At 47.0% G+C, this 125,575-nt stretch overlaps 3 protein-coding genes, 3 non-coding genes and 5 pseudogenes across 7 annotated transcripts in view; 6 read left to right on the top strand and 5 right to left on the bottom strand.

Moving 5' to 3' along the window:
* Nucleotides 1–8,056: 8,056 nt before the first annotated feature.
* LOC140197434 (heat shock 70 kDa protein 1B-like) lies at nucleotides 8,057–9,784 on the top strand (annotated as a pseudogene).
* Nucleotides 9,785–11,728: 1,944 nt separating this feature from the next.
* LOC140198533 (U1 spliceosomal RNA) lies at nucleotides 11,729–11,892 on the bottom strand. The gene has a single exon (XR_011886195.1). It is a non-coding gene; the product is annotated as a U1 spliceosomal RNA (small nuclear RNA).
* Nucleotides 11,893–24,407: 12,515 nt separating this feature from the next.
* On the top strand, nucleotides 24,408–26,138 carry LOC140197433 (heat shock 70 kDa protein 1B-like; annotated as a pseudogene).
* A 1,945-nt stretch (nucleotides 26,139–28,083) lies between these two features.
* LOC140198522 (U1 spliceosomal RNA) lies at nucleotides 28,084–28,247 on the bottom strand. Its single transcript, XR_011886187.1, has one exon. It is a non-coding gene; the product is annotated as a U1 spliceosomal RNA (small nuclear RNA).
* Nucleotides 28,248–36,705: 8,458 nt separating this feature from the next.
* Nucleotides 36,706–36,849, bottom strand: LOC140198524 (U1 spliceosomal RNA; annotated as a pseudogene).
* Nucleotides 36,850–37,645: 796 nt separating this feature from the next.
* Nucleotides 37,646–100,059, top strand: LOC140198459 (heat shock cognate 71 kDa protein-like). The gene is given in 2 exon segments (XM_072259544.1): nucleotides 37,646–38,116; nucleotides 98,590–100,059. Coding segments are annotated over 2 exon segments (1,878 nt in total). The 5' UTR covers nucleotides 37,646–37,708.
* LOC140198227 (heat shock 70 kDa protein 1-like) lies at nucleotides 38,247–39,222 on the top strand (annotated as a pseudogene).
* Nucleotides 41,211–41,374, bottom strand: LOC140198510 (U1 spliceosomal RNA). The gene has a single exon (XR_011886178.1). It is a non-coding gene; the product is annotated as a U1 spliceosomal RNA (small nuclear RNA).
* Nucleotides 64,662–66,572, bottom strand: LOC140198226 (heat shock 70 kDa protein 1-like). The gene has a single exon (XM_072259274.1). It carries the CDS (start codon nucleotides 66,570–66,572, stop codon nucleotides 64,662–64,664), a length of 1,911 nt encoding a protein of 636 aa, XP_072115375.1.
* Nucleotides 76,785–76,916, top strand: LOC140198539 (U2 spliceosomal RNA; annotated as a pseudogene).
* A 5,053-nt stretch (nucleotides 100,060–105,112) lies between the features above and the next one.
* smx5 overlaps nucleotides 105,113–125,575 on the top strand; it is a 22,141-nt gene continuing 1,678 nt past the window's right edge. For both annotated transcript variants that reach the window (XM_072257399.1, XM_072257398.1), the window contains exons 1-4: nucleotides 105,113–105,201; nucleotides 105,624–105,691; nucleotides 108,060–108,090; nucleotides 119,642–119,701. In XM_072257399.1, coding sequence (XP_072113500.1) covers nucleotides 105,199–105,201; nucleotides 105,624–105,691; nucleotides 108,060–108,090; nucleotides 119,642–119,701 — 162 coding nt within the window. In that variant the 5' untranslated portion in view covers nucleotides 105,113–105,198. The remainder of the gene's footprint in view (nucleotides 105,202–105,623; nucleotides 105,692–108,059; nucleotides 108,091–119,641; nucleotides 119,702–125,575) is intronic.

The raw sequence follows: 125,575 nt of genomic DNA, 5'->3' as shown, positions 1-125,575 counted from the left end.
ACAGGGTGAATGAACAGGCGGCCCCGTCCCCGGCCCCGCAGACCGGGATTGCGCTGGAAAGGGTGAAGGGGAGATTAGCCAGGATGTTGCTGGGGGGGGGGTCAGCTTTTCAGTTATGAAAGGAGACTGAACACAGGACAGCACAGGAGCTGATCTTTCGGCTCAAAATGCCTGTGCACAGACATCCCACCCTGCAAAAGCACCCCGCCCCCCGCAACCCCATATCCCCCCCCCCCCACCGCTCTCCGGTGACCTCCAAGGGTGTATGTAATACTTTGTTTAGTGATTTTGTCTAATCTGTTAAACAAGTTGGGTGTATGCAGAAATGTGACATTGATATATGTACTTATGTTATCATGTTTATTCTATTACAATTTTAAGTAAGTCTATAGGGAGCTTGGCCTCATCACGTAGGACATCAATAGAGTAGCTCCTTAGCAGCCAGCCAGTTAGTTTAAAGAATGTTAGCTATGCTAATGAACGAATGACACCTGTTAAACTCACCTGAACTTGTCTTTTACATTTTAACCCACCCTGGGCAATAGAAAAGTCACTGTTGCAAACAGTGCAGCGAGCAACACTGTCATTATTTTTGAGGTCGACTGTAAAGCCCACCCACAGAGAAAACTGATAGGTCTACTTAGCAGGGGTCCCCAACCTTTTTTGCACCGTGGACCAGTTTAATATTGACAATATTCTTGCGGACGGGGGTGCTGGGGAAGGTGTGTGTTAATCACGACCGGAATATAAGTGATAAGTCAACTATATGTCACCTATAAGTGGCTAATCCACTCTGAATTTTGTTTCTGAAAGGGCTTATCTAATGAATTTAATATTAAACACACAGCGCATATTTTTGTCGCATGAATATAGTGATAAGTCAATTATAAGTCAATAGCATCATAATATTTTAAGTAACGGTTGGATACTAAACACACAGCGCATATTTTCCTCGTATGAACATATAAAATCATTGCAACTTTTCAGCCCACCATCACTTGCAAGCTCGAGGAGTTGATCTTCTTCCCACGCTGACATGGATGACGCGTGGGTAATGACCTCGCATGCATTCAAGTTCAACAGTGGGCGTGACAGGGAATGAGGGAAGGTGCAGCTGACTCATATCGCCAAATCATATCGTTTCCTCGGTGGTTGGGGACCACTCTTAGCACGAGGAGACCAATCAGGATGCTCACTCTCCCTCTGCCTGTCATGGTCCCTTCTGGCAAACCCCTATCTTGCCATTTGCCTCAAGAATTGGGCCTCAATCACCTCATTTAGATTCCAATCATTCCCAGGTTCCACTAACTACACGCACCTGCTTCCCATCAGAAACGGCAAGATAAAAACCCTGTGACCACAGCAAGAAGCCACCAGTTCGTTAGTCAACCCTTGTGAGAGTAGACCTTGTTTCCTATTCCTGAGAACTGTTAGTTCTGAGCTTTGCATCGTCTCCCGGATATCGGCTCCCCATTCGCAGTGGTGCTATGCCTAACGACTCTGCCTCAGCATCTGTGTCCTGTACTTGCGTTCGCCCCCAGCCACGTCCTTGCAACACTCTCTCTCCCTCTCAAAAAAATCGATTTCCTGGATATTGTATATAATTTTGGGCGTCAGGGAGCCGCAATCAATATGCGGGAGACTCCCGGAACTTCCGGGAGAGGTGGGATGTCTGCGTACAAAACGTTATGCCAAATTAAATTAAATCCCTTCTCCTCCACACGATCCCTATCTCTTCATACCCGGTCATGTTCTTATTTAAAACGCTCTTAAACTGCACCGGATCTGCTTCCACCACCATGAGAAGCAGCTCGTTCCGGGGAAAACCACCAGCCTCTGTGTGAAAGAAAATCTCCTTTAAACTAACTCTCTCATCATAAAAATGCAAATATTTGATATTTCTGTTCGGAGGAAATCACTTAACGTCTTCTATAAGTGTTTCTCTTCAATTTTCAAGATGTTGGGTTTTGCCTCCATTTCCCGACAACTGAGAGAAATCCAGTGACGGGTCAGGTTAGATCTGTTTTCTTTGGGAGGGTAATGGTGATCATAAATGGGAGAGAGGGGCCCAGGTAGCGTGGACAAGGTCATTGTTTACCCAGTGGACAGTCGAGTTCAAACCAGAGTTTAGGAACGAGGGTTAGTGGGGCCTGAGAGTGAACTTCATCCCACAGGGGGTGGTTGGAATCTGGAAACTTGTTGTCTGAGAGGGTGGTGCATTTGAAAGTTCAAAGTAAGATTTATTATCAGAGTACATACAAGTCACCACATAGACCCCCCGAGATACTCAGCAAATCTATAAAATAGTAACTGTAAGCAGGATCAATGAACGATCAAGTGGAGCATACAAGACAGCAAACTGTGCAAATGCAAATCTATATATCTGTTTATCTTTTGCAATAAATAATGAGAGCATGAAATAACAAGATAAAGAGTCCTTAAAGTGAGATACCTTTGTATGATATTTTCAGGACTAGAAGTTTGAAGGGATTTGGTTTGTCACCTAAAACAGTCAAAAACTTCTATAGATGGACCGTGGACAGCATTCTGACAGGCTATATCACTGTCTGACATCAAGACATCTTCAAGGAGTGGTGCCTCAGAAAGGTAAAGTCCATTATTAACGACCCCCATCACCCAGGGCATACCCTCTTCTCATGGTTACTGTTGGGAAGGAGGTAGAGAGGCATAAAGATACACACTCAGCATTTCAGGAACAGCTTCTTCCCCACTACAATCTGAGTTCTGACTGGTCATTGAACCCATGAACACTACCTCATTCATATATATATATATATATATATATATATATATTTCTGTTTTGCAATGGTTTTAATCTATTAAGTGCACATATATAGACTTACTGTAATTGATCAACTTATGTATTTGTTTTCCATATTATGTATTGCATTGAACTGCTGCTGCTAAATTAACAAATTTCACAATACATACCTGTGATAATGAACCTGATTCTGATTTTCTGTTCAAAGGCATTGGTGTTCCCATATCAGGCGCTAATGTAGCCAGTCAATAAACTTTCCACTACACATCTATAGATGTTTGTAAAGGTTTCTGACGACATGCCAAATCTCTGCAGAATCCGAAGGAAGTAGAAGCTTCCTTTGCACTGAGAGTTTTACGAAAGGTCCAGGGCAGATCCTCTGACACCGTGGAGACAGGGACTGTCACAACATTTAACATTTGAATTGGGGGACCATTTCGTTCAGCACCTCAACTCAAAGTTCCCCCTAATTTGTAATGACCAGTGTGAGCAAAAAATTTGTACTGCACAACGACAACATGTGCACACTGAATTTTAAGGTGGAAGTTAAGCTGAAGTTATTCTAAGGATAATAAGTGTATGCAGTTTGTTGTTCATTGTTTAAAAGAAAAAAAATTAACATAAATGAGTCTTCATTCTCATGAACAATACGACTGCAAGCAACAGTATCAATCGTTCCACGTTATTAAAGTTGTCTAAAATGGTTGACAAAATATCCAGATTGGTGTTTTATTTGGAAATCATTGCATACAGCACTGAATTGGTAGCTTAATTACATAAGAGACATAATCGTGAACAAGATAATGAACGTATCAAAGTTGCTTCGTCAGTTTTCTCCCTGCTGTCTTTGGCATCTACCCAGTCTTTGACCAGACGAATAAATCCGCCTTCCAGCAGAGAATTCTCATTGGCATATCCAAATGACTCTCACTTAAACGGTTCCTCAGTTTGTTTTTGATCTGATTCGTGACGGTAAAACCTCTTTCACGAGCAGCGCTAGATGTAAGAAAGGTTCCGCCAATGTCCGTCAGCTTTGCAAGCTCACAAAACTCTTCATTTTGAGTTGCAAATGTCACCATTTCAGAAGAGCTGGTAATCGGTTTGGATTTAATTTTTTCTTGTACAGATAATACGAAGTCATTGTACTGCTTAACTGTGACAGCATTTTCAGCAAGGAAATCAGGATATTTTCCACACACGGCACTCACCTGGACTTTGCCAAAATGGAGGTCACATTCTGCACGCACAGAAAAATCAAAAGCCTCCCGTTCTTGTACCTCGCCCTCAGGAAACCTCTCTTCTAAATGAACACAGAGATAGTTTATCAAGGTCAACAGAGAATTTGTAGCTACTGTCACAACTGTAGCTCAGAAAAATTTAACTTCCTCACTCCAAGACTCTTTGTCTCCCAGATACTTCTTTCTTATCTTGTTAATTTTGCCTCGTGCAAAATGAAGTGCATCAATTGTCCTTAAGACACTCCTTTGCAGAGTCTTCAACAGTGCAGCCTCTTCTTCAAAGACATCATTTAACAGCTCTAAAGCTATTTTTATTCACTGCTTATCAACTTTTTGTGACAATATTTCTTCTGAAATATCGTCCTCAAAATATACAATCAATGCCTCATACATGTTTATGATTGCCTGCAGTGTAACGTGTCTAGACAGCATCTCACTTTATTCACTGGTCTGAAAGCAACAGCTTCATTTCCAGAAGTGTTTGCAATTCCTTTAAAAGTGCATCTTTTAGTTGAAGATTGAGAAAACACCCAGAAACCTCCCAGGCCATGCTCTTTTCTTGCTGCTGCCATCAGGTGGAGGTAAAAGTGCCTCAGGATTCACACCACCAGATTCATGAACAGTTACTACCCCCCAGCCATCAGGTTCTTCAACAGAAGGGGATATCTACACTCATTTAAGGACTCTGTTATATTTTCACAATGAGTGCAGTGGATAGAGGGGAACAGGTGAATGTCATATACTTGGATTTCCAGAGGGCGTTCGATAAGGTGCTGCAGAAGAGACTTATAAATAAGTCGGATGCATGGTGTCAGAGGAAGTGTATTGGCATGGATAGTGGATTGGTTAACCGATAGAAGGCAGAGAGTCGGCATAAATGGGTGCTTCCCCGGTTAGCAGCCTGTGGTGAGTGGGATGTCACAGGGCCCGCAACTGTTTACCATTTACATTGATAATTTGGAAGAGGGGACTGAGTGTAGTGTAGCAAAATATGCTGATGACACTAAACTGAGTGGAAAAGCAAATTGTACAGAGGATATGGAGAGTCTGCAGAGGGATATAGATAGGTTAAGTGAGTGGGCCAAGGTCTGGCAGATGGAATACAATGTTGGTAAATGCAAGGTCATCCACTTTGGAAGGAATAATAGAAGAGTAGATTATTATTTAAATGGTGAAAGATTGCAGCATGCTGTTGTGCAGAGGGACTTGGGAGTGCTTGTTCATGAATCGCAAAAAGTTGGCTTGCAAGTACGGTAGGTTAGTAAGAAGGCGAATGGAATATTGGCCTGCATTGCTAGAGGGATTGAATTCAAGAGCAGGGAAGTCATGCTGCAATTATACAGGGTACTGGTGAGGCCACACCTGCAGTACTGTGTGAAGTTCTGGTCTCTATACTTGAGGAAGGATATACTGGTTTGGTGGCAGTGCAGAAGAGAGTCACCAGGCTGATTCCAGGGATGAAGGGGTTAACCTGTGAGGACAGATTGAGTCACCTGGGACTATACTCTCTGGAGTTCAGAAGAATGAGAGGGGATCTTATAGAAACATACAAAAGTTTGAAAGGGATAGATAAGGTAGAAGTAGAAAACTTGTTTCCATCGGCAGGTGAGACTAGAACTGGGGGACATTGCCTCAAGATTCAGGGGAGAAGATTTAGGACGGAGATGAGGAAAAACTGTTTTTCCCAGAGAGTGGTAAATCTGTGGAATTCTCAGCCCAGGGAAGCAGTTGAGGCTTCTTCACTAAATATTTTTAGGAAACAGTTCGATAGGTTTTTGCATAGTAAGGGAATTAAGGGATATGGGGAAAGGCAAGCAGATGGAGCTGAGCTTACAGACAGATCAGCCATGATCTTATTGAATGGCGGGGAAGGCTCGATGGGCCGGATGGCCTTCTCCTGCTCCTATTTCTTATGTTATTTCATGCTCGTTACTTATTGCTATTTATTTATATTTGCACAGCTTGTTTACTGTTTACAGTTCTGGATGTTTACAGTTCACAGTTACTGTTCTATAGATTTGCTAAGTATGCCCACAGAATAAGAATCTCAGGGTTGTATGTGGTGACACGTATGTACTCTGAGAAGAAATCTTACTTTGAACTTTGATAACGTCAAGAAATGCAAACACGTAATTTTTGCTTCTCCAGCTGTCCGGGGTTTGGACACACTTTTCCATTTGTTCATCAGTGTGTTGAACTGAATGTATGCAGGGATTCATTTCAATAGCCAACAAAATGCTGTCAATAAGAACTTGCTCTCCTCTGGATTTGATCGTTTTCGCTCTCCTTCATCTGCCCCCTCACAAAACACAGGTAGGGCCTGTAGCGAGTAATGAAGGATTTTCTTACCGAAGCTTTTGTACACCATCCATATGTGATTTGCTTGCTAAATGACGTTTCAAAAAGACAAGTTTCCAAATATCACTCCACTTCTTTCCACTTGTAAATTCTCCAGCAACTCTTGCATCTGTGACAACCCACACAGGTAACACCATTTTCTGCATTCTACATAAATATTTCTCATAGCTGAACGTTCCAAACTCTCAGGCTTTCAGTGCAGCTTTTTCAATTGTTTCATTAAGCCATTCCACTTCAAATGAACCCGCTCTTCACACGGCCTTAGACCACCTGGACAGGATGCTGTTTGTTGTCACCATCAATATTTAACACCACCATTCCCACAGTCCTGATCAACAAGCTATGAACACTACCTCACTGCTTTTTTTAAAATTTGTGCTTTTATACTGTAGTACTTATCGTAATTTAACTGTTTAATATGCATATATATATGCTTACTGTAATAAAGTATTGTCTTAGAGTGCGTCTGTGCTCTAGCAGGTCCATTTGAATGTTCTCCATGCTGTTCATTCAGACGCTCTTCTGCACACCACTGTTGTACCACATGGTTACTTGAGTTACTGTCACCTTCCTGTCGTCCAGAACCAGTCTGACCGTTCTCCTCCGACCACTCTCAACAACGAGGCATTTTTGCTCACTGCATGGTTTTTGTTTTACACACCATTCTCTGTAAACCTTAGCGAATATTGTGAACGAACATCCCAGAGATCATTAGTTTCTGAGATACTCAAACCACCCTGTCTGGCACCAACAGGCATTCCACAGTAAAAATCACATTTCTTCCTCAATCCAATGTTTGGTCTGGACAACAACTTGACCATGTCTGCATGCAATTATGCACTGAGCTGCTGCCACATGATTGGCTGTTTAGTTGTTTGCATTAACCAGCAGACACACAGCTGTACCTAGTAAAGTGGTCACTGAGTGTCCGTCTGTGACAAACCCGATTCTGATCTGGAGCTGATCCTAGCACCTTACACCTCTGGCCCAAGGGAACCTCCAGCAGCGGGTCAACATATTAGGGCAATATCACTAATACAGACATCATCCACAACCTCCACAAGTCTTCTGTATCCTCCAGGACTACATCTCAGCATTGAGCCAAATTAAACAGTAAAGCTTTCCGACACCACAGCCATGAAATTGTTATAAAATAAAATTAATGCTCTGGCTGATTAATCTCAGCCGGCTTTTACACCATTTTTTAAATGTTCATGCTGGTTTTACCTTAATTAATTACTTTCCGCACTGTCGCCAAATATCTAAGATCGCCACTCAATCTTACAATATCATGCTGTATTCTGGCCAATCCACGGCTAAAGAAAGAGAAAGGCTCCCGGTCAGAGGTGAGGCGGAGTTCAGCGCTGTCAACCTCGATAGAAAGTCACTAAAAAGTCATCGGGTTAATTTCAATCCCATTAACAAATAAAATAAATGATTTCCATCGTAAATTGTCGTTACATAAATCTGAAAAACAATATTATCCCCACACCACATACACACTTGATGTTTGTTTCATAACCGACACTACACGGGGAGTATCGCTGAGAGCCCGCAAGCCGCTGGGACTTTGCGAAAATTCTGGAGGTGGCGAGGTAGATCTGGTGCAGAGTCTGGGAGAATCTGACAACACTAACATCGCTGCGTTACGGATAACCTTTTACCCAGAGGAAATCTCCTCCATGGTGCTGACCAAGATGAAGGAAATTGCTGAGGCTTACCTTGGCTGCAGAGTCACCAATGCTGTCATCACTGTTCCTGCTTACTTCAATGACTCCCAACGCCAGGCAACCAAAGATGCTGGTGTGATAGCTGGTCTCAATGTCCTGCGTGTCATCAATGAGCCAACAGCAGCTGCCATTGCCTATGGTCTGGACAAGAAAGGCAAAGGGGAGCGTAATGTTCTCATCTTTGACCTGGGTGGTGGCACCTTCGATGTGTCCATTCTCTCCATCGATGACGGTATCTTTGAAGTGAAATCAACAGCTGGTGATACCCACCTGGGAGGAGAAGACTTTGACAACCGCATGGTCAATCATTTCAGTGAGGAGTTCAAGCTGAAATACAAGAAAGACATCAGCCAGAACAAGAGAGCGGTGAGGAGGCTGCGGACAGCCTGTGACAGAGCAAAGAGAACGCTGTCTTCCAGCACCCAAGCCAGTATTGAGATTGACTCTCTGTTTGAGGGTGTTGATTTCTACACCTCTATCACAAGGGCTCGCTTTGAGGAGCTGAACTCTGACCTGTTCAGGGGCACTCTGGAGCCAGTGGAGAAAGCCCTGAGAGATGCCAAGCCGGACAAATCCCAGATCCATGAAATTGTCCTGGTCGGCGGCTCCACCCGAATCCCCAAGATCCAGAAGCTGCTGCAAGATTTCTTCAACGGTAGGGAGCTAAACAAGAGCATCAACCCCGATGAGGCCGTGGCCTATGGAGCAGCTGTCCAGGCGGCCATTCTGATGGGCGACAAGTCGGAGAATGTTCAGGATCTGCTACTCCTAGATGTTGCTGCTCTGTCATTGGGGCTGGAGACGGCAGGTGGAGTCATGACCACCCTTATCAAGCGTAACACCACCATCCTCACCAAGCAGACCCAGATCTTCAGCACCTACTCTGATAACCAGCCTGGTGTCCTTATTCAGGTGTTTGAAGGCGAGAGAGCCATGACCAAGGACAACAACCTTCTGGGCAAGTTTGAGTTGAGTGGCATCCCTCCCGCTCTTCGTGGCGTACCCCAGATTGAGGTGACCTTCGATATTGACGCCAATGGCATTCTCAGTGTCTCTGCTGTTGACAAGAGCACCGGGAAAACAAACAAGATCACCATCACCAACGACAAGGGCAGGCTGAGTAAGGTGGAAATTGACAGGATGGTGCAAGATGCAGAGAAGTACAAGAATGAGGATGAAATGCAGCGGCAGAAGATTGCAGCCAAGAACTTCCTGGCTTCAACATGAAGGGCTCTGTGGAGGATGAGAAGATGGCCGGAAAGATCAGTGCTGAGGACAAGAGAAAAGTCATTGTCCTGTGGAACCAGACAATATCCTGGCTGGAGAAGAATCAGATGGCAGAGAAGGAGGAGTTTGAGCACAAGCAGAAAGAGCTGGAAGAACTCAGCAATCCCATCATTGCTAAACTGTACCAAGGAGCAGCCACAGGGGAATCGTGCAGGGCACAGGCTGGGACTGCCAGTTCTGCCGGACCAGCTATTGAGGAGGTGGATTAAAGGACTGTAAATGTGACTGTCTGGGGCTTGCACGGTTTGAGCTCTCTCGACACTTCAGTGGGTCTGATGCTGATGTTGGCACTTGGGAATAGTCTTCACTGTAACACCACGGGGTCATGTCAATGTCCTGAATCTGGCTGTGATGTACTAATTGTAAACACTGGTAACTGGGTCTATTCAATTCCTTTGATCTGGTTTTCTGTATTGGGTTGCTTTATTTTTTTTTAATGTCATCTGTTTTGGAATGTAAACTTTGTACAGTTTTAGTTATCTTGTAACATGTTTTTAATAAATCTTTAAATTTTTTAAAAATTGGGTGTAATTATATTTCATCATCAGAGAAAGAAAACTTGCCATTTTGTTGTATCACTGTATCTCAATAAATGTTCCCTCCTCTTCCTCCCTTTCCCAGGGATATCTTCCTTCTAATTTCCAGCACACCTTCTTTCTGGATCTCTTTTGTCAACACTTCCACACTCTCACAGGTGCAGTTTGGCATTACTTTCCCAGAAGGCTTTTGGTTCTTCAAGAAGGTGACCAGTCCCCAAAGTTGACAGATCTAGTGATGTTGCCCTTCGCCAGTAGCTCCTGCAATGTCCCCAAAAACAGCTTAATTCGATGCCTTGGGAGAGAATCCCATATGCTGGGAATGACGATTGGTATTGGCAGCAGGCTGAGTTTTGAGGTGTGGGTTTGGACAGGTACATGGAGGGGAGGTGATTGACAGGTTGCGGGCAACTGGGACTAGCCGGGAGGATGCTGTGTGGGGCTTGGACAAGTTGGGTGGAAGGGCCATTTCCCAGCTGCATTCCACACAATTGTTGGCGTTTCTGTGCATCACCAACATCGTATCACGTCAGGATGTAAAGGAACTTTATCAGCCAAGGACAACCTGCAGCAGGTCTTCAAGGCACTGGAGTGATACCACCAACTCTAGATACACTTTATTTATACCACCGATATATGTTGTGAATTTTTTGTTTTGTGGCAGCAGAACATTGCAATACATTATAATTTTTAAAACTTTGTATAAAATACGATAAGAAATACATATAAAATAAATGAAATAATTATTGCAGAATGGCGGCAAAATATTGTGAGTTAGTAGGCTTGAGGTCAGAATTCTGATGGCAGGGATGAAGAAGTTGTTCCTGAAAAGTTGGGTGTGTGTCTTCTGGCTCCTGTACCTCCTCCTTGAAAGTCAGGCAGTATCTATGTTGGGAAATGAACAGTGGACCAACAGCAGACTGTAAGCAGAAACTCATCAAATCCACTGGCAACAAGTACCCTGCTCATGGACTTTATCTCTTGGCCCGAGGACCAAGTTAAACTATTTTACCACAGTGAGATATTCCTGCATTAACGCCGTGTTGATTGGCGCCTGTGGCATTTAAAACTATCTTCCTTAAATAGTGAACTTCCTCTGCCCTCTACAATCGAACATGGAGGATTGAATACGGGGTGGAAAAAATACTCCAAGGGACAAAAGATGCTATGATCGGCACCAACATACGTTAAGTGCCGGCTGAAGTCATCATCTGCAGAGGGAAACGGACAGTCGACGTTTCGGATTAGACAGACCCTTGATCTGGAGTTTTCAACTCTGTCCCGAAGGAGTTGTAATCTTGAGATTATGATTCCTGGATGTGGATATTAAGGGAGGAAATATCGCCTTGGGTCTGAAAGTTGGAAAAAATATCCGATGAATGTTTCTTTCGGGTTCTTCTCCGCTGCGAGTGGGAGTGGTTGGGTGGCGCGGAATATACCCCTCAACTACAGTTGTGTTATAGAAGATGAAGTAGCAGAGTGCCACGTGAGTGAGTAAAATTTGAAAACTGTACAGAATGAAATAGTCATGAATTCAGAGTTATTGAATGGTTTGTCGTAAATAATTTTCTCAAGTGTATTTTGTTTGGAGAAAACGGATGGGAGAAGGTAAGTCGCCGCCGAGACCCATCAGCAGGGCCCCCAGTATTTTTGTAACCTTACAAGGGAGTGGGTCTGGAAGCAGCGAGACGTACGAAGTGAACCATCGGTCGTCAATACACGCACTGAGTACTGGAAGACTGTACACAACTTGCAGAAAACTCTTAACAGGGGAATCTCTGTCTTTAGATTAGAAATCAGGGGAGAGCGCGAACGCAGTCCCCCACTACCACAAATTTTGCAGTCGAGTATCCCGCATTTGGGGACATCGCAGGCGTCAGCACACCCGAAGTGCAATGGGATAGCCTCGTCCTGGGAGAACCGCCTTAATGATCACGGTCTCTCCCCTGCCAGGTAAGTATGCTTTTTCTTCTCTGCCATCCACGTGCATGCTTAACCCACACCCCTCAATATTCAGGCAAACAAATGTTCTAAAGATCTATTTCCTACTATTCCACGTGCTCCTCCTAAAATACTGTTAGCATAAATGCCACAAATCTAGATTATTTGATTAACTGCTGTAGTTTACTGGTGACAAATCCCAGACCTTAATCTGCATGTTTTCTAAAAAAGGAAATGTGCGCCACGATTGGCTTTGCAGCGACTGGTCGTTGCCGAACCTGACCGCACGGTGTCAGTGTTTTCCTTGAGGAAATGCAGGGAGCTGCCTGAGGCCCACAGGGTGAATGAACAGACGACCCCGCAGACCGGGATTGCTCTAGAAAGGCTGCAGGGGAGATTAGCCAGGATGTCGCAGGGGGGTCAGCTTTTCACTTATGATGGGAGACTGAACACAGGACAGCACACGAACGGATCTTTCGGCTCAAAATGCCTGTGCACAGACATCCCACCCTGCAAAAAACGCTCACCCCCTCCGCCGCCCCACAGTGGCGGCGCCAGAGCTTTTTGCTTGCTGGTGCTACGGAGAGTCTGATTTATTCAGTGATGGTGCTGAGGGATGCACTGTATGGTAATATGTATTCGCAAGGCCAGACGCGTGGCGTTAAAAAGTCAGTTTCAAGCATTATGTGCCTACTATAAATGCCTCTGTATATTCACAAGCAACAGCAATTGATAGATCTAATATAGAAGTGAACTGTTACAGTGTCAACGGCATCGGAGACAACCTGGGCTACACGGAGCACAAACAAAAAAAACAAACAGAGCATCCGAGCAACAGCGGACAACGTGAATCACGCACCAATCCCGCAATCAGCGTCAAATGCGTGTTTTTCAACTGAAAAACACAAAATGAACCCACTGATATTCGCATTACATAGACAGCAATGCCAAAAGATACACTGTTATGAAAGTGAAAACAGGCAAACAACAGAAGCAAGGCTTTACCAGGAGTTGGACAAATCGTACTCTGACCATGCAATACCTCAACTAATTCGGCTATTGAATTTAAAACAAAAATCAACAGAATCACGCTTGGAAGCCTAAGGAAAACCAGTAGGCTTAATAGCAGTCAATGTAGTATTTTAGGATTTGCAGGAAACATAAGGACTATGGGGTAGAAAATAATAATAATAATCGGAATTAACCTTGGCCCAAATTTTTAAAAAATCAACTGCACTCACCATTAATGTTTTCAGAGAAGTACAATCTGTCTGTTGTTGTGATTGGTGGCGAAAGCATCAACGATTTTCTGGATGTCAAGTGCTTTGGTCCTCCGGCTGTTTATGGCCAATAGAGCCAAGTTGCTGTTCCCAGCATCAACGCTGCTATTCCTTAAGTAGTTTTTGACGCGTCTGAGGCAAGAGAAACTCCGTTCGCATGAGGCAGATGTAACAGGAAGAGTCAGTGATATGCAGGTCAGTTTGTATAAATCTATAAAAGCATCGCGGTAGGGTCTCATTAGAGCTAGAAATTCCACTGTGTCATTCACTGTCTGCCTTTGCTTTTGTTTTGTTTCCAGCAGACGCTGAACCTGATGTAGCTCTGCAGTCAGGTTCACTTCAGTCACTGCATAGTATTCGGCAATTGGCCAAAGACAATTCTTCACGAGGAAGAACTTGTGTTTGGGACTCAATGCTGAGACTCCAGTCAGAACACCACCAGTCACAATTAAGAACTGTCTTTGCATTTCAGTCAGAAGTCTGTCCATAACAGGATAGAAACAGTGCTCGCGAAGGTCATCAGAGGATGTGACAGGTGTGCGTTCGGTTTGGGCCTCAACAACAAAAATCATGTAGGCGGCGAGGTGGCTGGGCCTGTCTCCTTTCATGTGGTCTGCTCTGTATACCGGCCTTGACGCACAGGTCCCTAGCTCTTGCCTGAATTTCACTCCATGATTCCTCTCCCCATTTTGCTGAGAGTGCATCGATGATAGACTGAGCCAAGTCCACAGCGGATGAAAGCTCCAAACTGGGAGATCGTAGCTGGGCTGACATGAACTTGGTGACTCGGAATAAATCCTCAAATAGAGTGAGAAGTAAAGCAAACTGCTCGTCAATCAGTCCATTTACAGCTCTGACCTCCGTTTTCCTTCGTGAATTTGGTTGACCCGTAATATCCTGTAGTGTAGCTAGAATGGCAGGGAGTGATTTCCTTATAGCCCACAAAGCTGTATACTGCCATGCCCAGCGTTTGTCTGACAATTTCTTCAACTCCACGGGCTGTGCAGTTGATTCCAGTTCTCTCTGTCTCTTCATGAAAAGATCATGGGCAACAGAGTTGAAAATAAGTTGTAAAGCAGCTGCACAGTTTCAAAAAACTCACCCGCTTGTGGTACATTGCTCACAACATCCACTAAAACAAGGTTAAGTCTGTGAGCATGGCAGTGTATATATAATGCCTGCGGGACCTCTTTCCTGAACCTCTCTTGTACCCCGTTATTGCACCCGGACATCACTGTCATAGCACTGACCTATGTAGGTGTTCTTATCAATAACACACTGGGCGCGTGTCTGTTCAATGCTTTTAAGAAGCGACTCTGCACCCAACCTTTCTGCTGAGGTGAAGTGCAAGAATTCTTCACGCACTGTTTCGTTATTCAAATACCGCACCACCACTGATATTTGCTCCTTTTTGCTCAAGTCTTTACTTTCATCCACCATGATGGCAAAATATCCAGCCTCCTTGATTTCTGCACTTATTGACATCTGACCGTATCTGCCATAATACACATAATTTCATTTTGGATATCGTGATGGGTGGATTTTGCATTTCCAGGATTGTCCTCTATTTTTTTTAGCTACAGTCTTATCAAACTTCTCAATTACACTGAGAAACTCAACAAAGTTTCCCCTATTGCCAGATCCATCATTCTCCCGGTGTCCTCGCTGGGCAATGCCTTGGCACGCAGTATAGCGTAGAGACACAACCACTGCTCTCATATACTCACAATTTTCTTGGACAGTCTTTGCATGTCCTTTATCAAGCATATTTCCCAATCTTGAACCGTCTTGTTTCTCAATCTGAATTCAGCCCATGCCTCCATAGCAAACTTATGCGCTGCACTTACATGGTGGGTTTTGAAAGCTGTTGTAGCTTTCCGCCAGTTGCTGTAACCGGTGACAGTGAAGATAGACTCAGAATGGAACCCATGTCCTCCACACAGGAAATGCCTGCATGCGAAGCAGAATGTAGCATCTTTTGAGATTGAATATTCCAGCCAGGAGTACAGTCAAACCAGCCACAAAGAAAACTCCTCTGCTAATTGCCAAACTGTTGCATGCAGCGAAGGGTACTTTTTCAATGCTAGCCGACAGGGTCCTTCCTCAGGGTGTTGGCTAACATCGCTAACAGTATTCCCACTCGCACTAAGAGCAGCTACATCCACGTCCTCTTCCGAATCCCGCTCCATTTCTTCTTCCTCTACTTCGCCCTCACACTCCTTCAATGAACTGCTGTCGTCCTCATCCCCACTTACTTCTTTCTGCATGTCACTTTCAATTAAGACAGGCTCAGGCTGAGACACCACTGATTCCTCTGGATGAGGACGTTTTCTGACTAAAAATCGATCTGTTTTTCACGCCAGCCAAAATAATGCACGTGCCAGGCCCATGCTCGCTTGTAAAAGCACAATGCGTGTGTGGGGGGCATCCGTTAGTCTCGTGAGACCATAGATCTGCACCTGGATGTATACTATCAATCTCTCGCGTGAGTGAGAGCCACTGACGTCACCTTAAGTGATCTTAGATCAGCTTAACTGATCTGAGGACAGCAACGGCAAGACATTGACAACGAACGAATAAGCAGAAGTGTAGAGTGGATCTGACAGTTTATAACTTCATTGCTGTGTGGTTGCTATGGTAATTGGGGGCACTGTTTCACTAGATCAACTGGAGAAACAAGCTGTATTCAAAACTATACAGAGAAAGCAAAGCAGCTGCAGTTTTAATTTCTTGGTGGTGCTATTGCAATTTCTGCTGGGGCTATAGCCCCAGCTAGCATCACTTTAGCGCCGCCCCTGCGCCCCCCGCAACCCCATATCTCCCCCCCACGGTCGACCTCCAAGGGTGTATGTAATACTTTGTTTAGTGATTTTGTGTAATCTGTAAACCAAGTTGGGTATATGCAGAAATGTGACATTAATATATGTACTAATATTATGTTATCATGTTTATTCCATTACAACTTTAAGCAAGTCTACAGGGAGTTTTGCCTCATCACGTAGGACATCAATAAAATAGCTCCTTAGCAGATTATTTGATTAGCTGCTGTAGCTTATTGCTGGGAATTCCCAGACCTTAATCTGCATGTTTGCTAAAATAGGAAATGTGCGCCACGATTGGTTTTGCAGTGACTGGTCGTTGTCGAACCCGACCGCACGGTGTCAGTGTTTTCATTGAGGAAATGCAGGGAGCTGCCTGAGGCCCACAGGGTGAATGAACAGGCGGCCCCGTCCCCGGCCCCGCAGACCGGGATTGCGCTGGAAAGGGTGAAGGGGAGATTAGCCAGGATGTTGCTGGGGGGGGGGTCAGCTTTTCAGTTATGAAAGGAGACTGAACACAGGACAGCACAGGAGCTGATCTTTCGGCTCAAAATGCCTGTGCACAGACATCCCACCCTGCAAAAGCACCCCGCCCCCCGCAACCCCATATCCCCCCCCCCCACCGCTCTCCGGTGACCTCCAAGGGTGTATGTAATACTTTGTTTAGTGATTTTGTCTAATCTGTTAAACAAGTTGGGTGTATGCAGAAATGTGACATTGATATATGTACTTATGTTATCATGTTTATTCTATTACAATTTTAAGTAAGTCTATAGGGAGCTTGGCCTCATCACGTAGGACATCAATAGAGTAGCTCCTTAGCAGCCAGCCAGTTAGTTTAAAGAATGTTAGCTATGCTAATGAACGAATGACACCTGTTAAACTCACCTGAACTTGTCTTTTACATTTTAACCCACCCTGGGCAATAGAAAAGTCACTGTTGCAAACAGTGCAGCGAGCAACACTGTCATTATTTTTGAGGTCGACTGTAAAGCCCACCCACAGAGAAAACTGATAGGTCTACTTAGCAGGGGTCCCCAACCTTTTTTGCACCGTGGACCAGTTTAATATTGACAATATTCTTGCGGACGGGGGTGCTGGGGAAGGTGTGTGTTAATCACGACCGGAATATAAGTGATAAGTCAACTATATGTCACCTATAAGTGGCTAATCCACTCTGAATTTTGTTTCTGAAAGGGCTTATCTAATGAATTTAATATTAAACACACAGCGCATATTTTTGTCGCATGAATATAGTGATAAGTCAATTATAAGTCAATAGCATCATAATATTTTAAGTAACGGTTGGATACTAAACACACAGCGCATATTTTCCTCGTATGAACATATAAAATCATTGCAACTTTTCAGCCCACCATCATTTGCAAGCTCGAGGAGTTGATCTTCTTCCCACGCTGACATGGATGACGCGTGGGTAATGACCTCGCATGCATTCAAGTTCAACAGTGGGCGTGACAGGGAATGAGGGAAGGTGCAGCTGACTCATATCGCCAAATCATATCGTTTCCTCGGTGGTTGGGGACCACTCTTAGCACGAGGAGACCAATCAGGATGCTCACTCTCCCTCTGCCTGTCATGGTCCCTTCTGGCAAACCCCTATCTTGCCATTTGCCTCAAGAATTGGGCCTCAATCACCTCATTTAGATTCCAATCATTCCCAGGTTCCACTAACTACACGCACCTGCTTCCCATCAGAAACGGCAAGATAAAAACCCTGTGACCACAGCAAGAAGCCACCAGTTCGTTAGTCAACCCTTGTGAGAGTAGACCTTGTTTCCTATTCCTGAGAACTGTTAGTTCTGAGCTTTGCATCGTCTCCCGGATATCGGCTCCCCATTCGCAGTGGTGCTATGCCTAACGACTCTGCCTCAGCATCTGTGTCCTGTACTTGCGTTCGCCCCCAGCCACGTCCTTGCAACACTCTCTCTCCCTCTCAAAAAAATCGATTTCCTGGATATTGTATATAATTTTGGGCGTCAGGGAGCCGCAATCAATATGCGGGAGACTCCCGGAACTTCCGGGAGAGGTGGGATGTCTGCGTACAAAACGTTATGCCAAATTAAATTAAATCCCTTCTCCTCCACACGATCCCTATCTCTTCATACCCGGTCATGTTCTTATTTAAAACGCTCTTAAACTGCACCGGATCTGCTTCCACCACCATGAGAAGCAGCTCGTTCCGGGGAAAACCACCAGCCTCTGTGTGAAAGAAAATCTCCTTTAAACTAACTCTCTCATCATAAAAATGCAAATATTTGATATTTCTGTTCGGAGGAAATCACTTAACGTCTTCTATAAGTGTTTCTCTTCAATTTTCAAGATGTTGGGTTTTGCCTCCATTTCCCGACAACTGAGAGAAATCCAGTGACGGGTCAGGTTAGATCTGTTTTCTTTGGGAGGGTAATGGTGATCATAAATGGGAGAGAGGGGCCCAGGTAGCGTGGACAAGGTCATTGTTTACCCAGTGGACAGTCGAGTTCAAACCAGAGTTTAGGAACGAGGGTTAGTGGGGCCTGAGAGTGAACTTCATCCCACAGGGGGTGGTTGGAATCTGGAAACTTGTTGTCTGAGAGGGTGGTGCATTTGAAAGTTCAAAGTAAGATTTATTATCAGAGTACATACAAGTCACCACATAGACCCCCCGAGATACTCAGCAAATCTATAAAATAGTAACTGTAAGCAGGATCAATGAACGATCAAGTGGAGCATACAAGACAGCAAACTGTGCAAATGCAAATCTATATATCTGTTTATCTTTTGCAATAAATAATGAGAGCATGAAATAACAAGATAAAGAGTCCTTAAAGTGAGATACCTTTGTATGATATTTTCAGGACTAGAAGTTTGAAGGGATTTGGTTTGTCACCTAAAACAGTCAAAAACTTCTATAGATGGACCGTGGACAGCATTCTGACAGGCTATATCACTGTCTGACATCAAGACATCTTCAAGGAGTGGTGCCTCAGAAAGGTAAAGTCCATTATTAACGACCCCCATCACCCAGGGCATACCCTCTTCTCATGGTTACTGTTGGGAAGGAGGTAGAGAGGCATAAAGATACACACTCAGCATTTCAGGAACAGCTTCTTCCCCACTACAATCTGAGTTCTGACTGGTCATTGAACCCATGAACACTACCTCATTCATATATATATATATATATATATATATATATATTTCTGTTTTGCAATGGTTTTAATCTATTAAGTGCACATATATAGACTTACTGTAATTGATCAACTTATGTATTTGTTTTCCATATTATGTATTGCATTGAACTGCTGCTGCTAAATTAACAAATTTCACAATACATACCTGTGATAATGAACCTGATTCTGATTTTCTGTTCAAAGGCATTGGTGTTCCCATATCAGGCGCTAATGTAGCCAGTCAATAAACTTTCCACTACACATCTATAGATGTTTGTAAAGGTTTCTGACGACATGCCAAATCTCTGCAGAATCCGAAGGAAGTAGAAGCTTCCTTTGCACTGAGAGTTTTACGAAAGGTCCAGGGCAGATCCTCTGACACCGTGGAGACAGGGACTGTCACAACATTTAACATTTGAATTGGGGGACCATTTCGTTCAGCACCTCAACTCAAAGTTCCCCCTAATTTGTAATGACCAGTGTGAGCAAAAAATTTGTACTGCACAACGACAACATGTGCACACTGAATTTTAAGGTGGAAGTTAAGCTGAAGTTATTCTAAGGATAATAAGTGTATGCAGTTTGTTGTTCATTGTTTAAAAGAAAAAAAATTAACATAAATGAGTCTTCATTCTCATGAACAATACGACTGCAAGCAACAGTATCAATCGTTCCACGTTATTAAAGTTGTCTAAAATGGTTGACAAAATATCCAGATTGGTGTTTTATTTGGAAATCATTGCATACAGCACTGAATTGGTAGCTTAATTACATAAGAGACATAATCGTGAACAAGATAATGAACGTATCAAAGTTGCTTCGTCAGTTTTCTCCCTGCTGTCTTTGGCATCTACCCAGTCTTTGACCAGACGAATAAATCCGCCTTCCAGCAGAGAATTCTCATTGGCATATCCAAATGACTCTCACTTAAACGGTTCCTCAGTTTGTTTTTGATCTGATTCGTGACGGTAAAACCTCTTTCACGAGCAGCGCTAGATGTAAGAAAGGTTCCGCCAATGTCCGTCAGCTTTGCAAGCTCACAAAACTCTTCATTTTGAGTTGCAAATGTCACCATTTCAGAAGAGCTGGTAATCGGTTTGGATTTAATTTTTTCTTGTACAGATAATACGAAGTCATTGTACTGCTTAACTGTGACAGCATTTTCAGCAAGGAAATCAGGATATTTTCCACACACGGCACTCACCTGGACTTTGCCAAAATGGAGGTCACATTCTGCACGCACAGAAAAATCAAAAGCCTCCCGTTCTTGTACCTCGCCCTCAGGAAACCTCTCTTCTAAATGAACACAGAGATAGTTTATCAAGGTCAACAGAGAATTTGTAGCTACTGTCACAACTGTAGCTCAGAAAAATTTAACTTCCTCACTCCAAGACTCTTTGTCTCCCAGATACTTCTTTCTTATCTTGTTAATTTTGCCTCGTGCAAAATGAAGTGCATCAATTGTCCTTAAGACACTCCTTTGCAGAGTCTTCAACAGTGCAGCCTCTTCTTCAAAGACATCATTTAACAGCTCTAAAGCTATTTTTATTCACTGCTTATCAACTTTTTGTGACAATATTTCTTCTGAAATATCGTCCTCAAAATATACAATCAATGCCTCATACATGTTTATGATTGCCTGCAGTGTAACGTGTCTAGACAGCATCTCACTTTATTCACTGGTCTGAAAGCAACAGCTTCATTTCCAGAAGTGTTTGCAATTCCTTTAAAAGTGCATCTTTTAGTTGAAGATTGAGAAAACACCCAGAAACCTCCCAGGCCATGCTCTTTTCTTGCTGCTGCCATCAGGTGGAGGTAAAAGTGCCTCAGGATTCACACCACCAGATTCATGAACAGTTACTACCCCCCAGCCATCAGGTTCTTCAACAGAAGGGGATATCTACACTCATTTAAGGACTCTGTTATATTTTCACAATGAGTGCAGTGGATAGAGGGGAACAGGTGAATGTCATATACTTGGATTTCCAGAGGGCGTTCGATAAGGTGCTGCAGAAGAGACTTATAAATAAGTCGGATGCATGGTGTCAGAGGAAGTGTATTGGCATGGATAGTGGATTGGTTAACCGATAGAAGGCAGAGAATCGGCATAAATGGGTGCTTCCCCGGTTAGCAGCCTGTGGTGAGTGGGATGTCACAGGGCCCGCAACTGTTTACCATTTACATTGATAATTTGGAAGAGGGGACTGAGTGTAGTGTAGCAAAATATGCTGATGACACTAAACTGAGTGGAAAAGCAAATTGTACAGAGGATATGGAGAGTCTGCAGAGGGATATAGATAGGTTAAGTGAGTGGGCCAAGGTCTGGCAGATGGAATACAATGTTGGTAAATGCAAGGTCATCCACTTTGGAAGGAATAATAGAAGAGTAGATTATTATTTAAATGGTGAAAGATTGCAGCATGCTGTTGTGCAGAGGGACTTGGGAGTGCTTGTTCATGAATCGCAAAAAGTTGGCTTGCAAGTACGGTAGGTTAGTAAGAAGGCGAATGGAATATTGGCCTGCATTGCTAGAGGGATTGAATTCAAGAGCAGGGAAGTCATGCTGCAATTATACAGGGTACTGGTGAGGCCACACCTGCAGTACTGTGTGAAGTTCTGGTCTCTATACTTGAGGAAGGATATACTGGTTTGGTGGCAGTGCAGAAGAGAGTCACCAGGCTGATTCCAGGGATGAAGGGGTTAACCTGTGAGGACAGATTGAGTCACCTGGGACTATACTCTCTGGAGTTCAGAAGAATGAGAGGGGATCTTATAGAAACATACAAAAGTTTGAAAGGGATAGATAAGGTAGAAGTAGAAAACTTGTTTCCATCGGCAGGTGAGACTAGAACTGGGGGACATTGCCTCAAGATTCAGGGGAGAAGATTTAGGACGGAGATGAGGAAAAACTGTTTTTCCCAGAGAGTGGTAAATCTGTGGAATTCTCAGCCCAGGGAAGCAGTTGAGGCTTCTTCACTAAATATTTTTAGGAAACAGTTCGATAGGTTTTTGCATAGTAAGGGAATTAAGGGATATGGGGAAAGGCAAGCAGATGGAGCTGAGCTTACAGACAGATCAGCCATGATCTTATTGAATGGCGGGGAAGGCTCGATGGGCCGGATGGCCTTCTCCTGCTCCTATTTCTTATGTTATTTCATGCTCGTTACTTATTGCTATTTATTTATATTTGCACAGCTTGTTTACTGTTTACAGTTCTGGATGTTTACAGTTCACAGTTACTGTTCTATAGATTTGCTAAGTATGCCCACAGAATAAGAATCTCAGGGTTGTATGTGGTGACACGTATGTACTCTGAGAAGAAATCTTACTTTGAACTTTGATAACGTCAAGAAATGCAAACACGTAATTTTTGCTTCTCCAGCTGTCCGGGGTTTGGACACACTTTTCCATTTGTTCATCAGTGTGTTGAACTGAATGTATGCAGGGATTCATTTCAATAGCCAACAAAATGCTGTCAATAAGAACTTGCTCTCCTCTGGATTTGATCGTTTTCGCTCTCCTTCATCTGCCCCCTCACAAAACACAGGTAGGGCCTGTAGCGAGTAATGAAGGATTTTCTTACCGAAGCTTTTGTACACCATCCATATGTGATTTGCTTGCTAAATGACGTTTCAAAAAGACAAGTTTCCAAATATCACTCCACTTCTTTCCACTTGTAAATTCTCCAGCAACTCTTGCATCTGTGACAACCCACACAGGTAACACCATTTTCTGCATTCTACATAAATATTTCTCATAGCTGAACGTTCCAAACTCTCAGGCTTTCAGTGCAGCTTTTTCAATTGTTTCATTAAGCCATTCCACTTCAAATGAACCCGCTCTTCACACGGCCTTAGACCACCTGGACAGGATGCTGTTTGTTGTCACCATCAATATTTAACACCACCATTCCCACAGTCCTGATCAACAAGCTATGAACACTACCTCACTGCTTTTTTTAAAATTTGTGCTTTTATACTGTAGTACTTATCGTAATTTAACTGTTTAATATGCATATATATATGCTTACTGTAATAAAGTATTGTCTTAGAGTGCGTCTGTGCTCTAGCAGGTCCATTTGAATGTTCTCCATGCTGTTCATTCAGACGCTCTTCTGCACACCACTGTTGTACCACATGGTTACTTGAGTTACTGTCACCTTCCTGTCGTCCAGAACCAGTCTGACCGTTCTCCTCCGACCACTCTCAACAACGAGGCATTTTTGCTCACTGCATGGTTTTTGTTTTACACACCATTCTCTGTAAACCTTAGCGAATATTGTGAACGAACATCCCAGAGATCATTAGTTTCTGAGATACTCAAACCACCCTGTCTGGCACCAACAGGCATTCCACAGTAAAAATCACATTTCTTCCTCAATCCAATGTTTGGTCTGGACAACAACTTGACCATGTCTGCATGCAATTATGCACTGAGCTGCTGCCACATGATTGGCTGTTTAGTTGTTTGCATTAACCAGCAGACACACAGCTGTACCTAGTAAAGTGGTCACTGAGTGTCCGTCTGTGACAAACCCGATTCTGATCTGGAGCTGATCCTAGCACCTTACACCTCTGGCCCAAGGGAACCTCCAGCAGCGGGTCAACATATTAGGGCAATATCACTAATACAGACATCATCCACAACCTCCACAAGTCTTCTGTATCCTCCAGGACTACATCTCAGCATTGAGCCAAATTAAACAGTAAAGCTTTCCGACACCACAGCCATGAAATTGTTATAAAATAAAATTAATGCTCTGGCTGATTAATCTCAGCCGGCTTTTACACCATTTTTTAAATGTTCATGCTGGTTTTACCTTAATTAATTACTTTCCGCACTGTCGCCAAATATCTAAGATCGCCACTCAATCTTACAATATCATGCTGTATTCTGGCCAATCCACGGCTAAAGAAAGAGAAAGGCTCCCGGTCAGAGGTGAGGCGGAGTTCAGCGCTGTCAACCTCGATAGAAAGTCACTAAAAAGTCATCGGGTTAATTTCAATCCCATTAACAAATAAAATAAATGATTTCCATCGTAAATTGTCGTTACATAAATCTGAAAAACAATATTATCCCCACACCACATACACACTTGATGTTTGTTTCATAACCGACACTACACGGGGAGTATCGCTGAGAGCCCGCAAGCCGCTGGGACTTTGCGAAAATTCTGGAGGTGGCGAGGTAGATCTGGTGCAGAGTCTGGGAGAATCTGACAACACTAACATCGCTGCGTTACGGATAACCTTTTACCCAGAGGAAATCTCCTCCATGGTGCTGACCAAGATGAAGGAAATTGCTGAGGCTTACCTTGGCTGCAGAGTCACCAATGCTGTCATCACTGTTCCTGCTTACTTCAATGACTCCCAACGCCAGGCAACCAAAGATGCTGGTGTGATAGCTGGTCTCAATGTCCTGCGTGTCATCAATGAGCCAACAGCAGCTGCCATTGCCTATGGTCTGGACAAGAAAGGCAAAGGGGAGCGTAATGTTCTCATCTTTGACCTGGGTGGTGGCACCTTCGATGTGTCCATTCTCTCCATCGATGACGGTATCTTTGAAGTGAAATCAACAGCTGGTGATACCCACCTGGGAGGAGAAGACTTTGACAACCGCATGGTCAATCATTTCAGTGAGGAGTTCAAGCTGAAATACAAGAAAGACATCAGCCAGAACAAGAGAGCGGTGAGGAGGCTGCGGACAGCCTGTGACAGAGCAAAGAGAACGCTGTCTTCCAGCACCCAAGCCAGTATTGAGATTGACTCTCTGTTTGAGGGTGTTGATTTCTACACCTCTATCACAAGGGCTCGCTTTGAGGAGCTGAACTCTGACCTGTTCAGGGGCACTCTGGAGCCAGTGGAGAAAGCCCTGAGAGATGCCAAGCCGGACAAATCCCAGATCCATGAAATTGTCCTGGTCGGCGGCTCCACCCGAATCCCCAAGATCCAGAAGCTGCTGCAAGATTTCTTCAACGGTAGGGAGCTAAACAAGAGCATCAACCCCGATGAGGCCGTGGCCTATGGAGCAGCTGTCCAGGCGGCCATTCTGATGGGCGACAAGTCGGAGAATGTTCAGGATCTGCTACTCCTAGATGTTGCTGCTCTGTCATTGGGGCTGGAGACGGCAGGTGGAGTCATGACCACCCTTATCAAGCGTAACACCACCATCCTCACCAAGCAGACCCAGATCTTCAGCACCTACTCTGATAACCAGCCTGGTGTCCTTATTCAGGTGTTTGAAGGCGAGAGAGCCATGACCAAGGACAACAACCTTCTGGGCAAGTTTGAGTTGAGTGGCATCCCTCCCGCTCTTCGTGGCGTACCCCAGATTGAGGTGACCTTCGATATTGACGCCAATGGCATTCTCAGTGTCTCTGCTGTTGACAAGAGCACCGGGAAAACAAACAAGATCACCATCACCAACGACAAGGGCAGGCTGAGTAAGGTGGAAATTGACAGGATGGTGCAAGATGCAGAGAAGTACAAGAATGAGGATGAAATGCAGCGGCAGAAGATTGCAGCCAAGAACTTCCTGGCTTCAACATGAAGGGCTCTGTGGAGGATGAGAAGATGGCCGGAAAGATCAGTGCTGAGGACAAGAGAAAAGTCATTGTCCTGTGGAACCAGACAATATCCTGGCTGGAGAAGAATCAGATGGCAGAGAAGGAGGAGTTTGAGCACAAGCAGAAAGAGCTGGAAGAACTCAGCAATCCCATCATTGCTAAACTGTACCAAGGAGCAGCCACAGGGGAATCGTGCAGGGCACAGGCTGGGACTGCCAGTTCTGCCGGACCAGCTATTGAGGAGGTGGATTAAAGGACTGTAAATGTGACTGTCTGGGGCTTGCACGGTTTGAGCTCTCTCGACACTTCAGTGGGTCTGATGCTGATGTTGGCACTTGGGAATAGTCTTCACTGTAACACCACGGGGTCATGTCAATGTCCTGAATCTGGCTGTGATGTACTAATTGTAAACACTGGTAACTGGGTCTATTCAATTCCTTTGATCTGGTTTTCTGTATTGGGTTGCTTTATTTTTTTTTAATGTCATCTGTTTTGGAATGTAAACTTTGTACAGTTTTAGTTATCTTGTAACATGTTTTTAATAAATCTTTAAATTTTTTAAAAATTGGGTGTAATTATATTTCATCATCAGAGAAAGAAAACTTGCCATTTTGTTGTATCACTGTATCTCAATAAATGTTCCCTCCTCTTCCTCCCTTTCCCAGGGATATCTTCCTTCTAATTTCCAGCACACCTTCTTTCTGGATCTCTTTTGTCAACACTTCCACACTCTCACAGGTGCAGTTTGGCATTACTTTACCAGAAGGCTTTTGGTTCTTCAAGAAGGTGACCAGTCCCCAAAGTTGACAGATCTAGTGATGTTGCCCTTCGCCAGTAGCTCCTGCAATGTCCCCAAAAACAGCTTAATTCGCTGCCTTGGGAGAGAATCCCATATGCTGGGAACGACGATTGGTATTGGCAGCAGGCTGAGCTTTGAGGTGTGGGTTTGGACAGGTACATGGAGGGGAGGTGATTGACAGGTTGCGGGCAACTGGGACTAGCCGGGAGGATGCTGTGTGGGGCTTGGACAAGTTGGGTGGAAGGGCCATTTCCCAGCTGCATTCCACACAATTGTTGGCGTTTCTGTGCATCACCAACATCGTATCACGTCAGGATGTAAAGGAACTTTATCAGCCAAGGACAACCTGCAGCAGGTCTTCAAGGCACTGGAGTGATACCACCAACTCTAGATACACTTTATTTATACCACCGATATATGCTGTGAATTTTTTGTTTTGTGGCAGCAGAACATTGCAATACATTATAATTTTTAAAACTTTGTATAAAATACGATAAGAAATACATATAAAATAAATGAAATAATTATTGCAGAATGGCGGCAAAATATTGTGAGTTAGTAGGCTTGAGGTCAGAATTCTGATGGCAGGGATGAAGAAGTTGTTCCTGAAAAGTTGGGTGTGTGTCTTCTGGCTCCTGTACCTCCTCCTTGAAAGTCAGGCAGTATCTATGTTGGGAAATGAACAGTGGACCAACAGCAGACTGTAAGCAGAAACTCATCAAATCCACTGGCAACAAGTACCCTGCTCATGGACTTTATCTCTTGGCCCGAGGACCAAGTTAAACTATTTTACCACAGTGAGATATTCCTGCATTAACGCCGTGTTGATTGGCGCCTGTGGCATTTAAAACTATCTTCCTTAAATAGTGAACTTCCTCTGCCCTCTACAATCGAACATGGAGGATTGAATACGGGGTGGAAAAAATACTCCAAGGGACAAAAGATGCTATGATCGGCACCAACATACGTTAAGTGCCGGCTGAAGTCATCATCTGCAGAGGGAAACGGACAGTCGACGTTTCGGATTAGACAGACCCTTGACCTGGAGTTTTCAACTCTGTCCCGAAGGAGTTGTAATCTTGAGATTATGATTCCTGGATGTGGATATTAAGGGAGGAAATATCGCCTTGGGTCTGAAAGTTGGAAAAAATATCCGATGAATGTTTCTTTCGGGTTCTTCTCCGCTGCGAGTGGGAGTGGTTGGGTGGCGCGGAATATACCCCTCAACTACGGTTGTGTTATAGAAGATGAAGTAGCAGAGTGCCACGTGAGTGAGTAAAATTTGAAAACTGTACAGAATGAAATAGTCATGAATTCAGAGTTATTGAATGGTTTGTCGTAAATAATTTTCTCAAGTGTATTTTGTTTGGAGAAAACGGATGGGAGAAGGTAAGTCGCCGCCGAGACCCATCAGCAGGGCCCCCAGTATTTTTGTAACCTTACAAGGGAGTGGGTCTGGAAGCAGCGAGACGTACGAAGTGAACCATCGGTCGTCAATACACGCACTGAGTACTGGAAGACTGTACACAACTTGCAGAAAACTCTTAACAGGGGAATCTCTGTCTTTAGATTAGAAATCAGGGGAGAGCGCGAACGCAGTCCCCCACTACCACAAATTTTGCAGTCGAGTATCCCGCATTTGGGGACATCGCAGGCGTCAGCACACCCGAAGTGCAATGGGATAGCCTCGTCCTGGGAGAACCGCCTTAATGATCACGGTCTCTCCCCTGCCAGGTAAGTATGCTTTTTCTTCTCTGCCATCCACGTGCATGCTTAACCCACACCCCTCAATATTCAGGCAAACAAATGTTCTAAAGATCTATTTCCTACTATTCCACGTGCTCCTCCTAAAATACTGTTAGCATAAATGCCACAAATCTAGATTATTTGATTAACTGCTGTAGTTTACTGGTGACAAATCCCAGACCTTAATCTGCATGTTTTCTAAAAAAGGAAATGTGCGCCACGATTGGCTTTGCAGCGACTGGTCGTTGCCGAACCTGACCGCACGGTGTCAGTGTTTTCCTTGAGGAAATGCAGGGAGCTGCCTGAGGCCCACAGGGTGAATGAACAGACGACCCCGCAGACCGGGATTGCTCTAGAAAGGCTGCAGGGGAGATTAGCCAGGATGTCGCAGGGGGGTCAGCTTTTCACTTATGATGGGAGACTGAACACAGGACAGCACACGAACGGATCTTTCGGCTCAAAATGCCTGTGCACAGACATCCCACCCTGCAAAAAACGCTCACCCCCTCCGCCGCCCCACAGTGGCGGCGCCAGAGCTTTTTGCTTGCTGGTGCTACGGAGAGTCTGATTTATTCAGTGATGGTGCTGAGGGATGCACTGTATGGTAATATGTATTCGCAAGGCCAGACGCGTGGCGTTAAAAAGTCAGTTTCAAGCATTATGTGCCTACTATAAATGCCTCTGTATATTCACAAGCAACAGCAATTGATAGATCTAATATAGAAGTGAACTGTTACAGTGTCAACGGCATCGGAGACAACCTGGGCTACACGGAGCACAAACAGAGCATCCGAGCAACAGCGGACAACGTGAATCACGCACCAATCCCGCAATCAGCGTCAAATGCGTGTTTTTCAACTGAAAAACACAAAATGAACCCACTGATATTCGCATTACATAGACAGCAATGCCAAAAGATACACTGTTATGAAAGTGAAAACAGGCAAACAACAGAAGCAAGGCTTTACCAGGAGTTGGACAAATCGTACTCTGACCATGCAATACCTCAACTAATTCGGCTATTGAATTTAAAACAAAAATCAACAGAATCACGCTTGGAAGTCTAAGGAAAACCAGTAGGCTTAATAGCAGTCAATGTAGTATTTTAGGATTTGCAGGAAACATAAGGACTATGGGGTAGAAAATAATAATAATAATCGGAATTAACCTTGGCCCAAATTTTTAAAAAATCAACTGCACTCACCATTAATGTTTTCAGAGAAGTACAATCTGTCTGTTGTTGTGATTGGTGGCGAAAGCATCAACGATTTTCTGGATGTCAAGTGCTTTGGTCCTCCGGCTGTTTATGGCCAATAGAGCCAAGTTGCTGTTCCCAGCATCAACGCTGCTATTCCTTAAGTAGTTTTTGACGCGTCTGAGGCAAGAGAAACTCCGTTCGCATGAGGCAGATGTAACAGGAAGAGTCAGTGATATGCAGGTCAGTTTGTATAAATCTATAAAAGCATCGCGGTAGGGTCTCATTAGAGCTAGAAATTCCACTGTGTCATTCACTGTCTGCCTTTGCTTTTGTTTTGTTTCCAGCAGACGCTGAACCTGATGTAGCTCTGCAGTCAGGTTCACTTCAGTCACTGCATAGTATTCGGCAATTGGCCAAAGACAATTCTTCACGAGGAAGAACTTGTGTTTGGGACTCAATGCTGAGACTCCAGTCAGAACACCACCAGTCACAATTAAGAACTGTCTTTGCATTTCAGTCAGAAGTCTGTCCATAACAGGATAGAAACAGTGCTCGCGAAGGTCATCAGAGGATGTGACAGGTGTGCGTTCGGTTTGGGCCTCAACAACAAAAATCATGTAGGCGGCGAGGTGGCTGGGCCTGTCTCCTTTCATGTGGTCTGCTCTGTATACCGGCCTTGACGCACAGGTCCCTAGCTCTTGCCTGAATTTCACTCCATGATTCCTCTCCCCATTTTGCTGAGAGTGCATCGATGATAGACTGAGCCAAGTCCACAGCGGATGAAAGCTCCAAACTGGGAGATCGTAGCTGGGCTGACATGAACTTGGTGACTCGGAATAAATCCTCAAATAGAGTGAGAAGTAAAGCAAACTGCTCGTCAATCAGTCCATTTACAGCTCTGACCTCCGTTTTCCTTCGTGAATTTGGTTGACCCGTAATATCCTGTAGTGTAGCTAGAATGGCAGGGAGTGATTTCCTTATAGCCCACAAAGCTGTATACTGCCATGCCCAGCGTTTGTCTGACAATTTCTTCAACTCCACGGGCTGTGCAGTTGATTCCAGTTCTCTCTGTCTCTTCATGAAAAGATCATGGGCAACAGAGTTGAAAATAAGTTGTAAAGCAGCTGCACAGTTTCAAAAAACTCACCCGCTTGTGGTACATTGCTCACAACATCCACTAAAACAAGGTTAAGTCTGTGAGCATGGCAGTGTATATATAATGCCTGCGGGACCTCTTTCCTGAACCTCTCTTGTACCCCGTTATTGCACCCGGACATCACTGTCATAGCACTGACCTATGTAGGTGTTCTTATCAATAACACACTGGGCGCGTGTCTGTTCAATGCTTTTAAGAAGCGACTCTGCACCCAACCTTTCTGCTGAGGTGAAGTGCAAGAATTCTTCACGCACTGTTTCGTTATTCAAATACCGCACCACCACTGATATTTGCTCCTTTTTGCTCAAGTCTTTACTTTCATCCACCATGATGGCAAAATATCCAGCCTCCTTGATTTCTGCACTTATTGACATCTGACCGTATCTGCCATAATACACATAATTTCATTTTGGATATCGTGATGGGTGGATTTTGCATTTCCAGGATTGTCCTCTATTTTTTTTAGCTACAGTCTTATCAAACTTCTCAATTACACTGAGAAACTCAACAAAGTTTCCCCTATTGCCAGATCCATCATTCTCCCGGTGTCCTCGCTGGGCAATGCCTTGGCACGCAGTATAGCGTAGAGACACAACCACTGCTCTCATATACTCACAATTTTCTTGGACAGTCTTTGCATGTCCTTTATCAAGCATATTTCCCAATCTTGAACCGTCTTGTTTCTCAATCTGAATTCAGCCCATGCCTCCATGGCAAACTTATGCGCTGCACTTACATGGTGGGTTTTGAAAGCTGTTGTAGCTTTCCGCCAGTTGCTGTAACCGGTGACAGTGAAGATAGACTCAGAATGGAACCGATGTCCTCCACACAGGAAATGCCTGCATGCGAAGCAGAATGTAGCATCTTTTGAGATTGAATATTCCAGCCAGGAGTACAGTCAAACCAGCCACAAAGAAAACTCCTCTGCTAATTGCCAAACTGTTGCATGCAGCGAAGGGTACTTTTTCAATGCTAGCCGACAGGGTCCTTCCTCAGGGTGTTGGCTAACATCGCTAACAGTATTCCCACTCGCACTAAGAGCAGCTACATCCACGTCCTCTTCCGAATCCCGCTCCATTTCTTCTTCCTCTACTTCGCCCTCACACTCCTTCAATGAACTGCTGTCGTCCTCATCCCCACTTACTTCTTTCTGCATGTCACTTTCAATTAAGACAGGCTCAGGCTGAGACACCACTGATTCCTCTGGATGAGGACGTTTTCTGACTAAAAATCGATCTGTTTTTCACGCCAGCCAAAATAATGCACGTGCCAGGCCCATGCTCGCTTGTAAAAGCACAATGTGTGTGTGGGGGGCATCCGTTAGTCTCGTGAGACCATAGATCTGCACCTGGATGTATACTATCAATCTCTCGCGTGAGTGAGAGCCACTGACGTCACCTTAAGTGATCTTAGATCAGCTTAACTGATCTGAGGACAGCAACGGCAAGACATTGACAACGAACGAATAAGCAGAAGTGTAGAGTGGATCTGACAGAGTTTATAACTTCATTGCTGTGTGGTTGCTATGGTAATTGGGGGCACTGTTTCACTAGATCAACTGGAGAAACAAGCTGTATTCAAAACTATACAGAGAAAGCAAAGCAGCTGCAGTTTTAATTTCTTGGTGGTGCTATTGCAATTTCTGCTGGGGCTATAGCCCCAGCTAGCATCACTTTAGCGCCGCCCCTGCGCCCCCCGCAACCCCATATCTCCCCCCCACGGTCGACCTCCAAGGGTGTATGTAATACTTTGTTTAGTGATTTTGTGTAATCTGTAAACCAAGTTGGGTATATGCAGAAATGTGACATTAATATATGTACTAATATTATGTTATCATGTTTATTCCATTACAACTTTAAGCAAGTCTACAGGGAGTTTTGCCTCATCACGTAGGACATCAATAAAATAGCTCCTTAGCAGATTATTTGATTAGCTGCTGTAGCTTATTGCTGGGAATTCCCAGACCTTAATCTGCATGTTTGCTAAAATAGGAAATGTGCGCCACGATTGGTTTTGCAGTGACTGGTCGTTGTCGAACCCGACCGCACGGTGTCAGTGTTTTCATTGAGGAAATGCAGGGAGCTGCCTGAGGCCCACAGGGTGAATGAACAGGCGGCCCCGTCCCCGGCCCCGCAGACCGGGATTGCGCTGGAAAGGGTGAAGGGGAGATTAGCCAGGATGTTGCTGGGGGTGGGGGGTCAGCTTTTCAGTTATGAAAGGAGACTGAACACAGGACAGCACAGGAGCTGATCTTTCGGCTCAAAATGCCTGTGCACAGACATCCCACCCTGCAAAAGCACCCCGCCCCCCACAACCCCATATCCCCCCCCCCACCGCTCTCCGGTGACCTCCAAGGGTGTATGTAATACTTTGTTTAGTGATTTTGTCTAATCTGTTAAACAAGTTGGGTGTATGCAGAAATGTGACATTGATATATGTACTTATGTTATCATGTTTATTCTATTACAATTTTAAGTAAGTCTATAGGGTGCTTGGCCTCATCACGTAGGACATCAATAGAGTAGCTCCTTAGCAGCCAGCCAGTTAGTTTAAAGAATGTTAGTTATGCTAATGAACGAATGATACCTGTTAAACTCACCTGAACTTGTCTTTTACATTTTAACCCACCCTGGGCAATAGAAAAGTCACTGTTGCAAACAGTGCAGCGAGCAACACTGTCATTATTTTTGAGGTCGACTGTAAAGCCCACCCACAGAGAAAACTGATAGGTCTACTTAGCAGGGGTCCCCAGCCTTTTTTGCACCGTGGACCAGTTTAATATTGACAATATTCTTGCGGACGGGGGTGCTGGGGAAGGTGTGTGTTAATCACGACCGGAATATAAGTGATAAGTCAACTATATGTCACCTATAAGTGGCTAATCCACTCTGAATTTTGTTTCTGAAAGGGCTTATCTAATGAATTTAATATTAAACACACAGCGCATATTTTTGTCGCATGAATATAGTGATAAGTCAATTATAAGTCAATAGCATCATAATATTTTAAGTAACGGTTGGATACTAAACACACAGCGCATATTTTCCTCGTATGAACATATAAAATCATTGCAACTTTTCAGCCCACCATCATTTGCAAGCTCGAGGAGTTGATCTTCTTCCCACGCTGACATGGATGACGCGTGGGTAATGACCTCGCATGCATTCAAGTTCAACAGTGGGCGTGACAGGGAATGAGGGAAGGTGCAGCTGACTCATATCGCCAAATCATATCGTTTCCTCGGTGGTTGGGGACCACTCTTAGCACGAGGAGACCAATCAGGATGCTCACTCTCCCTCTGCCTGTCATGGTCCCTTCTGGCAAACCCCTATCTTGCCATTTGCCTCAAGAATTGGGCCTCAATCACCTCATTTAGATTCCAATCATTCCCAGGTTCCACTAACTACACGCACCTGCTTCCCATCAGAAAGGGCAAGATAAAAACCCTGTGACCACAGCAAGAAGCCACCAGTTCGTTAGTCAACCCTTGTGAGAGTAGACCTTGTTTCCTATTCCTGAGAACTGTTAGTTCTGAGCTTTGCATCGTCTCCCGGATATCGGCTCCCCATTCGCAGTGGTGCTACGCCTAACGACTCTGCCTCAGCATCTGTGTCCTGTACTTGCGTTCGCCCCCAGCCACGTCCTTGCAACACTCCCTCTCCCTCTCAAAAAAATCGATTTCCGGGATATTGTATATAATTTTGGGCGTCAGGGAGCCGCAATCAATATGCGGGAGACTCCCGGAACTTCCGGGAGAGGTGGGATGTCTGTGTACAAAACGTTATGCCAAATTAAATTAAATCCCTTCTCCTCCACACGACCCTTATCTCTTCATACCCGGTCATGTTCTTATTTAAAACGCTCTTAAACTGCACCGGATCTGCTTCCACCACCACGACAAGCAGCTCGTTCCGGGGAAATCCACCAGCCTCTGTGTGAAAGAAAATCTCCTTTAAACTAACTCCCTCATCATAAAACTGCAAGTATTTAATATTTCTATTCAGAGGAAATCTCTTAACCTCTTCTATAAGTGTTTCTCATCAATTTTCAAGCTGTTGGGTTTTGCCTCCGTCCCCTGACAACTGAGAGAAATCTAGGGACGGGTCAGATTAGATTTGTTTTCCTTGGGGAGGGAAAAGGTCAGTGTTTGGACAGGTACATGGAGGGGAGGTGATTGACAGGTTGCGGGCAACTGGGACTAGCCGGGAGGATGCTGTTGTGGGGCTTGGACAAGTTGGGTGGAAGGGCCATTTCCCAGCTGCATTCCACACAATCGTTGGCGTTTCTGTGCATCACCAACATCGTATCATACAGTATCAGGATGTAAAGTAATGTTATCAGTTAGAAGGTATTTTACCTAATCTCTGTCAAACCTTGCAGAGATTTCAGTAGACACTGAGCGGATGGTGATTGAACTCCTGATTTAAACCACATTTAAACAGAGGAGCAAAATGAGTCCATTCAGCTCATCGATACTGCTTTGACATACGATCATTGCTGATTTATTTTCCTTCTTAATCCCATTCCCCTGCTTTCTCTCCATCCATAACCTTTGCTACACTCACTAATCAAGAAACTATCAACCTCATCTTTAAATGTCTCCAATAACTTGAGGTCTCTGCAGGCATTTGTGGTAAGGAATCCACAGTTTCAACACACTCTGGCTAAAGAAATGTCATGGTCCAGTCCGAAATCCGCATTCCGGTTCATGGTCCGGTCCACAGACTCCGGGTCTTCCGGCTCTCCCTTGTTTCAGTTGGACTTAACCGTAAGCACTTGATGCTCATCTTGGGGCTGGGAATGTAAGTGGCCCTGGGGTCGAGTGTGGAGGTTGGGTCGTCTTGTGAGTCTCCCCATGGAGCAACCCACTGGTGGAAGGCTAGTGTAGTCATCGAGATATGGATTTGGCTGTTCTGTATCCCACTGAGGTTACCGTCCGCCTCGAGTCTTGGAGCCACCCCGGAACTAGCTCCCTTTCTGTCCCTTGCCTCCGTCAGGTAAGCCAGGCCATTTGCCATTGCCCTGCCGTTGGGTCTGTCCCTCCCAGGGGAGGAGTCCCCTGTCCTGCCCAGCAGTTGCCTTGTCGATCCCAGACCCCGCCTGTTCTCCAGGAACTCCAGCTTCGTCATGTCTTCTTCGCCTGTTCTCCAGACCCAAGACCCCAGCCTTGTCCAGTCCTGTAGCCATGTCATGACCTTGCCTAGTTCTGGGGTCCAAACCCGAGGCAAGACCCAGGTTCTGGGTCCTTGTCCAGTCTCTGGCTCGGAGTCCAAGCCCAGGCTCCTAGTTCCAAGTCCCATGTCCTGGTTCCGCTATCCTAGCCCAGGCCCTGTATCCTTGTCTTGTCCAGGGCCTGTGTCAATGTCCAGCATCATTTCTTCCCCTCTTCCCTTTGCTTCCTTGTCACACCTAGTCCTGTTCCTAGCGCTTCAGTGTCTGTGTCTTGCATTCTGGGCCCGCTCCCAGCTATGTTTTTATCCTGAGACTATGATTCCTGGATCTGGATATCAAGGGAGGATATATCGCCCTGCGTCTGAAAGTTGAAAAAACATCCGACGAATGGTTCTTCTCCCTTGCGAGTGGGAGGGGTTGGGTGGTGGGGAGTATACCCCTCAACTACGGTTGTGTTATACAAGATGAACTAGCAGCGTGCCATGTGAGGGACATTTTTAAACTTCATAGAATGTAATGGTCATGAATTCAGAGTTATTGAATGGTTTATTGTAAATAATTTTGTTAACTATATTTTGTTTGAAATAAACCGATGGGAAAAGGCAAGCAGCCGCCGAGACCGTTCAGCAGGGCCCCCAGCATTTTCCGGCACCTATTGTTTTTTCTCTCACCTTATTCTGTAGTCCCTTATCTATCTCTTCTTAAGTAAGAAGTTCAGGCGCAATTTGTTATAAGTACAGTATTCTTCTTTGTTTGGTTGAGAGAACGGAACGACTCAAAGACTGTTTTAAAATTGTAACCTTATAAGGTAAACTAAGCGAGTGGATAAATGATGCGATACCGGCGGTCATCAATTCACGCGCTCATTACTTGCTGTAAAACAACGACAAACTTCAAAAAAAGACCAGTCTGTTTTTATATTGAAGATCAGGGGAGAGCGCGAACGCAGTCCCCCTCTATCACGAATTTTGCAGTCGAGTATCCCGCATTTGGGGACATCGCAGGCGTCAGCACACCCGAAGTGCAATGGGATAGCCTCGTCCTGGGAGAACCTTTTTTTCTCTCCAAAAATTCCGGAGGTGGTGAGGTAGACCTGGTGCAGAGTCTCGGATAATCTGACAACACTAACATCGCTGCGTTACGGATAATTTATTTTAACGTGTTTAAGACACCTTCCCTTAGCAATGTACTATGCTAGGGCTGCAAAAAAAGTAATTATGACATTTGAACCTGTATATTTAGACCAAAACAAAAAAAAGCTTCTCGCGCAAACTTCACCATCACTTCTGTCGGTCTGATAATACTTTTTAAACTCCGTGTCATGTCCTGTTTTGGTCACAAACACCGCAAAAGTCCTTTTGTCAAAATTTAATGTCATAAACTCTGACTTTCAGTTCTATACTTTTAAGTGCTCTGTTACTAATTTCGTCCTGCAGATATTACCCAGAGCTGTCGTTCCTTGTTTGCTGGCTTCGTCCCTTAAGGCCAGAGAATTCTCTCCCCAGAAGGTGCTTGAGTTTTTTTCTTGCGTGTAGGGAACTTTTGGAAGAAATTGCTGGTTTCGTATAGTTTAAGAAGTGTTTCAAAGGGTTCCCGAATGACTCGGTTTTCAGCCAGAACCTCCTTGACTGCACCAGATCTTCCTCGCTATTACCAGAATTTTCGCGAAGTCCTGGCAAGTCTCGGACTAGCAGCGCTGTGATTGGCCGCCGCCTCGGAACCTTCTCCAACCTTCGGCGGTGAGTCACTCGCCGGCGTTTTCATTGGTCTACCGGGTCGTCCCTCAAGAACAAAGCACCACCCACATCGCTGCGCTGGGACTATATTAAGGGACGGAGCAGCGGACCAGGCAGTAACGATCGGCTTGGAAAAACAAGGAATTCCTTGCGGTATTTCAATAAAGAACGTCGGAGCTTTCGTCAGAAACACAGATGTCTGCATCAACGGGGACGGCCATCGGTATCGACCTGGGCACCACCTACTCCTGCGTGGGGGTCTTCCAACATGGCAAGGTGGAGATCATCGCCAACGACCAGGGCAACCGCACCACCCCCAGCTATGTGGCCTTCAACGACACCGAGAGGCTCATCGGTGATGCAGCCAAGAACCAGGTGGCAATGAACCCCGCCAACACCATCTTTGATGCCAAGCGGCTTATTGGGAAGAGGTTTGACGACCCGACGGTGCATTCCGACATGAAGCACTGGCCCTTCCAGGTGGTGAGTGATGCGGGGAAGCCAAAGGTGAAGGTGGAGTACAAGGGGGAGAACAAAACCTTTCACCCAGAGGTTATCTCCTCCATGGTGCTGACCAAGATGAAGGAAATTGCTGAGGCTTACCTTGTGAGCCAGTGGAGAAAGCCCTGAGAGATGCCAAGCTGGACAAATCCCAGATCCATGAAATTGTCCTGGTCGGAGGCTCCACCCGAATCCCCAAGATCCAGAAGCTACTGCAAGATTTCTTCAACGGTAGGGAGCTGAGCAAGAGCATCAACCCCGATGAGGCCGTGGCCTATGGGGCAGCTGTCCAGGCAGCCATTCTGATGGGCGACAAGTCGGAGAATGTTCAGGATCTGCTACTCCTGGATGCCGCTGCTCTGTCATTGGGGCTGGAGACGGCAGGTGGAGTCATGACCACCCTCATCAAGCGTAACACCACAATCCCCACCAAGCAGACCCAGATCTTCAGCACCTACTCTGATAACCAGCCTGAGGTCCTTATTCAGGTGTTTGAAGGTGAGAGAGCCATGACCAAGGACAACAACCTTCTGGGCAAGTTTGAGTTGAGTGGCATCCCTCCCGCTCCTCGTGACGTACCCCAGATTGAGGTGACCTTCGATATTGACGTCAATGGCATTCTCAATGTCTCTGCTGCTGACAAGACCACCGGGAGAACAAACAAGATCACCATCACCAACGACAAGGGCAGGCTGAGTAAGGTGGAAATTGACAGAATGGTGCAAGATGCAGAGAAGTACAAGAATGAGGATGAAATGCAGCGGCAGAAGATTGCAGCCAAGAACTTCCTGGCTTCAACATGAAGGGCTCTGTGGAGGATGAGAAGATGGCCGGAAAGATCAGTGCTGAGGACAAGAGGAAAGTCATTGACCTGTGCAACCAGGCAATATCCTGGCTGGAGAAGAATCAGATGGCAGAGAAGGAGGAGTTTGAGCACAAGCAGAAAGAGCTGGAAGAACTCAGCAATCCCATCATTGCTAAACTGTACCAAGGAGCAGCCACAGGGGAATCGTGCAGGGCACAGGCTGGGACTGCCAGTTCTGCCGGACCAGCTATTGAGGAGGTGGATTAAAGGACTGTAAATGTGACTGTCTGGGGCTTGCACGGTTTGAGCTCTCTCGACACTTCAGTGGGTCTGATGCTGATGTTGGCACTTGGGAATAGTCTTCACTGTAACACCACGGGGTCATGTCAATGTCCTGAATCTGGCTGTGATGTACTAATTGTTAGCACTGGTAACTGGGTCTATTCAATTCCTTTGATCTGGTTTTCTGTATTGGGTTGCTTTATTTTTTTTTAACGTCATCTGTTTTGGAATGTAAACTTTGTACAGTTTTAGTTATCTTGTAACATGTTTTTAATAAATCTTTAAATTTTTTAAAAATTGGGTGTAATTATATTTCATCATCAGAGAAAGAAAACTTGCCATTTTGTTGTATCACTGTATCTCAATAAATGTTCCCTCCTCTTCCTCCCTTTCCCAGGGAGATCTTCCTTCTAATTTCCAGCACACCTTCTTTCTGGATCTCTTTTGTCAACACTTCCCCACTCTCACAGCTGCAGTTTGGCATTACTTTACCAGAAGGCTTTTGGTTCTTCAAGAAGGTGACCAGTCCCCAAAGTTGACAGATCTAGTGATGTTGCCCTTCGCCAGTAGCTCCTGCATTGTCCCCAAAAACAGCTTAATTCGCTGCCTTGGGAGAGAATCCCATATGCTGGGAACGACGATTGGTATTGGCAGCAGGCTGAGTTTTGAGGTGTGGGTTTGGACAGGTACATGGAGGGGAGGTGATTGACAGGTTGCGGGCAACTGGGACTAGCCGGGAGGATGCTGTGTGGGGCTTGGACAAGTTGGGTGGAAGGGCCATTTCCCAGCTGCTCTCCGCACAATTGTTGGCGTTTCTGTGCATCACCAACATCGTATCATGTCAGGATGTAAAGGAACTTTATCAGCCAAGGACAACCTGCAGCAGGTCTTCAAGGCACTGGAGTGATACCACCAACTCCAGATACACTTTATTTATACCACTGATAAATGTTGTGAATTTTTTGTTTTGTGGCAGCAGAACATTGCAATACATCATAATTTTTAAAACTTTGTATAAAATACGATAAGAAATACATATAAAATAAATGAAATAATTATTGCAGAATGGCAGCAAAATATTGTGAGTTAGTGGGCTTGAGGTCAGAATTCTGATGGCAGGGAGGAAGAAGTTGTTCCTGAAAAGTTGGGTGTGTGTCTTCTGGCTCCTGTACCTCTTCCTTGAAAGTCAGGCAGTATCTATGTTGGGAAATGAACAGTGGACCAACAGCAGACTGTAAGCAGAAACTCATCAAATCCACTGGCAACAAGTATCCTGCTCATGGACTTTGTCTCTTGGCCTGAGGACCAAGTTAAACTATTTTACCACAGTGAGATATTCCTGCATCAACGCCGTGTTGATTGGCGCCTGTGGTATTTAAAACTGTCTCCCTCAGATAGTGAACTTCCTTTGCCCTCCACAATAGAACGTGGAGGATTGAATACGGGGTGGAAAAAATACTCCAAGGGACAAAAGATGCTATGATCGGCACCAACATACGTTAAGTGCCGGCTGAAGTCATCATCTGCAGAGGGAAACGGACAGTCGACGTTTCGGATTAGACAGACCCTTGATCTGGAGTTTTCAACTCTGTCCCGAAGGGGTTGTAATCTTGAGATTATGATTCCTGGATGTGGATATTAAGGGAGGAAATATCGCCTTGGGTCTGAAAGTTGGAAAAAATATCCGATGAATGTTTCTTTCGGGTTCTTCTCCGCTGCGAGTGGGAGTGGTTGGGTGGCACGGAATAAACCCCTCAACTACGGTTGTGTTATAGAAGATGAAGTAGCAGAGTGCCACGTGAATGAGTAAAATTTGAAAACTGTACAGAATGAAATAGTCATGAATTCAGAGTTATTGAATGGTTTGTCGTAAATAATTTTCTCAAGTGTATTTTGTTTGGAGAAAACGGATGGGAGAAGGTAAGTCGCCGCCGAGACCCATCAGCAGGGCCCCCAGTATTTTTGTAACCTTACAAGGGAGTGGGTCTGGAAGCAGCGAGACGTACGAAGTGAACCATCGGTCGTCAATACACGCACTGAGTACGGGAAGACTGTACACAACTTGCAGAAAACTCTTAACAGGGGAATCTCTGTCTTTAGATTAGAAATCAGGGGAGAGCGCGAACGCAGTCCCCCACTACCACAAATTTTGCAGTCGAGTATCCCGCATTTGGGGACATCGCAGGCGTCAGCACACCCGAAGTGCAATGGGATAGCCTCGTCCTGGGAGAACCGCCTTAATGATCACGGTCTCTCCCCTGCCAGGTAAGTATGCTTTTTCTTCTCTGCCATCCACGTGCATGCTTAACCCACACCCCTCAATATTCAGGCAAACAAATGTTCTAAAGATCTATTTCCTACTATTCCACGTGCTCCTCCTAAAATACTGTTAGCATAAATGCCACAAATCTAGATTATTTGATTAACTGCTGTAGTTTACTGGTGACAAATCCCAGACCTTAATCTGCATGTTTTCTAAAAAAGGAAATGTGCGCCACGATTGGCTTTGCAGCGACTGGTCGTTGCCGAACCTGACCGCACGGTGTCAGTGTTTTCCTTGAGGAAATGCAGGGAGCTGTCTGAGGCCCACAGGGTGAATGAACAGACGACCCCGCAGACCGGGATTGCTCTAGAAAGGCTGCAGGGGAGATTAGCCAGGATGTCGCAGGGGGGTCAGCTTTTCACTTATGATGGGAGACTGAACACAGGACAGCACACGAACGGATCTTTCGGCTCAAAATGCCTGTGCACAGACATCCCACCCTGCAAAAAACGCTCACCCCCTCCGCCGCCCCACAGTGGCGGCGCCAGAGCTTTTTGCTTGCTGGTGCTACGGAGAGTCTGATTTATTCAGTGATGGTGCTGAGGGATGCACTGTATGGTAATATGTATTCGCAAGGCCAGACGCGTGGCGTTAAAAAGTCAGTTTCAAGCATTATGTGCCTACTATAAATGCCTCTGTATATTCACAAGCAACAGCAATTGATAGATCTAATATAGAAGTGAACTGTTACAGTGTCAACGGCATCGGAGACAACCTGGGCTACACGGAGCACAAACAGAGCATCCGAGCAACAGCGGACAACGTGAATCACGCACCAATCCCGCAATCAGCGTCAAATGCGTGTTTTTCAACTGAAAAACACAAAATGAACCCACTGATATTCGCATTACATAGACAGCAATGCCAAAAGATACACTGTTATGAAAGTGAAAACAGGCAAACAACAGAAGCAAGGCTTTACCAGGAGTTGGACAAATCGTACTCTGACCATGCAATACCTCAACTAATTCGGCTATTGAATTTAAAACAAAAATCAACAGAATCGCGCTTGGAAGTCTAAGGAAAACCAGTAGGCTTAATAGCAGTCAATGTAGTATTTTAGGATTTGCAGGAAACATAAGGACTATGGGGTAGAAAATAATAATAATAATCGGAATTAACCTTGGCCCAAATTTTTAAAAAATCAACTGCACTCACCATTAATGTTTTCAGAGAAGTACAATCTGTCTGTTGTTGTGATTGGTGGCGAAAGCATCAATGATTTTCTGGATGTCAAGTGCTTTGGTCCTCCGGCTGTTTATGGCCAATAGAGCCAAGTTGCTGTTCCCAGCATCAACGCTGCTATTCCTTAAGTAGTTTTTGACGCGTCTGAGGCAAGAGAAACTCCGTTCGCATGAGGCAGATGTAACAGGAAGAGTCAGTGATATGCAGGTCAGTTTGTATAAATCTATAAAAGCATCGCGGTAGGGTCTCATTAGAGCTAGAAATTCCACTGTGTCATTCACTGTCTGTCTTTGCTTTTGTTTTGTTTCCAGCAGACGCTGAACCTGATGGAGCTCTGCAGTCAGGTTCACTTCAGTCACTGCATAGTATTCGGCAATTGGCCAAAGACAATTCTTCACGAGGAAGAACTTGTGTTTGGGACTCAATGCTGAGACTCCAGTCAGAACACCACCAGTCACAATTAAGAACTGTCTTTGCATTTCAGTCAGAAGTCTGTCCATAACAGGATAGAAACAGTGCTCGCGAAGGTCATCAGAGGACGTGACAGGTGTGCGTTCGGTTTGGGCCTCAACAACAAAAATCATGTAGGCGGCGAGGTGGCTGGGCCTGTCTCCTTTCATGTGGTCTGCTCTGTATACCGGCCTTGACGCACAGGTCCCTAGCTCTTGCCTGAATTTCACTCCATGATTCCTCACCCCATTTTGCTGAGAGTGCATCGATGATAGACTGAGCCAAGTCCACAGCGGATGAAAGCTCCAAACTGGGAGATCGTAGCTGGGCTGACATGAACTTGGTGACTCGGAATAAATCCTCAAATAGAGTGAGAAGTAAAGCAAACTGCTCGTCAATCAGTCCATTTACAGCTCTGACCTCCGTTTTCCTTCGTGAATTTGGTTGACCCGTAATATCCTGTAGTGTAGCTAGAATGGCAGGGAGTGATTTCCTTATAGCCCACAAAGCTGTATACTGCCATGCCCAGCGTTTGTCTGACAATTTCTTCAACTCCACGGGCTGTGCAGTTGATTCCAGTTCTCTCTGTCTCTTCATGAAAAGATCATGGGCAACAGAGTTGAAAATAAGTTGTAAAGCAGCTGCACAGTTTCAAAAAACTCACCCGCTTGTGGTACATTGCTCACAACATCCACTAAAACAAGGTTAAGTCTGTGAGCATGGCAGTGTATATATAATGCCTGCGGGACCTCTTTCCTGAACCTCTCTTGTACCCCGTTATTGCACCCGGACATCACTGTCATAACACTGACCTATGTAGGTGTTCTTATCAATAACACACTGGGCGCGTGTCTGTTCAATGCTTTTAAGAAGCGACTCTGCACCCAACCTTTCTGCTGAGGTGAAGTGCAAGAATTCTTCACGCACTGTTTCGTTATTCAAATACCGCACCACCACTGATATTTGCTCCTTTTTGCTCAAGTCTTTACTTTCATCCACCATGATGGCAAAATATCCAGCCTCCTTGATTTCTGCACTTATTGACATCTGACCGTATCTGCCATAATACACATAATTTCATTTTGGATATCGTGATGGGTGGATTTTGCATTTCCAGGATTGTCCTCTATTTTTTTTAGCTACAGTCTTATCAAACTTCTCAATTACACTGAGAAACTCAACAAAGTTTCCCCTATTGCCAGATCCATCATTCTCCCGGTGTCCTCGCTGGGCAATGCCTTGGCACGCAGTATAGCGTAGAGACACAACCACTGCTCTCATATACTCACAATTTTCTTGGACAGTCTTTGCATGTCCTTTATCAAGCATATTTCCCAATCTTGAACCGTCTTGTTTCTCAATCTGAATTCAGCCCATGCCTCCATAGCAAACTTATGCGCTGCACTTACATGGTGGGTTTTGAAAGCTGTTGTAGCTTTCCGCCAGTTGCGGTAACCGGTGACAGTGAAGGTAGATGCAGAATGGAACCCATGTCCTCCACACAGGAAATGCCTGCATGCGAAGCAGAATGTAGCATCTTTTGAGATTGAATATTCCAGCCAGGAGTACAGTCAAACCAGCCACAAAGAAAACTCCTCTGCTAATTGCCAAACTGTTGCATGCAGCGAAGGGTACTTTTTCAATGCTAGCCGACAGGGTCCTTCCTCAGGGTGTTGGCTAACATCGCTAACAGTATTCCCACTCGCACTAAGAGCAGCTACATCCACGTCCTCTTCCGAATCCCGCTCCATTTCTTCTTCCTCTACTTCGCCCTCACACTCCTTCAATGAACTGCTGTCGTCCTCATCCCCACTTACTTCTTTCTGCATGTCACTTTCAATTAAGACAGGCTCAGGCTGAGACACCACTGATTCCTCTGGATGAGGACGTTTTCTGACTAAAAATCGATCTGTTTTTCACGCCAGCCAAAATAATGCACGTGCCAGGCCCATGCTCGCTTGTAAAAGCACAATGTGTGTGTGGGGGGCATCCGTTAGTCTCGTGAGACCATAGATCTGCACCTGGATGTATACTATCAATCTCTCGCATGAGTGAGAGCCACTGACGTCACCTCAAGTGATCTTAGATCAGCTTAACTGATCTGAGGACAGCAACGGCAAGACATTGACAACGAACGAATAAGCAGAACTGTAGAGTGGATCTGACAGAGTTTATAACTTCATTGCTGTGTGGTTGCTATGGTAATTGGGGGCACTGTTTCACTAGATCAACTGGAGAAACAAGCTGTATTCAAAACTATACAGAGAAAGCAAAGCAGCTGCAGTTTTAATTTCTTGGTGGTGCTATTGCAATTTCTGCTGGGGCTATAGCCCCAGCTAGCACCACTTTAGCGCTGCCCCTGCGCCCCCCGTAACCCCATATCTCCCCCCCACGGTCGACCTCCAAGGGTGTATGTAATACTTTGTTTAGTGATTTTGTCTAATCTGTAAACCAAGTTGGGTGTATGTAGAAATCTGCCATTAATTTATGTACTTATATTATCATGTTTATTCCATTACAATTTTAAGCAAGTCTATAGGGAGCTTGGCCTCATCACGTAGGACATCAATAGAGTAGCTCCTTCGCAGCCAGCCAGTTAGTTTAAATAATGTCAGCTATGCTAATGAACGAATGACACCTGTTAAACTCACCTCAACTTGTCTTTTACATTTTAACCCACCATGGGCAATAGAAAAGTCACTGTTGCAAACAGTGCAGCGAGCAACACTGTCATTATTTTTGAGGTCGACTGTAAAGCCCACCCACAGAGAAAACTGATAGGTCTACTTAGCAGGGGTCCCCAACCTTTTTTGCACCGTGGACCAGTTTAATATTGACAATATTCTTGACGACGGGGTGGGGGGGGGTAGGTGCGTGTTAATCACAACCGGAATATAAGTGATAGGTCAACTATAGGTTACTTATAAGTGGCTAATCCACTGAATTTTGTTTCTAAAAGGGTGTATCTAACGAATTTAATATTAAACACACAGCGCATATTTTTGTCGCATGAATATAGTGATAAGTCAATTATAAGTCAATAGCATCATAATATTTTAAGTAACGGTTGGATACTAAACACACAGCGCATATTTTCCTCGTATGAACATATAAAATCATTGCAACTTTTCAGCCCACCATCATTTGCAAGCTCGAGGAGTTGATCTTCTTCCCACGCTGACATGGATGACGCGTGGGTAATGACCTCGCATGCATTCAAGTTCAACAGTGGGCGTGACAGGGAATGAGGGAAGGTGCAGCTGACTCATATCGCCAAATCATATCGTTTCCTCGGTGGTTGGGGACCACTCTTAGCACGAGGAGACCAATCAGGATGCTCACTCTCCCTCTGCCTGTCATGGTCCCTTCTGGCAAACCCCTATCTTGCCATTTGCCTCGAGAATTGGGCCTCAATCACCTCATTTAGATTCCAATCATTCCCAGGTTCCACTAACTACACGCACCTGCTTCCCATCAGAAACGGCAAGATAAAAACCCTGTGACCACAGCAAGAAGCCACCAGTTCGTTGGTCCACCCTTGTGAGAGTAGACCTTGTTTCCTATTCCTCAGAACTGTTAGTTCTGAGCTTTGCATCATCTCCTGGATATCGGCTCCCCGTTTGCAGTGGTGCTACGCCTAACGACTCTGCCTCAGCATCTGTGTCCTGTACTTGCGTTCGTCCCCAGCCACGTCCTTGCAACACTCCCTGTCCCTCTCAAAAAATCGATTTCCGGGATATTGTATATAATTTCTGGGTGTCAAGGAGCCGCAATCAATATGCGGGAGACTCCCGGAACTTCCGGGAGAGTTGGGATGTCTGCGTATAAAACGTTATGCCAAATTAAATTAAATCCCTTCTCCTCCACACGACCCTTATCTCTTCATACCCGGTCATGTTCTTATTTGAAACGCTCTTAAACTGCACCGGATCTGCTTCCACCACCATGAGAAGCAGCTCGTTCCGGGGAAATCCACCAGCCTTTGTGTGAAAGAAAATCTCCTTAAAACTAACTCCCTCATCATAAAACTGCAAATATTTGATATTTCTGTTTGGAGGAAATCATTTAACGTCTTCTATAAGTGTTTCTCTTCAATTTTCAAGCTGTTGGGTTTTGCCTCCGTCCCCTGACAACTGAGAGAAATCTAGGGACGGGTCAGATTAGATTTGTTTTCCTTGGGGAGGGAAAAGGTCAGTGTTTGGACGGGTAGCATGAAGATCCTGTCCAAGGCTATCGCTAACAGGGTCAGGTCGGCTCTGGGACAGGTGATCCACAGGACCAAACCTGTGCTGGGGATCTGGTTCGGAGGGGCTGAGGCGTGCAACAAGAACTGGCAGGAGCGGACTGCCAAGGTGAAACAGAAACTGGGACTGTGGGGAGGGCGCTCCCTGTTGATAACCGGCAAGAACCTGGTCACCAGGTGTGAGGTGCTCTCAGGGCTGCTGTACTTGGTGCAGATGTGGCCGGTCCCCCATCTGACAGCTCAGAAATCACCCAAGCTGTCTTCTGATTCCTCTGACTATTTCATCTGGCTGGCAGTGAGAGGGGCTCTCCCAGTCAGAGCCCTCCTGTACGCCCGGAACGTCGTCTCCGCACCACACTGCCCACGGGAGGGCTGCAGTGAGGAGGAGTCTGTGACCCACCTCTTTGCACACTGTCAGTTCGCAAAGAGGGTGTGGAGGAGGATGGACGGGCTAGTGTCACGTTTCATCCCCAGCAGCTGCGTAACAGAGGACTCTCTGATCTACGGGCTGTTCCCGGGGATGCACACGGAGACCAACATCCGGTGCTGCTGGCAGATCATCAACTCGGTGAAAGACGCTCTTTGGTCAGCCCGAAACTTGATGATCTACCAGCACATGGAGATGTCCGTGGGAGAATGCTGCCGAGTGGCACATTCTCGGCTGCAGGAGTACGTGCTGAGGGACGCACTGAAACTTGGTGCAGCCACCGCAAGGGCCCGGTGGGGAAGGACCACAGTTTTGGTTTCTCCACCCGCGGGAGTGGGAGGGGTCGGTGGGCGAGGAGTATACCCCTCAACAATGATGTGCTAAGGCGAACAACTGGAGTGCCACGTGGGTGGCTATAAATACGGATATGTACTGAGTATAATGGAAACGTATGTAAAGGATGGAAAGTTATTGAATGATTTATTGTATATAATTTTATTTTTGAATGAAGTATACTTTGAAATTTAAAAAAAGCGGTTCTCCCAGGACGATTCCGGGTGTACAGGAGGGCTCTGACTGGGAGGGCCCCTCTCACCGCCAGCCAGGCGAGGTCTTGGTGCCTGTTGGTGAGATCTGGCGATGAGGCATTTTGCCAGATGAGGTGGACGGTCTGCTCAGGGAACCACGCCACTGTGTCCATCACGTCCTTCTCCTGCAGTGCCTGCAGGACACTTCGTGCCGACCACTGCCTGATGGCCCTGTGGTCAAAGGCGTTCTCCTGGAAGAACTTTGCTACGTAGGACAGGTATGCTGGCAACGACCAGCTGACTGGGGCGTTGCGCGGGAGTGGGGCCATACCCATCCTTCGTAGCCAGGGCAACAGGTAGAACCTGGGCACATAGTGGTACTTGGTGCCCACATACGAAGCTGGCCATCAGGGTGAGGGCAACATTGGGGACGTTCTTGCCCCCGTTGTCCAGGGACTTGTGCATGATGGTCCGTCTCACCCGCTCCATCTTGGATCCCCAGACGAATCTGAAGACAGCCCGGGTGATTTCCGAGCTGTAGGAGCGGGGGACGGGCCAGACCTGCGCCAAGTACAGCAGCCCTGAGAGCACCTCACACCTGATGACCAGGTTCTTGCCCGTTATTGACAGGGAGCGCCCTCCGCACAGTCCCAGTTTCTGTTTCACCTTGGCAGTCTGCTCCTGCCAGTTCTTGTTGCACGTCTCAGCCCCTCCAACCCAGATCCCCGACACCTTCACGTGGTCAGACCTGATGGTGAAGGGGAGGCTGGATCGGTCGGGCCAGTTGCCGAAGAGCATGGCTTCGCTCTTGGTGCGGTTGAGCCTGGCCCCCGACGCTAGCTCGAACTGTTCGCAGGTGCCAATCAACCTGCGAACTGACCTCGGATCAGAGCAGAAGACGGTGATGTCGTCCATGTACAGGGAGGTTTTCACTTGGGTCCCTCCACTGCCTGGCAGCGTCACCCCTCTTATGCCCTCATCCCTCCTGATGGCTTCCGCAAAGGGTTCAATGCAGCACATAAACAAGACAGGGGAGAGGGGACAGCCCTGCCTGACTCCAGACCTGATGGGGAAGCTGTCTGTTTCCCACCCGTTGACCTGGACTGCACTACAGATGTCTGTGTAGACACTTCCAGCAGGTCAGGGCCCATCCAGTTCCACAGAGCCAAGTACAGCTCAGCCGGTAAGCCATCGCTTCCGGGAGTCTTACCCGACCCAAAGGAACGGATGGAGCCTGTCAGCTCGTCCAGGGTCAGTGGCTGATCCAGACTCTCCCGCTTGCCGTCGTCTAAGACCTGTGTGATAGACGACAGGAAGTTGCGGGAGGCTGTGGATTCTGTGGCCTTTTCGTCGTACAGACCGGCATAGAAGGACTTGCAGATGCTCAGTATGTCGGTCTGCGAGGACGCGACTGAGCCGTCCTCTTCCTTAAGGTTGTGGATCACAGAGCTCCCCCTGTGCACCTTTTGGAGAAGAAGCGTGAGCACGTCTTGTCCTGCTCTACGGTTTGGACCCTTGATCGGAAGATGATCTTGGAGGATTCAGCGGCGAGGTGCTGGGCTTGCCGGCCCTTCACCTCTCGCAATTCCTCCCTGACATCCACCCTCTTCGACTGCAGGAGAAGTTGCTGCAACTCTGTCTGGAGTTTACACAGTTCCCTCTGCCCCTGCCTTGCCTTCTGGATACCCTTGCGGATGAAGAACCTCTTTGGTGGCTTCCCACCAGTGAACTGGGAAATCAAAGAAGGCTTTCAAGGTTCTCCAACCTGTGTACTCTCTCTAGTTCCTCGACGTTCTCTGGGGTCAGCAGTTTTACGTTCAGCTTCCAAGTCCCCCTGCCTGCCTTCTGGTCCTCCCGTAAGAGACAGATGGCTCTCAGAAGGCAGTGGTCAGAGAAGAACAGTGGACCTGACCGTGAGGGACTCAGACAGGAAGAGGAAGTCGATCCGAGAGCGGGCTGAGCCGTCCAATCGTGTCCAGGTGGCTTGCCGCTGTGCTCCACCTGTGGGGGTGCCAAAGGCGTCGCGCAGCTTGGCTGTCTTCACCGTTTCCTTCAGGAGTCTAGAGGTACTGTCCAGCCTGCCGTCAGCACTGCCGGGTCCTCCAGCCGCATCAATGGTGCAGTTGAAGTCTCCGGCCAGAACGACCGGCTGGGACGTCACCAGCAGCTTTGGGAGCTGCTTGAAGACAGACAGCCGCTCGCTCCGCACGGGGGAGGCGTACACGTTGACCAGCTGGAGCGGAGTGCCCCGGTATTTGACGTCTGCTACCAGGAGGCGCCCCGCAACCACCTCTTTAACTTGGGTGATTGAGAAGTTGCCTCCCGGCAGCAGAATCCCCAGGCCGGAAGCGCGACAATCGTTGCCCCCCGACCACACAGACAAACCTTTTCTCCACCACCGTGACCACCTCCGGTAGTTACAGAGGTGTGGTAGTCCGCACTCCTGGAGGAAGGTCACGTCAGTCTTTACAGTGTCCAGGTACTGGAGCGTGCTGACGCATCGCCCAGTACTCTTCAAACTTCGCACGTTTGAGCACGCCAGTTGAACGTCTGCCATCATTGTAAGTCCTTTATTTCAGCTGCTTGCCATTCTCACCTTCCCAGTCCTGAGCCTGCATGCCCACTGCCTTTGTTAAGTCTTTGGGCTCAGGTAATCCTTTCCCAGGTGTGGCAATTCTGGTTCTGGGCCCAGGGAGTTGTTGACTTCCAGGGCTGCTTCCCTTTCAGGCTGCTGGGTGCCGGCCGAGGCTCTGCTCACGGATTCCCAGAGCTGGGGGTCTCTGCTGCTCTCCACCTCCTGTCCTTGGGGGGTGGCCAGGCCAGCAGACTTTCTCTGCTCTCTCTCCTCCTGTTCTGCCAGCTGCCTCCTCCACCGGGGCTGCTGGCCTCCCCCAACTCCTTCCTTCTCCTCTAAAGAGGACAGGGTACCAGAGACTGTGTGGTTCTCGGCCCGTTTTTTCTCCGCCCTCTGTCGTTTGGCCGCCGCCGCCTTTTGGGCCTTTTGCGTTTGCCCACGACGCCCCAGCCGCTTTCCCCCTCGGCTCTCCCCTCCTCCCTGGACTTAAGGCTGGTCCTGGAGGGTCTGCCGGGCCTTGGGGTGCTTGCGCTTCTCTCCCTGGTTTCGTTGTCCGTCGTAGTGTCGGGTGCCTCGTCTACAGAAGTGGCGGGTACGTCTGAACCAGCCGGGGGCCTTTCCGTGTCGACAGCTCCACTGGCCGCCTGACCACATCTCAGACAGGCCCTGTACGGGTGGCCTGCCTGTCCGCAGAGATTGCAGGACCTGAGCTGCGGGCAGTCTCTGGCTCAATAGCTCGTGGTTTTACAGTTGTTACACATCACCGCCCTGCACTGGGCTGCGACGTGCGCCCCCCGACTCCAGTTCCCGCAGGACCTCGGTTAACCGGCCTACACCACGAGGTCTCGGTGCGCCCTAACGGTGAAGACCGAGAGCAGGGCGTGGATAACGCCTCCGTTCGAATCCAACCTGCCGCTCGCTGGGTCGGACCCTCAGTCCAGCCCTCACGTCCACCGGAGTTCCCACACTCTCCACGTACCGAACAGGTATTAATCACCAGGACAGGCGAACGAAACCTCGCACCCATTCCACGATCGAAGTTTCCCATCGACCAGGTAAGTATAGTTTGGGCTTCCTGCCATCCGCAGCCAAGCGTAACCCACACCCCTCAATATTCAGGCGACCAAACATTTTAAAAATCTATTTCCTACTTTTACACACGATTCTCCAAGAATACGGTTACCACCACAAATGCCACAAATCTAGATTATTTGATTAACTGCTGTAGTTTAGTGCTTACAAATCCCAGACCTTAATCTGCATGTTTTCCAAAAAAGGAAATGTGCGCCACGATTGGTTTTGCAGCGACTGGTCGTTGCCCAACCCGACCGCACGGTGTCAGTGTTTTCCTTGAGGAAATGCAGGGAGCTGCCTGAGACCCACAGGGTGAATGAACAGGCGACCCCGTACCCGGCCCCGCAGACCGGGATTGCGCTGAAAAGGGTGCAGGGGAGATTAGGCAGGAAGTTGCAGGGCTGTTAGCTTTTCACTTATGAGGGGAGAGTGAACACAGGACAGCACACGTACTGATCTTTTGGCCCAAATGCCTCTTTGTGCTAAGTTAACTGAAATTCCTTATGTCTGCGCACAGTCTGTATCCCTTCGTATCCAGCATGTTCTATTTAAAACGCTCTTAAACTGCATCGACCGCATCTGCTTCCACCACCATACAGTACCTGCAAACTTGTTCAGCCGGCAACCATCAATATGTGCCTAAAAAAAAATCCTTTAAATTACCCATAATAAAAATGGATGTATTTAATATTTCTCTTCTGTGGAAAAGATTCCAGAAACCTCCTCTCTAAGTTTTTCTCAGCAGTCTTCAAGCTACCAGGTTTGTGCCTCCATTCTCTGACGCTCCAGAGAAATCCAGGGTTGGGCTGGGTTAGATTTGTTTTCTTCGTGGAGGGGAAAGGTGAGCATAAATGGGAGGGAGGGGCCCTAGGTGGGCTGAAATCAGGAACTTTTACCCCATGGCCGGGCGAGTTCAAACCAGAGGGCCTGAATTCAGGTGCAAGGCTTAGCGAGAAAGAACGTTATCTGTGGTTGTAATCTGGAAACCTACTGCCTGGGGTGGGGGATGCGTATGGTAGCAGGGACCGTCACAACATTTAACGTTTAACGTGGGGGACCATTTCGTCAAGCACTTCCAGTCCATCCGCCAAAAGTGGAGCCTCCCACTGGCCAAACAGTTTAATTCCGATTCCCATTATCGTTCGACATGTCAGTCCGTGACCTCCTCATGTGACGTGATGAGGGCACCCTCAGTGTGGGGGAGAAAATCCTTATATTCTGTCTCGGTATCCAACCACCCGCTCTCCCCTGTTCTTCCTTTCCCTACTGTGGCCCTTTACCTCGTCTCGCCTGCCTATAACCTCCTCAGGTCCTCCCCTCCTTCCTTTCCTGCGACAGTGCAATCTCCTCACCTGTCAGAATCCTTCCTCTCTAGCCCTTTACCTGTGTTAAATACCTGGCTTCACCTACTGGCTAACCCCCTTTCATTCTCTCCACTTTTTTTTATTCTGGCATGTTCCAGAAATCACAGGGAGGATCAGAGGGATCTTGGGGTCCGAGTACATAGGACGCTCAAAGCATCTGCACAGGTTGACTCTGTGGTTAAGAAGGCATACGGTGTATTGGCCTTCATTAATCGTGGAATTAAATTTAGGAGCTGAGAGGTAATGTTGCAGCTATATAGGACCTTGGTCAGATCCCACTTGGAGTACTGTGCTCAGTTCTGGCCGCCTCACTACAGGAATGATGTGGAAACCATTGAAAGGGTGCAGAGGGGATTTACAAGGATGTTGCCTAGATTGGGGAGCATGCCTTATGAGAATAGGTTGAGTGACCTCGGCCTTTTCTCCTTGGAACGACGAGTAGGAGAGGTGACCTGATAGAGGTGTATAAGATGATGAGAGGCATTGATCGTGTGGATAGTCAGAGGCTTTTTTCCAGGGCTGAAATAGTTGCCACAAGAGGACACAGGTTTAAGGTGCTGGGGAGCAGGTACCGATGAGATGTCAGGGGTAAGTTTTTGACTCAGAGAGTGGTGAGTGCGTGGAACGGGCTGCTGGCTACGGTGGTGGAGGCGGATACGATAGGGTCTTTTAAGAGACTTTTGGATAGGTACATGGAGCTTAATAAAAGCTATGGGTAAGCTGTGGGAGCTGCTCGAAGACGGCCAGCCGCCCGCTCCGCACGGGGGAGGCGTACACGTTGATCAGCCGGAGCGGAGTGCCCCGGTATTTGACGTCTGCTACCAGGGGGCGCCCCGCAACCACCTCTTTAACTTGGGTGATTGAGAAGTTGCCTCCCCGCAGCAGAATCCGCAGGCCAGAAGCGCGACAATCATTGACCCCGACCACACCGACAAACCCTGGGACCACCACCGTGACCATCTTCGATAGCTCCTGAGCTGCGGCAGACCGCACTCCTGCAGGAAGGTCACGTCGGCGTTCACGGTGTTCAAGTACCGAAGCGCTCTGACGCAACGCCCAGTACTCTTCACACTGCGAACGTTTAAGGACGCCAGTTTAAGGTCCATCACCTTTTATAAATCCTCGTTCTCTTCTTCCCCGTCTGGAGGCCTCATGCCCACAGTCCTGGTGAAGTCTTCCACCTGCTGAGGGTTCAGGTACTGCTGGTACTCCCCGCCAGGGAGGGGCGCTACCGGTTCGGCACCAAATGGAACCTCCGGGGCTGCTCCTCCATCTGGCTGCAGACTACCAGAAGTATTACTGCTCCCGGATTCCCGGAGCTGAGAGACTCTGCTGATCCCCCCATCCTGCGACTGGGGGGTGGCTAGCAGACCTTCACTCTTCCCCTGACTCTCCTCTGCCCGATTAACCCGGCTCTTCCTCTGTCGGGGTTTCTGGCCACCCCCACCGCCCTCCTCCTCCGAGGAAGACAGGTGCCCAGAGGATGAGTGAAACTCTACCGCTCTTTGTTTAGAGCTCTCCAATTGCTCCGCCCTTTGTCTTTTTGGCGGCGCCTTCTGGGTCTTTTTTCGTTTCGTGACCACCCTCCAATTTCCCTCTTCCCCTCGGCTCTCCCCTCTTGCCTTGACTCCTCCTCATCAAGCGGTGGGTCTTGGGTGTTCTGCAAGGTGGAAGGAGATCTCCAGATGGACGCTTCTTCCTCCATCGCTACCGGCGTCTCCTCTGCAGAGTCGGCGAGCGCCTCCACTCCAGCTGGGGCTTTCCCGGTGTCATCACTACCCCTGGCCACCTGTGCGTAGGAGCCCGCACGTTTCGGACAGGCCCTAAACGGGTGGCCCGCCTGCCCACAGAGGTTGCAGGATCTGGCCTCCGTACAGTCTTTGGTGAGGTGTCCCTCCACCTTGCAGTTTCTGCAAACCACAGCCTTACACTGGGCCGCGATGTGCCCCGCCTTGCCGCAGTTGCGGCACAGTTTTGGTTGCCCGGCGTAAACCAGGTAGCCCCGGTTCCCTCCTATTGCAAAGACTGAGGGTGGGTGGATGCCACAGTCATTAGCGTCCACCCTCAACTTCACCCTGACCTGCCGTTTAGATGTCCAAACCACCAGACTGTCGTCGACTTTCTCACACTTCCCCAAGCTCTCTACATATCGCGCTAGGAACGTGAGAACGTCGACAACAGGTACGTGGGGATTAAACATCTGTATCGTAACCATTCTCTCTTGTGTTGCTTCTGCGAAGAGGGGTTGCGCTGTAAATAACGACAGCGGCGTCTCGCTGCCTTTCTTGGAGAAGCACTGGCGTAGTTTCTGCCACCCCGCGGCACGCCGGAAGGTGAGGTCATAGTAGCTCGCGAAATCCTGCACGCAGTGCAGATCATCTACCCTGAAGCCACAGCAGTTAAAACCACCTTACGAATGAAGGTCACCCGACTGAAGCCGTTGCCATCCTTCAGATCCCTGACACTCATTCGTACGGTATTCTTGATTCCAGCCCCACGAGCCGAAGGGCTGGTCTCCCCAGTCTTCTTTCTCGGTGCGCTGGTCTCCGCAGCTCTTTCCCCCGATTTGCACGTTTCCCCAGCTCCCTTCCCCGATTCGCTCGTTTCCCCAGCTCCCTTCCCCGATTCGCTCGTTTCCCCAGCTCCCTTCCCCGATTCGCTCGTTTCCCCAGCTCCCTTCCCCGATTCGCTCGTTTCCCCAGCTCCCTTCCCCGATTCGCTCGTTTCCCCAGCTCTCTTCCCCGATTCGCTCGTTTCCCCAGCTCCCTTCCCCGATTCGCTCGTTTCCCCAGCTCTCTTCCCCCGATTCGCTCGTTTCCCCAGCTCTCTTCCCCCGATTCGCTCGTTTCCCCAGCTCTCTTCCCCCGATTCGCTCGTTTCCCCAGCTCTCTTCCCCAATTCGCTTGTTTCCCCAGCTCTCTTCCGCGATTTACTCGTCTCCACAGCTCTCTTCCCTGATTCGCTCGTTTCTTTCGCTCTCTCCCCTGATTCGCTGGACTTTCCAGCCTTCTTCTTCCCTGATACGCCGGGTTCTCCAGTCTTCCTCATCATTGATGCGCTGAACTCTCCAGCTCTCGTCCCTGATCCGCTGGATTCCTCAATTCTCTCCTCTAACTCGCTCGTCTCACCAGCCATCCTCTTCTCCGTTGGGTAGGTGAGGTGTCCGACCGCAAACGATCCATACTACGCCCACCACGCGCGTCAGCGCGAGATCCTCTCCCCAGCCAATGATCTCTCCGTTCCAAGAAGAACAATGGGAGAACCGCCTTGGTGATCACGGTCTCCCCCTGCCAGGTAAGTATCCTTTGGGTCGAATAGGACTCCCGGAGGCGATGGCCTACCGGCTGAGTTGTATTCGGCTCTGTGGAACTGGACGGGCCCTGACCTGCTGGAAGTGTACAACGCTATGCTTCTGGCAGGTAGCATGTCAGAGTCCATGAGGAAGGGCATCATCACCCTCATCTACAAGCAGAAGGGGGAAAGGGAGGACATTAGAAATTGGAGACCCATCCCTCTCCTGAATGTGGATTACAAGATCCTGTCCAAGGCTATCGCCAATAGGGTCAGGTCTGCTCTGGGACAGGTGATCCACCCGGACCAAACCTGTGCTGTACCGGGCAGGAAGATCTCAGACAACCTCACGCTGCTGAGGGACACAATCGCCTACGTGCAGGACAGGAGGGTGAACGCGAAGGCCCGGTGGGGAAGGACCACAGTTTAAGGTTTGTCACCCATGGGAGTGGGAGGGGTCGGGTGGGGAGGAGAATACCCCTCAGCAGCGGTGTGGACAGATAATCAACATGGTGCCCCAGGAGTGGCTGGAATTGTAACTTTGGAAAAGGAATTAGAGCAAACTCCTGTTTTTATTGTTAATAATTTTATTGTAAATAAGTCTTAATTTGAGTCGTTCCCTTCTCTCAACCAAACAAAGAAGAATACTGTACTTATAACAAATTGCGCCTGAACTTCTTATTTAACAAGAGATAGATAAGGAACTACAGAATAAGGTGAGAAAAAAAAATAGGTGCCGGAAAATGCTGGGGGCCTTTGCTGAACGGTCTCGGCGGCTGCTTACCTTTTCCCATCAATTTATTTCAAACAAAATATACTTAACAAAATTATTTGCAATAAACCATTCCATAATTCTGAATTCATGACCATTTGTTTAAAAATTTCAATCACTCACGTCGCACTCTGCTAGTTCATCTTGTATAACACAACCGGAGTTGAGGGGTATACACCCTGCCACCCAACCCCTCCCACTCGCACGGGAGAAGAACACTAAAGAACCATTCATAGGATTTTTTTTCAACTTTTAGACGCAAGGCGATATTTCCTCCCTTGATTCTGCAATAATTATTTAATTTATTTTATATGTATTTCTTATCGTATTTTATACAAAGTTTTAAAAATTACAATGTATTGCATTGTTCTGCTGCCACAAAACAAAAAATTCACAACATATATCAGTGGTATAAATAAAGTGTATCTGGAGTTGGTGGTATCACTCCAGTGCCTTGAAGACCTGCTGCAGGTTGTCCTTGGCTGATAAAGTTCCTTTACATCCTGACGTGATACGATGTTGGTGATGCACAGAAACGCCAACAATTGTGCGGAGAGCAGCTGGGAAATGGCCCTTCCACCCAACTTGTCCAAGCCCCACAACAGCATCCTCCCGGCTAGTCCCAGTTGCCCGCAACCTGTCAATCACCTCCCCTCCATGTACCTGTCCAAACCCACACCTCAAAACTCAGCCTGCTGCCAATACCAATCGTCGTTCCCAGCATATGGGATTCTCTCCCAAGGCAGCGGATTAAGCTGTTTTTGGGGACAATGCAGGAGCAACTGGCGAAGGGCAACATCACTAGATCTGTCAACTTTGGGGACTGGTCACCTTTTTGAAGAACCAAAAGCCTTCTGGTAAAGTAATGCCAAACTGCAGCTGTGAGAGTGGGGAAGTGTTGACAAAAGAGATCCAGAAAGAAGGTGTGCTGGAAATTAGAAGGAAGATGAGGGTCCTCATCCTCCCTGGGAAAGGAGGAGGGAGGAGAGAACATTCATTGATATACAGCAATACTTCTTGTACTCATTTTTTCCTGCCCTGGTGCCAGCCAAGTCTCTGTAATGGCCACTACATCATAATTCCATGTATGTATCCATGGGTGAGGGTGGGTTAGGGTGTATCCGTGTATGCGTCTCAGTTCATCACCTTTGTTCCTGATGCTTCTTGCACTGAAGCACATGTACTTTAGCCCTTCTACCTTACTACCCTTACACCCTTTATTCTGCTTCTCTTTCCTCAAAGTCTTTTTATATGTTAGATCTGGCTTTACTCCATGCACTTCTTTCATTGCTCTATTGCTCCGGGTCCCATCTTCCTTGCAAATTAGTTTAAACCCTCCGAACCATGCTCGCAAACCTACCTGCAAGGATATTGCTCCCCCTCGAGTTCAGGTGCAACCCATCCAATCTGTAGAGGTCCCACCTTCCCTAGAAGAGATCCCAATGATCCAAAAATCTAAAACTCTGCCCCCTGCACCAACTCCTCAGCCGCGCATTCAAATGCCATCTCCTCCAGTTCTTTCCATCACTGTCACGTAGCACTGGCAGCAATCCTGAGAACACCACCCTTGAGGTCCTGTTCTTCAGCCTTCTGCCTAGTTCCCGAAACTCACACTTCAGGACCTCATCCCTCTTACCTGCCTATGTCGTTGGTACCAACATGTACGACGACTTCTGGTTGCTTTCCCTCTCGTACCAGGATGTCGTGCACCTGGTCAGAGACATCCCGGACCCTGGGACCCGGGAGGCAACAAACCATGTGGGTGTCCTTCTCACGTCCACAAAATCTCCTGTCTGCTCCTCTGACTATAGAGTCTCCAATGACGACAGCTCTCCTCTTCTCCATCCCACCCTTCTGCACCACAGGGTCAGACTCAGTGCCAGAGGCCCTGCCACCGTGGCTCACCCCTGGTCGGTCGTCCCCGCCAACAGTATCCAGGACAGTAAACTTATTATTCAGGGGAATGGCTACAGGGGTGCTCTGCACTACCTGTCTGCTCACCTTCGCTTTCCCCCCTCTGACTGTCACCCAACGACCTGCTTCCGGCAGCCTAGGTGTGACTACCTCCCTGTAACTCTCATCTCCAGAAACTTTGGTATCCGACATGTCTTGGATAGCACGAGTTCAAACGTGAAATCTACCTGAAGCAGATCAGTTTCTTCAGTTATTCGCCACCGCTATTTGTCTGTTGTTAAAAATAAGCCTTGGGCTGGCAATGGATCATAATTGTGTTTGCACCATTATTGTGATATGTTGACGTCTGACTGGCTTCGTGCCAATGATATTTGCTTTAGTGTTTCTGGACCCCAAAGAGTAAGTGTTTTAGATAGTTCTCTGAATAAAACGTGTGTTAACGACACCTAAAAACGGAGAGCTGCTGTATGGTGGCCCAATCACTTGTTCCCGTTCTGAATCCTGAAGTAACTGGAACAGGAGAAGGTCGTGCAGTTCCTGAACCCTCGCTGCCTTTCCATATCAATTCCACTTTCTAGTTTCAACTCCAATTCCCTGGATTGCAGAGTATTCCAAAATCAGCATCAGGTTTGTCATCACTGGCACATGTCGTGAAAGTCGGTTTGTGGCAGCAATACATTATAATTTTTAGAAACTATAAATCACAATAAGAATTATATATAAATTAAGTTAAATACTGTAAGTAAATTTAGTGCAAAAGGAAAGCAAATATAGTGAGGTAGTGTTCATGGGTTCATTGTCCATTCAGAAATCTGATGGCTGAGGGTATATGCTTGTCCGCGAAACATTGAGTATTTATCTTCAGGCTCCTGTAACATCTCCTTGATGGTCGTAATGAGAAGAGGGCATGTCTTGGGTGATCGGGGTCCTTAATGATAGATGCTGTGTTCCTGAGGTTTTGCCCTGGGGACGCTAGTGCCCATGATAATACTAGTTGAGTTTACAACTTTCTGCACTTTCTTTTCCGCTCCTCTACCAGACGGCGAAGTTATAAATCAGACTAAATCAATTGTACCCGTGTTTTGAATCCACGCACAACTGAACACCCATCCTGCTTCTGGAGTAGAAAATTCCACATACTGTATTGGCATCGGTCTAAGCAGAGTATTTCCTCCCGATCTCACCCCTGAATGTCCTACCCTTTTTCGCTAGCCATGCTGGTACTAACATGACGGGGCATAGTTTTAACGTGCTTGGAAGTAGGTGTAAGGGGGGAACGTCTCCGTGGATTGTCACCTCGTCGTGATGGAGAAGCTTGTGTGGTCCTGTGATCCCGAGAGCGATGCCTTCTAGAGCTATGCTCCTGGTAGGGTCACCCATGGCGGTAAGGTCCCTGACAAAGACCTCAACGGTGGAACAGGTGGACGAAGTTACTTCGAACTCAACGGCTGTGAAGGCGGATGAAGGCTGCAACAAATCCATCAGCTCCGGTCGTCGTGGTTTCCATGCCATTGGAATCAGTTGGTTGATTTGTGAAGTATCGTGTGCTTCTTGGAGTGCAACATCAAGTACACGTTAAACAAATACACGCACAGGCGTCTTCGCTCTGTGGGCCACTTCTTCAGAACGAAGGCCATCATCCTCAAACTCGAGGCATAGCCACGACGAAGGGGGAAATAGAGGGCTATGCAGTAGGGAAATTCTAGGCAGTTTCCAGAGTAGGTTACATGGTTGACACAACATTGTGGGCCGAAGGGCCTGTAATGTGCTGTAGATTTCTATGATTCTATGACTGGGTACAAGAGCAGACAGAGCAAAGAGTTAAATTGTACCACAGAAGCAAAATTCAAAAGGGTGAAGAATGCAGGACTGAAGGTGCTGTATTTAAATGCAGAATAATGTGGATGAACTCGTGGTGCAATTAGTGATTGGTCAGTATGACATTGTGGGCATCACTGAATCGTGGCTGAAAGAAGATCATAGTTGGGAGCTCAACATCAAAGGATATACTTTGTACGGAAAGGGCAGGCAGGAAGACTTGTGGCTCTGGTGATAAGAGGTGGAATTACATCTTTAGAAAGTGGTGACACATGGTCAGAGAATGTCGAATCTTTGTGAGTGAAGAAATTGCAAGGGTGAAAAAAAACATTGTGGGAATCATATATAGGCCTCCAAAGAGTAGCCAATGTGCAAATTTAAGATTGGAAAGGGAGCTGGAAAAGGCATGTAATAAGGGTAGTGACACAATTGTAATGGTGGTCTTTAATATGCGAGGGGATTGGGAAAATAAGGATGATTTCAGATCACTAGAGAATACCTACGAGATGGCTTTTTAGAGCAGGTTGTGGTTGATCCTACTCGGAGAAAAGCTATCTTCAATTAGGTGTTGTATAATAACCCAGATCTTATTGGGGTGATCAAAATAAAGGAACACTGAGGAGGCATAAGTCACATGTGTCAGTATTGCAATGGAATAAAGGGAATTACAAAGGCACGAGAGAGGAGCTTGCCCAGATGGATTGAAGGAGGATACTGGCAGAGATGACAGCAGTGTAGAGATGGCTGAAGTTTTCCACACAGAGAGTTCCAGTGGGTGCGTGGAATGCACTGCCGGTGGTGGTGGTGGAAGCAGATACAATGGGGTCTTTTAACAACCTCTTAGATAGGTACATGAAGCTTAGAAAAATAGAGGGCTATGCGCTAGGGAAAGTCTATGCAGTTTTTAGAGTAGGTTACATGGCTGGCAGAACGTTGTAATGTGCTGTCGATTTCTATGTTCTATGTTCTATGTACCAGAGTCCAAAGCCAAGAAAATCAACATTCTTCTTCTTGGCATCTTCAGAATTATACAACTTTAAATTATGCACACAATGTGCTGGAGGAACTAAGCAGGTCAGACAACATCTATGGAAAAAAGTAAAGTGTCAACAATTCAGTCTGGCCAAGACACTTCTTCAGGACAGCAAACGAAGGGAGAAGATGCCTGAATTAAAAGGTGGGGAGGGTGAAGATGATAGGTGAAGCCAGGTGGACGGGAAAGGCCAAGGGCAGGAGAAGAAGGAATCTGATAGGAGAGGAGAGCGGACAATAGGAGAAAGGGCAGGAGTCGAGGACACAGGGGGAAGTCATAGGCAGGTGAGAAGTGAAAGGTCAGTGTGGGGAATAGAGGAGGGTGTGGAATTTGTTCACCAGAAGGAGAAATTGATGTTCATGCCATCAGGCTGGAGGGTATATTCCAGACAGAATATAAGATGTTGCTCCTCCACTCTGAGGATGGCTTCATCCTGACACACGGTAAAGGCATGAATCAACACATCAGGTGGGAATGGGAATCAGAATTAAACTGTTGGGCCACTGGGATATCCCACTTGTGGCAGATGATGCAGAGGTGCCCCCCCCCCAGTTTACGACTGGTCTCACCAGTGTAGAGGAGGTCGCTTTGGGTGCACTGAACACAACAGATGACCCCAGCAGATTCGCAGGTGCAGTGTGGCCTCACCGGCAAGGACAGTCTGGGGCCCCGACTGGAGGTGAGAGAGGAGATGAGTGGGCAGGTGTAGCACTCAGACCGCTTGCAGGGGTAAATTCCTGGAGGGAGATGAGTGGGGAGGGACGAATAAGACAAGGGAATCGTGAAGAGAAGGGATCCTTGATGAAAGCGGAGAGGGTTGGAGGGCGTAAAGAAATCTCTGCAGACTGTCTTGTGTTTATGGCCTTTAAATTATTTCGTCTTTTTAACCCCAGTAAATGGTAGATTTTCCTGCTTGTCTCAAGTTGCCGAGGGAGAGACTCTTGTGCTATAATGGGAGAGCAGATTCATTGGTAGAGGTCTGTGTAGAGACAGAGTTAGCAGCATCACCATCTTTCACAGAAATGACTGACCAATGGAAAACAAAATACTCCTTGCTGCTCTGTCTCTATTGATATGAAGTTATGAAGTTATGAATCTAATTATGTCAAGAAAACTGGTTTATGGAGTGTGCCTTGCAGTGTGGTCATATCAGAGGGGTGTATGGAGTGTCCAGGGAGAGGTAGCGCCTCTGGTAAGGGGGCTTCTGTTACGCGTCTCTGAACTTGCGTGCCTGCAGATTCACTATAGCAGATTCTACAATGAATCTGCGCTTCCATTATAGAACAAGTTCAGTACAGCACAAGGCAATTGGAGACAAGGCCACTATTAACAGGGGTTAGAAATAGATTTGTCATATTTTCTCATGACAAAGATCGGGGATCATTCTGTCCTATGAGTAGATGCCGGCTCAGACAGCAATCACGACTTTTTTTTAAGCAAGTAACTCATTCACTGTCAGCAACACATCAACTTCACCCTGAACCTCCTCCCACCACCCACCGCCAGTGGCCATTTGGCCAACCTGCCCGACCGCCTGTGGGATGTGGGTGGAAACCAGATTACACGGGGGGGGGGGAACAAATGCGGTCATGGGGAGAACGTGTGAGCTCGTCACGTACACACACAGTACCCGGTGGTCGGGATGGAAAGTGGGTCACCTGAGCTCTGTGACAGCCGCCTTTCAGGGAAAAGTAAATGGGAAATGTGGAGGAGTCAAAATAATTCCAGTTATACGCCAACGTAGTTTATTTACAGTATATTGCTAGTGGCCACTTTATTAGGTGCACCTGTACACCTGAACATTAAAGCAAATAATTAATCGGCCAATCACGTGGCAGTAACTCAATCCATAAGAGCATGCAGACGTGGTCAAGAGGTTCAGTTGTCATACAGACCAAACATCAGAATGGGGAAGATATGTGATTTAAGTGATTTTGACCATGGAATGATTGTTGATGCCATGGTTTGGGTAACTCAAAAACTGCTGATCTGGGATTTTCACACACAACAGTGTCTGGAGGTTACAGAGAATCATGCGGGAAAAAATCCAGTGAGCGGCAGTTCTGTGGGTAAGAACGTCTTGTTAACGAGAGGGGTCAGAGAAGATTGGCCAAACTGGTTCGAGCTGACAGGAAAGCGACAGTAACTCAAGTAACCACGCGTTACAACAGTGGGGTGAAAAACAGCACCTCTGAACGCACAACGAGTCGAACCTTGAAGCGGATGGACAACAGCAGCAGAAGACAACGAAAGATAGAGTCGGGGGCCACTTTATTAGGTACAAGAGGTACGCAATAAAGTGGCCACCGAGTGCGTGTTGCTAATTTTCATGAAACACTAAGCACAAACATACTGTCATTAATAAAAGGTTTTATTGGGTCTGTATGAGTAACATGCTCAGCCGACCGGGTGCAGCCCGCATGCGCAACTTATTCGGGGAAAATCATTACCACAACGCCAAACTGGATATTCGTTCAAGTCAAGCAGCTAATTGTTACCAAATATAATGTACCTTGACAACGTTACTAAAGGGTGCGATGAAAAAGGAGGAGTCGGGAAGGGATTCAGTCGACCTCATCTATTGTTGGACCGCTGAATGAATCCCCTTTACCTGCTTGCGTCTCAAAGCCAGGTGGTATGCCTCCCTGGTATAGCCCGAGGATGATGGGATTACAGACATTCTTCAGACCTCTTAACTGGCTCTCAAACTCCTCCTTCTCTGCCTCCTGGTTCATCTCCAGCCACGAAATGGCTTGATTGCAGGCTTCTAACACCTTCCTCTTGTCTTCCTCACTGACTCTTTCCTTGATTTTCTCTTCCTCCAACGAGCTCTTCGTGCCGAAGGCGTAAGACTCCAGGGAGTTCTTGGCCGAGATCTTGCCGTACAGCCGCTCGTCCTGCGCCTTGTACCTCTCAGCGTCTTGCACCATTCTCTCGATCTCTTCCTTACTCAGCCTGCCCATGTCGTTGGTGATGGTGATCCTGTTCTGTTTGCCGGTGCTGATGTTCACGGCCGACACGTTCAGGATGCCGTTGGCGTCGATGTCGAAGGTGACTTCTATCTGCGGCACGCCGCGAGGGGCAGGAGTGATGGAACTGAGTTCAAATTTGCCCAGACGGTTGTTGTCCTTCGTCATGGCTCTCTCACCTTCATACACCTGGATCAAAACTCCGGTTTGATTATTAGAATTAGTGGTGAACATCCCCGTCTGCTTGGCTGGAATGGTTGTATTACGCTTGATGAGAGTGAACATGACACCGCCTGCTGTTTCAATTCCCAGTGATAACGGAGCGACATCAAGAAGAAGCAGACCTTGAACATTCTCCGACTTGTCGCCCATCAGAATGGCCGCCTGGACAGCTGCCCCATAGGCCACGGCCTCATCGGGATTGATGCTCTTGTTCAGCTCCCTACCGTTGAAGAAATCTTGCAGCAGCATCTGGATCTTGGGGATCCGGATGGAGCCTCCGACCAGGACAATTTCATGGATCTGGGATTTGTCCAGCTTGGCATCTCTCAGGGCTTTCTCCACTGGCTCCAGAGTGCCCCTGAACAGGTCAGAGTTCAGCTCCTCAAACCGAGCCCTGGTGATTGAGGTGTAGAAATCAACACCCTCAAACAGAGAGTCAATCTCAATTCTGGCTTGGGTGCTGGAAGACAGAGTTCTCTTTGCTCTCTCACAGACCGCCCGCAGCCTCCTCACCGCTCTCTTGTTCTGGCTGATGTCTTTCTTGTATCTCCGCTTGAACTCCTCAATGAAGTGATTGACCATGCGGTTGTCAAAGTCCTCTCCTCCCAGGTGGGTATCACCAGCTGTTGATTGCACATCAAATATCCCTTCATCAGTAATAAGGATGGAGACATCGAAGGTGCCACCACCCAAGTCAAAGATGAGAACATTACGCTCTCCTTTGCCTTCCGTGTCCAGACCATAGGCAATGGCAACTGCTGTTGGTTCATTGATGATGCGCAGGACATTGAGACCAGCTATCACACCAGCATCTTTGGTTGCCTGGCGTTGGGAGTCATTGAAGTAAGCAGGAACGGTGATAACAGCGTTGGTGACTCTGTAGCCAAGGTAAGCCTCAGCAATTTCCTTCATCTTGGTCAGCACCATGGAGGAGATTTCCTCTGGGTAAAAGGTTTTGTTCTCCCCCTTGTACTCCACCTTCACCTTGGGCTTCCCCGCATCACTCACCACCTGGAAAGGCCAGTTCTGCATGTCAGACTGCACCGTTGGGTCGTCGAACCACCTCCCGATGAGCCGCTTGGCATCAAAGATGGTGTTGGCGGGGTTCATTGCCGCTTGGTTCTTGGCTGCATCACCGATGAGCCTCTCGGTGTCGTTGAAGGCCACATAGCTGGGAGTGGTGCGGTTGCCCTGGTCATTGGCGATGATCTCCACCTTGCCATGCTGGAAGACACCAACGCAGGAGTAGGTAGTGCCCAGATCGATACCGATGGCCGCTGACATTGTTTAACGGAATATGGCAGATGCCCCAGTCACAGAAGATGTCCCTGCTTTCGGCGTCGTTCCTTGCCGTCTTCTTGCTTTATATACAGCCTTCAAGTGCGATTCCAGTATATTTTTCCCGGAATCTGATTGTTGTGGCCATCACAGTCGAAGTTCACATGTACTGTATCAGAATGCTAAGACAGCAGCGCCACCGACGTGTGAGCGCGATACTCCGTTGCCATGCAAACCCACTGATAGAAACATTTGATGTCATAGAAGATGCGAAATGACAGCAGCCGGCAGGAGCTTTGCTACACGCATAAGCCCCTGTGTTCCTTACCAATATCAAAGCTTAAAATGGCTCAGTCTTTCGCTTAATAGAGGAATGGTTAGACTTTGGTAGTTCCGTTCCTAGTTCTACGATTGTGGGAGGAAAACTGACTTCCATTGTATTTCTCTATAAATGAGGAAAAATAGTTCTTAATTTCAAGTTCAAATTCAAGTTCTTTTATTGTCATTCAGCCATAGATATATAGGTACACCGCCACAAGAAACAAAGTTCCTCTTGACCAAGGTGCACAGCACACTACAGAATACTCACACATAACACATTAAGTAATATTACCACAAATATATTAACAAATAATAAGACACCTTTACAGAATAAATTTGGAAAGTACGCAGTATGACGCTGCTGGTACTGGCGCTTTATAAGTAATGAGACCTGGCTGATGGCCGGTCGTTCAGTAGCCTCGAGCCCTGGGGGGAGAATCTGTTTCACAACCTTGTCCTAATACCACTATACCTCCTGCATGATGGTAGGGGTCAAAGAGATTGTTAAACGGGTGGGAGGGATCACTGACCATCTTGAGGGCTTGCGTACACAGCGCTTCTGATAGATGTCTGAGATGGTCCGTTCTGCGCATTCCCAGAACCTTGACGCTCCAATTCTCCCCACCGAGGAGCCGTTAAGGTGCAGTGAGGAGTGTCAGTCATCACCCTTCCAAAGCCTACAGTCACCTCTTTAGGCTTATCCCCGTTGAGACTTCAGTTGTTTCACCCAACCGCACGTGGACCATATCTCCATCTCCTCCCATCCACCTATACACCTTATGATTTGTATACCTTTCTCAAATCCCCCTTAATTCTCCTGCGGCCCGGAGAATAAAGTCCTAAACTGTTCAACCTTTCGCTACAACTCCGGTCCTCAAGTCCTGGCAATGTCCTCCTTTCAGGTGTTCACTGTAAAGGCTCCCTCTGGCGTGAGTTCGGCAGGTACCCCTCACAGTACTGTCCTAAAAAGACTGATTGCGGAATTTTTTTCGGCAATGTCCACCATAAGGGGCAGTACGGTAGCATTATTGAATTGAATTGAATTGACTTTATTACTTATATCCTTCAGATACAGTTGAAGTCAGTAGTTTACAAACACCTCAGCCAAATACATTTAAACTCAGATTTTCCACAATTTCTGACATTTAATCCAAGAAAACATTCCCTGTCTTCAGTCAGTTAGGATCACCTCTTTATTTTAAGAATGTGAAATGTCAGAATAATAGTAGAGAGAATGATTTATTTCAGCTTTTATTTCTTTCATCAATTTCCCAGTGGGTCAGAAGTTTACATACACTTTGTTGGCATTTGATAGCATTGCCTTTAAATTGTTTAACTTGGGTCAAACGTTTTGGGTGGCCTTCCACAAGCTTCTCACAGTAAGTTGCTGGAATTTTGTTCCATTCCTCCAGACAGAACTGGTGTAACTGAGTCAGGTTTGTAGGCCTCCTTGCTCGCACATGCTTTTTCAGTTCTGTCCACAAATTTTCTCTCAGATTGAGGTCAGAAAATGACGTCAAGTCTGGTTCATCCTTGGGAGCAATTTCCAAATGCGTGAAGGTACCACGTTCAAACAACAGTATGCAAGTATAAACACCATGGGACCACGCAGCCATCATACCACTCAGGAAGGCGACGCATTCTGTCTCCTAGAGATGAACATACTTGGGCGTGAAAAGTGCAAATCAGTCCCAGAACAACAGCAAAGGACCTTGTGAAGATGCTGGAGGAAACAGGTAGACAAGTATCTATATCCACAGTAAAACGAGTCCTATATTGACATAACCTGAAAGGTTGCTCAACAAGGAAGAAGCCACTGCTCCAAAACTGCTATAGAAAGCCAGACTACAGTGTACAAGTGCACATGGGGACAAAGATCTTACTTTTGGAGTAATGTCCTCTGATCTGATGAAACAAAAATTGAACTGTTTGGCCATAATGACCAGTGTTATGTTTGGAGGAAAAAGGGTGAGGCTTGCAAGCCGAAGAACACCATCCCAACCATGAAGCATGGGGGTGGCAGCATCATATTGTGAGGGTGCTTTGCCAGGAAGTTAAAGCTCGGTCGCAAATGGGTCTTCCAAATGGACAATGACCCCAAGCATACCTCTAATGTTGTGGCAAAATTGCTTAAGAACAACAAAGTCAAGGTATTAGAGTGGCTATCACAAAGCCCTGACCTCAATGCGACAGAAAATTTGTGGGCAGAACTGGAAAAGCGTGTGCGAGCAAGGAGGTCTACAAACCTGATTCAGTTACACTAGTTCTGTATGGAGGAATGGAATAAAATTCAAGCAACTAACTGTGAGAAGCTTGTGGAAGGCTATTCAAAACGTTTGACCCAAGTTAAACAATTTAAAGGCAATGCTACCAAATACTAACTAGGTGTATGTAAACTTCTGACCCACAGGGGAAGTGATGAAAGAAATAAAAGCTGAAATAAATCATTCTCTCTACTATTATTCTGACATTTCACATTCTTAAAACAAAGTAGTGATCCTAACTGACCTAAGACAGGGAATATTTTTGAGGATTAAATGTCAGGAATTGTGAGAAACTGAGTTTAAATGTATTTGGCTAAGGTGTATGTAAACTCTTGACTTCAACTGTACATGAGGAGTAAAAATATTTATGTTATGTTTCTGTCTAAATGTGCAATATACAATTTATAGTAATTTATAATAAATAGTATGTTCAACAGGACAGTCAATGTAACATAGAAATACAATTGTATCAGCATGAGTTAATCAGTCTGATGGCCTGGTGGAAAAACTGTCCTGGAGCCTGCTGGTCCTGGCTTTTATGCTGTGGTACCATTTCCCAGCTGGTAGCAGCTGGAACAGTTTGTGGTTGGGGTGACTCGGGTCCCCAATGATGCTTCAAGCCCTTTTTACACACACCAGTCTCTGTAGATATCCTGAAAAGTGGGGAGTTCACATCTACAGATCTACAGATCTTCATCTGCTGGGCTGTCCACACCACTCTCTGCAGAGTCCTGCAATTGAGGGAAGTACAGTTCCCATACCAGACAGTAATGCAGCCAGTCAGGATGTTCTCATTGTGCCCTTGTAGAAAGTTAGAACATAGAAACATAGAAAACCTACAGCACAATACAGGCCCTTCGGCCCACAAAGTTGTGCCGAACATGTCCCTACCTTAGAAATTACTAGGCTTACCGATAGCCCTCTATTTTTCTAAGCTCCATGTATCTATTCAAAAGTCTCTTAAAAGACCCTATCGCCTCCACCACTGTTGCCGGCAGCCCATTCCACGCACTCACCACTCTCTGAGTAAAAAACTTACCCCTGACTTCTCTGTACTTTCTTCCCAGCACCTTAAACCTGTGTCCTCCTGTGGCAACCATTTCAGCCCTGGGAAAAAGCCTCTGACTATCCACACAATCAATGTCTCTCATCATCTTATACACCTCTATCAGGTCACCTCTCCTACTCCGTCGTTCCAAGGAGAAAAGGCCGAGGTCACTCAACCTATTCTCATAAGGCATGCTCCCCAATCCAGGCAACATTCTTGTAAATCCCCTCTGCACCCTTTCTATGGCTTCCATATCCTTCCTGTAGTGAGGCGAACAGAACTGAGCACAGTACTCCAAGTGGGGTCTGACCAGGGTCCTATATAGCTGCAACATTACCTCTTGGCTCCTAAATTCAATTTCACGATTGATGAAGGCCAATACACCGTATGCCTTCTGAACCACAGAGTCAACCTGCGCAACTGCTTTGAGCGTCCTATGGACTCAGACCACAAGATCCCTCTGATCCTCCACACTGCCAAGAGTCTTACCATTAATACTATATTCTGCCATCATATTTGACCTACCAAAATGAACCACTTCACACTTATCTGGGTTGAACTCCATCTGCCACTTCTCAGCCAAATTTTCTTTATCTTACTCTCTCTCTCTCTCTCTCCCTCTCTCTCTCCCTCTCTCCCCCTCTCTCTTCATCCGTCCATCCATCCCATGGAATGATGATGGTTCCTTTCAGTCAGTTAGTGGGGTTGACCCCACTCCTCAGAAAGGAACTGCGTGTGCGTGAGTGGATTTTAGGTGAGTAGGGGGTTGCACAGGTCCAGACCCACCCTCTCGACATCCCCTCCCGGATCCAGCGGCATGGTGGGGTCCAAGACGGCTGGGGGAAGTTCTGTTGCAGTGAATGGCCAGACCAAGCTTCGATGCAAGGGATGCCCTTTCCGCATTTCACGGCACATGTTTGCTAGATGGCCATTGACCCTACGGGAGGGTTCATCCGCCCTTTGACAGGTCTTGGTTTTTGTCCTACAAGGTGTCTAGCCACCCTCCTCACCAGGCAAGCCTGGTGGGGGAGCCGGTTTAGTCGCCGACCACCCGACTATGCGACAGGGTTACATGGTACCAGTAGCACTCAGACGAGTGACCTGACCTGTCAATGAACTGCTGTAACTTCTGACAGCCCTCCACACTATCCACAACACCTCCAACTTTTGTGTCATCAGCATCATCAGCAAACTTACTAACCCATCCCTCCACTTCCTCATCCAGGTCATTTATAAAAATCACAAAGAGTAGGGGTCCCAGAACAGATCCCTGAGGCACACCACTGGTCACCAACCTCCATGCAGAATATGATCCATCTACATCCACTCTTTGCCTTCTGTGGGCAAGGCAGTTCTGGATCCACAAAGCAATGTTCCCTTGGATCCTATGCCTCCTTACTTTCTCAATAAGCCTTGCATGGGGTACCTTATCAAATGCTTTGCTGAAATCCATATACACTACACCTACTGCTCTTCCTTCATCAATGTGTTTAGTCACATCCTCAAAAAATTCAATCAGGCTCGTAAGGCATGACCTGCCCTTGACAAAGCCATGCTGACTATTCCTAATCATATTATACCTCTCCAAATGTTCATAAGTCCTGCCTCTCAGGATCTTCTCCAACAACTTACCAACCGCTGAGGTAAGACTCACTGGTCTATAATTTCCTGGGCAATCTCTACTCCCTTCCTTGAATAAGGGAACAACATCCGCAACCCTCCACCCCTCTGGAACCTCACCCGTCCCCATTGATGATGTGAAGATCATCGCCGGAGGCTCAGCAATCTCCTCCCTTGCCTCGCACAGTAGCCTGCGGTACATCTCATCCAGTCCCGGCAAATTATCCAACTTGATGCTTTCCAAAAGCTCCAGCACATCCTCTTTCTTAATAAATCCTATCGCTCTGCTGCCTCTCACTCTGCTGCCCGCTGGATATGGCGGTCTTCTTTTTAAACCTTTCCCACTCTACTGGCTGACGTCATGCGCCTGCGCAGTCTTACCTCTCTTTTTCTCCGAGAAGTAAAACCGCCTTCGCTCCGGAAATCAGCCGTTCACTCGCAGCCTTCTTGCTCCGAATTCATAGAGTCTGGGGGCCCATACCAAACTTCTTCAATCATCTGAGGTGAAAGAGGTGCTGTTGTGCTTTTTTTCACCACACAGCCAGTATGTACAGATCACGTGAGATACTTGGTGATGTTTATGCTGAGGAACTTAAAGTTGTTCACCCTCTCAACTCCAGATATATTGATGTCAATAGGGATTAGCCTGTCTCCGTTCCTCGTGTAGTCCGCAACCAGCTCCTTTGTTTTTGCGACATTGAGAGAGAGATTGTTCTCTTGACGCCACCGTGTCAGGGTGAAGACTTGTTCTCTGTAAGGCTGCATCAATATTCGTTGAGATCAGGCCAATCAATGTAGCATCGTCAGCAAATTTAATTAGCAGGTTGGAGCTGTGAGTGACGACACAGTCGTGGGTGTACAAGAAGTAAAGTGGGGGGCTTAGGACACAGTCCTCTGTTGAGGGTCAGAGGGTTGGAGGTGAGGGAGCCCATTCTTACCACCTGCCAGCGATCTGACAGGAAGTCCAGGATCCAGCTACACAAGGCAGGGTGAAGGCTAATGTCTCTGATCTTCTTGTCAAGCCTGGAGGGAATTATGGTGTTGAATGCTGAACTGTAGTCCAAGAACAGCATTCTCACAAAAGCATCCTTCTTCTCCAGATGTGTTACAGTGCTAGTGACACAGTTCAATTCCGCCGCTGTTTACACGGAGTCTGTACTTGCTCTCTGTAACCATGGGTTCCCTCCCACCCACACCCACACATCACAAGTATGCATGGGTTCGTAGGTTAATTGGTCACATAGGTGTAACTGGGTGTGCGAGCCCATTGGGCCAGAAGGGACAAATATCGTGCTGTATCTCTAAATAAAATACATAAGTAAAAACATCCAATCCTGAAGAAGGGTCTGGGCCCGAAACGTTGACTGCTTGCTCTTTTCCATAGATGATACCTGGCCTTCTGAGTTCCTCCAGGATTTAGTGTTTCTAGCACCTACAGATTTTCTTGTGTTTGAAATAAGACGGTGACCTGAAGTTGCCTGAGGCTTGGCTGTCCTGGGAAAACCAGTCTGAATTCCTCTGTCTCAGAACAGAACTGAGAAAGTGAAATGACTGACACAAGAAAATCTGCGGATGCTGAAATCCAAGCAATGCGCATAAAGTGCTGGAGGAACTCAGCAGGCCAGACAGCATCTGTGGAAAAGACTACAATCGACGGCTCGGGCCGAGACCCTTCATCAGGACTGGAGAAAAAAGATGAGAAGTCAGAGGAAGAAGTTGGAGGGAGGGGAAGAATAAATACAGATAGTACATAGAACATAGAACATAGAATAGTACAGCACAGTACAGGCCCTTCGGCCCACAATGTTGTGCCGACCCTCAAACCCTGCCTCCCATATAAGCCCCCACCTTATATTCCTCCACATACCTGTCTAGTAGTCTCTTAAACTTCACTAGTGTATCTGCCTCCACCATTGACTCAGGCAGTGCATTCCACACACCAACCACTCTCTGAGTAAAAAACCTTCCTCTAATATCCCCCTTGAACTTCCCACCCCTTACCTTAAAGCCATGTCCTCTTGTATTGAGCAGCGGTGCCCTGGGGAAGAAGCGCTGGCTATCCACTCTATCTATTCCTCTTTTTATCTTGTACACCTCTATCATGTCTCCTCTCATCTTTCTTCTCTCCAAAGAGTAAAGCCTTAATCTCTGATCATAATGCATACTTTCTAAACCAGGCAAATCTCCTCTGTACCCTTTCCAATGCTTCCACATCCTTCCTATAGTGAGGTGACCAGAACTGGACACAGTACTCCAAGTGTAGCCTAACCAGAGTTTTATAGAGCTGCATCATTGCATCACGACTCTTAAACTCTATCCCTCGACTTATGAAAGCTAACACCCCATAAGCTTTCTTAACTACCCTATCCACCTGTGAGGCAACTTTCAGGGATCTGTGGACATGTACCTCGAGATCCCTCTGCTCCTCCACACTACCAAGTATCCTGCCATTTACTTTGTACTCTGCCTTGGAGTTTGTCCTTCCAAAGTGTACCACCTCACACTTCTCCGGGTTGAACTCCATCTGCCACTTCTCAGCCCCCTTCTGCATCCCATCAATGTCTCTCTGCAATCTTTGACAATCCTCTACACTATCTACAACACCACCAACCTTTGTGTCGTCTGCAAACTTGCCAAACCACCCTTCTACCCCGACATCCAGGTCGTTAATAAAAATCACGAAAAGTAGAGGTCCCAGAACAGATCCTTGTGGGACACCACTAGTCACAATCCTCCAATCTGAATGTACTCCCTCCACCACCACCCCCTGCCTTCTGCAGGCAAGCCAATTCTGAATCCACCTGGCCAAACTTCCCTGGATCCCATGCCTTCTAACTTTCTGAATAAGTCTACCGTGTGGAACCTTGTCAAATGCCTTACTAAAATCCATATAGATCACATCCACTGCACTACCCTCATCTATATGTCTGGTCACCTCCTCAAAGAACTCTATCAGGCTTGTTAGACAGGATCTGCCCTTCACAAAGCCATGCTGACTGTCCCTGATCAGACCATGATTCTCTAAATGCCTATAGATCCTATCTCTAAGAATCTTTTCCAACAGCTTTCCCACCACAGACGTAAGGCTCACTGGTCTATAATTACCTGGACTATCCCTACTAACTTTTTTGAACAAGGGAACAACATTTGCCTCCCTCCAATCCTCCGGTACCATTCCAGTGGACGGCGGGGGCATAAAGATCCTAGCCAGGGGCTCAGCAATCTCTTCTCTCGCCTCGTGGAGCAGCCTGGGGAATATTCCGTCAGGCCCGGGGGACTTATCTGTCCTAATGTATTTTAACAACTCCAACACCTCCTCTCACCTAATATCAGCGTGCTCCAGAACATCAACCTCACTCATATTGTCCTCACCATCATCAAGTTCCCTCTCATTGGTAAATACCGAAGAGAAGTATTCATTGAGGACCTTGCTCATTTCCATAGCCTCCAGGCACATCTTCCCACCTTTATCTCTAATCCGTCCTACCTTCACTCCTGTCATCCTTTTTTTCTTCACATAATTGAAGAATGCCTTGGGATTTTCCTTTACCCTACTCGCCAAGGCCTTCTCATGCCCCCATCTTGCTCTTCTCAGCCTCTTCTTAAGCTCCTTTCTTGCTTCCCTATATTCCTCAATAGACCCATCTGATCCTTGCTTCCGAAACCTCATGTATGCTGCCTTCTTCCTCCTGACTAGATTTTCCACCTCACTTGTCACCCATGGTTCCTTCATCTTTATCTTCCTCACTGGGACAAATTTATCCCTTACATCCTGCAAGAGATCTCTAAACATCGACCACATGTCCATAGTACATTTCCCTGCAAAAACATCATCCCAATTCACACCCGCAAGTTCTAGCCTTATAGCCTCATAATAGGTGATAGGGAGAGGAGAAGGGCGTGAAGTAAAGAGCTGTGAAGTAGATAAAGGACAGGAGAAGAGAGAATCAGATAGGAGAGGACAGAAGGCCATGGATCAAAGGGAAGAGGGAGGAGCACCAGAGAGAGCTGCTGGGCAGGTAAAGAGATAGGGCGAGAGAGGAAAATGGGAATGGAGAATGAGGAAGGTGGGGGGCAATTATCGGAATTTCGAGAAATCTGTGATCATGCCATGAGGATTTGATTATGAGGACATGCAGTCCTCTTTTATTGTCATTTAGTAATGCATGCATTAAGAAATGATACAATGTTCCTCCAGAATGATATCACAGAAACACAAGAGAAACCAAGATGGAAAAACTGACAAAAACCACATAATTATAACATATAGTTACAACAGTGCAAAGCAATACCGTAATTTGATAAAGAACAGACCATGGGCACAGTAAAAAAAGTCTCAAAGTCCCTCGAAAGTCCCATCATCTCACGCAGACGTTAGAAGGAAGAAAAAAAACTCTACCTGCCGTGAACCTCCAGCGCCGCAAACTTGCTGATGCAGCACACTGGAAGCACCTGTCCACAGCCGACTCTTGAGTCCGTCTGAAAACTTTGAGCCTCCGACACCGAGCACTGAGCACCATCTCTGCCGAGCGCTTCGACCCCAGCCCTGGTAACAGGTAATAGGCAAAGCCAAGAATTTGGGGCCTTCCCCTCCTGAGATTCTTGATCGCACAATAGCAGCAGCAGCGAAGCAGGCATTTCAGAAGTTTCTCCAGATGTTCCTCTGCTTCTCACGTCTGTCTCCATCAAATCAGAATTGTTCATGGCCCCTAGTTAAACACATATGATATCATTTCGGAGCGGCCGCATGCTGCGTCGCGCCGCCATCTTCTCCTCCCTCTTATTCATCCCATCAGGATGGAGGCTACCCAGACGGAATATAATGTGTTGTTCCTCCAACCTATGTGTGGCCTCATCACAACAGTAGAGGAGGCCTTGGATAGACACGTTGGAATGGAAATGTGAATTGGAATTAAAATAGGTGGGTGACCACTGGGAGATCCCACTTTTTATGGCAGCTGGGGCATAGGTGCTCGGCCTTTTGGCTAAGATCAAGTGTAGTATCTGTTCTTATCAGACCAGAAGGCGGAGGAGGAGAGTTCGCGCTGACGCAGGGGTGGATCCTAATGCTGATTGGCCTCCAATCTAACACCCCATACCAGCGACGACAGCAGTGAGTTAGAAGTTAGAAGATGGCAGCAGCGAGCAGTACATCAGCTCGAGGCCAGGGTATCAAGAACACTGTCAGGCTGACAGTGCGAGACCGGAACGGGGGCACCGGCTTCACCCGAGAGACCTTCATCCGGAAGGTCTTGCTGGATTGCTGCGGATTTACGCCCGATGACATCTACTGCGTCCAGGACTTCGCAGGCTTCTTCGATGTCACTTTCCGGCAGGCTGCAGGGTGGCAGAAGCTGTACCAGCAGCTTCAGCTGAAGGGGACAGAGGCGCCGCTGTCGCTGCTGAAAGCACAGCCCCTCTTTGCAACGGCTACGCAACAGGAAAGGACAATCACGGTGCACATGTTCAACCCGCACGTGCCAGTGTTAGATGTCCTTACATTCCTCGCTCGGTATGTGGAGAGCGTAGGAACACCAGCAGCAAACGGCAGGTGAAGGTGAAGCTGAGGTTGGATTCCAACGGCGGCATCATCCACCCCCCCTCCGTCTTCGCCATCGGAGGGAACCGAGGGTACATGGTGTACGCGGGACAACCCAGGGTGTGCCGAAACTGCGGCAAGGAAGGGCACATCGCAGCCCAGTGCAGGGTGGTGATGTGCAAGAACTGTAAAATGGAAGGCCACCTGACCAAAGACTGCACGCAGGCCAAGGCCTGCAACCTCTGCGGACAGGCCGGCCACCTGTACAGAGCCTGCCCGAAGCGTGGGGGCACCTACGCACAGGCGACCAGGGGAGGTGCTGGCCCTGAAAGGGCCCAGGCTGATGCGGACGTACCCGCCAGCGCTGCAGATGAGGCACCCGACAGGACGGATGACGAGACCAGGGAGGAAGGTGCAAGCACCCCAAGACCTGCCACCCCACTGCAGACCCTCCAGGACCAGGCAAACGACGAGCAGGAGTCCATGGAGGAGGGGAGAGCGGAGGGGGAAACCGAATGGAAGGTCGTGAAACGAAAAAAGACCCAAAAGGCGGCGGCCAAGCGACAGAAGGCGGAGCAACGCCAGAAAAGGGCAGGGAACCACGCAGCCCCTGGTACCCTGTCCTCTTCAGAGGAGGAAGGAGTTGGGGGAGGCCAGCAGCCCCGGCGGAAGAAGCGGCTGGCAGAACAGGTGGAGAGGAGGAGAGAGAGGGGAGAAAGTCTGCTGGCCACCCCCCAAGTACAGGAGGCGGAGAGCAGCAGACGCACAGAGCTCCGGGAATCTGGGAGCAGAGCCACGGCTGGCACCCAGCAGCCGGAAGGGGAAGCAGCCCAGGAAGTCAGCAACCCCCCGGGCCCAGACCCAGAACCAGAACGGCCACACACGGAGGAGTACTACCAGCAGTACCTGAGCCCACAGGAGGTGGAAAACTTCACAAAGGCGGTGGGAATGAAGGCTCAGGATGGCAAGAGTGAGGACGGAGAGCAGCCAAAATAAAAGACTTAACGATGGCAGACCTTAAATTGGCGTGCTTGAATGTGCGAAGTTTGAAGAGTACTGGGCGATGCGTCAGCACGCTCCAGTACCTGGACACTGTAAAGGCCGATGTGACCTTCCTCCAGGAGTGTGGACTACCACATCTCCGTAACTACCGGAGGTGGTCACTGTGGTGGAAAAAAGGTTTGTCGGTGTGGTCGGGGGGCAACGATTGTCGCGCTTCCGGCCTGGGGATTCTGCTGCGGGGAGGCAACTTCTCAATCACCCAAGTTAAAGAGGTGGTTGCGGGGCGCCTCCTGGTAGCAGACGTCAAATACCGGGGCACTCCGCTCCGGCTGATCAACATGTACGCCTCCCCCGTGCGGAGCGAGCGGCTGGCCGTCTTCGAGCAGCTCCCACAGCTGCTGGTGACGACCCAGCCGGTCGTTATGGCCGGAGACTTCAATTGCACCATTGATGCGGCTGGAGGACCCGGCAGTGCCGACGGCAGGCTAGACAGTACCTCTAGACTCCTGAGGGAAATGGTGAAGACAGCCAAGCTGCGCGACGCCTTTGGCACCCCCATAGGTGAAGCACAGCCGCAAGCCACCTGGACACGATCGGACGGCTCAGCCCGCTCCCGGATCGACTTCCTCTTCCTGTCTGAGTCCCTCACGGTCAGGTCCACCGACGTCACGCCGGTGTTCTTCTCTGACCACTGCCTTCTGAGAGCCACCTGTCACTTACGGGAGGACCAGAAGGCAGGCAGGGGGACGTGGAAGCTGAACGTAAAGCTGCTGACCCCAGAGAACATCGAGGAACTAGAGAGGGAGTACACAGGTTGGAGAACCTTGAAAGCCTTCTTTGATTCCCCGGTTCACTGGTGGGAAGCCACCAAGGAGAACATTAAGAGGTTCTTCATCCGCAAGGGTATTCAGAAGGGAAGGCAGGAGCAGAGGGAACTGCGTAAACTCCAGACAGATTTGCAGCAACTTCTCCTTCTGCAGTCGAAGGGGGTGGATGTCAGGGAGGAACTGCGAGAGGTGAAGGGCCGGCAAGCCCAGCACCTCGCCGCTGAATCCTCCAAGATCATCTTCCGATCAAGGGTCCAAACCGTGGAGCAGGACGAGACGTGCTCACGCTTCTTCTTCCAAAAGGTGCACAGGGGGAGCTCTGTGATCCACAACCTTAAGGAAGAGGACGGCTCAGTCGCGTCCTCGCAGACCGACATACTGAGGATCTGCAAGTCCTTCTATGCCGGTCTGTACGAGGAAAAGGCCACAGAATCCACAGCCTCCCGCAACTTCCTGTCGTCTATCACGCAGGTCTTAGACGACGGCAAGCGGGAGAGTCTGGATCGGCCACTGACCCTGGACCAGCTGACAGGCTCCATCCGTTCCTTCGGGTCGGGTAAGACTCCCGGAAGCGACGGCTTACCGGCCGAGTTGTACTCGGCTCTGTGGAACTGGATGGGCCCAGACCTGCTGGAAGTGTACAACGCTATGCTTCTGGCCGGCAGTATGTCTGAGTCCATGAGGAAGGGCATCATCACCCTCATCTACAAGCAGAAGGGGGAAAGGGAGGACATTAGGAATTGGAGACCCATCTCTCTCCTGAATGTGGACTACAAGATCCTGTCCACGGCTATCGCCAACAGGGTCAAGTCTGCTCTGGGACAGGTGATCCACCCGGACCAAACCTGTGCTGTACCGGGCAGGAAGATCTCAGACAGCCTCGCGCTGCTGAGGGACACCATCGCCTACGTGCAGGACAGGGGGGTGGACGCCTGCCTGGTCAGCTTGGACCAGGAGAAAGCCTTCGACAGGATATCGCACACGTACATGGCGGACGTGCTCTCCAAAATGGGATTTGGGGAGGGAATCCGGAATTGGATCAGACTGCTCTACACAGACATCCGTAGTGCAGTCCAGGTCAACGGGTGGGAAACAGACAGCTTCCCCATCAGGTCTGGAGTCAGGCAGGGCTGCCCCCTCTCCCCTGTCTTGTTTGTCTGCTGCATAGAACCCTTTGTGGAAGCCATCAGGAGGGATGAGGGCATAAGAGGGGTGACGCTGCCAGGCAGTGGAGGGACCCAAGTGAAAACCTCCCTGTACATGGACGACGTCACCGTCTTCTGCTCTGATCCGAGGTCAGTTCGCAGGTTGATTGGCACCTGCGAACAGTTCGAGCTAGCGTCGGGGGCCAGGGTCAACCGCACGAAGAGCGAAGCCATGCTATTTGGCAACTGGCCCGACCGATCCAGCGTCCCCTTCACCATCAGGTCTGACCACGTGAAGGTGTTGGGGATCTGGTTCGGAGGGGCTGAGGCGTGCAACAAGAACTGGCAGGAGCGGACTGCCAAGGTGAAACAGAAACTGGGACTGTGGGGAGGGCGCTCCCTGTCGATAACGGGCAAGAACCTGGTCATCAGGTGTGAGGTGCTCTCAGGGCTGCTGTACTTGGCGCAGGTCTGGCCCGTCCCCCGCTCCTACAGCTCGGAAATCACCCGGGCTGTCTTCAGATTTGTCTGGGGATCCAAGATGGAGCGGGTGAGACGGACCGCCATGCACAAGTCCCTGGACAACGGGGGCAAGAACGTCCCCAATGTCGCCCTCACCCTGATGGCCAGCTTCGTATGTGGCTGCATCAGGTTGTGTGTAGAGCCCAGGTATGTGGGCACCAAGTACCACTATGTGCCCAGGTTCTACTTGTCGCCCTGGCTGCGAAGGATGGGTCTGGCCCCACTCCCGCGCAACGCCCCAGTCAGCTGGTCGTTGCCGGCATACCTATCCCACGTAGCAAAGTTCTTCCAGGAGAACGCCTTTGACCACAAGGCCATCAGGCAGTGGTCGGCACGAAGTGTCCTGCAGGCACTGCAGGAGAAGGACGTGATGGACACAGTGGGGTGGTTCCCTGAGCAGACTGTCCAGTTCATCTGGCAAAATGCCTCATCGCCAGATCTCACCAACAGGCACCAAGACCTCGCCTGGCTGGCGGTGAGAGGGGCCCTCCCAGTCAGAGCCGTCCTGTACGCCCGGAACGTCATCTCCGCACCCCACTGCCCACGGGAGGACTGCAGTGAGGAGGAGTCTGTGACCCACCTCTTTGCACACTGCCAGTTCGCAAAGAGGGTGTGGAGGAGGATGGACGGGCTAGTGTCACGTTTCATCCCCAGCAGCTGCGTGACAGAGGACTCTCTGATCTACGGGCTGTTCCCGGGGACGCACACGGAGACCAACATCCGGTGCTGCTGGCAGATCATCAACTCGGTGAAAGACGCTCTTTGGTCAGCCCGAAACTTGATGATCTACCAGCACATGGAGATGTCCGTGGGAGAATGCTGCCGACTGGCACACTCTCGGCTGCAGGAGTACGTGCTGAGGGACGCACTGAAACTCGGTGCAGCCACCGCAAGGGCCCGGTGGGGAAGGACCACAGTATAGGTTTCTCCACCCGTGGGAGTGGGAGGGGTCGGTGGGTGGGGAGTATACCCCTCAACAATGAGATGCTAAGCTGAACTACTGGAGTGCCACGTGGGTGGCTATAAACACGGGTATTTTACTGAGTATAATGGAAACGTATGTAAAGGATGAAAAGTTATTGGTTTATTGTATATATTTATTTTTGAATAAAGTATATTTTGAAATAAAAAAAAATAGGTGCTCGATGAAGCGGTCTCCCAATCTATGTTGTGTCTCACCGATATACAGGAGGCCACAACTGGAGCACCGGACACAGTAGGTGTCCCCAACGTGCTCACAGGTGAAATGACGCCTCTCCTGGAAGGACTGTTTGGGGCCCCGAATGGTAGTGAGGGAGGAGGTGGAGGGGCAGGTGTAGCACTTGTTCCTCTTGCAAGGATAAATGTCAGGAAGGAGATCAGTGGGGAGGGTTGAATGGGCAAGGAGTCAGTAGGGAGTGATCCCTGCAGAAAGCAGAGAGTGGGAAGGGGAGGCGGCAAAGATGTGCTTAGAAATGAGATCCTGTTGCAGATGGCGGAAGTTACGGAGAATTATGGACGCGGAGGCTGGTTGGGTGATAGGTGAATCCCTATCCCAGTCACTTCCACAACTCCGGCATTCTCTCTCCGCCGCCTGCAATGGCTCTGCCCTCTACTATCTCCAACTTTCAATCGCCAGTTCTTCTCCTTTCTCATGCCCTGCAAGGATCAGAAGGAAGATCACCCGTCTTCAGACTGCAGAACCTGCCATCTTTCTCCAACACTGACAGGCCTGCGATCCCTGCTGTCAACCTCAACGGTTCTAACGATCCCGAGTAGATTCAGAACCCGGCTCCACCACCATCAGTGCAGGTTCCAAGGACCTTGGACACCTTCAAAGTGCCGATTGTGCTACCTCCAACCCCTCCTCCAGCCTGGACATTGATCAACAGCACCTCCAGGCCAGGACTTTACACGCTGTCTCAGTCTCCCCTTCCCCCAACACCCTCGCTCTGCAATCCTGTGTCTCTCGGGTCCTCCCGCCAGCTCTTGGGTCCTCGGAGACCCCATCTTCCTCTCACCGCACCTTCCCTGAAGACCACGACCCTTCCATCTCCTCAGACACTATCAATCCCCTTGCCTCCTCTGATCCCAGCTCTCATCCATGCCGGGTCTTCACAATTCCCTCTGACCTTCCCCTCTCTGAGGAAGAACCTTCTGACATCAGTCAGGGCCTCACCTTTGTAACCCTGCGCGCACACCTCAGTGAGTTCCTCGCGCACCATGACACCAAACTCCTCTTCCGCCGCCTCCGTCTCTGTGTCTACTTCTTTGGCAAGGACTCCCCACCCCGCGCCAGTGACCCCATCTCCTGTCTTCAACTTTCCTCCTCTTCCTGGACACTCCAGTCTAGTCTCCTGCCAGCTTTGAATCCTTTCATTGCTGACTGCCAATGAGACATCAACCGTCTCGACTTCTCTCTCCAATCCTAATCTCACTCCTGCCCAATGCACAGCTCTCCACTCTCTCTGTACTAATTCTAACCTCACCATCTAACCTGCAGATAAGGGTGGGGGTACTGTAGTAGTCTGGTGAACTGACCTCTACCTTGCTAAGGAAAGGCAACAACTCTCAGACACCTCCTCGTACTTACCTCTCGGACAGGACCCCGCTAGGGATCGCCCATCCACTGCCACCAACCTCATAGTTCCCTCACCCCACATCTCCCCTTTCTACCTCCTATCCAAGGTCCAAAAACCTGCCTCTTCCTGCCACACCAAACTTATTTTTTCATACCACGACTCAGACTTATCCCACCTGCTTCAGTCCCTTCCTATCTACATCTGTGACACTTCGCAAGCTCTTGATCTTTTCAATGATTTCAAGTTACCTGGCCCTGAGCATCTTACTTCCACTATGGATGTCCAGTCCCTGTACACCTCCGCACCCCACCAGGAAGGCCTCAAAGCTCTCCGTTTTTTTTTTTCTGGACACCAGACCCAACCAGTTCCCCTCTACCACCACTCTCCTCCGCCTAACGGAACCTGTCCTCATTCTAAATAATTTTTCCTTTGGCTCCTCCACTTCCTTCAAACAAAAGGTATAGCCATGGGCACTCGCGTGGGTTTCAGCGATACCTGCCTTTTTGTTGGCTACGTGGAACAGTCTATATTCCAAGCCTACACTGATATCACTCCCCAACTTTTCCTACGCTACATCGATGAATGCACTGGTGCTGCTTCCTGCACCCTTGCAGAGCTCGTCGACTTCATCAAGTTTGCCTCCAACTTTCACCCTGCCCTCAACTTTACCTGGTCCATTTCCGACACCCTCCTCCCCTTTCTCAATCTCTCTATCTCTATCTCTGGACTCAGCTTATCAACTGGTATCTTTTGTAAACCCACTGAGTCTCACAGCAACCTGGACTATACCTCTTCCCACCCTGTTACTTGTAAAAACGCCATCCTCTTTCTCTTAATTCCTCCGTTTCCGCTGCATCTGCCCTTAAGGTGAGGCTTTTCATTCCAGAACGAAGGAGATGTCCTCCTTCTTCGAAGAAAGAAGCTTTCCTTCCTCCACCACCAACTCTACCCTCACCCACATCTTTTCCATTTCACGCACGTCTGCTGTCACCCCATTCTCCCGCCACTCAACAGAGACGGGGTTTCTGTTGTCCTCACCTACCACCCCACCAGCCTCTGCATTCAGCACATAATACTCCGTAACTTCTGCCATCTGCTACGGGATCCCACCACAAAGTGTACCTTTCCCTCCCACTTTCTGCTCTCCGCAGGGATCACTCCCTACGTGACTCCCTTGTCCATTCGTCCCTCCCCACTGATCTCCTTCCTGGCACTCATCCTTGCAAGTGAAACTTGTGCTATGCCTGCCCCTACAACTCCTCTCTCACTACAATTCTGGGCCCCAAATAGTCCTCTAGGGGAAGTAACACTTCACCTGTGAGTCTGTTGAGGTCATCTACTGTGTCGGGTGCTGCTCGTGTGTCCTTCTGTGTGTCGATGAGTGCCAACGTAAATTGGGAGACTCCTTCGCCAAGCACCTGAGTCCACCAGAAAAAGCAGGAACTTCCAGTAGCCACCTGTTTTAATTCCACTTTCATTCCCATTCCGACATGCTAGTCAATGACCTCCTTTATTGCTGCGATGAGGCCACACTCAAGTTGGCGGAACAACACCTCAGGATAGCCTCCAACTTCATGGCATGAACATCGATTTTTCGATCTTCTGGTAATGTCTGTCCCCCTCTCCTACACCATTCTCCATTCTTATTTCCTTCTCTCACCTTATATCCTGACCTACCCCTTCCCTGTGATCCATGGCCTTCTGTCCTCTCCTATCAGATTCCCTCTACTCCTGCCCTTTATCTCTTTCACCTATAGACTTCCCAGATCTTTACTTCACCCTCCCCCTCTCCCAGATTCAGCAATCACCTTCTACCTTGTATTTCTCCCTCCTAGAATCAGAATCAGGTTTATTATCACTGGCATCTGACATGATATTTGTTAACTTAGCAGCAGCAGTTCCATGCAATACAGGGAGTGATCCCTGCGGAGAGCAGAAAGTGGGAGGGAAAGGTGTGCTTTGTGGTGGGATCCCGTAGCAGATGGCAGAAGTGATGGAGTATTATGTGCTGGATGCAGAGGCTGGTGGGGTGGTAGGTGAGGACAAGAGAAACCCCGTCTCTGTTGAGTGGCGGGAGAATGAGGTGACAGCAGACGTGTGTGAAATGGAAAAGATGCGGGTGAGGGTAGAGTTGGTGGTGGAGGAAGGAAAGCTTCTTTCTTCGAAGAAGGAGGACATCTCCTTCGTTCTGGAATGAAAAGCCTCACCTTAAGAGCAGATGCAGCGGAAACGGAGGAATTGAGAGAAAGGGGATGGTGTTTTTACAAGTAACAGGGTGGGAAGAGGTATAGTCCAGGTTGCTGTGAGACTCAATGGGTTTACAAAAGATACCAGTTGATAAGCTGAGTCCAGAGATAGAGATAGAGAGATTGAGAAAGGGGAGGAGGGTGTCGGAAATGGACCAGGTAAAGTTGAGGGCAGGGTGAAAGTTGGAGGCAAACTTGATGAAGTCGACGAGCTCTGCAAGGGTGCAGGAAGCAGCACCAATGCATTCGTCGATGTAGCGTAGGAAAAGTTGGGGAGTGATATCAGTGTAGGCTTGGAATATAGACTGTTCCACGTAGCCGACAAAAAGGCAGGTATCGCTGAAACCCACGCGAGTGCCCATGGCTATACCTTTTGTTTGAAGAAAGTGGAGGAGCCAAAGGAAAAATTATTTAGAATGAGGACAGGTTCCGTTAGGCGGAGGAGAGTGGTGGTAGAGGGGAACTGGTTGGGTCTGGTGTCCAGAAAAAAAAACCGGAGAGCTTTGAGGTCTTCCTGGTGGGGTATGGAGGTGTACAGGGACTGGACATCCATAGTGGAAGTAAGATGCTCAGGGCCAGGTAACTTGAAATCATTGAAAAGATCAAGAGCTTGCGAAGTGTCACAGATGTAGATAGGAAGGGACTGAAGCAGGTGGGATAAATCTGAGTTGTGGAATGAAAATATAAGTTTGGTGTGGCAGGAAGAAGGAGGTTTTTGGACCTTAGGTAGGAGGTAGAAACGGGAGATATGGGGTGAGGGAACTATGAGGTTGGTGGCAGTGGATGGGCGATACCTAGAGTTAATAAGATTGGTGATGGTGTGAGAGACAATGGCCTGGTGCTCCTTAGAGGGGTCCTGTTCGAGGGGTAAGTAAGAGGAGGTGTCTGAGAGTTGTTGCCTTTCCTTAGCAAGGTAGAGGTCAGCTCGCCAGACTACTACAGCACCCCACCCTTACCTGCAGGTTAGATGGCGAGGTTAGGATTAGTACAGAGAGAGTGGAGAGCTGTGTGTTGGGCAGGAGAGAGATTAGGATTGGAGAGAGGAGTCGAAACGGTTGATGTCTCATCGGCAGTCAGCAATGAAAAGATTCAAAGCTGGCAGGAGACTAGACTGGAGTGTCCAGGAAGAGGAGGAAAGTTGAAGACGGGAGATGGGGTCATCAGTGCGGGGTGGGGAGTCCTTGCCAAAGAAGTAGGCACAGAGATGGAGGCAGCGGAAGAAGAGTTCGGTGTCATAGTGTACGAGGAACTCACTGAGGTGTGCGCGCAGTGTTACAAAGGTGAGGCCCTGACTGACATCAGAAGGTTCTTCCTCAGAGAGAGGAAGATCGGAGGGAATTGTGAAGACCCGGCATGGATGAGAGCTGGGATCAGAGGAGGCAAGCGGATTGATAGTGTCTGAGGAGATGGAAGGGTCGTGGTCTTCAGGGAAGGTGCGGTGAGAGGAAGATGGGGTCTCCGAGGACCCAAGAGCTGGTGGAAGGACCCGAGAGACACGGGATTGCAGAGCGAGGGTGTTGGGGGAAGGGGAGACTGGGACAGCGTGTAAAGTCCTGGCCTGGAGGTGCTGTTGATCAATGTCCAGGCTGGAGGAGGGGTTGGAGGAAGCACAATCGGCACTTTGAAGGTGTCCAAGGTCCTTGGAACCTGCACTGATGGCGGTGGAGCCGGGTTCTGAATCTACTCGGTATCGTTAGAACCGTTGAGGTTGACAGCAGGGATCGCGGGCCTGCCAGCGTTGGAGAAAGATGGCAGGTTCTGCAGTCTGAAGACGGGTGATCTTCCTTCTGATCCTTGCAGGGCATGAGAAAGGTGAAGAACCGGCGATTGAAAGTTGGAGATAGTAGAGGACAGAGCCATTGCAGGTGGCGGAGAGAGAATGCCGGAGTTGTGGAAGTGACTGGGATAGGGATTCACCTATCACCCAAACAGCCTCCACGTCCATAATTCTCTGTAACTTCCGCCATCTGCAACAGGATCTCACTTCTAAGCACATCTTTGCCGCCTCCCCTTCCCACTCTCTGCTTTCTGCAGGGATCACTCCCTACTGACTCCTTGCCCATTTGACCCTCCCCACTGATCTCCTTCCTGACACTTACCCTTGCAAGAGGAACAAGTGCTACACCTGCCCCTACACCTCCTCCCTCACTATCATCCGGGGCCCCAAACAGTCCTTCCAGGAGAGACGTCATTTCTCCTGTGAGCCCGTTGGGGACACCTACTGTGTCCGGTGCTCCAGGTGTGGCCTCCTGTACATTGGTGAGACACGACATAGATTGGGAGACTGCTTCATCGAGCACCTATGCCCCAGCTGCCATAAAAAGTGGGATCTCCCAGTGGTCACCCACCAAGTTTAATTCCATTTCACATTCCCATTCCGACATGTCTATCTAAGGCCTCCTCTACTGTTGTAATGAGGCCACTCATAGGTTGAAGGAACAACACATTATGTTCCATCCTCATGGCATGACCACTGATTTCTCGAAATTCTGATAATTGGCCTCCCCTTCATCATTCCCCATTCCCATTTTCCTCTCTCGCCCTATCTCTTTGCCTGCCCAGCAGCTCCCTCTGGTGCTCCTCCCTCTTCCCTTTGATCCATGGCCTTCTGTCCTCTCCTATCAGATTCTCTTTTCTCCTGTCCTTTATCTACTTCCCAGCTCTTTACTTCACGCCCTTCTCCTCTCCCTATCTCCTACTACCTGTATTTATTCCTCCCCTCCCCCCAACTTCTTCCTCTGACTTCTCATCTTTTTTCTCCAGTCCTGATGAAGGGTCTCGGCCCAAATCATTGACTGTAGTCTTTTCCACAGATGCCGTCTGGCCTGCTGAGATCCTCCAGCATTTTATGCGCGTTGCTTGGATTTCAGCATCCACAGGTTTTCTTGTGTCAGTCATTTCACTTTCTCAGTTCTGTTCTGAGACAGAGGAATTCAGACTGGTTTTCCCAGGACAGCCAAGCCTCAGACAACTTCAGGTCACTGTCTTATTTCAAACACGAGAAAGTCTGCAGGTGCTGGAAACACTAAATGATGGAGGAACTCAGCAGGCCAGGTATCATCTACGGAAAAGAGCAAGCAGTCAACGTTTCGGGCCCAGACCCTTCTTCCGGATTGGATGTTCTTACTTATTTATTTTATTTAGAGATACAGCACCTTCTGACACAATGGGCTCGCACACCCAGTTACACCTATGTGACCAATTAACCTACGAACCCATGCATACTTGTGACGTAGGTGGGGGGAACCCATAGTTACAGAGAGTAAGTACAGACTCCATGTAGACAGCGGCGGAATTGAACTGTGTCACTAGCACTGTAACACATCTGGAGAAGAAGGAAGCTTATATGAGAATGCTGTTCTTGGACAACAGTTCAGCATTCAACACTATAATTCCCTCCAGGCTTGACAAGAAACTCAGAGAACTTGGCCTTGACCCTACCTTGTGTAGCTGGATCCTGGACTTCCTGTCAGATCGCTGGCAGGTGGTAAGAATGGGCTCCCTCATCTCCAACCCTCTGACCCTCAACAGAGGACTGTGTCCTAAGCCCCCCACTTTACTTCTTGTACACCCACGACTGTGTCGTCACTCACAGCTCCAACCTGCTAATTAAATTTGCTGACGATGCTACATTGATTGGCCTGATCTCAACGAATGTTGATGCAGCCTTACAGAGAACAAGTCTTCACCCTGACACGGTGGCGTCAAGAGAACAACCTCTCCCTCAATGTCGCAAAAACAAAGGAGCTGGTTGTGGACTACTTGAGGAACGGAGACAGGCTAATCCCTATTGACATCAATATATCTGGAGTTGAGAGGGTGAACAACTTTAAGTTCCTCAGCATAAACATCACCAAGTATCTCACGTGATCTGTACATACTGGCTGTGTGGTGAAAAAAAGCACAACAGCACCTCTTTCACCTCAGATGATTGAAGAAGTTTGGTATGGGCCCCCAAATCCTAAGAATTCGGAGCAAGAAGGCTGCGAGTGAACGGCTGATTTCCGGAACGAAGGCAGTTTTACTACTCGGGGAAAATGAGAGACAAGACGGTGCAGGCGCGTGACGTCAGCCAGTGGAGCGCGAAAGGTTTAAAAAGAAAACCACCATATCCAGAGGGCAGCGGAGTGATAGTGCTTTGGCTCAACGAGTTTAGGCGGTAACGGGACGAGGCGAGGTAGGTTTATCTGTGTTATTTTTAGAAAGGAGGGAGTATGTGTGTGAGGTCAGTTTTCTGTGCTCGGTGTCAGATGTGGGAGGTCCTGGAGTCTCCCAGCCTCCCGGACGGCCATATCTGCACCAGGTGTGTCGAGCTGTAGCTCCTAAGGGACCGCGTTAGGGAACTGGAGATGCAGCTCGATGACCTTCACCTGGTCAGGGAGAACGAGGAGGTGATAGGAAGGAGTTATAGGCAGGTGGTCACACCAGGGCCATGGGAGACAGACAAGTAGGTCACAGTCAGGAGGGGGAAGGGGAAGAGTCAGGTACTGGAGAGTACCCCTGTGGCTGTACCCCTTGACAATAAGTACGCCTGTTTGAGTACTGCTGGGGGGGACAGCCTACCTGGGGGAAGCAACAGTGGTCGTGCCTCTGGCACAGAGTCTGACCCTGTGGCTCAGAAGGGTAGGGAAAGGAAGAGGATGGCAGTAGTGATAGGGGACTCTATAGTTAGGAGTCAGACAGGCGATTATGTGGACGCACAAAAGAAACTCGGATGGTAGTTTGCCTCCCAGGTGACAGGGTCTGGGATGTTTCAGACTGCGTCCAAGATATTCTGCAGTGGGAGGGAGAACAGCCAGAGGTCGTGGTACATATTGGTACCGATGACATAGGTAGGAAAAGGGAAGAGGTCCTGAAAACAGACTGCAGGGAGTTAGGAAGGAAGTTGAGAAGCAGGACCACAAAGGTAGTAATCTCGGGATTACTGCCTGTGCCACATGACAGTGAGAATAGGAATAGAATGAGGTGGAGGATAAATGTGTGGCTGAGAGATTGGAGCAGGGGACAGGGATTCAGATTTCTGGATCATTGGGACCTCTTTTGGGGCAGGTGTGACCTGTACAAAAAGGACAGGTTGCACTTGAATCTCTCAGTGGGAGAGCATTTTGGAGATAGTGATCATAATTCTATCTCCTTTACAATAGCATTGGAGAGAAATAGGAACAGACAAGTCTGAAAAGGGTTTAATTGGAGTAAGGGGAATTATGGGTCTATCAGGCAGGAAATTGGGAGCTTAAATTGGAAACAGATGTTCTCAGGGAAAAGTATGAAAGAAATGTTCAGGGGATATTTGTGTGGAGTTCTGCATAGGTACGTTCCAATGAGACAGGGAAGTTATGCTAGGGTATAGGAACTGTGGTGTACAAAGGCTGTAATAAATCTAGTCAAGAAGAAAAGAAAAGCTTACAAAAGGTTCAGAGAGCTAGGTAAAGCTAGAGATCTAGAAGATTATAAGGCTAATAGGAAGGAGCTTAAGAAGGAAATTAACAGAGCCAGAAGGGGCCATGAGAAGGCCTTGGTGGGCAGAATTAAGGGAACTCGAGGGCATTCTACATGTATGTGAAGAGCAAGAGGATAAGACGTGAAAGAATAGCACCTATCCGGTGTGACAGTAAGAAAGTGTGTATGGAACTGGAGGAAATAGCAGAGGTACTTAATGAATACTTTACTTCAGTATTCATTATGGAAAAGGATCTTGGTGATTATAGCATGGTGACTGAAAATCTTGAGCATGTAGATATTAAGAAAGAGGATGTGCTGGAGCTTTTGGAAAGCATCAAGTTGGATAAGTCGCTAGGACTGGATGAGATGTACCCCAGGCTACTGTGGGAGGCGAGGGAGGAGATTACTGAGCCTCTGGCGATGATCTTTGCATCATCAGTGGGGACGGGAGAGGTTCCGGAGGATTGGAGGGTTGCGGATGTTGTTCCTTTATTCAAGAAAGGGAGTAGAGATAGCCCAGGAAACTATAGACCAGTGAGTCTTACCTCAGTGGTTGGTAACCTGATGCAGAAGATCCTGAGAGGCAGGACTTATGAACATTTGGAAAGGTATAATACGATTAGGAGTAGTCAGCATGGCTTTGTCAAAGGCAGGTCGTGCCTTATGAGCCTGATTGAATTTTTTGAGGATGTGACTAAATGCATTGATGAAGGAAGAGCAGTAGATGTAGTGTATATGGATTTCAGCAAGGCATTTGATAAGGTACCCCATGCAAACCTTATTGAGAAAGTAAGAAGGCATGGGATCCAAGTGGACATTGCTTTGTGGATCCAGAACTAGCTTGCCCACAGAAAGCAAAGAGTGGATGTAGATGGGTCGTATTCTGCATGGAGGTCGGTCACCAGTGGATTGCCTCAGGGATCTGTTCTGCGACCCTTACTCTTCGTGATTTTTATAAATGACCTGGATGAGGAAGTGGAGGGATGGGTTAGTAAGTTTGCTGATGACACAAAAGTTGGAGGTGTTGTGGATAGTATGGAGGGCTGTCAGAGGTTACAGCGGTTCATTGACAGGTCAGGTCACTCGTATGAGTGCTACTGGTACCATGTAACCCAGTACTACCTGTCGCAGGTTCGGGTGGTCAGCGACTAAACCGGCTCCCCCACCAGGCTGGCCTGGTGAAGAGGGTGGCTAGACACCCTATGGGACGAAAATCAAGACCTACCAAAGGGCGGGTGAATCCTCTCGTAGGGTCAACGGCCATCTAGTGAAGCGCGGAAAGGGCATCCCTTGCATCGAAGCTTGGTCTGGCCATTCACTGCAACAGAACTTCCCCCAGCTGTCTTGGACCCCACCATGCCGCTGGATCCGGGAGGGGATGTCGAGAGGGTGGGTCTGGACCTGTGCAACCCCCTACTCACCTAAAATCCACTCACGCACACGCAGTTCCTTTCTGAGGAGTGGGGTCAACCCCACTAACTGACTGAAAGGAACCATCATAATCCCATGGGATGGATGGATGGATAGAGAGAGAGGGGGAGAGAGGGAGAGAGGGGAGAGGGAGAGAGGGAAAGAGGGAGAGAGGGGAGAGGGAGAGAGGGGAGAGGGAGAGAGGGGAGAGGGAGCGAGGGAGAGAGGGAGTGAGTGAGAGAGAGAGAGAGAGATAGGATGCAAAACTGGGCTGAGAAGTGGCAGATGGAGTTCAACCCAGATAAGTGTGAAGTGGTTCATTTTGGTAGGTCAAATATGATGGCAGAATATAGTATTAATGGTAAGACTCTTGGCAGTGTGGAGGATCAGAGGAATCTTGTGGTCCGAGTCCATAGGACAATCAAAGCGGCTGTGCAGGTTGACTCTGTGGTTAAGAAGTTATACAGTGTATTGGCCTTCATCAATCCTGGAATTGAATTTAGGAGCTGAGAGGTAATGTTGCAGCTATAGGACCGTGGTCAGACCCCACTTGGAGTACTGTGCTCAGTTCTGTTCGGCTCACTACAGGAACGATGTGGAAGCCGTAGAAAGGGTGCAGAGGAAATTTACAAGATTGTTGCCTGGATTGGGGAGCATGCCTTATGAGAATAGGTTGAGTGAACTCGGCCTTTTCTCCTTGGAGCGACAGAGGATGAGAGGTGTATAAGAGATGGATAGTCAGAGGCTTTTTCCCAGGGCTGAAATGGTTGCCACAAGAGGACACAGGTTTAAGGTGCTGGGCAGAAGGTACAGGGGAGATGTCAGGGGTAAGTATTTTACTCAGAGAGTGGTGAGTGCGTGGAATGGGCTACCGGCAATGGTGGTGGAGGCAGATATGATGGAGTCTTTTAAGAGACTTTTGGATAGGTACATGGAGCTTAGAAAAATAGAGGGCTATTGGTAAGTCTAGTAATATCTAAGGTAGGGACATATTTGGCACAACTTTGTGGGCCGAAGGGCCTGTATTGTGCTGTAGGTTTTCTATGTTTCTATGTTCTACCTTTCTTCAAGGGCACAATAAGAGCAGCCTGACTGGCTGCATCACTGCCTGGTATGGGAACTGTACTTTCCTCAATCACAGGACTCTGCAGAGAGTGGTGCGGACAGCCTAGAGCATCTGTAGATGTGAACTTCCCACTTTTCAGGATACTTACAGAGACTGGTGTGTGTAAAAAGGGCTTGAAGCATCACTGGGGACCTGAGTTACCCCAACCACAAACTGTTCCAGCTTTTACCATCCGGGAAACATTACCACAGCATAAAAGCCAGGACCAACAGGTTCCAGGACAGCTTCTTCCACCAGGCCATCAGACTGACTAATTCATGCTGATACAATTGTATTTCTATGTTATATTGACTGTCCTGTTGTACATACTATTCTTTATAAATTACTATAAATTGCATATTGCACATTTAGAAACGCAACATAAATACTTTTACTCCTCATGCACAGTTGAAGTCAGAAGTGTACATACACCTGACTTAGGCAGGAAGTTGCTGGGCTGTCAGCTGTTCACTTATGAAGGGAGACTGAACACACCAGCAGGGTTTTCGGCCCAAAATGCCTGTACGCAACGTTATGCTAAATTAAAACCCTTCTGCCTACAGACGATCCCTAATTCAGACATCCCACCTCTCCAGGAAGTTCCGGGAGTCTCCCGCAAATCGATAGTGGCTCCCTGACGCTGTTTGCCGATGGCGTCGTCTCTGATCTGGGCCAACATTTATGTGCCGGGCGGCACCTAATCAATTAGCTTGTTTATTTTGGCTTTTTTCTTAAAGATGTACTGGGTGCGTTGTGGCTACCGCTGCACCCCTGCATGCTTCGCGGCCCGGATGTTTGGGACCACTGTTATAATTGACTTATTACTATATTCATGCGAGGAAAATATGCGCTGTGTGTTTAGTATGAAATTCTTTAGATAAACCCCTTTAGAAATGAAATTGAGTGTATTAGCCACTTACAAGTGACTTATGGTTGACTTATCACCTATATTCCGGTCGCGTTTAACACCCACCCCCCCGACCCCCCTGGGTAGGCCGGTTCGCAAGAATATTGTCAATATTAAACCAGTGCGCGGTGCAAAAAAGGTTGGGGACCCCTGATTTAAACTAGCTGGCTGGCTGCCAAGGAGATATGCTATTGATGTCCTATGTGATGAGGCCAAACTCCCTGTAGACTTGCTTAAAGTTGTAATAGAACAAACATGATGATATAAGTACATATTTTAATGTCACTTTTGCTGCATGTCCCCAACTTAGTTTACAGATTAGACAAAATCACCAAACAAAGTATTACATACACCCTTGGAGGTCGGTGGAGGGGGGGGGGCGGCGGGGATATGGGGTTGCGGGGGGGTGGGGTGCTACTTCCCCGAACTTGTGGTGATACCTCCCTGAAATGAGTTTTTGCAGGGTGGGATGTCTGCCTTATCTCTTCATACCCAGCAGTTCCGGGGAAAACCACCAACCTTTGTGTGAAAAAAATTTCATTTAAACTCATTCCCTCATCATAAAAATGCAAGTATTTGATATTTCTATTCAGAGAAAATCTCTTAACCTCTTCTATAAGTGTTTCTCATCAATTTTCAAGCTGTTGGGTTTTGCCTTCACCCCCCCCACCCACCCCACGACAACTGAGAGAAATCCAGTGACGGGTCAGGTTAGATCTGTTTTCTTTGGGAGGGTAATGGTGATCATAAATGGGAGAGAGGGGCCCAGGTAGCGTGGACAAGGTCATTGTTTACCCAGTGGACAGTCGAGTTCAAACCAGAGTTTAGGAACGAGGGTTACTGGGGCCTGAGAGTGAACTTCATCCCACAGGGGGTGGTTGGAATCTGGAAACTTGTTGTCTGAGAGGGTTTGTGCATTTGAAAGTTCAAAGTAAGATTTATTATCAGTGTACATACAAGTCACTACATAGACACCCCGAGATACTCAGCAAATGTATAAAATAGTAACTGTAAGCAGGATCAATGAAAGATCAAGTGGAGCATACAAGACAGCAAACTATGCAAATGCAAATCTATATATCTGTTTATCTTTTGCAATAAATAATGAGAGCACGAAATAACAAGATAAAGAGTCCTTAAAGTGAGATAATAGGTTGTGGGAACATCTCATAGATGAGTGTAGTTATCCTCTTTTGTTCAAGAGCCTGATGGTTGAGGGGTAGTAACTGTTCCTGAACCTGGTGGTGTGAGTCCTGAGGCATCTGTACCTTCTACCTGATGGCAGCCGTGAGAAAAGAGCTTGGCCTGGGTGGTGGGATCACTGATGGTGGATGCTGCTTTCCTACAACAGCGTTTCATGTAGATCTGCTCAATGGTTGTGGGAGGGAGGGGGTTTACCCTTGATGTACTGGACCGAATCAAATACCTTTGTATGTTTTTTGCAGGACTAGGAGTTTAAAGGGACTTGATTTGTCACCTAAAAGAGTCGAAAACTGCTATAGATGGACCATGGAGAACCAGATCTTTTACCCAGAGGATATTTCCTCCATGGTGCTGACCAAGAGCACAAGATCACAAGACAAAGGAGCAGAAGTAGGCCATTCGGCCCATCGAGTCTGCTCCGCAGCTCCCCCATGAGCTAAACTATTCACCCATCCTGTTCCAATTTCTGGCTTTTTCCCCATATCCCTTGATACCCTGACTAATTAGATACCTGTCAACCTCCTCCTTAAACACCCTCAATGATCAGGCCTCCACAGCCATATGTGGCAATGAATTCCACAAATCCATGACCCTCTGGCTAAAAAAATTTCTCCTCATCTCTGTTTCTAACTGGGTACCCTCTAATTCTAAGACTATGGCCTCTTGTCCTGGACTCACCCACCAAGGGAAACAACCTTTCCATGTCTACTCTGTCCAACCCTTTCAACATTCGAAACGTTTCTATGAGACCCCCTCACATTCTTCTATACTCTAATGAGTACAATCCAAGAGCCGACAGACGCTCCTCATATGTTAGCCCCTGCATTCCAGGAATCATCCTCGTAAATCTTCACTGAACTCTCTCCAACATCAGTATATCCTTTCTAAGATAGGGGGCCCAAAACTGTACACAGTATTCCAAATGAGGTCTCACTAATGCCCCAAAGAGCCTCATCAACACCTCTTTACTCTAATACACTATTCCTCTTGAAATGAATGCCAACATAGCATTCGCTTTCCTTACTGCCAATCCAACTTGGTGGTTAACCTTTAGGGTATCCTGCACGAGGACCCCCAAGTCCCTTTGCACTTCCGATTTTTGAATTTTCTCCCTATCTAAATAATAATCTGCCCGATTATTTCTTCTTCCGGAATGTACAACCGTACATTTGTCAACATTGTATCTCATCTACCATTTCTTTGCCCACTCTCCTAAACTGACTAAGTCTCTCTGCAACCTTTCCGTTTCTTCAACATTTCCTGCTCCTCCACCTATCTTGGTGTCATCCGCAAACTTGGCCACAAAACCATTTAATCCATAATCTAAATCATCGATATACGTTGTAAAAAGAAGCGGCCCCAACACTGACCCCTGCGGAACACCACTAGTAACCGGCAACCAATCAGAATAGGATCCCTTTATCCCCACCCTTTGCTTTCTGCCTGTCAACCAATGCTCCACCCATTTCAATATCTTTCCTATAATTCCATGGGCTCTCATCTTATTAAGCAGCCTCATATGCAGTACCTTATCGAAGGCCTTTTGAAAATCCAAATACACAACATCCACAGCCTCTCCCTTGTCAATCTTTTTCGAGATTACCTCAAAATATTCCAATAAGTTGGTAAGGCAGGATCTTCCCTTCATGAAACCATGCTGGCTTCGGCCTATCTTGTCATGCACCTCGAGATATTTCATAACCTCGTCCTTGAGGATTGACTCCAATGTCTTTCCAATCACCGATGTCAGACTAATAGGTCTGTAATTTTCTTTTTGCTGCCTCCTTCCTTTCTTAAATAGCAGAACTACATTTGCGACCTTCCAATCCTCCGGAACCATGCCAGAGTCTATTGATTCCTGGAATATCATTTCCAATGCTTCCACAATCTCCAAAGCCACGTCCTTCAGAACCCTTGGGTGCACCTCATCTGGGCCAGGAGACTTATCTATTCTTAGTCCATTTAGCTACCCAAGCACTTTCTCTCTAGTTATCTTGACTGTACCTAATTCTATTCCCTGATACCTCTGGCTATCAGGTATATTGCTCATGTCTTCCACTGTGAAGACTGATGCAAAATACTCATTCAGTTCCTCCGCCATCTCTTTGTTATCCATTATAATTACTCCAGCATCATTTTCAATCGGTCCCATATCTACTCTTGTCACTCTTTTACTCTTCATATATTTAAAAAAACTCTTAGTATCCTTTTTTATGTTAATCGCCAACTTCCTTTCATAATTCATCTTTTCTTTCCTAATGACTTTCTTAGTTTCTTTCTGTAAGTTTTTAAAGGTCTTCCAGTCGTCATTTTTCCCACTAATTTTTGCTTCTTTGTACGCGTTTCTTTTGCTTTTATTTTTGCCTTAACCTCTCTCGTTAGCCACATTTGTGCTATTTTTCTATTCATGATTTTCTTTTTTCTTGGAATATATTTTTCCTGCATTTTCCTTATTTCTTGTAGGAATTTCATCCAATTCTGCTCTGCCGTCCCTCCATTTAGTTTACTTTTCCAATTGACTTGGGCCAGTTCCTCTCTCATACCACTGTAATTTCCCCTGTTCCACTGAAATATCGATACACCTGATACCAGCTTCTCCTTTTCGAATTTGAAACTGAACTCAATCATATTATGATCACTACTTCCAAGAGGTTCCTTTACCTGCAGCTCCCTAATCGCCTCAGGTTCGTTACACAGCACCCAATCCAAAACAGCCGGTCCCCTGGTGGGCTTCTGGACAAGTTGCTCCAAAAAGCCATCCTGTAGGCATTCTACAAACTCCCTCTCCTGAGATCCATTACCTTCCCAACTTTCCCAATCCACTTTCATATTAAAAGATGAAGGAAATTGCTGAGGCTTACCTTGGCTACAATGTCACCAACGCTGTCATCACCGTTCCTGCTTACTTCAATGACTCCTAACGCCAGGCAACCAAAGATGCTGGTGTGATAGCTGGTCTCAATGTCCTGCGTGTCATCAATGAGCCAACAGCAGCTGCCATTGCCTATGGTCTGGACAAGAAAGGCAAAGGGGAGCGTAATGTGTTCATCTTTGACCTGGGTGGTGGCACCTTCGATGTGTCCATTCTCTCCATCGATGACGGTATCTTTGAAGTGAAATCAACAGCTGGAGATACCCACCTGGGAGGAAAGGACTTTGACAACCGCATGGTCAATCATTTCAGTGAGGAGTTCAAGCGGAAATACAAGAAAGACATCAGTCAGAACAAGAGAGCGGTGAGGAGGCTGCGGACGGCCTGTGAGAGAGCAAAGAGAACGCTGTCTTCCAGCACCCAAGCCAGTATTGAGATTGACTCTCTGTTTGAGGATGTTGATTTCTACACCTCAATCACCAGGGCTCGCTTTGAGGAGCTGAACTCTGACCTGTTCAGGGGCTCTCTGGAGCCAGTGCAGAAAGCTCTGAGAGATACAAAGCTGGACAAATCCCAGATCCATGAAATTGTCCTGGTCAGAGGCTCCACCCGAATCCCCAAGATCCAAAAGCTGCTGCAAGATTTCTTCAATGGTCGGGAGCTGAACAAGAGCATCAACCCCGACGAGGCCGTGGCCTATGGGGCAGCTGTCCAGGCGGCCATTCTGATGGGCGACAAGTCGGAGAATGTTCAGGATCTGCTACTCCTGGATGTTGCTGCTCTGTCATTGGGGCTGGAGACGGCAGGTGGAGTCATGACCACCCTTATCAAGCGTAACACCACCATCTCCACCAAGCAGACCCAGATCTTCAGCACCTACTCTGATAACCAGCCTGAGGTCCTTATTCAGGTGTTTGAAGGCAAGAGAGCCATGACCAAGGACAACAACCTTCTGGGCAAGTTTGAGTTGAGTGGCATCCCTCCCGCTCCTCGTGACGTACCCCAGATTGAGGTGACCTTCGATATCGATGCCAATGGCATTCTCAATGACTCTGCTGTTGACAAGAGCACCGGGAAAACAAACAAGATCACCATCACCAACGACAAGGGCAGGCTGAGTAAGGCAGAAATTGACAGGATGGTGCAGGAGGCTGAAAAATATAAAGCCAAAGACAAGCAGCAACGTGAACGGGTTGCCAGCAAGAACTCCCTCGTGTTCTACGCTTTCCACATCAGACGCTCAGTGGAGGGTGAGGAGCTGAGGGGCAAGATCTGTGAAGAAGAGAAGAACAAAGTTACCAAAAAGTGCAACCAGACCATTTCCTGGTTGGAAGCCAACCAGACGGCAGAGAAGGAAGAATTTCAGTACCAGTTGAAGGAGCTTCGGAAGATATGCAACCTTCTCTCATCGAGGCACGCCAGAACGATACCACAGATGGGCCAACAACCGAGAAGTTGATTGAATGTGTGACTCTATCCAAAGAGGAATCACTTCGATTCCTAAGTTCTCTCCAGTTATGGCCAAACTTTTGATGGATAATCAACAGCCTGCCTCATTTCCATCTTTACCAGAAGGAGGCAGTGTTTCAGAGAAGTTGAATAGATTTCCAATCCTGAATGCAATTGCTGTTAGGATGAGTTACATTCATTCCCAAATGGATATAGGAATACTGTCAATAAAATATGTTAGCTCAGGTTTTTTTCCCTGCAAGATTATTTATTCAGGTAAATTATTAAATTGGTTTATTATTTTCCCCGGTACCAAGATACAATGATTTATTTTTGCTTGCCATCTATGCAAATAACTGCATTGATAGCTGAATTTAAAATGAAGTGTCAGCATTAGAAACATAGAAACATAGAAAACATACAGCACAATAAGGGCCCTTCAGCCCACAAAGCTGTGTTGAACATGTTCTTACCTTAGAACTACCTAGGCTTTACCCATAGCCCTCTATTTTTCTAAGCTCCATGTAGCCATCCAGGAGTCTCTTAAATGATCCCATTGTTTCTGTCTCCACCACCGCCGCCGGCAGCCCATTCCACGCACTCACCACTCTCTGCGTAAAAAACTTACCCCGACAAAACCTCTGTACCTACTTCCAGGCACCTTAAACCTGTGGCCTCTAGTGGCAGCCATTTCAGCCCTGGGAAAAAGCCTCTGACTATCCACACGATCAATGCCTCTCATCATCTTATACACCTCTATCAGGTCACCTCTCATCCTCTGTTGCTCCAAGGAGAAAAGGCCAAGTTCACTCAACCTGTTTTCATAAGGCATGCTCCCCAGTCCAGGCAACATCCTTGTAAATCTCCTCTGCACTCTTTCTATGGCTTCCACATCCTTCCTGTAGTGAGGCGACCAGAACTGAGCACAGTACTCCAAGTGGGATCTGACCAGGGTCCTGTATAGCTGCAACATTACCTCTCAGCTCCTAAATTCAATTCCATGATGAATGAGGGCCAATACACCGTACGCCTTCTTAACCACAGAGTCAACCTGCGCAGCTGCTTTGAGCGTCCTATGGACCAAGATCCCTCTGATCCTCCACACTGCCAAGAGTCGTACCATTAATACTATATTCTGCCATCATATTTGACCTATCAAAATGAACCACTTCACACTTATCTGGGTTGAACTACATCTGCAACTTCTCAGCCCATTTTTGCATCCTATCAATGTCCCGCTGTAACCTCTGACAGCCCTCCACACTATCCACAACATCCCCAACCTTTGTGTCATCAGCAAACTTACTAACCCATCCCTCCACTTCCTCTTCCAGGTCATTTATAAAAATCACGAAGAGTAAGGGTCCCGGAACAGATCCCTGAGGCACACCACTGGTCACTGACATCTGTGCATATTATGACCTGTCGACAACTACTCTTTGCCTTCTGTGGGCAAGCCAGTTCTTGATCCACAAAGCAATGTTCCCTTGGATCCCATGCCTCCTTACTTTCTCAATAAGCCTTGCATGGGGTACCTTATCAAATGCCTTGCTGAAATCCATATACAGTTACCAAGAACGTGCAGTACAGGCAGACATGCAAAGCCATAACAAAACAGATTGTGATGTTAAAATCCGCCTTATCATACTCAGAGACTATTCAATAGTTTGATAACCGTGGGATAGAAACTGCCTTTGCGCCCGATGGCACGTGCTCTCGGGCTCTTCTGCACAATGGACAGGGAGAGGAGAGAATGACCGAGGAGGGTGGGGTTTTGATTATGTTCGTTTATTCACTGCGGCAGATCTAGACTGAGTCCATGGGTTCTGTGATGTGTTGGGTTGTGTCCACAACTCTCTGCAGTTTCTTGCAGTCTTGAGCAGCACAGTTGCCCGACCACGTTCACATATGTCTCCCTGCGACAGTTACTATGTAAATTTACTGGGGTTGGGGAAGCCCCTTGCTAATTTGCCATTGCAGTAAAGTACATTACAATAGATTTCTGTAGTCGCTGTCGAGTCCATGTCCCACAGCATAGGAGCAGGTCCTTTAGTCCATTGAGACAGCCTTGAACCAGCTACACTAATCCTCTGCTTATTCCGTGTTATTCTTCCCACTTCCCCTCAGCTCTCTCGGATTCTACAAGGCAGAGTTGCTAACCCAACGCTCAGCCCAGCACGGCTGGAAAGCGTGCAAGGGGCTGGCCAGATTCAAACTTGGGACCATTCACCTCCAAGTGCGGTGCTGATGCCCACTACACCACCAGCCCCGGCTATAGAGGCAATTTATAGTGACTCATTAATCTGCCGACACGTTAAAAATGATCAAAATAAACTTTATTCACGACAAAGAACAAACAACAACACACATCAAAGTTGCTGGTGAACACAGCAGGCCAGGAAGCATCTCTAGGAAGAGGTACAGTCGACGTTTCAGGCCGAGACCCTTCGTCAGGACTAACCGAAGGAAGAATTAGTAAGAGATTTGAAAGTGGAAGGGGGAGGGGGAGATCCAAAATGATAGGAGAAGACAGGAGGGGGAGGGATGGAGCCAAGGGCTGGACAGGTGATTGGCGAAAGGGATATGAGTGGATCATGGGACAGGAGGTCCGGGGAGAAAGACAAGAGGGGGGGAACCAGAGGATGGGCAAGGGGTATAGTCAGAGGGACAGATGGAGAAAAAGGAGAGAGAGAGAAAGAATGTGTGTATAAAAATAAATAACGGATGGGGTACGAGAGGGAGGTGGGGCATTAGTGGAAGGTAGAGAAGTCAATGTTCATGCCATCAGGTTGGAGGCTATCCAGATAGAATATAAGGTGTTGTTCCTCCAACGACAAAAATTATTTAGAGAAATAAACAGCGCCCTATCTTTTCATTCATAGTCAATACTTTCAGTACTTTTCCGTTACATTTCTTCAAAGCATTAGCACCGTTGCTGCTTGTGAGGCCGTGTGGCCCCCTGGGGTGGTTCACCGCTACAGTAATTGAGAGGCCTCCTCACCCAGCCTGGCCCCTCCCTCTCCAATAGCGGAAGAGCCTGATTCTTTGGTCCTTCTCCAACTGATCTACCAACTGGCACGTCTCTAGAGCTCAAGAGGAAATTGGAGATCCCGGGACAAGCCAACGCATTTGCAGGGAGGCGGATCCACAAACAGCACCACGGAGGTCAGGAGGGGAACACAGGTTGCAGTGAGCTACGATGTAACAGCTCTACTAGCTGAGCCACCGTGCCTGTCCCACCCGCTGAGTTCCCAAGCATCTTTTGTGTTGCTCTGGATCCCAGCTCTGCAATCTCCCATCCCTCCAAAGTATTTGACATCTCCAGCAGGTCTAGCCGCCCCCTGGCCATACTGATCTGCAGTCCGGTTGAAGGGTCTCGATCCGACACGTCGATTGCCCATTCCCCCCAGTAGTGACGGCCTGGCCCACTGAGTTCTTCCAGCCCAGAGACACTGGAATCTGGAGCAATAACTTAGGAGGGAGGAGAAGATGGCAGCGTGATGCAGCGTGAGCGGCCGTTCTGAATGATATCATGTTTGTGAAGTAGGATGCTGTGCAAAATCCTGATCTGATAGAGACAGGTGTGAGAAGCATGGAGGAACACCTGGAGAAACTTCTGAAATGCCTGTTTTGCTGCCGCTGCTACTGTGCGATCGAGAGGGGAATGCCCCAAATCCTCGGCTTAGCCTATTGCCTGTCGCCGGGGCTGGTGTCGAAACCCTTGGCAGAGATGGTGCTCGGTGCTCGGTGTCAGAGAGCTGGTCGGAGGCTCAAAGTTTTCAGACGAGCTCGGAGTTGGACTGTGTTCGGATGCTTTCAGGATGCTGCATCGGCAAGTTGGCGGCGCTGGAGGTTTACCGTCTGCGTGAGATGATGGGACTTTCGAGAGACTTTGAGACTTTTACCGTGCCCATGGTCTGTTCTTATCAAATGATGGTATTGCTTTGCACTGTTGTAACTGTATGTTATAATTATGTGGTTTCTGTCAGTTTTTAAGTCAGTTTGTCATGTGTTTCTGTGATATCATTCTGGAAAAACATTGTATCATTTCTTAATACATGCATTACTAAATGACAATAAAAGAGGACTGCGTGTCCTCACAATCTAATTTAACTGGTCAATCAGCATCTGTGGGAGGAAAAAGAAGAGTCTATGTTTCGTATGTTTCCAGTTGAAACTCAGCATCAGGAGTAAATGTGATCTTTCTTGTAAATGTTGCGTGTAATTTATATTTTACTTAAGAATAACGGGTCTCAATGCTGCTTCTAATGGGCACCGACCTGAAATAATGTATCACCATGCTCAGGGACAGTTTCTATCCTGCCGTAGGAACTCAGCAGGTTGGGCAGCATCCATGGAAATGATCAGTCAACGCTTCGGGCCGGAACCCTTCATCCGGATCGTTTCCATGGATGCTGCCTGGCCTGCTGAGTTCCTCCAGTGTGCTGTGAGTGTTGCTTTGACCCCAGCATCTGCGGAGTATTTTGTGTTTTCTATCCTGCTGTTACAGGTCTATTTGATGGTTCCCTTCAAAGTTCTAAGTAAACTTATTAAACAAAGCATGTACATGTTATTGTATACTATCGGGCATTTACATGAAAAATAACGAAGTACGATAGAATCTACAAAAACAAACTCCAATGTGCAAAAGAAGACAAACTGTGGAACACCAGTTGTACAGTCCTTGAAAGTCAGTCTGCACGTCGTAGAATCAGCTCAGGGCTGTGGCGAGGGAAGTTATCCAGGCTGAGGGTTGTTTCTGAACCCAGTGGTGTGGGACCTAAGGCCCAATGATAGAGTGAGAAGACAGCATGGTCTGGATGGAGCAGGCGGTGCAGTGTTCTCTGTGCACTAGCACCATTGTTACATCTTTTTATTGTTTCCCTTGAACCACCTGGATGCATCGACGTGTTGAGTTAACAAATTTCACAATAAACCTGATTCTGATTCTGAAATCTGTATGGATTGCACGCAAAACTTCTTTTTTCAGGTAGAAGTAGAAATGAGAGAGGGAAGGGGTAACCACGTGACGGCTGTCAATCAAACGGGGCGGGGGCGGGGGAGCTGGATAAGTTCTCGCGAGAACGGGTTCACCCGGGCGAGTGGAGCGTCAATCAGTGGGAGTTTGAATTAGGAGTCGGGAGCCACCATGGTGAGTGACCAGGGATTTCCTATCCCGGGCTTTGTCCGCGGCTCAAGTCCCAGGGGCTGGGGGAGGGTCGGAAGCAGCCGGAGGGGCCTCCTTCTCCTTCGTGAGGAAGGCCTCTCTGGAGCCTCGGACTTTCCTGCAGGCCTGGGCCCTTGCCTCGCTGCCGGTTTTGGTGTAATGCTGTATCCGAGTCCAATCTCCTGACAATAGAGCAGCTCACTCTGGAGCTAAATTGTCAACCTGTTCATATGTGTACGGTGTTTGTAAACTGGGAGGAGCAGGTTTAAATGCACTATCTTCTCACTGGGTTTCAAGTCCAGTAGCACCTCATAAAACATCTCCAGGATGAACTGCACTTTGCTAATTTTGAACACCTTTGAAGCGTGCTTTGGCTCATTATTAATCTTATTTTTTTTTTGTTTTAGTTATTTTATTCATTTTTCAAATCCCTTGTTGGGAAAGATGTGGTGGTGGAACTCAAGAATGATCTGAGGTGAGTGCGCCATTTGGTTTGTCTCTGATTGTAGCAGAATACAGATGATTCCTACTAATGTCTTCAGTCTCACTTCTCCTTTTACATCTTGTCTTCCTCTGATTTGATGTCTTTCTTAAATATTTCCTGTGTGTCTCCAACTTTTAAAGCCAAGTTATCATGGCTAAGCACTTCCTGCTTTCAGGGAGAGAGTTCAATATTATTGTCTCGTGTTCTGAGATGCAGTGTTTTGTATGCCATGCATACTGATCATTGCATACATACTGAGCTAGGGAAAGCATTGCAGAATCTGGTGACAATTACAGAGAAAGCTGGTAGACAAATAAGATGCAGGAGCCATGACAAGGATACCATTCAAGGGTCTCACAACTGGAATAGAAACCATGCTCGAGTCTGGTGGTACATGGTGGGATCTGTTTTCTGAACTGAGCTCTCTTTGGGGGGGGATGGACCTCAGTGAAAAGCAAATGGATTCTAGCTGAGGTTATTTTTGTGTTGGAATTATTTTATAATTATCACATGAAATAGTCGAAGGCTTGTCTTGTGTACTGTTCATACAGATCAAATCTTTGAGGTAGGATAAGTATTCAATAACATTGCACTTTTTTAGTAATGTTTTATTCTGCAATGCAAGTTGGTGATAAAGTGCAAGATCATACCAAGGTGGATTGTGAGACCAAGAGTTCATCTTATTGTGCCTAATAACAGGGGAACAGAAGCTGTCTCTGAGCTTGGCGGTACATGCTTCCAGGCTTCTGTATTTTCTGCCCAATGGGAGAGGGGAGAAGTGGGTGGGTGGAGATTACGCTGGCTGCTTTACTGAGGCAGCGAGAAGTGTAGACAGTCCATACGGGGGTGGGGGTTGTGGAATAGCCGGTTTCCGTGATGTGCTGAGCTGTATTCAGTACTCTGTGTGGTTTCTTGTGATCACACGCAGATCAGTTGCCATACTAAGCTGGTACATCAATGAAAACGGGTGGGAGTCAATTGTGGCATGTTGAATTTCTTTAGCGGCCTGAGGAGCTGATAAGTTTTCTTGGCTGTGACATCAGTGCAGTTGGACCACGACACCTAGGAACGTGAAACTCTGTCAATGGTTAAAGTTTAATCAAATCTGGTCTTTTAAGATGATTAAGAGTTCTGATTGGGTAGGTTGCGAGGCAACCTGCTGTGTGCGGATCTGGCGAGGGATTATCTGGAAAGTGAGCCTAAACCAAATTGTTCAGGATTGTGTCAGGAATCGTCTCTCACAAAGGATCGTAGAAACCTCCCTAAAAGATGGTGAATCAACACTTCATTGGCATTGTTCAGACTGCACTTGGACTATTGTGACCATTTTTGGCCCCCTTATCAAAGAAAGTTTGTACTGACATTGGGTCCAAAAATGGGTCCAACGGAGTTTCAGAAGAATGCTCCTGGTGGTGAAAGGGTTGAAGTATGAGTAACAGTTGACAGCTCTGGGCCTATACATGTTGGAGTTCAGAACACTGAGGGAGGAATCTCATTGAAAATTATTCAATATTGAAAGATTTAGAAAGAGTAGACATGGAGATGGTGTTTCCTAGAATGGTGGAGTCTCGGATCACAGGACACAGCCTCAGAATGCAAGGATGTCCCTTTAATGAGGAGGAATTTCTTTAGTCAGAGGTAGTGAATCTGTGGAGTTCATTGCCACAGATGGCTGTGGAAGTCGTGGGGTATATTTAAAGCAGATATTGATATGTTCTTGATCAAAGTTGAAAGTAAAATTTATTATCAAATTTACATGTGTCACCACATACAATCCTGATGTTCTTTTCCTGCGGGCATACTTGGCAAATTCATAAACCAGTAACTGTAAACAGGATTTGTAACCGTAAACAGGATTTGCTAAGTATGCCCACAGAACAATAATCTGAGTTCTATGTGGTGACACATATGTACTCTGATACTATATTTTCCTTTGAACTTTGATCAAAATGTTTGATCAAGAACTTTCATTAGTCAGGATATGAAAGGTTATGGGGAGAAGGCAAGAAAAAGGGGTTGAGGGATAATAAATCAGCCATGATCGAATGGCAGAGGCAGACTTGATGGGCCAAATGGCTAAATCTGCTCCTAATGTCTTATGATCTTCTTGCCCATATTCTAACAAAAGAACCTTGCTCAAGTGTGTCGTGTGTCAGATGTCAGTATTTTCCAGACTGGAGTGTGAGGCATGGGCCTATTATTTTAGTTCAATGCATTCAGCAGTTTGTGAAGCTTCATAATGCACCTTAAACTAGGGGTATGAGGTAAGTGTGTATTATGTGCAAATACATAAAAAGGTAATGTGCCTTTATTCCTGAAAAGAAAACGGGTTCTAATGCAACTCTGTCCTTATTTTCAGCATTTGCGGAACTCTACACTCCGTTGACCAGGTGCGTTTTGCTGAATTTCACTTCACTGAATATTAAAATTCATCTGTTAAGAATGACTTGCGGTATAAAGCAAAGTGAGAAATAATCTTGCAAGCTGTTTACTTCTCTTGAGCTGCCTTCATTCAAAGTTCAAAGTAGATTGATTATTGAAGTAGGTATGTGTCACCATGTACTCCCCTGAAATTCATTTTCAGCAGGCGTTCACAGTAGAACAAAGACTGGCAAAGCCAATGTACAAAAGACCAACTGTGTAAATACAAAAGAAAAACCTAATAATAGTAAATAAATAACACTGACAACATAAGAGTCCTTGAAAGAGTCAGGGAGTAAGTTCTATGTTGAGATGAGTGAAGTTATCCATGCTGGTTCAGGAGCGTGGTGGTTGAAGGGTAATAATTGTTCCTGAACCTTGTATGGGGCCTAAGACTCCTGTACCCCCCCTTCAGAGTGACATCAGCAGGAAGGGAGTATGGCCTAGATGGTGGGGGGGGGGGGGGATCCTTGATGGATGCTACGTTCTTGCTACAGCACTCCTTGTAGATGTGCTCAGTGGTGGAGAAGGGCTACTCCCGTGATGGACTGGACTTGATACACTGCTTTTTTTTTTTTTTTTTTTTTTTTTGGAGGCTTTTTCAGTCTTGGACGTTGGTATTTCCTTAAACACAAGATTATGCAGATGCTGCAAATCCAGAGCAACACCCACAATGTGCTGGGGAAATGCAGCAGGTCAGGCAACGTCTATGAAAATGAATGAGTAGTCGATGTTTTAATCAGGATTGGAAAGCAAGGGGAAAGGTGCCAGGAAGAAATGGTGGGAGGGGAGGGAGGGGAAGCTAGAAGATGATGGGTGAATCCAGGCAGGTGGGAAGGGCAAAGGGCTGGAGAAGAAGGAATCTGAGAGTGGAGAGTTGATCTTGGGAGAAAAGGAAGGAGGAGGGGCACCAAAGGGAGGTGATAGGAGGGTCAGGAGAAGAGGTAAGAGACCAGAGTGGGGAATGTGGAGAAACACAAATTACTGCAGTTAGAAATCGATAGTCATGCCATCAGGTTGGAGGTTACTTGGACGGAATGTGAGGTGTTTTTCCTCCGCCCTGAGTGTGGCCACATCGTGGTAGAAGAGGAGGCCATGGGCTGACACGTTGGAACTGGAATGGGGATGAGAATGAAAATGGTTGACCACTGGGAAATTCCACTCTTAATTTTAATTTCATTTTAACTCCTATCCCCATCCCCATTCCTATTCTGACATGTGGGTTTCCTCTGGGTGCTTAGGTTTCCTCCCACATTCCAAAGGTTTATGGGTTAGAAGGTCAATTAGTCATGTGGGTGTAATTGGATAGTGTGCACTCGTTCCATGATGGCCTGTTACTGTGCTGTAACTTAAAAGCAAAGAAGTGGGGTGGGGGGGGGGGAGGAGGGAGGCAGAGGCCTACATAGGTAGGAAAAGGGTGATCCTTAAGAGAGGATATGGGGAGTTCAGCAGAAAGCTGAAAAGCAGGGCATTCAGGGTAGTAATCTCTGAATTGCTGTCTGTGTACCATGTGCCAGAGAGGGTGAGAATAGGATGATTTGGCAGATGAATGCACGGCTGAAGAATTGGTACAGGAGGGGCAGGGTTTCTGATTTCTGGATCACTAGGATCTCTTCTGGGGAAGTTATGAAGTGTTCAAAAGGAGTGGGTTACACCTGAATGTGAGGGGGACCAATATCCTTGCAAGTAGGTTTGCTAGAGCTGTTGGAGAGGGTTTAAACTAATTTGGCAGGTGGGTGGGAACTAGGGTGATGGGGCTGAGGATTGGGCAGTTGGTACACAACCAGATGCAGTCTGTAGTGAGCCTGAGGAAGGACAGCAAATGATGGGGCAAAATTGCAGTTAGGACGAGGCAACTGTGGCTGATGGGGGGGCGGGGGGGGGAGTCAAAGACAGCATTAAAAAGCAAAAGACAGGACATAAAATATTGCAAAAAATCGTGGGAAGGTAGAGGAATGGGAGACTTAAAAAACCAACAGAGGGCAACTGCAAAAGCCGCAAGGAGAGAGAAGATGAGATATGAAGGTAAGCTAGCCGATAATAGGAAAGGGGTTGCCAATGGTTACTTTAGATGTATAAAGAGTGAAAAAGAGATGAGTGGATATCGGACCACTTGAAAATGATGCTGGAGAGGTAGTAATAGGGGACAAAGAAATGATGCATGAACTTGAGTCTTGATGGTAGAAGACACTAGCAGAAATCCAAAAATACAAGATTGTTGAGGGTAGAAGTGAGTGAGAAGGCGCTTGGGGAGCTGAAAAGTCTACAGTGGTGCTAGCAAGTTTGTGAACTCTCTAGAGTTTTCTGTTTCTGCATAAATGACATAGAATGTGATCAGACCTTCATGCAAGCACTAAAACTAGATAGGGAACCTAATAGAATAAATAACGCAAGCATTATACTTCATTTATTTATTGAGGGAAAAAAAGTCCAATATTACATGTATTTGTTGGAGAAAGTATGTGAACCTCTGGAGTATAATGCCTTCTACAAAAGCTAGCAACACACATCAAAGTTGCTGGTGAACTCAGCAGGCCAGGCAGCATCTCTAGGAAGAGGTGCAGTCGATGTTTCAGGCCAAGACCCTTCGTCAGGACTTTGGGGTCGAGTGTTCCAATTATGGAAATGAGATTGGAGGTGTGGGTTGTAGACGTGCCCTGCCCTATATTAAAAAAGACACAGTCAAGTTGCTGACAGAGCCTGCTCTTCTCATGAAAGAGCCTGCTCTTCTCATGAAAGATGTGTTCATGTGCACCATGCCTCAATCAAAATGACTTTCAGAAGGCCTTGGAAGAATTGTAGAGGTGCACGAAGCTGGAAAAGGCTACAAAATCATTTCTAAAGACCTGAGTGTTCATCAGTCCACAGTAAGAGGAATTGTCTACAAATGCAGGAAACTCAGTACTGTCACTACTCTCCCTAGGAGTGGGTGTCCTGCAAATATCACACCAACAGCACAATGTGCAATGCTGAAAAAGGTGAAAATGAACCCAAGGGTAACAGCAAAAGACCTGCAGAAATCTCTAGAACTTGCTAAAGTCTCTGTTCATGTATCCACTATAAGAAAAGCACTGAACAAGAATGGTGTCCATGGACAGACACCGTAGAGGAAACCAGTTGCCTCCTTTAAACAAAAACATTACTGTATGTCTCAAGTTTGCAGAAGATGACCTGGATGTTCTATAATGCTCCTGGGACAATGTTCTGTGGACAGATGAGACAAGAGTTGAAATATTTGGCAGAAATGTACATTACTATGTCTGGTGGAAAAAGGGCACTGCACACTAACACCAAAACCTCAACCCAACTGTGAAGCCTGGTGGAAGGAGCATCATGGTTTGGGGCTGGCTTGCTGCCTCAGCTCCTGGACTGCTTGCAATTGCTGAGGGATCAATGAATTCGTAATTGTATCAAGACATTTTACAGGGCGATGTCAGGCTAGCCGTCCATCACTTGAAGCTTGATAGAAGTTGGATAATGCAACAAGACAATGATCTGAAAGACGAGAGTAAATCAACAACAATGGTTTAAAAAGGACATTCTAAAACACGAATTTTCAAGTCAAATTCCTGACCATAATCCTATAGAAATGTTGTGGAAGGACCTGAAGGAAGAAGTTCATGCAAGGAAGTCCACCAACATCCCAGAGTTGAAGCAATTTTGTAAGGAGGAATAGCCTAAAACAGGGGTCCCCAACCTTTTTTGTACCACGGACCAGTTTAATATTGACAATATTCTTGTGGACTTCGGGGGGGGGGGAGGGTGATGTTCAAGTAGGGTTAAACTCACCTCAACATGTCTTTTACAGTTAGGGTTGCCAACTTTCTCACTCCCAAATAAGGGACAAAAGTAGCAGTCAAATCCCGGGCACTTTACCCCAGGAAAGACTACCATGACCATGAAGGCTTGCGTGGGCACCTATGTGCGCATGCATGTACGTGCCGATTTTTTTTTTCCCCACAAATCGATTTTGTTTTCATCTTCCCAACTATACTGTACATTATTTCTACTTTATATAGGCTGTGTAGTTATCATATTCCTGCTTTTACTATATGTTAGTGCTATTTATTTTTGGTTTTGTGTGTTATTTGGTGTGATTTGTTAGGTTATATTTTGGGACTGGGAATGCTCAAAAAAATGTTCCCATATAAATTAATGGTAATTACTACTTCGCTTCACGCCATTTTGACACAGAAGGTTTTATAGGAACGCTGTACCTTAGCAGGGGAAATATGGGACAAACCAATTTAGCCCAATATACAGGATGTCCGAGCAAATACGGGACAGTTGGCAACCCTATGTTCAAGTTCAACAGTGCGTGACAGGGAATGAGGAAAAGTGCGGTGGGCTCATATTGTTTCCTCACGGCCCGGTAGCACATACTTTGTGGCCCAGTACCGGTCTGCGGCCCGGTGGTTGGGGACCGCTGGCCTAAAATCCCTGCAAGCCGATGTGCTGGACTGATCAACAGTTACCAGAGATATTTGGTGAAATTATTGTTATGTAACTGTCACACCAGTTACTGAAAGCAAAGGTTCACATACTACTTCCAAAAAATAGGTGTAATATTGAATCAAAGTTGCTGGTGAATGCAGCAGGCCAGGCAGCATCTGTAGGAAGAGGTACAGTCGACGTTTCAGGCCGAGACCCTTCGTCAGGACTAACGAAGGGTCTTGGCCTGAAACATTGACTGCACCTCTTCCTAGAGATGCGGCTTGGCCTGCTGCGTTCACCAGGAACTTTGATGTACGTTGCCTGAATTTCCAGCATCTGCAGAATTCCTTGTGTTTGAGGTGTAATATTGGATCAGTTTTCACTATAAGCAAATGAACACATTTCACGTTTTTGTATTTATTTGGTTGAGTTCTCTTTATCTAGTTTTAGGGTTTGTGAAGATCTGATCATTTTCATTCAGGAGCAGAAAATTCTACAGGGTTCACTAACTTTCTAGCACCACTGTTTCAGCCACCCGGACCACACCTCAGGGTTCTGAAAGAGGTGACTGAAGAGATTGTGGAGGCATTGGTAAGAAGAAGGGAGTCTGAGAATCGGAGTGGGAGTGCGGAGGAAGACATTTTTGAATTTTTCAGTTTTTTTTTCCATCGGCGTTCAGAGAGGCGGGACTGCGCAGGCGTGTGATGTCGGGCAGTGAAGCGCAGATTTAAAAGGAACAGAGCCTCATAGAGCGGGCAGCGTAGTTTGCGGGCAGCAGAGTGAGCCGGGAGCAGAGTGAAGGCTTAAGGGCTTCGGCTCAACAGGCTTAGGCGGAAACGGGCGAGGCGAGGAAGGTTTGGTATTCATTTTTTGTTGTTATTTGAGGAGAGGGGCAGTATGAGTGTGAGGACAGTTTGTTGTTCTTGGTACCGGATATGGGAGGCCCTGGAGTCTCCCAAGCCTCCCGGACGTCCACATCTGCGCCAGGTGCGCTGAGATGCAGCTCCTAAGGGACCGCGTTAGGGAACTGGAGCTGCAGCTCGATGACCTTTGTCTGGTCAGGGAGAGTGAGGAGGTGATAGAGAGGAGTTACAGGCAGGTGGTCACGCCGGGGCCACGGGAGGCAGACAAGTGGGTCACGGTTAGGAGGGGGAAGAGGAAGAGTTGGGTAATAGAGAGTACCCCGGTGGCTGTGCCCCTTGACAATAGGTACTCCTGTTTGAGTACTGTTGGGGGGGACGGCTTACCTGGGGGAAGCGAGAGTGGCCGTGCCTCCGGCACAGAGTCCGGCCCTGTAGCTCAGAAGGGTAGGGAAAGGAAGAGGAGGGCAGTTGTAGTAGGGGACTCGATAGTAAGGGGGTCAGATAGGCGATTCTGTGGACGCAGTCCAGAGACCCGGATGGTACTTTGCCTCCCTGGTGCCAGGGTCTGGGGTATTTCTGATCGTGTCCAAGATATCCTGAAGTGGGAGGGTGAGGAGCCAGAGGTGGTGGTACAAATGACATAGGTAGGAAAAGGGAAGAGGTCCTGAAAGGAGAATATAGGGAGCTAGGAAGGGAGTTGAGAAAAAGGACCGCAAAGGTAGTAATCTCGGGATTACTGCCTGTGCCACGCGACAGTGAGAGTAGGAATGCAATGAGGTGGAGGATAAATGTGTGGCTGAGGGATTGGAGCAGGGGGCAGGGATTCAAGTTTTTGGATCATTGGGACCTCTTTTGGCGCAGGCGTGACCTGTACAAAAAGGACGGGTTACACTTGAATCCTTGGGGGACCAATATCCTGGCAGGGAGATTAGCGAGGGCTACTGAGGTGACTTTAAACTAGAATGGTTGTGGGGTGGGAATCAAATTAAAGAGGCTAGGTGAGAGGAGGTTAGTTCACAACAAGGATGGGAACCAGTGCAGAGAGACAGAGGTGTAAAATGAGGGTAGAAGCAAAAAATAAAAGTGGCAGGCTGGCAAATCCAGGGCAAGCATCAAACAGGGCCACTTTTCAACATAATTGTATAAGGGCTAAGAGAGTTGTAAAAGCGTGCCTGAAGGCTTTGTGTGTCAATGCAAGGAGCATTTGTAACAAGGTGGATGAATTAAAAGTGCAGATTGTTATTAATGAATATCATATAGTTGGGATCACAGAGACATGGCTTCAGGGTGACCAAGGATGGGAGCTCAACATTCAGGGATATTCAATATTCAGGAGGGAAAGACATGAAAGAAAAGGATGTGGGGTAGCATTGCTGGTTAGAGAGGAGATTAATGCAATAGAAAGGAAGGACATAAGCCGGGAGGATGTGGAATGGATATGGGTAGAGCTGCATAACACGAAGGCGCAGAAAACGCTGGTGGGAGTTGTGTACAGGCCACCTAACAGTAGTAGTGAGGTTGGGGATGGTATTAAACAGGAAATTAGAAATGTGTGCACCAAAGGAACAGCAGTTATAATGGGTGAACCAAATTGGTAAGGGTGCTAAGGAAGAGGATTTCTTGGAATGTATGCGGGATGGTTTTTTTGAACCAACATGTCGAGGAACCGACTAGAGAGCAGGCTATTCTGGACTGGGTATTGAGCAATGAGGAAGGGTTAATTAGCAGTCTTGTCGTGAGAGGCCCCTTGGGTAAGAGTGACCATAATATGGTGGAATTCTTCATTAAGATGGAGACTGACATAGTTAATTCAGAAACAAAAGTTCTGAACTTAAAGAAGGGTAACTTTGAAGGTATGAGACATGAATTAGCTAAGATAGACTGGCAAATGACACTTAAAGGGTTGACGGTGGATATGCAATGGCAAGCATTTAAAGGTTGCATGGATGAACTACAACAATTGTTCATCCCAGTTTGGCAAAAGAATAAACCAGGGAAGGTAGTGCACCCGTGGCTGACAAGAGAAATTAAGGATAGTATCAATTCCAAAGAAGAAGCATGCAAATTAGCCAGAAAAAGTGACTCACCTGAGGACTGGGAGAAATTCAGAGTCCAGTAGAGGAGGTCAAAGGGCTTAATTAGGAAGGGGGAAAAAAGATTGAGAGAAAATTGGTAGGGAACATAAAAACTGACTGTAAAAGCTTTTATAGATATGTGAAAAGAAAAAGATTGGTTAAGACAAATGTAGGTCCCCTACAGACAGAAACAGGTGAATTGATCATGGGGAGCAAGGGCATGGCAGACCAATTGAATAATTACTTTGGTTCTGTCTTCACTAAGGAGGACATAAATAATCTTCCGGAAATAGTAGGGGACAGAGGGTCCAGTGAGATGGAGGAACTGAGGGAAATGCATGTTAGTAGGGAAGTGGTGTTAGGTAAATTGAAGGGATTAAAGGCAGATAAAAATCCCTAGGGCCAGATGGTCTGCATTCCAGAGTGCTTAAGGAAGTAGCCCAAGAAATAGTGAATGCATTAGTGATAATTTTTCAAAACTCTTTATATTCTGGACTAGTTCCTGAGGATTGGAGGCTAATGTAACCCTACTTTTTAAAAAAGGAGGGAGAGAGAAACCAGGGAATTATAGACTGGTTAGCCTAACATCGGTGGTGGGGAAACTGCTAGAGTCAGTTATCAAAGATGTGATAACAGCACATTTGGAAAGTGGTGAAATCATCGGACAAAGCATGGATTTGTGAAAGGAAAATCATGTCTGATGAATCTCATAGAATTTTTTGAGGATGTAACTAGTAGGGTGGATAGGGGAGAACCAGTGGATGTGGTATATTTGGATTTTCAAAAGGCTTTTGACAAGGTCCCACACAGGAGATTAGTGTGCAAACTTAAAGCACATGGTATTGGGGGTAAGGTATTGATGTGGATAGAGAATTGCTTGGCAGACAGGAAGCAAAGAGTGGGAATAAACGGGACCTTTTCAGAATGGCAGGCAGTGACTAGTGGGGTACCGCAAGGCTCAGTGCTGGGACCCCAGTTGTTTACAGTATATATTAATGACTTGGATGAGGGAATTAAATGCAGCATCTCCAAGTTTGCGGATGACACGAAGCTGGGTGGCAGTGTTAGCTGTGAGGAGGATGCTAAGAGGATGCAGGGTGACTTGGATAGGTTAGGTGAGTGGGAAAATTCATGGCAGATGCAATTTAATGTGGATAAATGTGAAGTTATCCTCTTTGGTGGCAAAAACAGGAAAACATTATTATCTGAATGGTGGCTGATAAGGGGAGGTGCAACGAGACCTGGGTGTCATTATACACCAGTCATTGAAAGTGGGCATGCAGGTACAGCAGGCGGTGAAAAAGGCGAAATGGTATGCTGGCATTTATAGCGAGAGGATTCGAGTACAGGAGCAGGGAGGTACTACTGCAGTTGTACAAGGCCTTGGTGAGACCACACCTGGAGTATTGTGTGCAGTTTTGATCCCCTAATCTGAGGAAAGACATCCTTGCCATAGAGGGAGTACAAAGAAGGTTCACCAGATTGATTCCTGGGATGGCAGGACTTTCATATGATGAAAGACTGGATGAACTAGGCTTATATTCATTGGAATTTAGAAGATTGAGGGGGGATCTGATTGAAACATATAAAATCCTAAAGGGATTGGACAGGCTAGATGCAGGAAGATTATTCCCGATGTTGGGGAAGTCCAGAACGAGAGGTCACAGTTTGAGGATAAAGGCGAAGCCTTTTAGGACCGAGATGAGGAAAAACTTCTTCACACACAGTGGTGAATCTGTGGAATTCTCTGCCACAGGAAACAGTTGAGGCCAGTTCATTGGCTATATTTAAGAGGGAGTTAGATATGGCCCTTGTGGCTAAAGGGATCAGGGGGTATGGAGGGAAGGCTGGTACAGGGTTCTGAGTTGGATGATCAGCCATGATCATACTGAATGGCGGTGCAGGCTCGAAGGGCCGAATGGCCTACTCCTGCACCTATTTTCTATGTTTCTATGTAATGATCTTTCAAGAATCACTAGATTCTGCAATGGTTCTGGTGACTGGACAATTGTAAATGTCACTCCACTCTTTAAAATAGGAAGGATAAGAGCCCATGGTATTACAGGAAAGGTACTGGACAGGAAATTGGCTTTCTGGCAGAAGGCAAAAAGTGGGAGTAACGGGAGCCTTTTCTGGTTGGGTGCCAGTGATTAGTGGTCTGCTGCAGGGGATGGTGTTGGGACTGCTTTTCACATTATATGTCAGTGCTGTTGATGACTTTGTGGCAAAGTTTACAAATGATGCGAAGATGATGTAGGGGCAAGTTGTGTTGAAGAAGTGGGGAGCCTGCAGAAGGACTTGGTCAGATTGGGGGAATGGGCAAAGAAGTGGCAGATGGAATATAGTGGAAGGAAGGGCATGGACATGCACTTTGCTAGAAGGAATAACGGCTGTTTTCTATTTGAGGAGAAAATTCAAAAATCAGAGGTACCAAGAGCCTTGGGTGTTCTTGCACAGAATTTCCTAAAGGTTAACTTGCAGGTGGAGTCAATGGTAAGAAAGGCAAATACAATGTCAGCATTTTATTTTGAGAGGACTAGAAGATAAAAGGAAGGATGTAATGCTGAGGCTTTATAAGCATTGGTTAGACTGCCCTGGAGTATTGTGAGCAGTTCTGGGCCCCTTTAAGGAAAGATTTGCTTGCATTGGAGAGGGTCCAGAGTAGGTGCACAAGAGTTATCCCAAGAATGAAAGAGTTAACATATGAGAAATGTTTGATAGCTCTGGGCCTGTACTCACTGAAGTTTAGAAGAATGGAGGGGGGAATCTGATGGGAACCTATTAAATATTGGAAGGCCTACATAGAATGGATGTGGAGAGGATGTTTCCTATAGTGTGTTTAGGCCCAAAGGGCACAACCTCAGAAATGAGGGATGTCCACTTAAGCTGGAGGGTGGTGAATCTGTGGAATTCATTGTCACACAGTTGTGCTGGCCAGTTCATTGAGTATATTTAAGGTGGCGGTTGAGGAGTTCTTGATTAATTAGGGTGTCCAAAGTTGCGGGGAAATGGCTGGAGAATGGGTTGAGGGATATAATAAATCAGCCATGATGGAATGACTATCATGATGGTGTAATTCTGCTCATGGCTTATGGACTTGTGGTCTTATAAGCTGATTGGAATAGAGTGGAGAGGAGGAGCTCAAACTGGCAGGAAATGGGTGTGTCAATGAATGGGTAGGGAGGTTTGGGGGATGGGGGGGGTTATAAATGATAGAAGCTGGAGGTGATGGGTTGACCATGGAATAAAGAGAAGGAGGTAGGGAAGTACAGGGTATGGGATGGGAAGAGAAGGGGTGAAGGGGTCACCATAATGAGTTCAAACAAGTGGGGTGGGGAGGAGAGTCGGGGGAGTGATTGCCGGATGTTGGAGAAGTTGGTGTGCACGCTGTCAGATTGGAGACTATCTGGATGGAATATGAGCTGTTGTTCCTCCACCCTGTATTTGGCCTCATTGTGGCAGCAGAGGATGTGCCAGAGTGGATATGGGAAGTGGAATTAAAATGAGTGGCCAGTAGGGCATCCTGTATGTTGCAGAGGACAGAGCAAAGGTGCTGGATGAAGGGGTTCCTAATCTGCTTGAGGAGGCTGCATAGGATGCAGTAAATCACCCATCAAGTAGAGATGCAGCATCTCTTGATGCCTTCTGTTGTTCGGGGTTGATCATGGATGTTGCAGCCTCGCCGTCTACCTGATACACAAGTCTGGGCAGTAGATCAAACTGTTGCTCGCGTAGCAGGCTCACCGTCTCCATGCAGCTAATGAATCCAAAGGAAAAGCCGAGACCGATACAGTTTTGCTACCAGCGATATCGCAGGGGCTGCCAGTCAGCACTGAACTCAACGCAGGACTGCAGCTCCAGATTTTTCTGCTGGGTTTACTCTCAAAGCCTTCCCCGTGAGTGGGTATAGCTGCGAGGCAGTGGAGGTTTGAGATCAGGGTGTTCCATCTTGATGAGCTGCCAGCCATGGCTAACGATGCCCATAGGCTGCTAGAATCTTCTCTCTGTGGTTTTTAAGGGTCGGTGGAGGTCTGAGTAGATCAGGTCGACTGCAATCGACCTACCAAGATGAGTGGTGTGTGGCCCTAGTCTAAAATTCACTGGAGAATGAATGGTTAGAGGTTGATTTCCTGTCTTGTCTCTTTCAGTATCTGAACATCAAGCTGACAGATATCAGTGTCACTGACCCAGAGAAATATCCGCACATGGTGAGTGTTGTAATCCTGTATACTCCAACTGGGTTTGTTCTAGTGAACCTGCACTCTACTGATCAGAGGCCACATGCACTGCAAAATGCTGGGGAATCTCCTTGTAATGATAGTCTAGGGTCTGCCCAAAGACAGCCTTCAGGAACTGCCAGACATCAATAAGAAAGAAAGGGTACAGGGAAAATCTATAAGAATCTTGCTGGGACTGGAGGGCCTGAGTTCTAGGGAAAGGTTGAATAGGTTAGAACTTTATTTCCTGGACCATAGGAAAATGAGGGTAGATTTGGTGTAAGTATATATAAAAATATATATATATTGAGGGGTATAGAGAGGGTAAATGAAAATAGGCTTTTTCCACTAAGGTTGCATGAGATGAGAACTAAGGGGTCATAGCTTATGGGGGAAATGTTTAAGGGAACATGTGAATGTGATATGCAGGCCACGGCAGTACAATATGGAGTGTGGATGGGGGATCAATTTGAACATTTGAGAGAAGTTTGGATAAGTACGTGGATGGAAGGGGTTCAGATGCAGGTTTGAGAAGAGACTAGGCTGCATAATAGTCCAGCACAGACTAGATGGGCTGAATGACCTGTGTGTTGTAGTGCTCTGACTCCTACCTTTTCGTGTGATACAGCTGCAGGTTTTAAAAGTACAAAAATGTACTTCGTTCATAATATACACAGTAAGTATAATCTGGTTACGCGTGTATCTATATCCTTTGTATACAAACCGAGCTGAAGCCCTCTAAGCAATGGGTACACTAGTCCAAGCTGCTTATTAATGATAGTCTATCAAGAAGGGCCCTCACCATCTGGGATAACCTTCTGCTGCCATCGGGGAAGAGTTACAGGAGCCTGGAGACCCACACTCAACATTTGAGGAACAGCTTCTTCCCCTCCATCAGATTTCTGACAGTCCATGAACCTTTGAAGACTAAGCCACTCGGCCCTTTGGGTCTGCTCCACCATTCGATCATGGCTGATTTATTTTCTCTCTCATTCTCCTGCTTTCTCCCCATTACCTTTGACACCTTTGCTAATCAAGAACCTATCAACCTCCACTTTAAAAAAGTGGATTCCAGTTAATTGGGACACATCGGAACTATTACATTTTGGCCCAATGAAGTGGCTGCCCTAATTAGCTGAAGTTTCTTGGAAATGGTTAAAAAGGTATATTTAAAAAGACAAGCTGTTTAACTGAGTTAACAAATTATGTATTTAAGTCAAATACAGAACAAGTCAAATCATTACCAATTCTACTATAGTCCTATAAAACTGTATTAGTTCCTAATGGCTATCGACGGAAGTTAATCTATTGTATGCTGCCGCATTCCTTTGACTGTAAGTGGACAAAATCAGTGTAGATACCTGGGTGCAATTGATGGACTGCCTTCATGCAATGCTTTTGATGACTGCATTCTCCAAATCTTTTTCATTATAACATTCAGGATGATTGTGGAAGTTTGTGACTGTTGAAATAGTGAAATCATTTCATTTTTACTCCCGGATGTTACTGGCATCTCCAAGCTTAAATGTTTGAAACTGCAGTGAGCAAAACAGTTCTGACTTGTCTTGCTGCTTATTTCCCACCAACTATCACCGACAAAAAATCACTGCTTTTTGAACACAAAAATACACAACTGACACTATTTTAAAAACTGTTCGCTCTAAGCATGGTGTAGTATCTATGGCCACACAAGTGTACTCGACTAGTGCTAGTTAGAAATGGTTCAGCAGCTGGCAACTGTCTGCTGTCCCAATTAAGTGGCATAGCATCTCTTATCAATGAGGAGAGTCCCGGCTGTTTTGTTTTTGATTAGTTTCTATTTCTCAAGCGTTGTCCCAAATAATTGATGGCCCACTTTACTGGAACCTACTGTATACCAAAAGACTTGGCCTTCGTAGCTGCCTGTGGAAATGAATTCCACAGATTCACCACGCTTTGCCCAAAGAAATCCTCTTAATCTCTTTCTAAAGTGACATCCTTCTATCGAAGCTGGTCCTAGACTCTCCTATCAGAAATATCCTCTCCATATTTACTCTATCCAGGCCTTTCAATATTCTATACGTTTCAATGAGATCCCCTTCTTTCCCTCCCTCCCCCCCCCCCCCCCCAAATCATTCTTCTAAACTCCACAGGCTCAGAACCATCAACTGCTCTTCATATGTTAACTCAATCTTGGATATTGTGGGACTGAGGATGTTTCTGTCATCTCCCCGTTTCACAGTTGTTGTTCCACTTGCTGAGGGGCTCAACAACTAAAGAGGTTATGTGGAGTCCGGATGGTGATTCAAAGTTCAAAATACATTTGTTACCATCTACTCCCTTGAGATTCATTTTCTAGCAGATGTTTACAGAAAGGAAAAAGAAATGGAATAAAATTTATGGAAAAACTGTACATAAAGACTGAGAAATAACAAATCTTCAAAAGAAGGCAAACTATGCATGTGAAAATAATACTGAGAACGTGAGTTGATAAGGGCAGTGTGGTTGTATAATAGTTACTATACGATACAGAAGTAGGCCATTTGGCCCATCAAGTCTGCCCTGCCATTCAATCATGGGCTGATTCAATTCTTCCAGTCACCTGACTCCCCTGCTTTCACCCCATACCCTTTGATGCTTTGGCAAATCAAGAACCTGTCTATCTCTGCCTTAAATACACCCAATGACTGGGCCTCCACAGCTACTCATGGCAACAAATTCCACAGATTTACCACCCTCTGACTAAAGTAATTTCTCCACATCTCAGTTCTAAAAGGACATCCTTCAATCCTGAAGTCGTGCCTTCTTGTCCTAGAATCCCCTACCATGGGAAATAAATTTGCCGTATCTAATCTGCTCAGGCCTTTTAACATTCAGAACATTTCTGTGAGATTCCCTCTTCATTCTCCTGAACTCCAGGGAATACAGCCCAAGAGCTGCCAGACATTCCTCATACGGTAACCGTTTCATTCCTGGAATCATTCTCGTGAATCTTCTCTGAACCCTCTCCAATGTCAGTATATCCTTTTGAAAATAAGGAGCCCAAAACTGCACACAAGTGTGGTCTCATGAGTGTCTTATGGAGCCTCAACATCACATCCCTGCTCTTATACTCTATACCTCTAGAAATGAATGCCAACATTGCATTTGCCTTCTTCACAACCGACTCAAGCTGGAGGTTAACCTCTAGTTTATCTTGCACAAGGACTCCCAAGTCCCTTTTGCATCTCTGCATTTTGAATTCTCTCCCCATCTAAATAATAGTCTGCCTGTTTATTTCTTCCACCAAAGTGCATGACTGTAGACTTTCCAACATTGTATTTCATTTGCCACTTCTATGCCCATTCCCTTAAACTACCTAAGTCTCTCTGCAGGCTCTGTTTCCTCAACATTACCCGTTCCTCCACCTATCTTTGTATCATCAGCAAATTTAGTCACAAATCTAGTAATACCATAGTCCAAATCATTGACATACATCGTAAAAATCAGCGGTCCCAACACCGATCTCTGTGGAACTCCACTGGTAACTGGCAGCCAGCCAGAATAGGATTCCTTTATTCCCCCTCTTTTTTGCCGACCAGCCAATGCTCCATCCCCACTAGTAACTTTCCTGTAATTCCATGGGCTCTTATCTTGCTAAGCAGCCTCTTGTGCGATACCTTGTAACAGGCCTTCTGAAAATCCAAGTACACCATGTCTACTGCATCTCCTTTGTCTACCCTGCTTGTAATTTCCTCAAAGAATTGCAGTAGGTTTGTTAGGCAGGATTTTTCTTTCAGGAAACCATGCTGGCTTTGGTACTCAGTAATATCATCCCTGACAATCGATTCCAACAACTTCCCAACCACTGATGTCAAGCCAACAGGTCTATAGTTTTCATTCTGCTGCCTCCCACCCTTAAATAGCAGACTAACACTTGCAATTTTCCAGTCATCTGATACAAAGCCAGAAACTATCAATTCTCAAAAGATCATCATTAATGTCTCTGCTATCTCTCCAGCTACTTCCTTCAGAACCCAAGGGTGCATTCTATCAGGGTCCAGGAGATTTATCCACCCTCAGACCTCTAAGCTTCTTGAGCACCTTCTCAGTTGTAATTTTCACTGCACAAACTTCACTTCCCTGACACTCTTGAATGTCCGATATACTGCAGACATCTTCCACTGTGAAGACTGATACAAAATACACATTCAGTTCCTCTGCCATCTCTGCATTTCTCATTACAATATCTCTAGCGTCATTTTGTATTGGTCCTTTATCTACCCTCAACTCTCTTTTACCCTTTATATACTTTTATTTTAAAAAAAAAGCTTTTAGTACCACCTTTGATATTAGTCACCAGCTTCCTCTCATAATTCATCTTTTCCTTCCGAATGACCTTCTTGATTTCCTTCTGCAAGTTTTTAAAAGCGCCCCAATCCTCTATCTTCACACTAGCTCTGGCTTCCTTGTATGTCCTCCCTTTTGCTTTTACTTTGGCTCTGACTTCACTGGTCAGCCACGGTAGTGTCCTCCTTCCCTTTGAAAGTTTCTTCTTAATTGAAATATATCTGTCTTGCACTTCCCTCATTTTTCGCAGAAACTCCAGCCATTGCTGCTGTGCTGTCCTTCCTGCTAGTGTCCCTTAGCTGTCAATCTTGGCCAGTTCTCCCCTCAGGCCATTGTAATTTTCTTTATTCCACTGAAATGCCGACACATTGGATTTTATTTTTTCCCTCTCAACTTTCACAGTGAACTTGATCATATTGTGATCACTGTTCCCTAAGGGTTCCTTAACCTTAAGCTCTCTTATCACCTCCGGATCATTGCACAACACCCAATCCAGCACAGCCGATCCCCTCATTAGCAAAAAGCTTTACAGTGCCAGCAATCAATGAGTTCAATTCCCACTGTCTGAAAGGAGTATGCATGTTCTTTCTGTGGTTGTGTGAGTTTCCTCCAGGTGCTCTGTCGTCTCCTACATTCCAAAAACACACATGTTAGAGTAAGTAAATTGTGGGTATGCTATGTCAGTGATGGAAGCTTGTCAACACTTGCTTAGACATCCGTGGACTGTGGTCACTGATGCAAGCAATGCATTTCACTAGATATTTCAATGTGCATGGGACAAATAAAGCTAATCTTTCTTTTGTAAAGAGCCCTTGAAAGTGAGTCTGTAAGTCATAGAAGAAGTTCAGAGTAACAATGAGTGAAGTTATCCACACTTGTTCAAGAGCTTGATGGTTGCAGGCTAATAACTGTTCCTGAACTTGGTGGTGTGGGACATGAGCATCCTGCTGGATAATGGTAGTGAGGAGGGGGCAAGGCCTGGGCAGTGGTTGACCGCTTCCCTTCCTGAAGAGGCTTGAGGGGCAGTTGTAGAGTTCCCCGGGTGTGGGGAAGACTGAGGGTTTATGGCCTGATCATTATTTTGCCAATAGGTAAAGGAGTTGGGGATGGGTTTGCAAACAGATATACAGGGAGAATGGAAATCAGATGAGCTTACAACTGGAGTGAGTACTTCTGCCAACACCTTGATGTCCACAAAATGCTTGGTTCCCCATTGAAATGTCCTTTGCAAGTTTTTTTTTTAGGTGTACCCACCCATGGTGTAAATGGCATGAAAAGTAAGTTTTTTTGCAGCACACAAATTAGTATATACATTCAACTGGCCACTTCAGAGACTCGGATGGCTAAGTATTTATTTCTAATCTACTTTCCGATTTATCACTATACCTGTAGAGTTTTTTGGCAATGCAATGTTAAATGTTAGGCAGCACTACTAGGAGTGTTGATCGTAATCAAGAATGAAGAATCAGCTTTATTTGCCATGTATGTAGTAGTCATGGGTTTATAGAAACCAGACAAGGTATTGGGGGGGGGGGGGGGGGGGGGAAATTGGCAAAA

Source organism: Mobula birostris, chromosome 5 (assembly GCF_030028105.1).
Source record: "Mobula birostris isolate sMobBir1 chromosome 5, sMobBir1.hap1, whole genome shotgun sequence".
Lineage (NCBI taxonomy): Eukaryota > Metazoa > Chordata > Chondrichthyes > Myliobatiformes > Myliobatidae > Mobula > Mobula birostris.
This window is presented reverse-complemented; position numbering and strand designations above follow the sequence as displayed.

Excerpts from the sequence above, each read along its gene's own strand:
- LOC140198226 (XM_072259274.1), bottom strand. The coding sequence starts at position 66,572 with ATGTCAGCGGCCATCGGTATCGATCTGGGCACTACCTACTCCTGCGTT.